The sequence below is a fragment of the Uloborus diversus genome, chromosome 3 (genome assembly GCF_026930045.1).
Source record: "Uloborus diversus isolate 005 chromosome 3, Udiv.v.3.1, whole genome shotgun sequence".
In the NCBI taxonomy this organism is placed as follows: Eukaryota; Metazoa; Arthropoda; class Arachnida; order Araneae; family Uloboridae; genus Uloborus; species Uloborus diversus.
Window position 1 is genome coordinate 188,495,297 of NC_072733.1, and position 144,179 is coordinate 188,639,475.

A 144,179-nucleotide genomic window follows, 5' to 3' on the forward strand; every position below is an offset into this window, starting at 1 on the left:
AATGCCAAAAGGCTAGAACATTAGAAATGACAATAGTTTATTGTGCTCTGAAATCCAGAAGGCGTAGAAAAGTGTTCAAAGTACAAAACGGTCATTTTTGCTGAATACGTAAAAGTGAAAAAATGTAACTACCGTCCCTATGCGTTCCGGCGTAAGATGTCAATATGGATTATGGTCATCATGGAGAGCAATGCAAACTTTCACATGTCGTTTGCTGCTTTGCACAACAATATGCGGCGGATGTTGGGGTACTTTATCCCATTTTTCTGTCGGTCACGGATCAGGGTGTCCTTGTTTATTGGAGGGTGCTGTTAACCAGCAAGACAGTTCCCAGAGCATTCTAAACATTTTCAATGGAAAACAGATCAAGGAATGTGCTGGCCTTCCGATGGGTTGAATATTCTCGCTCTCCAGTCACTTCTAGACAGCGACTGCTCGATGACATGTTGCGTTGTCATCCACGAAAACAAATTTTATCGTCCACAGCACAACAGAGCATGTAAACATGAGGTAGCAGAACACCCTCAATGTATCGCTGGCCAATTATAGTCTTTTTGGCAGCACATGAGCAACGCACGGCCATTGATCATGATCCCAGTCCATGCCACTTGTAGGATATTTCATCATTTTTTGTGTTTTCTGATCTGTATTTTGTACCACTCTCACACCAGATCAGTTGTCGTCAACAATCAGAAGACAGACTGAACCTGCTGTCATCTGAGAATAGTACACAAGCTCAGTCGACTTCTCTCCAATTGTGATGCTGACGACCTCATTACAAACGGGCAAAACGCTGACTTGTAGACAATGGGGTGCACAAAACAAGCTTTCATACGTGTAGTCCTACTGCTTGCAAACGTTTGGGTACAGTTTTTCGGGTTATTTTCTTGCTAGTAGCAGCAGGAAACTGCTTTGCTACGTCAGTAGCTGTGTTGCGCAGGTTAATTTTTGCTTCTAGCGCTATGTACCGATCTTCTGCTGAAGTCGTACTGAGTACACGACCTCCCCCATGACATTTGCTACACATTTCATTTGTTCGAAATAAATTCCAAACCCTGGAAACAACCCTGCGTCAAACGTCGAACTCTCCAGTAACAACTGACAATTTTTACCCTTTTAAATCTTGCCAATCACACGGTCATTAGCAAAATCTTCTAAGGGATGTCGGGAAGACAAACCGAAAAATTCAAGTTCGTCTACTGATTCTTTCCCATCGGAACTCTGCTTTTGAACAACAATAGTCGTCACGCGCCAAATAATTGATTTCGCTTATCACCGCTATCACGTGACGAGCAACGTCGTGAATCTAAAATTTGCAAACGTACAACACGTCTTACCGTATCCCACACTTATACTAATTTCCATATTTCCATTTTGTGGTTGCTAACGCCGATATTGCTATTCGTTCTTAGCAATTGTCCCCCAGTGTACTTAAATTTTATTTTGAAAAAATTAGTTTCACAAATCATGTTTTTATAACTAAGCACATGCATTTCTAAGCAATTTACACACATACATATTACAGATGTAGCAAATTAGTTTATTCCTAATTAAAGAATAGAGTTATAATTGAAAAATGCTGTTAAATCATCGGACTTGAAAGCAATTTTACAGATGTATCATTTATTACTTCCTTTTACAAAAAAGGAATGTATTCGCAAAAAAAATTTCACTCAAAAATCGGCCTTAATTTCCATTTTTCTCACCCCCGAATGAATGTTGAGATTTTTTTTTGACCTGAATACACATTGATACCTACATACACCTGAAATATCCATTTTGACGACCCCCGAGTTAATTACAACGAATTTTCTCGTGACGTCCGTATGTACGTATGTATGTGCGTATGTATCTCGCATAACTCACACAAAAACGGTATGTCCTAGAAAGTTGAAATTTGGTACGTCGACTCCTAGCGGGACCTAGTTGCGCACCTTCCCTTTTGGTTGCATTCGGATGTTCCTAAGGGGGTCCTTTGCCTCTTTTTGGGGGAAATCATTGTTAATTTCCATGTAAAAACTTGGCGACAAATTTGACGATTTTTTTTTAAATTTTAAATTTGGTTTTTATTTGGCCACTGTTGGTGATATTTAGAGAGTAAACAATTGAATCACATTAAAATTGCCAATCATGAGGAAATGACATTAAATTAAAGTAAAAGGAAGTCATGTGATGCGCACATCAGCTCGTTTTTCTATTTAACAAACATTACATTCATAATATAGAATATTTACTTCGATATTGGCGCAATTATCGTGAGCTTAACTTTTACAATTCCTACACTGAATCCGATCTTTCTCAACGGTTTTATAACAAATGATGCAATGATGCTTTTGGCTCCTACCTTCAATACAACTAATTTGCACAAATTTGGTTTAACTTATACACATTTGCCTTCCCACGAAACATTTTCCTTCATCTCCTAACTTACTTTTCAGGATAAGATTTTCATTATCTTCTTTAATTAGATTTTTTTTTTCATAAATGAAAAATTTTAGTTCCTTCATATTATTTTCGTCTTACCTTAGACATATTTTACAGTTATCACCCTCGGAAAAGAAAGAAAAAAATATTTTTACCGATTTTGTAAACTGTGTACGAAAAATTTCCAGCAATAGCATATTACAAAGGTTCCCAAACTTCAGACCTCCGCGGACCTCCTCCAGAAAAAAAACGAACTTCGCGGACTCCCCCCCCCCCCCCCCCCCCCCCCACCCCCCCCGGCGTACTGGAAAAAAAATATTTGACCAGTTAAGTCTATTTTTTTCTAATATATTTTTACGCTTTTTATCATTTAAATTTATTTATTCATTGTTCTGTATATTTGTCAGAGTTCTTGTCTGGTTTTCTTTTCTTACATTATTATTTTGAGTTATGGAAGTAAAATTCTATTTGAAATTCAATTAGGAATAAAAATGGTATGACCAAATTTCTACAACAAGTTTACTAATAAAAAGGAACTTTTGAAGTTAATGAACAGAACATTGTTAGCTTGGTTTAAGTGTGTTAAGTCGTGCACAAAAAACTAATTAATGTGTAGTAGTAGTAGTGTGTTTACTTTCGAGATTTCCGAAGGGGGGGGGGCTGCTTTGTCTTGCGTGTACTTAAGCAAGAACTTTTTTATTCCTCATAAATGTGCTTTCTTTTTAAATTAAAATATCGTTACTCACCTTCAATCTCAATTATATTTAAAGTTTTAGCTGGATCGCACCGCGGACCCCCTGGTATAGGCTTTGCGGACCCCCGTGGGTCCACGGACCACAGTTTGGGAAACTCTGGCATATTAATTACTTCACTCCTAGTAAATAGAGGGTGTCCTGAAAAAGACTGACTGTTTTCAAAAATGTATTACAGAAAAACGATTAATAATAAAAATATAATTCTCGCGGAAAATTCACGTGACAGGACGTAATTTTTTTCCCATTCAAAGTGGTAAAATTTAGTTCAAAAGTTTTCCAATAGATGGCGCTGCAGGTAGTAAGCTCGTGAATCAAAGAAAGATTGAACATTGCATCATAATTTTTTCAAAAGTGTTTTTAATGATCAAAGTTACATAACAACTTTTTTAAAAGATCGACCGTCGACTACAATCACATGTCACAATCGAAGGAAAAATCGGTGAATTTTAATTCCTTGTTTTTGACTTACAGGCTTACTATCTGCAGTGCCATCCATTGAAAAAATTTGGAACTAAAATTCATAACTCTGTGGGAAACATTTACGGCCCAGCACATGAACTTTCTGCAAGAACTTATTTTTTATCATTAACCGTTTTCCTGTTATAATTTTTAGAAAGCAGTCAGTCTGTTTCAGGACACCCTGTAGCTTAGCAGTTTGACGCAACATTTCCATTTGGCAACATATACCCCATTTTGTCAAAATTTTGTGTAATAGCATCCTAAATATGGGGAAAATGATTCTACCAGAAGGCAGGGGACAAAGTTTGAGGGGGACACAGAGGGAAAAACCACCCACAATAGAGCGCCAGCACAAGAACGAAAAAACAATACGGAAAACACCTAAAAGTATCCACCAGTGCAAATACAGTCCCCGATAGACGGCATCCGAATGGGAGGGCCCGTTCACATATCGGCAGTCCGTTCCGTCCATCACGTTTCTTTCCTCCCGAAACAGGTTTTCTTTGCTGGTTGCCATGACAGCAAGCCATCTTGGACGGGACCGGTTTCGATCAGAAGAACCTTGATATCTGACGGCCGTCAAAAGTAGAACGGCATTTCATTGGTTTCCACCAAGCAGAGCGCTTCTCTCTGGCGGGGGAATTCAGTCACGTGATTGATGTGCGGCGACCGTATGTGAACGCTGCTCTGCTTTCGTCGGCAGTCCGTCACGTCAAAAAACGGGATGGTCGGGACGGACTGCCGATAAGTGAACTGCTCGGCGGATTAATTCTATTGAGACGCGACGGGAAGAACCGCATGAAAAAAAAACTGTTAGATAGGAAACGTCTTTGAATATCATTTAGGAGCGTTAAGATTCTGTAATATAATTTGCCTAACTGAGAGTCGCCAAAATATACGTTTCAAAACTTTTATTAACGAAATTTAATCATTCAGTGGATAACGCAAATCTATGGCAAACTTCAGTGCAATAATAAATAAATAAAAATGATAGCTTCATGGAAGGAATCGCCGACTCACTTAAACTTCCTTCTTTCTTTTTGTTCAAAAATATCATTTTTTTTTCTTTCTCGAAATTGTCTGCATACTACAGAGCTAACAAACTGAAAATATCCTCTAAATATAGATTCGTAGCAAATTAATATGCGCTTATACATAAGGATAGTTACGAACCAGTGCTCACTGCCCCAAGAAAAAAAATCTGAACCTGATTTTGTATACTCAATCCGGATCTTTTTTAAAAAATCACCAGTACGGCAACTCTACGCGTTACAGGAGTCGGCTTTTTTAAAAACCTCTATTTGGAACAAGGTATATAGAAAGAGAAGTAGGTCAGAATTAGTGAACAAACATCGGGCGGTGGAAGCTGTGACGTAATCTGATTCCTTTTCGACTGGAATCGGCGCATTGCGTAGCATGAAAATTTTTCTCTTGGGTAGTTATTTCGAAGCTTTTTGAACAAAAGGTGTAATTTCGGAGGGTGCAGGAGTTGCTTATCGTCATAAAGTACAAATATCACATTAGAATTAAGATGAAAATCTAAACCATTAATGTTTTCAAAAAAAAGTAACAACTTGATATTTAAGATTTAATCTGATATTTATTAACTTTTTCCACCTTTTTTTATCCTTAGTTTTAGATTAATAGAGGCGTTCATTTCTGTAATTTCAGATATCTTCAGCTTGGTTTCGTTCCTAAAAGCCTGGATTTTAGTTTCTTAATACGACTTGCATAATCTTTGAAATATATTTTAGCATTTTAAAATTTAAGTGTATCTTGACTGCTGCAAATAATTTTCCCGATGCGTTTGAATATCGGAAAACAATGGAACATAATCACCTTTGCTTTTATCTCCATTTTTGTAGTCACCTATAGCCCAAAATACAGTATTTTTCAGTGAATCGTAAATTTTAAACGTATGAAATAACTAACTGAGCAATGGCAAAACAATTAACATTGAAATGCATGAGGTTTTAGCTTTGCGCAACGAAAAAAAAGGATGTAATTTCATTAAAAACAATCATATGGGAACCAAGAAAAGGGGACCGAACTACATCAGAGTTCCAAAAACTCGTTAAGGGACTGGGTTGCCGAGAATCTACGACCTATATCTCCCTCTCCTTCTATATACCTTCTATTTGGGTGTACACTCACCCTCAGGCGAGAGTGGGTGTTTACGTGAATACATGAGTTTGCTGTCTGTGCACCGGTCGATGAACAATCTTTGTATATACCAGGGAATGTAGAATAAAAACTGGTAGAGTGGGAAAACACATTCTAACAGGTCGTTGGCTTTCCAGTTTTAAGCAAGTATGATTTATTGAGTCAAAGATAATCGGAACCATTACTTTACTATGAAAATCAAAAACATATTGCTAACGAGAATAGGAACATTAGTTAGACGAAGTATCAGATTTTTTCCCCTTAGAGTAAACAAAAAACGTGCCTCTAACCTTACCCTTACTAAAATGTTTTATAGAGTTCTGTATAAATTTAAAGAATTTCCATAAGAAATATTCTTCAGACAAGTGTTCAACAAAATCTGAGGGGAACGTGGTGGAAAAAAATTTTTTACAAATGTTTTCTATATAAATTCATGGAACATTTCATAGAAACATTTCTTTATAAGTGTTCTATAGAAATTAATCAAAAGTGGCAAAAAAACAAAATATTTTTATAAAAATATAAAATAAATTTTTATGTAAAAAATCTCGTCTGCTATAGAGAAACACTTTGTATGCTGAATATGAGCATAATATGGATAATAATTTAAATAATTTTTGAGGTAAAAAAATAGTATTTTGTATCATACAAAGATTGTTTATGTTTAGCGTTTTTATTTAGTGCATATTTAATTTTAAAATATTGCTTGGTTAAAAAAAATGAGGAGAAAATTCGAAAAACGTTTCTATATCTTTTTCTTTTGCATTCATAATTAAATATAAATTTAAAATTTTTCCTTTTCTTGTCAACCCTTTTTCTTTTCAAAAAGTAATCGATCAGCATTTTTTTTTTTTTTTTTACCTTTGTCATACGCGGCAGAACGTTAATACGAGCAGTTCGCGAAAATTAATGCCACGCGAAGATAATTGCGTTACAGTAAAAAAAAAAAAACACTCGTTGTCACCACCCTATGGAGTTGTCAAAAAGCAATAAGAAGCACACTGGAGCTCATGAGATGCTATTAAATCAATTTTTCACTTGCAAATAATAGCACTAGTGTCAATGGAAGGAAAATAGATTTATTTTTTCAGAACTTGCTGCACGTATATTTTGTTTAGCTGTCATGCGAATGGTTACTTCTTATTATCTTATGACGAACACCATTTTACTACTTGAAGAGTTTAAGTCCAATATTACCAAATGGTATTATATAAACAGGTTGCCAAACAATTTGAGGAGCGTCTGTTGTGATTTTGAGGAACGTTTTGAAATTTTGCGGAGCAGCTTGGTATTTTTTATAAAAATCAATTTAAAAACTAAAACCAATTATCTAAAACTGTTTTTTGAGCTTTGATAATCATTTTAAACACTAGAAATAGCAGTAATTATTTTTCTCGACTAATAATAAAGCTGAAAATCTGGATCTCTGTCTGGATGTCTAGATATATGGATGTCTGTGACGCGCATAACGCCTACACTGCTCAACCGATTTTTATGAAATTTGGCACAAAATTAATTTGTAGAATAGGGGTGTGCACCTCGAAGAGATTTTTCGAAAATTCGATTTTGTTCTTTCTCTATTCCAATTTTAAGAACATTTTATCGAGGAAATTATCATAACATGGACGTGTAAATTGCCGTAATATGGACGAGCAAATTACCATAACGTGGCCGAGCAAATTATCATAGCATATTGGTGAGAAATTCATCATCCATTATTTGTAAACATACAGGCGAACCAAATGACCTTTTAATTTCCTATTACGGGCAAAGCTGCGCGGGTACCGCTAGTAAATTAATATAACAGCTTTAAACACTATGTAGGGCTTTGAGTATAAGCATCTTTAATTTCCCGTATTGGCAGAAGGTGAAGGGCATTTGCGCGGATCGCGATCGCTTGAAAACACTCAGTCGGGAAATGGGCGTGGCAATGATGAGAGAGTTCAAGGCTTCAACTAGAAATAAGGTATGAGAAGGGTTGAAAATAACAATCTACAAAGGGTTTTTAAGGTTTAAGTGGTATAATGGCATAGTAGACAAAAATGAGCGAGTGTTACGGAAGCGGATGCAATCGGATTTTCAAATGCATAAACGCTGACGCTTTCACCGTCACTCTTAAGCCTTTCCCATCTCCACCCACTGAACAAATCGCGTGTATCTGTGGTCGTTTGCGGTTGGGCACTGTCATGCAACTACAAAACTCCTCTTGTAAGCAGTCCTGGTCGTTGACGGCAAATTGCCTCTCGCAGTCGACCCAAGTGTGGCACATTAATGGGCAGCATTTACGGTTACCCATGTTTCCGCGAATATAGCCATTTTCTAACTGACTTCCGTCTTGTAAGTGGACATTCAGGACCATCTACCGACACCGTTTGTAAGCTCTAATCATCTTCGTTATCTTCAGGGTGATTTTTATTCGTACAGAGAAGCTGTACAGCCGTCAGAGTTCTTGTTATCTTACTTTTCTAAACACCTTCGTGAAATAAAGTAATCATAGAATTGAAGCTAAAGTCATGTGACCAACTGATTGAAGTAAATAATTGCTGTAAAAGAGAGCGAGTGTTTATGTTTGAGATGTCATCTTGAAAGACAACTTCTTTGATAAAGGGCACAAACTTGATGATAATGAGCACAACTTTGAACTTAGCGGAAGGTAACTTACCATTAAATTTTAGCCCTCAAACTTTTCTTCAGATTTTTTTTTTTATGTTTCTTGGTGAATTCCAGCGGTAACGGAAGGACAGTTTTAGAAAAAAATCGATGTATTTCTATCTGTGAGCCTATCAAAATACATATATTTTCAAAAATTGATGCATAGACTTTTATGCACATCATAGTAAGTTGCTAAAAAAGCCAAAACCAGGAATTTTTTAATTGTAACTTTTTTTTAAATCAAATGTAAAAAACGGTAACGGAAAGACATTCTTGGGACATGATATTCACGCTATCATGTTCTCCCCGAAAGTTCAGCCAAACTACAAAGGGAAAATTCTATAAAACTTAGGGCACATGCAGGAATGTTCAATCATTACAGTTTCAGCTGTATTTTTTAAAAATAATTATTTTCAGCATATAAATTATGTACTTGTTAAGGGTAATGGAAGGACACGAAGTCCAAAACAATTTAACTTGGTACATTTCAATACAATTATTTATTCAACTAATACACCAGTCTAAAACAATGATATCTACTGCCTGAGCCATCTATTACAATTCTGAATTCATAAAATACTCAATAATTTTATCAAAATCCATATAACTTTTTTTTTTCTCAGGGAACACAAAGATCATTCCAACATTATTACGTATTCTCAAATAGGATATTTCTATGCATTTATCTTCGATATGAAGTACCTGTCCGACATTGCTCTTTGTTAATTTCTTTCATTTCCATTCAACTAACAAAACCTGTCCAAACATTAATGAATCCTTTGGCATATTCTCATGATTTGGTGTTTTTGATTCAGCTGTATCTTCATTTTTAACGTTATTTATAACTGCCAGTCTGTTGACTTTGAAGTGAAATCTAATTCAATATGTTGAAGTACTCACTATATTCAATAACATAACTTGTTACAAGGTTAAAATAGTGCATATTTTGAGTGTCAGGATGAGAATGGATCCATCTTTTTGAAAGTTGATCTTTGAATTTACTGATCTCTTCGCAGTACGTCATTCACTCGAAATCTATTAGAGTCTGATCATGTCTGAATGAGGTGAGGATCATACTAGCTTTCGTTGAGAGAGGTCGTCCCTGAGACAGCTCCGCCATGAGCTATTCCAAATCTTGAGTACAGCGCGACACCTCGCCGTGTGCTGCTATTGAATCTGAAGAAGGGGGTCAGTAAGTCGTATGGTTAGGGCAAAACGAAAAGGAATGTCTTTTTGAATATTGATGATGAAAATTCTTCAAAGCCCCATACCAAATACGCAACCCCGACTTTCAATTCTTCTCTTCAACCTAACCGTGGCATACGAGAGGCCACGACCTAACCCGCCTGCTGACTCCGATGGAAGCGTGGTGAGTGCTAGTTCTTTTCTTGAACCTAGTCTCATGCAGAATTATCTATCTGAAATTAATTTACTTGAAACTAAACTAAATTCTGACTCTAAATTGATTGATCTTGAAGATTTATTATCTTTTGTTAATAATATACTTTTTGAGTATAAGTTCAATCTAAATCGATTTAACACTTTTATTCAGACCTTTTGATTTGAAATGCAACGCCCTTCACAACTCAGGTATTAATCTCCCTTTGTAACCAATTAGAAATTTTCGAATCACTCCAGGCTAAGCATGAAGATAATACTTCAAAAATTAATGAAGTTTTTGAATTAATTTCCAAACCTAAAACAGTGGACTCTGCTACGAATACTACAGAGGCTATTCCCAGTAAGGTAGAGAAACCTCCATTGGTCGAAAATGAAACTATTACTGATTTTTGTGATGTAAAATTTGACATTAAATTTTGCGAATCCGTCCCAAAAATTCAAAATGAAGTTCATTTTGCTAAAGTTACAACTACTAGCGAAGAACTCTCTTTATCTCCTAAGAAAGTTGTTAATAAACGCAAAAAAAAGAAGCAGAAGAAAGAAATTAATAATGTTTTTATTCACAAATCAAATTTTAAAATATTGTCAAACGTGAAAATGAGGAAAAAATTGATCCTGTTTCGGTTAAAGTTGATTGCCCATCGGTATCCTTAACTGACTCTGAAAGTGAAACATTTTCTTCTACGGAAGAAACTAATAATTTTGAAGTTAGAACTGAAAATGATTTCATAGTTTTTAAGAAATCCAGACCAAAGAAAAATAAAGTTTCCCAGATTTAGGCCGACGGAATAAACGACTCTAATAGTCGATTAAAATTGTTTTCTGAAGTGGCCGGTGTCACAATTTGCGGCAAAATTTAACATGATAAGATTATGTGCTCCATGCCTAGTTTATAAGCTCATAAAAAACTAAAAACGTACCTTGACGAAAATAACATACATAACAACACTCTTAGATTACCAGAAGAAAAACAACTTTAGATTGTTATCCATGGATTACCCATTCAAACTAATATGGATTGGATTTCTGATAATCTAACCATACTAGGATTTGTCCCCCAGCATGTTACGCAATTACGTAAAATTGGCCAGGAAAAAAACAAGCTGCCCTTGTTTCTCATTTATTTGAAAGGTCAAGACACTAATGACAAAATTTGATCACCTGAGAGATTAGGGAATTACAATATCACCCTTGAATCCCTTAGAAAAAAAGACATTATGCAGTGTTGGAACTGCCAAGGATTATTTCACTTCTCGTTTAGTTGTGCTCGACCTCCGGTTTGCCTTGTATGTGCAGGACAGCACAAAACTAAAGATTGCCGAAAACCCTCAAACGTACCATCCTCATGTTCTCACTGCAAGGGTGAACATCTAGTCAACTTTAGGAATTATCCAAAACGACAAAATCTTATTGATTCCATGAATCGAAAAAATAAAACTGAAACTTGCACTAATTCGAGTCCTTCTCCCAAAATTTCTAGCATTGTTAATGCTATTCAACAAGTCCCCCCTGTTTCAATTAAATCAAATAATAATGTTATTTATACGTTAACAATGCCCCTCCAGAAATTGCTGTTAGAACTGCGCAATTAGTTAACTCACTTTTGCGTTTTTTCTTACTACCAGTTTATTTTCATTCCTTCTCTGATACTACCAAATTAGGGCTTCCCGCCATTACTGTTTGTTGAGTAGGCGTGACTTACTGCGGCGGATTTACGGCCGTCCTTGAATGCGCTACTTCAAATCTCACAAATCTGACGGTGAATACTGCTTGCTTCGGCTGACGATCCATTTTAAATCATTAAGTTTTTTCGGAAGAATACTTATTGACACTGTTTCCTATTTTTGGTCTCTAGATAATTTTAATTATTTAATAACTTTTACTTTTCTTTAAAGACGTGGGCCTAACCTGCGATCTTCAAGTAAAATGCAGCTAGGCTTAAATCCTAATTTATTAGGCCTTGCCTACTATGTTATTTAACTTTTAAGTATAATATCCTAATTGAGACTGTGTTCAAAAGAGCTTAGCTGCTCTGGTAACATCGACGTCGGCCATCCGAATGAAGTCTTCGCAATATGTTTAACGGTTAAACCAATGTTCTCAGCAATCCTTTCCTGTGACTTGTGGCAACAAATCTGAAAGTAGTTTCAATATTGTATTGTTCCAATATAAATAACAAGTTTGTAAGCAACGGTTTCTGCTTTAATTGTCTTGTCATCTCACAAACATGTCGTATCAAAATGATTTTCATGTGCTTAGGAATTTTTAAGCGGAGTTTTCATGATTATTGGCGCATTTATTTTAAGTATTTATTGGCACATACATTAGAAGAAATAAAAACACGAAACATCTTTTTGAAAAAATAGATAAAAGTTTATTTTTTTAATGAAAGAACACATAGTTATTGTAGAAATATTACTTATATTTTTTAAATAGGACTACTAACCTTAAACAATAGTTCCTTTTCCACTAGCATTCTAAAATTTTACCCTGCATCAGTTTATAGATAAATGCCCTTCCGTTACCATATATTTTTTTTGTCCTTCCGTTACCATTAAAAATCATTTAAATTAAATGTCTATTCAAATTATAGCTATGCCTCATTGACAAGAGACATAATTCTGATTTGCATAAAAAACATTTGTTTTTATACCCAATAGATTTGTGGTGAACTAACTGAGATGTAGTATTTTGGTAACGGAACGACATCAAATTGTGACCTTAGAAATGGGCCTATTTCATGGTTGAAAAAAAAAGAAATTTTAAATTACTTAGCAAAAAGTTCAACTAGACATTCAAAAGATAAAAGTTAACATAACTATTATATTCTGATAATAAGTTGATTGAAATTACACTATGTAACAAAGAAAAGATTTTTCGCTCTGTACACACACAAAGAGAAAACTTGATTTTGCCCTTGATTTTCTGAAACTCATCAAACTACATGGAAAAAACAGGTTAGGATTCAAGAAATTCATTTATTTCTGAAAAGAATGGTATATGGTATGGCAAGTGACAGAATATTAATTTTTAAAATTCAAGTGTTATGTCTTCTTTTTAATGGAATTCACCTCTTGTAAGTTCACCCAAATATCATTTTCTGATATTTTTCCACAATCTTTTTGAAATAATTTTTATTTATTCCATTTATTATTTTTTAATGCATGTGTTTAGCAAACAGTTTACAATAGAATTAAAGCACAAAAGAAGCAGAAAAACTAATAGACCATTAGCAAAGCACTTCAATAAATGTTACTAAATTGATGCGTTTGAGCCAAAAATTAAAAATAAGAAAAGTGCTTGCAAGATATTTTATCATTCATTTGCAAATGTTTTTTTTGGTTGCAGTTTCATACGTATATAACACATTTATTTCTATTATGTTATAAGGCTATTCCGTAACAACAGGCAAGTTTTATGAAGGAAATGACTTCTATGTTGCGGCTGGCTCACCTAGAGAGGCTTGGTGCCACGGTAGGGTAAGTACATGTAAGAAAGTTATCTTATACCATGTAAAAAAGTCTGGTCTTTTTTTTTAACACTCGAACTCACAAAATAGTTGAGAATAAGTAAGTTGTGTAAAAAAATGGAGTTTTTTGTAATTAGACTGAAAAACTTAACCCCTTAAAAAATAACAACAAAATGAAATTTAAAAAAAAAAAAAAAAAAAACCTTCCAGTTGCGATACAGTACGTATGCAAAGAAACATTTTCGTATTTCTTGATTGCCGGTGAAACATTTTCTTAAATCTAATATGCTTTTATTGACGTCAAACTCAGGATTATTACCCATCAAGGAACACTTTCAGTCTCACCTTTATCTATCATTTTTCTCTTTAAATGTGTGAACAGCACCGATAACAAAATACAAACAAAAAACAAATAGCTTATTCACTTTCCTCAAAACATGTTTCCCACTACAAATGATAAACAGCAGAGTTGTGCAAATTCGACGTACGATAACCCGGAAGATTCTAGGAAACTCAACCACACCTTGGAAAGACGAAAATATTTCGCGCGAAAAACCTATTAAGCGCATTTACAATTAAAGAAAAAAAAAGCGAAATTTTCAAACTCGTCTACACTTTCGGACCACATTAGGTCTGGTTTTTGAAACTTTACTGCAAAAAAAAAAGAAGGTTTGTATGTATAAAAAACTATATGCAACAGCGGTTCTCAACCTTTTAGTATCCTTGCCTAGTTTTCAATCACAATTAGCATCAACACACCATCACCCTCCTCCGATTCCCTCCTCAAAAAATAAAATTAATAATAACCTATTGTGAGTACTTCGCTGTTAAAGCTCTGCAACCTAGAATAAAAATTCTCGCAAAAGCTATGAAAATGTGTTTGTATTTTTTTTTTTCTAACAATATTCCAGCTGTTCTCATTAAATGATATTTTAGTTCAATACTTTTTTTAGTCAATTCTTGAGTGAAATAACTGAACGAACATCAACTTATAAAAACCTTGATTATTAAGAGGCTTTTCATAAAATTATTATAGTGTTGTGCTTTATGATATACTTTTACGTTACATAAAACTGGGTGTTGATTTTTTTGCTCAACTTCACTGCTTTCATGTAAATAACTTTAATTCCGTTAATGAAGCATAGAAATTTTACTAATAGAACTAATAATGCTAGTTTATAAGATAACGGATCAATAACGGTAAGAAAAAGTGTAACAACGAATGTGGTATTCATAAGGTAATAACTAAAACAAAAAATACACTGATACATTAATACGACCTTTTCATGAAAATGTTATATTAGCATTAACATACATGTGTTACCATTTATTATCTCAAAATGCTTTTTGTTTTTCCTTCCTTTTAGAAAATGATTTAATTTTTCAGCATCCTTTTTACCCGACTGCGCGTGCGCGACGCAAAGGAGGGTAATGTGTTTATCAGTCTATGAATGTATGTCTGTTCCTATGTAGCGTTCTACAGGCTAAACGCCTTGGCCAATTTTGGTAATTCTTACGTCAATCGATTTGTCTTAACCTTGGGAGTGTCACTAAACACATGACAGTAATCAAAAGTACCATTTGAAAAACCAGTTGCCATTTTGTCAGTTTGGAATCGACGCACGCTGGGTGTCGCACACTGTTTCGCACGCTACCTGCGTGCGACAAATGCAGGTAGTTTTCACTGCCTGAATTTTTTGTTTACTAAGTCTACTAATTGGGGTCTCAGTGGCCGAGTGGTCTAAGCGATTGCTTCTCCCACTTGAAGCGGTGGGTCAAGACACCTTTGCTACGGATGTACTTTCCCCTCTTTCTGATGTAAATTCTTCCATGTGTTCTTTATATGTATTCTGTACTGTAATAAAAAATATATTTTGCATAACGAAGGCAAGACTTTCAGATTGTAGTCCTCATCAAAATAAGCACCAAAAGAGAGTCTACTAATTCGATTTTCATCTCTCACATGTTGCATTTGTTTTTCCCTTGATTCAAGGGACTGAGTTTCGCGACGTGTACTTTCTTGAGAGACTTTTTTAGTTTTGCGAGAAAGATTTGACTGACGACGTTTCCGATTTTGCGTCATCATGAGTTATACAGGCTGTTTATATAGCTGTGCTGTGGTTGACTTAAGTTCGCGCATTTTTGCCGAAGGTCAAGCACATGTAGCTTTAAGCCGAGTTAGGTCCCTAGAGGGACTAATTATCAGTAGTTTAGATCACCGCAAGAGTTACTTAATAAACCTCACGATACAAACAAACTCTCCCAATGAAATGACAAGTTTGCGAAATGTACCGTCTTATAATCGTAATAACTAAGTCAATGAAAATTAACTAAAAAGTGTAAAATAAAAAATTATTAAATAAAAACAAAAAACCCGACTGCGTAAAAACCAAAAAAACTAAAAAGAAAAATGTATAAGCCTAGTAGTTTAGAATGTTATTAAGTACTATTGAATAACTGCACCATTGAAATAGTTTTATATTCGTACACAGATAAGACATATCATAAATTCAAAAACAGAATAGAAGAATCAACAGTCGGGGCCCATTCAAATTTTACGGGGTTTCTTCATTCAGAAAGGAATGGGCCTCGACTGTTGATCCTTCTATTCTGTTTTTGAATTTATGATATGTCTTATCTGTGTACGAATATAAAACTATTTCAATGGTGCAGTTATTCAGTAGTACTTAATAGCATTCTAAACTACTGGGCTGATACATTTTTCTTTTTTTTTTTTTTTTTGTTTTTACGCAGTCGGGTTTTTTTTTCATTTAACAATTTTTTATTTTCGTTATTCTCGTGCTCCACCTCTATAGACATCGCTCCCTTCTTGTGGTCCCGGCACCTCTGCCCAACAGGAACGCTTATAGAAGCCCACAAGTGTCTGTAGAAAGTTATAATTTCAAGAATTATTATTCCTTATTTCGCAATTATAATGTTCGTATGCAAGGTCGTATCACGAGGCCAATTGCCCTCCCCCTCCACATTTTGGAAACACTAATTGTGCATTTGTATATGTATTTTGTATTAGTATGCACCCTTGCCACCCCCCCCTCCCCTTCTTTCAAAAAAATGACGGGCCTGAGATCTCTTTGAAATTTTAACTTTTTCACAAAACGCTAGCTTTCTTTTTTCAATGAACTCTCAAAGAAGAAATATACACTTTCATAATCAGTCACAAAGTTACTAGATAAGTTTAGGAACTCATCTTGTCCTCACAGATAAGTTTGAAACTGAAGTTACCATCTACTAACCAGTTGTGTATATTTTTGTTTTTTCTTACAATTAAAACGTTTTAAGCTTTTTAAGGTGGGGGTAGCTGCCCTGCCTTGCTCCCCTCTGCATACGCACATGTTCATATGTATTCAGTTAGTGAAAAAAATCTTTTTGTAACTAGGGCTGCGGAATCGTGGAGTTGCTGTGGGACTGATTTGGGGGTAAAGGAGTTGAAAGTTTAAAATTTCGATAGTCGGAGTCAATCATTTACCCTCAAAGTTCGCAACTCTACCAGTGCTTGCAAAGTTGGAGTAGGAATCGGAGTTGAACTGATTTTGGGGGTAGGAGTAGGAGTCGAAGATTCGAAAATTCTCGGAGTTGGAGTCGGATCCGGGTTCATTCATTTTCCCTCCGACTCCGCAACCCTGATTGTAACTAATACACACAAAATTAATAAAGGAATTACTTAAAAGGCTACACTGTAAAAAAAATCGGAAACGTTACTGAGTATTTCCGTGTAACGTTTCGGGATTTCAATGGTTTTTATCCACTTCCTGGAAACATTAAGTATCATTGTCAAAAAGTTTTCTGAATTGCTACAAGTTGCGCGAATGGAGACTGTTGTGAAAAATGTTTTTAGCTTCTCCAGTTAAAAAATTAACTGCAATAAGCAACTATCGATAAGCAATGAGGGATTTATAAAGTGTATTAGCTTTCAATTCTATAATGGCCAGTCCAGACTGATTAAGCTCTTAAAGGGAGGGAATAAGTACATGGACTGCGTAGCTTTGCAAGAATTGCAGGAGAGTAAAATTCTGTCTTAGCTTTGACCATGTTTCCAATACTGGTATTGGAACTTTCTTGATAAATCAGGGAGACGCCAAAAGCTATTATATTGACCCTACATAAGATTATTCTGAAGTTCCAGAGACACGACTGGCTTTAAACGGAAATATTTCTGAATTTTTCGGGATAATTTCAGGAAGGTTTCTGAATTTCAGCGGAAAACGTTCCTGGTTTTTGCGTGATATGTTACTGACAGAAATTGGGACCATCAGCAGCCTATATTTTAGAGGAACATTTCTGAATTCTTTTTACAGTGTAATAATCAAAATATGTAGAATAGTTAAATCAAGTGATGGTAATCGTTAATGATTCAATGATTTAAAAACTTGTTTCATTCATTGAGAAATTTACATGATGAAAAATCATAGTATTTCAGTTTATTGCTATTAAATCCTGTACTCCACGAAGTCCGGATTACTAACTTCGCACGAAACCTCTTTCTAATGATATCACTGGGGGAAAAGAGGATTAACTCTCTCTTTCTCCTCCATTGTAACATTTATGCCAAGTTTGTGGTATACATTTCTAAAAGCTCACTGCGGCATCCATGGCAACGAGCAAGCTGACTTGTTGGCTAAAGAGATTTCAACATTAAATCCACCTTGCCTCCCGATCCCTCTTCGAAACGCCAAGCGACATCTTGGGAACAATATCAGACTCAAAAGAATTTCATCTCTCCATGGCATTGCCAGCAAAAAATCTTGGGCATGTCTTCTTGAAGACCAAACAAGACTGCAACTTTCCCTTCTCTCTAGAGTTGAAGGGGTTACATCTTTTCGTCTCATTACTGGTCACGACTACTTACAAGCCCATCTTTTTAAAATCGGACTGGCCAGTTCCCCGCTGTGCCCACTATGTGAAGGGACTAAGCAAATGACAGGGGAGCATCTTTTTGATTGCCCCGTTCTTCTCGACGTGCTGAAGGATGTCGTCTTCAGGGAGCTTCCCCGCTCTGCTACTGCATCTTTGTTGTATTGAACTGCAAGGCGCCTTATGTCCGAGAGGACGTTGGTGGACTTAGTTTAAAAAAAAAAAATTCTAAAAGCTATAGTTTAGTACTAAGAGTTTTTTTGTTTAAAGCAGCATATTTTTACGTAATCAGAAAAAAAACCACTGTCATGTCCGACGACGGTGCATTTTTGGAGAATCAACATATTTTAGACCAGCAGGGAGAAAGGATGTCCTTAGTTCTCTTGATTTGATAATTTAAAAATTTGGGAATTGTTTTGTTCCCATATTATTTCTAAAAGAAAAATAAGACTGGAACAAAAATCAGTAGTTTACGTGTAAGAGATATTTAAAGTACACAATTACAAGAAAATGACTCGCAGAAAATGTAGCCTATTGTTGGTCTTCAAAGTAATCTCTAACGCCATCTAGGGTCTTCTTCTCTCTTGTCTCCAATATGTTAAAACTTGGGGGGGGGGGGGGCAGTATTGAACGCAAAGAAGTCTGAGAGTTTGACACAGTTATGCTTCATTAATGAAGGATTCTTCATGCAGCTGATTGTCCAATCAGTGAAAGAGCTGGTCATTTGTTGTCGCAGGTCAGGTTTTGTAAGGTGGGTAGCACAAAATCTCCCAAACGAGTCGCCGTATGATATCCAAGAAAAAAAAATCAACTTAACACACGCCACCACTTGCTGGATCTTGTGCATAATTGCTCAATCTCTACGGCTTGCTTACCTAATAAGAGGTGCAGATGAAGACTAGCCGCTTCATTGGAAACGTGAAACTGTCTTTCAAGTTCACCGTTTATATATTATCCTCCCTTAGCCTTCAGGGACTCGTCAACTAAGGCCTATGGACATACATTGTGAGTTTCATTACAAAGGGACAGGTTTCCAGCCCTGAAAATTTTGGAACCAATGACATAGAGTACGTTCACTCGCAGAACTATCCTCAAACGCTTGACAAATACAACGAGCTGATGCAGTTGCTAATAAGCCAACATTGAAATTGTAAAACAAACAAGACTGTATGAGTTCCTTTAGCCCTTCTATTTTTCCGTTTTCTACGAGTCTCGCCTAAAAGGTATTTAAAACATGCGGTACATTAATTGGCATCACTATTATAATTTCGTTGAAAAACAAAGCAAAAACGGCCAAAACTTTGTTGGTTATTTTGTTTTAAAACGTGATTTGACTCGTAAAACAGTAGGTTACATCCCAACAATCCATGGTAGCACTCGTTTTGTCTAAAAACTGGTTATTTCTCTTTTCGCCTAGTCGGTGGTAGAACACTAACATAACATAATTATTTATATTAATTTATTTTTAGGTATACATATTCAAAAACCCCGAGTCATCCAGTCAGAAGTTACAAGTTCATCAACTAGAGGAAGGATCGCAGGTTTATTCCAGTTTCTTGCATATTTTATAAGAACAATTGAATTTTTAGATCTTATATGTTTAACTATTTTGAATGAGTAAGGTATTGCATATTCTTAAGGAGTTACAATTACGTGAGAAGCTTCGCATATCTCTGAAAGCATATCTATTTATGGCTCTCTTGACTTGAAAAGTTTACAAAAATTCTGAAACACATGATTCTTCCGCGTTCGTTGTTTCTGCCGTTCTCATTTGTTTGTAGTTGTGATTGCGCTAAAAATGTACTTTCAATAAATGGTTTATTTACACAATTTCAAAAGAATACTGCTGTTTTCCATTCAATACTCTTTATTTATTTTCTCATTTTAGAAAAAAAAATTCTTTTTTTGCGAAGTACCCTACGTGTCTTGACATATTTTGAAAACGTGTTGCATCAAAATATGCTCCCTTTAGGCTCAGTTAGACTTTAAAATCTCTTTATTCTTAAATTGCTCATATACGGATTGTACGATATACTGCAGAGAGTGCTTAGCTCGAATCACAGTATTTCTAAATGTATCCAACCAAGGAAAAAATCTCGTTGCTTTCTTTTGCAGCAGAGACTATCTATCTACTTGAAAAATTGGGAAAACACAGAGCTTACCAATTACGGTATCTCCCTAGTCAAGAACTATACGATTTTTAAACCTATCCCTTTCTTTATTTTTATCGAGTAGATAGCTTGCTCATCACTTTCTTCGGATGTATCCAAAATCGTAGGTCAGACTTGCTCGGTGATCATCCGTGCACTCGAACCAAATTCTCTTCAGTCCAGCTCTTCTATTCATTGAAGACGACAGAAAAGGCAGTCTCCTTTAAGTAGGCGTTAACCCATGTAGCATAACCCGCTTGGTAAACGTTTTAAAATGGTTGTCAGCGTTAGAACAGCCATATAAAAACATTTACGAAATGCAAAGTGCTACTTGGGAATGCATCGCTCTGCGCAAGGGTCACGTGCAAATGCAAGGGTTGTTCTAAACACATCTGACCTTCTTTTTCTTGTCTGAAAACCTGACGGATATGAAACGAGCGGACATGCATGCGCCAATTTTAAACTTTTGTGCGCATGCGTGATTTTTTCTCCCCGTCTCTCAATGATGTCAATCACAGGCAATCAGAGTTTGACTGATCCTATTAAACAGCAGGACTCAATATTTTGCAAAAAATATCAGAGTGAAGTGCGCTAAATGTGTTGAGAAATCGTTACCGAAAGCCGTCTATAACTTTTGAATGTTTTACCCAGTGGTTGGAAGTAGCGCGCTACAAGTAGCGACGCTACTGTAGTAGCTACATTTTTTAGTAGTTTGTAGTGTAGCGCACTACTTTTTAAAAAAAGTAGAGTAGCGAGTAGTTCGCTACAAAAAAAAAGTAGTTTGTAGCGATTTCTGGAAACTACTTTTGAATCAAGTTTTAAAAAAAACGCATTTTCAAACGAATCTGACTGGTGCAAGTCTTACGCGAGTAAAAGTTGCACCAATCAGATTCGTAAGACTGAAAAATTCGAGCTGATCTCTAACATATAATTTTGACGTCATGTGTTGTATCTGTTTGACGCCATTACTTTGTTTGGCATAGAAACTTTCACATTTTCCCAATATTCGCCTTGAATAGAGCATGGCTTAAAAAGAAAGAAACGATTTTTTTTCCCGTTTCCTGCAAACTTTGCCCGTTAAGCAAAAAGCTTTCGGTATTAATGCCATTTGCACATGCAATCAAACTAATATTTAGTACCCAAGAAAGAAGGTGATATAAGCCCTGCGCTTCCGTTAAGAAAATTTTCGTGTAGCGGGTGAGGAATTCGTGTCAGCTGCAAAATTCGTTCCTCGAGTAAAACTCGCTCTATATAGACATTTCGCGTTAGTCGAATTGCGTTGTAGCCCTAGTCCACTGTTGTTAAAAATTGCACATTGAAGTAAAGTAATCATTTTTAGTTATGTTTCATGTTTCGGATAATTAGTAGTACCGATTGGGATATTTTTCATTTTTCTTTATTTTGTCTTTTTTACTGATTGAGTGTTGATATATTAACATATTAAAAGTCAATTATTAAATGTGTGAGTTTTTGAGGTTATTGGCAAAATAGAAAAATGCTGTTATTTCATTTTATCAGGGGCGTAAGAAAAGAGATGGTGTCCAGGTCTGGAACATTAGCTTGAAGCTCAAAAGCAATCAATTCCTATGAAATAACTAATGTTATCCTATGAATCCCTAACTATGAAATATAAGTTCCTTTAAAATTAACTCATATAATGAAAATTTAAGTTTTTCTCTTTTGTTGATGCACTTCATCATCTAAATCAATTTTATGTATATGTATGTCTAGTCTATGTAAAATTTAAATTAAATTACGATTGGATTTATCTCAATTTCAAGTAGCCGAGTTGCTCTTCTTGAATGAAATACTATTTACTGTCAGGAAAGGATTAAAAATTTGAAGGTTGAACTCCTTCCACTTTTAAATCCTTTCTTGCAGGGAATATTCGTGCAATTGGTAAAAAATGTTTCGATTGACGAATCGTTTCAGTAAAGGAAGAAAGAATAAATAATTTTTAGCAATATTCCATGTTCAAATGAGCCAATATATCAATCTGAAAATTTTGTTAATTTTTTCATTCAATCTCAAACGGTGTGTATGTGTATGTTATTTATTTATTTAATTTTTAAAAAGTAGCGAAGTAGCGACTACATTTCAAAAGTAGTTTGTAGTTGCTACATTTTGAAAAAAGTAGTTGTAGTTGTAGTTAACTACATTTGCGTTAAAGTAGTTGTAGTTGTAGTTCGCTACAAAAAAAATGTAGTTTTTCCAACCACTGGTTTTACCCTTTACTGTCGCTTAGTTTCTGGAAAAATTTGATGCCGTACAGTTGCTCCTATCGCTCTATTAGTTCTCTTGAAATTAAAATACCCAACGAGGGACCTACGCGCTAACTCAGTTAAACTCTGTTTGCCAGCGACTAACGCTATTGGCAGACGGGAAAAGTTTCACGTTCCCTCACAAAGTTCAAAGTCATCTCATGCAAGCAAGCTTGATTCATAACCAACAATAGTTTTCATTCAAAAAAATAAGGTCGGATACTTTTCTGACTTACCTTCTAGAACTTTGACGTGAATCCTCCTTGCCTCAATTTCGTACAACTACGAGATATGATGTTCATGAGTGATATGCGGATGAGACATTGCAGATACAAAGTGGACATTACGGGATATCCTTTGAATGCAAGGCAAAATTCATTGATATTTATTTCATGCACTGAAATGCAAAGTAATTCTGATATTTTCTTTGCAGTTTTAAAAGTGTGGGAAAGTGATTTAAAAAATGGAGTTTCTAGCATAATGTAATCTCATACAGCCCAACATATCTTTTCAAATCCTCGCAGTTAATCTGATTCAAGTGATATTAATTTCAATATTACATCGATCGACATCGTGTACAGAATTTCTTCACAATATTTTGTGAATATGAAGCTTCTAAAAGTAAAGAGATGTAAGTGCCAAAATTAGAAATCTGTTTTGGGACAAAAAAAGTAATACTAGGTGTTGCTACTCAGTATGATTTTCAAACTTTTCAATGAAAACCTTTTTGTGGTTTGAACTTCACACATGCGTTATACTCAAAACTTCGGGAGTTCAACCTATATCTATAATTTTCTCACTGACTCATTTGATCACAATTGCAAATATTTCAAGTTTAACTTGTTTTTGGCAAGGGATTTTGTCTAAGTGTACGTTTTTAATATACTGATTTTTTTTTTTTTAATTAATGTTTGTCCCTTCTGCTGTTTGATCTTTGGCTTTTTGAGAATTGTAGGATTTGCTGCAAACAAAGAGTATAGCTCCATTTTCAAAAGGTTGCATCAAAGCTGGAAACATCAATACACTTTTTTCTTTATTATATTTCAATAGCTCCTCGTGCGTTCTCCTGAATACTGTTATGCAAGTCATGAAAAATTGAAAAGGAATTAGAATGCGATTTAGTGTTAAAAGCTTCAATGCACGGATCCTCTGACAATGAAAATTCTGAACTACCCCTTTTTTGCAGCAAACCCTTCAATTCTGATTCACCCGAGTAAATCTTTCCTTTTTGGCTGTCTGAGAAACCTGATTCACCTAAGTTAATCTTACAGCTTGGTGAGTATTTTGGTGCAGCCCTTCTTGGAGTAGATTTAAATGATGATCGCCTTACTGATTTACTTGTGGCGCCCCTTTTGCATCATCTGTTACTGGGGGTGATGAAGGAAAAGTTTTTGTTTATCTTAGTAATGGAAAAGTAAGTAGTCAAAGTGTGTTTAACTTATGCAAGCATTGTATTTTTTTTTATTCGGCAATTCTTTTAAAAATGATAAAACTAAACAATAATAATGCAAGATTTACTGCAACTCTTCAAAAAATGACTAAAAATATAAACTTATAGCAATTAATTTTCCAAAATCATATATTTTCCACAGATTATTCAAATTGTTTTCCTTGTTTTATGAATAAGTTTTACTAAAGAAGACAAGTAACACATTAGCTTATGGAACAACTTTAAAGCTGCACAGAAGTAAAAAACTTAAAATTTAAGTGTCAATATTTTTTTTTTTTTTTTTTGCGAATGTAAAGGACGTTTTACTTTGTTTAATTTTACCTTTTCGTATGTGTAAGATGAATCATTGCTAGAACAAAAAGAAACCACCCACACATACACACTGCCAAACTCACACTCACTGCCAAAAATGAAGCACGGAAGCAAAAAATTCTAAGGATCGGATTTCAATCTACAGGTCCGTTATTCCAAACTTTTCCTTGGGGGCTCAAAGGGAAAAACCACAAAATCCACTCTCACATATATTCAAATAATACATTAATTTATCAAGACCATGGAGAGCAATGGTCCCCCCCCCCCCCCTCATCGAATAACAGTCCAGCCAATCAGAGTTGGAGAAGCTGTAATTTGCTGCAGAGGTAGAATTAGTAACTAAATTTAGCCAGAAACTGGACGAGAGTAAAATGGTTCATTCGGAAAATGCAGATGGCATTCCCCCCCCCCCCAGTGACGAGTTTCAAACAGAATTCTCACTTTCTGTAGACTCTTTTGGTAAAAAACCACTTTTATGCTTCAACAGGCACTTTTCTGATGATACACCCCCCCCCCCCCCCTGCGATTTATGGTTGTTCGCTAAATTCTAGAGACAAATGGAAAGAAGAAAGATTTCAGACATGAGTTGACATTCTGGCTGCAATGACAGCCGAGATAAACACCATTCCAAAATCATAAATACCGCTATAAATGAATTTCTGCGAAGTAGCATTCCGAATATATTTATCGAATATTACCGAGCTAGAGCGTAGAAAACTTATGTACGACCTTTTTTAATGAATTGTTTTTAAATTATTAGAGCCCAGTAGACCTGCAACAACATCCTTTTTTTCCTATTACACTCGTATAGGGAAAAATATATATATATATATTATATTATATAAAATATGAGAAAATCCGACGTTAACAGGTAATTGTTTCTTTGTGCATTAAACTAAACACACACAGATCTTACACACTACCACTAACCAATGAAAATCGTGCAACTTGTTCGATGCTAAAATAAGTGAAAATAAGTGATAGTATTTCCCTCCACCCCTCTCACCACCTCCGGATTCTTTCTATTGAAAGTAACGCTAACAGTTCGAAAAGCAAGTCGTTGAACACCATTTATAAATGTATTTATTCCCTTGAAATTATACAATGATATATACTCTCCAATTAATGTTTAACTGATGAAAGCAGCAACAATTTTTAACACTTCAGCAGTTTGCCCCCCCCCCCTTTACAACTGACTTTTCTAGCCCCTCAAAGGAACTTGTCTTATTGAAAAGCAATATTCTGTTACTCTTTTGAAGGAATGAGTAATCAAGAGCCTATTTAAAAAAGATTACTGAATAAATTTGACAAACCGAGATAGAGCATAGCCGTAAAAACGAAGCGCGAAGTTGCGAAGAACGACTATACACACACACACACACACACACACACACACACACATATATATATATATATATATATATATATATATATATATATATATATATATATATATATATATATATATATATATATATATATATATATTAAGGAATTTCGAATAATTTATTGGTACTTATCCAGGAAGGGGTGCTATAAACCTAGGTCTCGGAAATTCTTTAACAATGGAGATACAGGTGTTGCGAATTCCTTTGCTTTTTCCTGCTGCAAGTTTAGACTAGTTAGGAGGCTTCCATACACATAGTCTTCGACATATACCTAGAATGATGAATAACTCCTGAGGCACGAAAAGCGTACGCAATGAAAAATAGCTCCATTCAGAAAAATTAAAACAAGCTACTAAGTTCCCCCTGTAATCTTCTTTTGCGTGGAGAATCATAAGTTGGCTAACGCAAATTCCTTTATTGATTTAATATCGCTCTAAATGACCGCCTACTCCTCATCATTTCTCATTCCAGCTTCAAAATTAAAAGTCGTGTATCGACCATGATTTCTGAAACCGTTCAAAAAACAGTAACAGTAGTTATGCTAGATGTTGATGGTCTCGTACATTGCATAAATACGAAAGAAAGCACAATATCTAGACTGTAGTTCTGGCAAACAAAATACGATAATTGTTTTCCTAGATTTTGTTTCAAATGTCAAATATATTCCAATTTTAGTAACAATAGCAATATTACTATTTTTGTTGTATCCAAGCAAATACCCCTACCAGCTCATCAAGTGCCCATTTATCTAACAGTTCTGCAAAGATGTTTTCCATAGCAATTCTTCTTACTTGAATAATTTAAAAGCACTCAACAGTTGTTCATCAATGTGCAATCCTGATACTAATACATAATACTAATACTTCGTTTTTCCAGATGTACTATGTTTGCATTAGTGTTCCATCCTAGTGCACTATCAATGGGGCTAGAACCAGGAATAAAAAGTTTTATAAACGTTAATGACCGGTTCGGTTAGGATAGTTTGCTTTCGCCGTATGATAGACGAGTGACTAAGTGTAAAATCCTCTACTTTTCTACTATAGCAGCTACTATCAACGTGGATTTTTTGTCACTCATATTGATCCTGTGGCAGGCGGGAAAAATCTTATTTTTTTAACTGATCAGACTTCGTTAACCTTTTAGAGTCGTTACATATGTTTCAAATTACACCCTTCTGAATGTAGCATTATTTTGAGCAACGGAATTAGAAACTATTCTTCACCTTTCCAAAGTGCCATAATTTTCAACTAAATTCAATCGCTTTGCGCCACCTCTAAATATTATTTGATTGAAATGAAACTTTGAACACATCATATTTATGAACAGTGTAAAAAAAGTTTCGGGGTAAGAGCAAAATAATTCGGAAAAAAAATTTTTTTGAAGCACCCTACGCTGCATGTATTTTAAAAGGTATAAAAGAAAACGCAGTCTGACTGATCACCAAAAAGACCGGCATATTTGAAAAATCAATAAAAACTAAACGGGCAGCGAAGCGATAGAAATACTGTTTATTTGCAGTATGCTTGGAAAAACAGTAAATTTTCTGACAGATACAGCTGCAAGCCACCTCTAAAACACTTGCAGTGTTATCTGTTGAAGAACATTGTAACTAATTTTGAAAGCTTGCACTCTCAGAAATGGACTTTCAAATTTGACGAAATTTTCTTCGTTTTTGACGAAACCACTTCCAGGGATATGCTCCGAGCGAACATTTCGTCAAATTGAAGAAACTGCTTTTGTTAGTGGTTTGAGGATGCGAATTTCGTCAAATGTAACGAAATATTTCTTCATTCTAGTTTTGTCAAATTAACAATCATTTTCGTAGTTTTGAGAGCATTAGTTTCGTCAAATTAATTTCGTCATATATGAGGACGTTAATTTCGTAAATTTTTAAGAAAATTTATTTCTTTTTTTTTTTTTCTTTGAGCACATTATTATTATTATTTTTTTTTTTTTTTTTTGAGAATACAGTCGAACCTCGTTAATTCGAACACGCTTAAAACAAATAACTGCTGAAATGAACTTTTTTGCAATCTTTGTCTTACTGTTTATTGTTTTTTGGATAAAGCGAACCAACTTTTTATAATAATCGATTTTAATGGTCCCTTTAAGTTCGTTTATAACGAGGTTCGACTGTATTTTATAAGATTCGTGTGCGTGTGATCAAATCCTAACTTCAGAATCTTACCACCGTAGTTTCCTACTTTATTACGTATAGTCACTTTCACAGGCCCGTCATTTACGAGGTCAGGGGGTCAATTGACCCCCCCTCCCGTCTTGATTTTTGAACATTCATGTTTTTATACATGACTGGCCGTTGTTTAAGTTCGTTTTCTGAAAAATTTTTATTGAGTACAGACTCTTTGTCATATTTGGGAAAAAGTTGAAACAACGGGCCTGCAGCCCCCTCCCCCCCCCCCCATCAAAAAAAAGACAAGTAATTGTTAAAAAAAAGAGACACATAAAATATGTCAAGTGAATTTTTATTTATGTAAAAATGCAAACAAACAACTTCATAAAAAGCTAAAACAAATCATTGCAGATTAAACTCCCCATGATATCTAATCAACCCCCCCCCCCATAATGGGGGTTTTCCTTCAAAAAATCTAATTTTTGTCGGATATTTTCCAAATTTGGCACAGAGGTTCGTTATTGGAAGCTCGGGAATTCACACAAGGTCGTTTATGTCCCTCTATGTGGGGGGGTGGGGGGGACAGACAATCCCACATTGGGGGTTCTCCGTATTAAAAAAAAAAAGTTTTTGTCCGATCTTTTTTAAATTTGCCACAGAGGTTCTTAGATGCTCAAGAATCACGCAGGGTAGTTTTCATCACTTTATAAGGGGAGGGGGGGCGATGGGGGGGGGGGTTTGAAAAAATCCAATTTTTGTCGGATCTTTCCAAAATTTGACACATAGGCTCTTTGATGCACGCGGATTCAACGCAGAGTAGTTTTCGGTTCTTCTATGGGGGGGAGGGCAACCCCTATGGTAGTTTTCCTACAAAAAATCCAGTTTTTGTTGGATCTTTCCGAATTTGGCAGAGTTTCGTTATTTGATGCTCAGGAATTCTGATAGGGTGGTTTTCTTTCCGCTATGGGGGGCAACCCCCATACGGGAGGGGTTCTTATAGAAAAACAGTTTTTATCATATCTTTTCCAAATTTGGAACAGAGGTCCTCTGATGCTCGGGAATTCACACATGGTAGTTTTCACCCCTCCATGATGGGGGGGGGGGAGCAACACCGCATTGGGGGTTCTCCTTATATAAAAGAAAGTTTTTTTCCTATATTTTCTAAATTTGCCATAGAGGTTCTTTGATGCTCAGGAATTTACGGAGGTTAGCTTTCGTCAATGTATGGGGGGGGGGGCAACCCCGATGGGGTTTCCCTTGAAAAAAATTTATTTTTTGTCGGATCTTTCCAAAATTTGGCATAGAGGTTCGTTCATTGATGCTCAGGAATTCTCATAGGGTGGTTTTCCGCCCCCGCTATGGGGGGACAACCACCAAATGAGGGGTTTTCTTACAAAAAACCAGTTTTATCATGCCTTTTCCAAAATTGTCACAGATATCCTTTGACGCTCGGAAATTCCCGTCTTCGTCCCGCTATGGAGTGGGAAACCACGTGTGTGTGGGGGGGGGGGTCTTAAAAGAACCCAGTTTTTGTGTGATCTGTTATAAATTTGGTACATTTGTCTTTTGATGTTTCGGCATTCTCATAGTGTAGTTTTCGCCCCGCTATGTGTGGCAAACCCCATAGAAGTTTTCCTTATTAAAATCCAGTTTTCGCCGGATCTTTTCCAGATTCGGCCCAGATATCCTTTGATGCTGGAAATCCACATAGGATAGTTTCCCATGGGGTAGTATTCATATGGGGTACTACCCCATGTGATTAAGGAACCTATGTGCCAAATTAGAAAAAGATCTGACAAAAGCCTGGATTTTTGTAAGGAAAACTCCCCTAATTGGGGAGGGGGGGGTGCCTCTAAAGCGGAAAGAATATTTCAAACTGTTTGAACTACATCGCTACATCGCGATGTAAGGACGGCGATGCATCACGATGTTGAAATTCCTACATCGCCCTGCCCCTACTGGGAATATAAAAGTGCTACTTCCTCAGCAGACATTGGATTCTGGAAAAATAAATCATGTGCCACTTTTATGCACAGTTAGATCGATATATGCTCGGGAGAAAATTGCTGAGAAGTTTCTTCATTGCAACGCATGAAAAATTCCAGAAAAAAAAAAGATTTTTATCCAACTTACACCACAAATTTCAAAGAAAAAGTGCAATAAATTGGACAACTTTAAGTTAGTACATATTTGTTCTAAAATTAGATACAGAAAATAAAATTAGATAATCTTAAGAAAAAGCTTACCTTTTTCTTTTTCTAATTAATTATTTGTTTTATTAATTTTGCTTGTATGTAGAATGTTGATTTGGCCACATGAAATGCACGCAATAATAAAATTCCTGTTTTTTAATACAGGAATTTTATTATTGCATGCATTTCATACTTCATACTTTGAAAATAATTATCTGCCAAAATTGCAAAAGGTATTTGAAAATATAAATCTTAAAAAAATGCAGATGTGAAATAAATCTTTCGGTAAAATTAATTTAGTGTAATGTTTGTTAAATAATTATAAAAATATACCTTTGCTTTTCACCCCTAAGTTTTTATTTTTATTTCCAAACATGTGTAACATGAAATCAATGTATAATATACGAACATTTAGAATATTGTTATTATTATGAAAAAGTCTTCGTCTGTCCTTGTTCCAATTATCTCCGTGATGTTGGATCCATCCTAAAAAAAGTTTTAAAAAGAGAATATATAACATAATAAGTAAAGGTTTAAGTCCATGGGTGTATGCCCTCATGCACATGGAACTTTTTTCTATTTCGAGGAAAGTTTTACGATTAAATTCATCAGTTTATTTCTGAAATAAAACATGTTTTCACGATATCTTTCAAAATCTGAGTTTTTTTTTCCTTAAGTTAAAAAGCTACGATTCGCTTGTGACTTTGAAAAGCATCTGATTTAATTTTCATATTTTTCAAAATATATGATGATTTCAATGCTGACAGCTTTTTTTCAAGCAGATTGCAAGAATGAGTTATTTTTACAGCGGATGAACAAAATTTTTATTTAGGCAGATAGACTCTCAGTTAGTTTCTGAAATTAATTTCTGAATAATATTCTAGAATTAGAGTTTCTTCAATTTATCGAGAATCAGCATTATTTAGCCATTAAACGAGTTAATTCTTTTGCACATCAAGTCGTGAATTTTCATTTTTTTGAGCTATAAAAAAATCAAAAGTGCGAAAATTGTTGATCTGTGATTTTTTTTAAATTTATTTTTTATTTTAACCGATAGCCAAAATACACTGTTTTTCTTTTTTTTTCGATTTTCGTGTTCCGTTTTCTTCACGAATGTTTTCTGAAGTACTCTCTCCCCCTACTCAAATTAGTTCCAATAAAGTACTTATGAATTAAGTAGTACTGAAACTGGTGATTATGATTTTATTTGCACTTTTTTCATACATTTTATTGTGCTATGTTATCAATAAACAACATTTACTTACCGAGCTTTACCTCCTTAAACCATTATCAAATTCGAGTCAAAAACCCAGGGCTCCAACACTCGAAGCCAAACTCCATTTCATAAGCTAACTAATAATTACATAAAGCTACCTTCTAGCTGATGGATAGGGATTTAGTAGAAAAGAAAAACTGATTTTTCTGCTATACTGGGGGTAGAGTACTTACAAAATGGAGCGTAAAAAATATTCGAACAAAATCATAAAATCATCAGAATCAATCACTAGTACAAAAATATTCAAACGTAGCTCTACTTACTAGTTTGGGACGGAGACGAAGGGAGTATCACCTTTTAACTAAGCATATTTGATTTTTAAAATATGCAATTTTCACGCAGTAAACAAAAAAAAAAAAAAAACGCCAAGGGAGAAGAGCTGCCAAAGATAGGGGAAACCCAATAACAAAGTGCATTTCCTTGTTTGTTTGTGTCTTGAGAACTAATTGACTGATATCAATGGATTTTTTTTTCCAAAGATTTATAATGAAAATAGGGACCAGTGTGGTGCAAACAAGCAAAGCTTGTTACTTCTTATCATATATTTTCATTATCCTTTTAACTTTTCATATATTTTCATTATCCTTTTAATTTTTCATATATTTTCATTATCCTTTCCATTTTTCAATTGAAGTTCGGTTAAATTTTCAGACATTTTACTTTGTATCCAGCAAAATCACAGCACCAACAAAAAATTTGGATTTATTGGAAGTTCATCTATAAAATGCTTCTTAGTCTGATTTAATGTAGACCGGGATTTCTCACTTTTTGTTGACAATACCTTCAGGCGGCAAATATGGCAATAAAATTAATGCTGCATTTATTTTAGCTGTAGAAGCTATGTATAATGGAAAAATTCATAATTATGACAAATCATGTAACACAAATTGACATAGAAAAACCTATAAATTTAGTGTATGAAGTGGGAAAATAAACAAAAAATGCTTATTATTGTTATTACAATTTTCAAACATGCTGCTATACTATCTTTTCTTTTTAAATCGAGGTTAAACATTAAAACTCTACTTTCAATAATTTATTTTAATTTGCGGAAATTTTTTTGAAAATATTGAAAATATTCTGCTGAAATATCAAGCACAAAGATAGAGTTCTTTATGGAAATTAATATTTTCTTTATCTTAAAATGATTTGTATTAAATTGATATTTACTTTACTTCATGTTTTATGCAAGTAAAAAAAAAGGCTCCACAAATAATGAACATAAGCACTTATTGCTAGAAACATCTGCTGCAGGGAAAGAGATTATATAAACAACATGGGATAAGCATTTAAAAGTCTTGTCCACGAGCTTAACAAAATAAAAGACGGTATCATTTCGGATCCAAAAGATAAACGGTTTGCATTTATTTTTTATTGCATCAAGCGCTTTTTTTTCCCTCGAGTTTCATCGATTTTATTCAAAGATTGCTAACAATTATTTTAAAATATTTTCTACGAACACTTTTGTGTTATAAAGTTCTTGATACTTTTTGATTATTAATTTCTTCAAAATCAATTTTATTTTGCTACTTAAATATTTCATGAAGTTTTGTAATATTGTTTACCCATTCCAAAATATTAATTTTTAACTAATGGGTATAGCAATATTTCATTGAAAATGATAAGTTTGCTAACACTTTTGGGAACTACTGTATAAATTATTATATTGAAAAAAACATTAAATGTAGAGTGGAAGAAGAAAAAATATCAATACTTACTGGGGGATTGGTACATAGTATTTTTTTAAGAAAATAAAAATGCGGAATGAAACAAATTTGAACTATTAAACTAAAAAATACACTTCGTTTAACAGAATTATTTTTGTAAAATTCATGGAGAAGAATGAAAACACATAACCATGTAATATATTCCACGTTGAAATTAAAAGCTTCAAAGTTCTATGCCATTTATAAAAGCGCTGTATATCATCTGTGTTAGTTTAGCTACGGTGGAGTGTTTTTTTTTTTTTTGTAAGTTTAAATTCGTACAAATTCTTTAGTCATGTTTGTAATTTTTTTAACGAAATAAAGGAAGTACGTTTTTGGAAATAAATGTCAACAAACCAATATTCTCTTTTTCAAATAAAAAAAAATAACGCTAGCTAAGCCTAACGTGGAGGTGACTCAAAGTTAACAACACACAGAATTCTAAACCTAATCGAACCGTTCGTTTTCAATTTTAATGTGTTTTAAATACAACAATAAACACAACACTAAACAAAAATGTAACAGTACATAAAAGAAGGCACATTGCACATACAAATTTCAATAAATACTAACCTTTTTTATGAATCCTGTAGGATAATTTCCGTAAGATAATTTAACGAGCAAGTACAAGACTGAAACGAAAATTCCCAGAATGCACTGCAATATGACGAAATTGGGACGAAATAATTTCGTCAAAAATTTGAGATTTCTGGTTTCGTCAAATATCACGTGATTCGGTGACGAAAGGATCGTCGAAAATAACGAAATAGTGCTCGAGGATTGCCGAATCGTCAAAATTGAGCGTTTCATTTTTGACAGTGTGGTTCTGAAAATTTACTGTTGCCCCAAGCATAATGCAACAAACGGTATATTCCTATCGCTGCCCGTTTAGTTTTTATTGATTTTTCAAATGTATCAGTCATTTTTGGAACACCCTGTATATATATATATATATATGGTGTCTGAAAAGTCTTTAACCAGGATTGCCAACTATGGAGAAATTATTTGAGGAGCATTTTGAAATTTCGCGGAGCAGCTAGGTATTTTGTATAAAAATCAATGTAAAATAATTAAACCTCTATTCTAAAATTGTTTTTGAGCTTTGATAATCATTTCAAGCATTAGCAAAGAAATAATTAATAGAAATAATTAAGAAATAGTTACTTTTAAATTAATAAAACAGCTTTAAACACTGTCATGCTTTGAGTAAGCATCTTTAATAACTCCCATATTTACATGCCTGTTATAATAAACTAGCAAAATATAATTAAAATAAATCTAAGCCTGGTCAGAATCAAGACCAAACTGGAGATGCGTTGCAAAATAACTAGTTTGCGGAGCTACGGTGTTTCGCTATTTTTGCGGAGCAACTTCGAAAAATGCAGAGCAGTTGGCAACCCTGCTTTAACACATTTTAAAAATTCGTAGAATAGCAAAAAATTGTCGTATGAATATGAGGTTTTCGCTATAATACTCCTTCATAGGTTCAAGAAAATTTTTTGTAAAGGAAAAAAGAAGAAAAAAGTAATTGCACTCAAACCTGTTTTTGTGCTGTCTTTTTTTATGCTTTTTTTTTTTTTTTTTTTTTTTTTGCGATATATGCAAATTTCACACAAATTGGGACTCAATTGACTAACTAATCTTTAAAACTAGTGCTTAATAGTGTAATTTTGAGCGAAATTTTTTTATGCGATTTTTTTCAAGCAGTCCCTATCTAACGCATAAAAACAGGTTTTTGCTCAATGTGTGAACCGTATTTTGCTCGAACCACATCTAAACGTTCATTCCAGGTCCACAAACGGTATATATAGAAAGGTATTGCTTTCTGTTAAACAACATGATTGACCTCTCGTGACGTTTGTTTTTCTTACTGTGATGATTATGTATTATTACTTCCCCCCTCCCCCATTTTTTTACGATGTCATAAAAAAATCTTGAACTCTAGTGGTATGAACTTGAAGTATGTCTTGTATTATGGCTCACACCGCGTAGTCATACGACAATTTGCTGCTTTTCAATGAATTTTTAAAATGCGTCAAGGACTTTTCGGACACCAAATATATTATTCGGTGTTTTTTAATATATTATATTGTGTTTTCATCTCCGTGAAAATATCAATTTCTCCAAGATTTTGGTTTAATGTTAGTAATTAATTTTGAGTAATGTTTTTTAGGTTTTACGGGAGCATACACAAATCTTGGGAGGAAATGTTCCAAATTCACGCTTTGGCACAGCTATCGCAAACGCAGGAGATTTGAATCTAGATGGTTTCAATGGTATTTATGACTTTTACTGATGCATGAATAATAACAATTTTGTAATCATATTTAAATGCTTAAAAACATCTTAATGAAATGAGTTTGCGAAAGTGTGCAGAACAATTTGCCAAAACTACGCCAAAATTAAAGTATTTTGACCTTTATTTTAAACTTTTGCAAACGATTTTCCTAAAAAATACTATACATGGATAAACAAAAACGTTTAAACAAAACGTTATGCTTAAAATAACTAGCCGCCTGCGGCAGCTCGCCCAACCCGACTGCGGCGGTTTTGTGTGCCCTCCATTCCCCTGAAGTGATAGGGGAAATTGAAGCGAAACTTATGCGGTTATTATCAATCGGCTTCAAACAGAATCGGACCAATCAGTTCATTCAATGAAACGTTATGGCCGGGTAAGCAGAGGGTGAGTTATGAGTTGATAACCGCATATTTTTTAGACTTCAATTAAAATGTAAGAAATTATAACGAAAATTTACTTACTTTAATTTAGCCCTGCGAATTCAGGTATCATGAATTTTAAAGAGCAGTTTTCAGCAGTTTTGATACCTAAATTGTACAAGACTCAACTAACTGCACTGCAGGAGAAGTGTTCATACAAGCGCACATTTTTTGTCCCTTCAACCCCAACATCTTTCTTCTCCCATATAAAAACACATTTTGTGTGTGTGTGTCTTCAAGCATGAATAAATTTTTAGTCGTTTTGATGCTTAAAAAAGCAAAAACAATTATACGATTTTTTTTTTCGCGCGTACTGTAACAGTTTTTTACTATATACTGAACATGGTTATGGGGACATGTAGGTCCGTCGTTTAGGCGGTTTCGAGATCTACACCCTCCCCCCCCCCCCCTTGGCTTTGAAAAATACGTGCTTTTTCCAAATGAGTGGAGCAAAAGGTTTTTTTTTTTCGTTTTCCGACAAATTCCCCTCCCTGTCGGAGAAATTCAAAATGTCCGGCCTGGTAACATCGTTTACAATTACATTTCGTTATAACGTGAAACATTTAATTCTCTTCATTCTGGCATAAACAGTAATGATGATCATTGATCATCTGTAACGTTACTCAGTTATAGCGTTATAAACCTGTCATTTGGGGGAGTCAGGAGGGTGAATTGACATCTCTGGTTTTGAGAATTTAATGCGTTTATATGTAAGTGGGTGTGGTTTTTGCTGTTTTGCGGTATAATTTGCTTTCACTACATATTTTTGGACCCCCCCCCCCCCTCTCTCTGGAATAAATCAAAATGACGGGTCTGTGTGTGCGGAGGGGGAGTTGTGGCTATAATGCAAATAAACGAAGCTTTTAATTACTGCTTTCAAAAAAACTACATTTAAATTTCACGCTTTGTTTACATTTATTCGAATTAAATTCAATGCAAAATTGCTCTGGCGTAATATCGTACCACAGAGGTTCCCAAACTTTATAGCCCTCGGACCCATCCCCTTATGGACCAATGTTCAATGAGGGGAAGAACGGGCTTTGCTTTTTCCCCTCGTTGTTGTACCCTTGGAGAGCTTTATAATAGAGTTTCACTTACCAGGAAGGTTCATTCAAAAAAGAAAAGTACCTTAGCCATTCTTCCCTACGGACCTAAATTACGGGGGGAAATCCGAATACACCTGATTATAAGTATGCATGCACGTACAAACAGGAGTATTAGGAGCCCTCCCCCGGAAGTTTCTTGAAATTGAACTTTAAAAAGTGAGTTTTCGGCTACCTTTAAGAGGGGTTTTTATCTCCGTTGTCAGAATAAAAGTTTTTAGATTCTGGTCAGAAAATGAGGGAAGCTCTGTATTTCGCGCTGTATCCTCATCTTGGTACAAGTAAGATTAAAGATTATAATATTTGAAGTTGTAGCAGACTGAATCACTGAATCTAGTGTTAGCCATGACCGGCTTGACCCCTAAGCCCTTCTTGGATCCTCTCTTGTGAAAATTGCAAGCCTACTTAAAAGCGATATTAAAACTACCAGTAACGTATTTTATCTTGTCTCCTCAAATCTAGGCAGCATTGAGTTCGTTTGCTAATGATTTTCAATGTAAAGTGATTAAGAATACCCTGTGTATAGTACTGGATAGGATATAACACGTTTACACCTTTACAGCCATTGCTTTCGGAAAGCGTGGTAAAACGTATGATTTATTCTTTATTTATTATTTCACTTATTGTTTTACTCCCCGTATTTCAGACATTGCAATTGGAGCACCTTATGAGGGAGGAAATGGTGCTATTTACATATATCATGGTTCATATAAAGGAATAAAACAGAATTTTGTTCAGGTATTTAGTTTATTTTTAATTTAAGCATTTATTTATTATTTTCTGTTTATATTTTGTAACAATATGAAAAAAGTGACAATGGATGACATGGTTATAGAAACAGTCGAATGTTTTTTGCTTTTTTAAATTTTCTATTGATCCAAGGAAACTGATTTAGAAAAACCTAATTTATGTAGTTACGAAATTTTTGCTCAATCTTAAATGATCTTCCTTTTCTATTGCTGAAATCAAATTGAAGCGTTAATTGTTAGCATGAAGTTATTCGGCTTGCCCACTTTCATCACATTTGCTTTGAATTTCTCAGTATTGTTCAGCAGGGAACCAATTGTGGAAATTGTAGATCATTCAGTCGACAAAATGTTTCCCGGAGTGTCCACATGGAGATAGATCTACTTTGCATCCTCCCAACTCCCCGCAGTCCTTTATACTGTCAGATGTTTAGTGTGGCCACAGATCTTGTTCCAAAAATCAGATAGTAGTTGTGATGGTTTTAGAAGTACTTCCAATTCAATTATCAACGAGCTTTACCCAGAACCGGTGTGATTTAGAATCTATATGGATAGCTTCAGTGTGGATTACCGAATAAATGTCAGGGTTTTTTGCGATCTGTTTTCTGTTATGTCCTAGTCGGACGTTTTGTCTGTGCTTACGACGGAGAAGTCGAAGTTTATTTATTGCCCTAATTCAACTGCAATGCCGATGAGAATAAGTTTCTTTAGCAATCATCTTATCAGAGTTTACGACAACATTTTTGGCAAACAATTTCCTATCCCACTTCAGTCGACTGCCATCGAAAAATGTATCACAGACTTTGCTTCAAATGGCAAGGACATTGCCCTACCGTGGATAGGGTCTGATGGTGTAAAGTTGTCATAAAATCGAGGGTTTTCAACTTTTGTAGAAAATAAATAAATTCTTTTAAAACTTCTACTTTTTTGTTGTTATTTTACCATCATTAAAGAATACGGTACAATGAATTTTAGAAAGAAAACTATTGATTTAAGTATTTTCATAACTCTTTCTTTTTCCTATGTATTTATGACCACTTTACCACATGAGGTGGAGGAAAGTTGTCATAGCATAGGGTAAAGTGGTCATAGTTAAAAATAGATGCAAAACCATTATAAATAACCCTAATATTCGCATTTTTCGGTTTTTATTGTTACAAGCATATACACTAGTATATGCGTGTATAAACGAGTATACAACCGTGTATACCTGTCTACAAAACCTACAAAAATGTATACGTGTCTACACGAGTATATACGTGTCAGGTATATGTATGTTTTTCTTTCGAGTATGAACAAATATTGAAGTGTGAAGACGTATATATGCCTGTACATACGAACATCATATGCATGTATGGGACAGTCCACTCAAGTATATACGAGTACACAAGTGTACACATGAGTATAGTATACTAAGTGTCAAGTGTATATACGAGTATATACAAGTGCAGACGAACACCATATGGGTGCATGCTCTTTTATCTCGAGTAGTAATTGCAATACCAGTATACCGAATACCGGTATTGTGAGCTGTTTTGCAATTTCGTAATACCGGTTTTTTTTCGATGTAAAATACCGGTATTTTTGGTATTAGCTGAAAATAAAAAAATTAAATAATAATTAAATAATTAAAAAGTTTGCAATTTAACTTATTAGATATCTACTTTCATTTTAATTGTACATTTCTTTTTCCATGATACAGTACCAAAATAAGTAGCGGAAAGATTGAAAAATGATAGTTTCATTACTAGATGGTGAGATGAATCGCATTTTCTTGCGCTCAAGTTTACCATGTTTGCATTTTTTATATTTTAATTTCACTGATCACTCATTTTGCCTTTAGTGAAAGTTTAGTCAAGTCTAATTTAGAAGGTATTTGTCCTATGAATAATTTATTTCAACCGTAAATCGCAGTTGCTTTATGCTTTTTTAAAAAATATATGTCTCAACTACTGAATTTTGGCCAAAATGTTTTCTTGTTAGTATAACAATTGGTAATTTGTTGTCACCGGTATTGGTTTGTTGTCTTGTCTAGCAATTTAGCTTTATGCTTGGTAAGATAATATTTAAAATTTATATAGTGCCTTAAAAATTAACATAGAGGTAAAGAATAATCCCTGGAACCTATTTTCAGATATTTACATAATTATAGTTGTAAAGAATTTTGAAAAGAAAACGGAAATGAATAAAAGAAACTAACGAGATCACAATTTTAGTTAAGTTCATAATAAATTTCTAACCAAGGGGCTAAGAAACAGCAAACTATGACCTAGCCTGATCAAAAGGAAATCGTTGTAGATGATATTCATATTAGAAAATTGTCTCTCGAAAAGAAATTACTAATAGCTATAAATTCAAAGAACAAAAAATAATAACATTGCTACACATGATACAAAAGAAACACACATACACAAGGATCTGTCCAAAAATTGCACGCATAGAGATGGAATTATTTGAAAATAAAGGACTTATACACAACTAGAGCAAGTTGTTAGTAGTACTACCGACCCGCGTGAATTAAGAAGGAATATTTTCAACTGCAGGGTATTTGCACTAAAATGAGTTCCAGTTTTAGAGACAATTCAATAGATGCATTATGTTTCTTAGTGTTATTGATTTTTCGTTGTGATATTTGTTCTTCATTTTATATTTGTTCACAATGCGTTTTCATGAAAAAAAAAAATTACACAAAATTATGAAATATGACAACGAAACAATATGTTTTCGATAATTGTTTGAGAAATTTCAAACACTGGTATTAATACCGGTATTCTGGTATCACGTTTTAAAAATACCGAATACCGGTATTGCATTTTTGGTCGGGTATTGCAATCCCTAATCTCGAGTATATACGTTCATACATGAGTATATACGTGTATAGCCGAAAATATAAGCATACACACGTACATATACGGGTATACACGAGTATATTCGTGTATACATCCTATGCATCTATGTAAGTCGTAAATTTATTTCACAATGGAATGGATGCATAAAGATAGCTGGTATACGATTGAAATATCACGTATAATAGTGGTGCCCAACCTGCGGCCTGTGGACCACATGCGGTGGAACTTCGTTGTGTTCTATGTTATGAAACACAATATATATTCTTAAACATTTCTAACCTACTGATCATCTTCATTCGGTTTTCAGAATGATAGTTGTAAAATTTGAAGTGAAGTAGTTACGTATTGGTTTCTAAAAAAAAGAATCCAAAGTTCGTATCAATAAAATAAGCATTCAGTAATAATGGAACCAAGTTTTAGTTTATAATTGTTTTTCATTTTCCATGTTTTCTAATTATATTTTGAAAAAGAATATATATATATATATATATATATATATATATATATATATATATATATATATATATATATATATATATATATATATATATATATATATATATATATATATATACTAGCTGACCCAGCCACGCGTTGCTGTGGCAAAGAAGTTGGATTAAAATAAACTTTTACTCATTATTTTGATAGAATCAAAGAAATTTTTAATAGAGCTTGAAATAGTATAGCCGATTTTAAAACATAAGAGATTGATAATGGGCGTGATTCAATGTAAAAACGATTAATAAATGATCCTGGAAAATTATGAGCAGCTGATGTAGCCAATTTCTGCCAGTAACATGTCATGCCAAAACCCGGAAAGTTTTCCGATAAAAGTTAATAAGCTTCCTGAAATTATCTCGGAAGCCTTTTGAAAAATTCGAAGATCTTCCTGTTCGAAGCTAGTCGTGTTTCTGGAACTTTAGTGTAAACTTAGGAAGGGATAAAAAAAAAAGCTTAGCACCTTTCTAATTTATTAAGGAACTTGTATAAGCAGTAATGCAAACATAGCCAAAGCTTAGCCAGAACTGCAAGCAAGTATCGAAATTTTTACTCAGTAATGTTTCGGATTTTTTTTTTTTTTTTTTACAATGCAGGCTGAAGAAAGTACTTATTGAATTCAGTAAGTACTAACTAAGTTTTCTATGGGAAAAGCACTATACTTACGCTTAGTAAATTTTGAAAGTATGACTTCGGCGAAAAAAAAGCAAAAATAACTTGAAAGTGATAGTAAATATCGAAACTGATTGTAAAATAACTGAATGTAGAAACTAAGAGTAAACCACCATACACTTTTAGATTCTACACTACATTTTATCACCTCAGCTTTCTCTATAGTTTGTAATCAATAACTTCTTTACAAAATACAATAACTAAATTAAAAACATATAAAAATAAAATTTTTTCAATGAAGTAGATAACATTGACTTCGAACTATTGTTTCTATTATTTGAAAACTGAAAACTGTCTAAGCACTAAGTTGTGCACAATGTTCTTGCTTAACCAGTCTTTTGATCATACGAAAAGTATGATAACTTTCCACTTGTGAGAAAGGCGATATATGGTTGCCCATGAGAGAAATATTTATGTTTCAAGTCCAAACAGAAAGAAGACATTGTTTGTTCTTGAGATCTATTTATGGTCTTTTCGAAAGCTAAACGAATCAAAAATTGAAGCCTTTCAAATGTGTTTGAAAATTATGACGCTATTAATGGATTACGTGGCAACACAAATATTTCTCCTTTAAACTTTCCCGTCAAAATTGTTGACTTTTGATGAAGAAACGTGTACCGTTGCGTAATTTAGGTGGGTTTAAATCGCGAAAAAGAATAAATTGTTGGGCCAATTTTCAACCGGAAATCGTGCAGTCACATTCCTGGTGTATCCAGGAAATTTAAAAATTCAGTTGGAATGTTTACTGCTTTGTTTTCATCGACAACTGTATAGGGTTGTTCAGCATCAATGGGGAGCTTTTTTTTCCAGCCGTCAGTAATGGATCATTATTCGCAATAATTGTAGCTAAGACAGCGTCATTGCTCAGTTGTTATACGTTACAAATCAGTCAGTTGTAAGTCGGTGGCCCAACTACCAAGTGACGGCATATCATAATAACTAAGTGGCAAATTTGAAATTGAAACGCAAAAACCTTCAGTTAAAACTAAAGCTTCATATTCATCTTTGGTGTAAAATCTGGATTTGGACATTTGTGTGTTTGTTAAACTTTATGAAATACGTCTTCAAACGTGAAAGTTATATAGTTTCTCCTTAAAAATAGTATGTCGTCAAAATTGTTTTAAACAGTTGACGAATAGTAATTCTCCTTATGTCAAACCTGCATTAGAAAATGTCAACTCCAATAACTTAGTACGACCAATAAATACAATTTGCGACATGCATCGGGATATGTATTTGACAGTCGACAATTGACGATCCACAAATATTTCTGTCTGTTCGGGAATGTTTACCGAAAACAAAACTGCTACAAAACCAGCGCGATTACAGAGGCAATTATGATTTTAAAAAAAATTAAATTTATCTGGGAATAGACTCTCAATTAGTTCACTTTTCGTCTCAACGGCAGTGTAGAAATTGTCTGGCTATTTGTTGTACTGTATATTTTGATACAGTTCAATTTCACCGTTTCCAATACCCAGCAATTGCTTAGAAAATACTTGTGCGATTAGATTATTTTGCTTTTATACTCGCATGTTCATGGCCAATCGCATTATCTCGACATTACGCTATAAAAACGATTGTTTAAAACATGCGTTGATTTCATCGGAATAACTGGTAATGTCTGCCGGAAGTCCTCAGACAGTATTCAGACAATTTCGCCTAAAAGTTTATCGTTGCCGTTTAAATCTTGCACAATCCTATGATGGGATTCGAATGAATGCTTTTACTCATGAGCCATAGTACACTTATCCCAAATTATAATTTCACTCTCTTGCAACACTACAGCCATTCTACGTTTTTTTCTTCTTTAATGTTACACATTGCGTTTTGTTTGTTATGAATATCTAATAGGCAACTTTAAAGCTGAATGTGTTGTTCGTCTACCATCTAAAAAAAGTAGCAGCAATGCCTGACGATGCAATTGTCACTACAATTTTCTGTTGCGAACGTATCTTTGCAAGAATCAATGATATTAAAAATTTGTTGGGGAAGAAAATAAAGAAAATAATTGTTTTCCGCTTAAATTCATTAACCTTCCTGAAATTAACCTGGAATATTTTTGAAGATTTCAATAGTCTTCTTGGTTAAAGGCAGAGAAACCTAACGCAGGTTTAATATAATAAAAGCCTGGAACCTTCCTGCTTTTCTAAGAAAGATCTCAAAGCATTAATGCACGCATTGCCAACGCAAAGGCAGACTCTCAACCAAGTAGCTCGAATGCAACTCCTCTGCAACTTTTGTAAAGCTTCGTTATCCAGATATCTTTTCGCACACATTTGGTGTTGAGTCAATCTGGACGAACCGTACTCGCTCCGAAACCGATACACGTATTAAATGCATTTAGTTAATCTTGATACTGGTGGAGAAAAATATTTTTCACAACGGTGGAAATCTGCAATTTGTAGCAATTCAAGGAAACGTTTTGAAAAATATAGTTGATTTTCTCAGGAAGTGAATAATAACCTGTAATATCCCGAAACGTTATATGGAAATTCTAAGCAACATTTCTGAGTTTTTTTATCATGGTGTTTTTAGTAGTAAGTCATACGATGTTAGAGTTATATCGATTAATTAACTTACACCGCCATCTATTAAGAATTTTTAGAACTAAACAATTAATTCACACTATTATTGCATAATTAATATGAAATTTGCAATAAAAAAATTATAAAAACTATCCTATCTTTTAAGTTGGACCAAATGACACATATATATGAAATTTGAGAAAAATCGGTTGAGTAGTTTCGGAGTTTACCCCGAACAAACATCGTGACACGAGATTTTTATATATATAGATATATATGTTAGAACCGCCGCTCGGTTCTTATTACGAATCTTGATTTTCGCAAGTTGCAGTGTTGTGCCGCGATAATCTACCGCGTGGGAAGAGGACAAAGCTACATTCACAACATCTTTATTTTTACATAGCATATACCAGCAGGAACTTCTCTTAACTAACCCCCTTGTTTAGTTGTGCTACGATTTTTATATAGGGAATATCATTAAAAGATTACAGATAATTATCCCTCGATCATGTGATCTCACGTGATCTATATAGGAGGAGCAGATTGCAATAACGAAATATTATTGGGCTTTGCACCGCAGACAGAGGCTGGCTTAAGTCTGGAGGTTAAAATAGTGTCTGGTAGGTACTTTAAGGGAAAACTTATCTGAGCCTAGAACATAACCATATATGGTATGAGAAGCATTTAAGTGTGTAATAAATAATGTCTGTGACTCATACGCGCTGACATATAAGTGAACAGAACTTAATATGGAAAAGACCTAGCAAAGGATTTTTCATATTACATCCCCCCTCCCCCAAAGAATACGACAGGATTGAAGAGGGAAAAAAAAATGAAGACGGGAAATTATCTGCAACCTCTTTCCTTTTTTTTTTTTTTTTTTGTTTCAATCTGAAATGCTAACATTATACACATTACATATACAATAACACTACAGTTACTAATAAAAACACAGTACAATTAAAATGACATTGTAGTTTGAGGTAAAATTATGTAATACTCAATACTTTTTGTACGTTCTCTACATAATTCAACATATGTACTCTACATTCTTTCTTCTTTAGCTCAAAGATGAACAATAATATTATTTCACTCGTGAGATAGCTTGAAGTTGCTCGGTACATTATATTTCCTCAGTTTAGATATATGAACTGTTTGTGATGGTTTTTTTTTTTTTTTTTGGTATGCGCATTCGGTTTGTTAATTTCATAATTAACATCTGAATTTTTTTGAAGAATTTTATATATGGTCCACTGAATGGTTGAGACAGTTTTCGAGAATTAGGGTATTTGAATTCTTCATATATGACAGTGTCATTTGTATTAAAAGTTTTATCCACAAATCTTGCATCGTAGTATATCTTATTTCTTTCGTGGTATTCTTTAGTTCTTTCAACTGCCAATTTCCTTGCTTGTTCGACCGGAGGATATATGTCTTCTTTTATTGGATTTTCAAAAGGTACAATACCATACATTAAATATGAAGGAGGAAATTTTGTTACTGAGTGTGGAGTCAAATTGTATTCTTGAGTCACCTGCTCCAGTAATTTAGGCCGAGGAACTTTTTTAGAAGTTTCATTCACTTTACACTTTAATCGAGTGACATTGGTTTAGTCTTTCCACTTTGCCATTACATTCTGGCCTGTGTGCTGTAGTTAACAATTGTTTAATTTTATTGTGCTTTAGAAACTTCTTAAAATGGGAAGACGTAAATGCCGGATTCTTATCACTCAAAATACTTTTAGGCACTTGTACGCTGAAGACTTGCTTAAGAAAGTTAATATATGTTTCAGAAGTAATTGACTTTGACGCAAAAGACCACATATATCTTGAATGAGGTCAATGATTAATGTCATATACTTTTTAGTGGAGTTGTAGTAATTGAAACCAGCCACACTATCTACTGCAACAAGATCAAAGGATTTTTCAACCGGAGGCATTGATTGTAGCAGGCCAAAACTTTTTTGCCGAGGTTTTTTATTTACCTGACACGTATGACAATGCTTGTTAAAATTAGTTATGTCTATTGTTATATTTTGCCAATAGTAAACAGGCGTAAGTAAATTAATTGTTTTTTGAATTCTAGGATGTCCAAATTTTTCACGGACAGTTTTGAGTAGTTTATATCTTAAGGAGAATGGAACAACGATTCTCGTAAAACCCTTTCTACATAAAATATTATTAATTTCAATGAAATTACTCGTTAAATTGTCATTTTTTTGAGCCTCTTTAATTTCCTCCAATTGTAGTAGATGTGAAGCTTTAGGTTCCAGTAACTGTTACTGCATCTTCCTCTTTTAGATTACTTTTTGGTATGTCTCTTGAGAGCATATTAGCCTCAAAATTCATGGTACATTTCGTGTACCTAATATCATAGTCATACATGCTTAATAACAAGGACCATCGGAACAAACGTCCTTTTAAATTTTTTACATTTTTGAGCCAAACTAACGAGGCGTGATCAGTATGTATGGTAATTTTTCGACCAAAAAGATAGTGATGAAATTTGTTTAAAGAATCGACTTCAACCAGACATTCCAGCTCCGTAATTCCATAATTTTTTTCATAATCCTTTAAAGAGCGGGAATGGAAAGCTATAGGATGTAAGGTACCAGAATCATCAGGCTGTTTCAGTACTGCTCCTACACCAGTTTGACTCGCGTCAACACAAATATGACATTCTTTGCTAGGATCAAATATTTTTAAAATAGGTTTATAAATTAATGAATTTTTCAAAACTTCAAACGCTTCCTGGCATTCATCTGTACATTGCCAAGTTGTGTCTTTTTTCAGCAAACGATTTAATGGATTTCTAATAGTCGCATACTTGTTTATAAATTTGTGATACACATTTATTGACCCCAAAAATCTTTGAAGAGATTTGACATTGGTTGGTGGTTGCAATTTTTTAATAGCTTCAATATTACTATTATCTGGAGTAACAATTCCATTACAAATTTCATAACCTAAAAATTCGATTTTTGTCTGTAAAAAAGAGCATTTAGAAGCTTTTAGCTTAATGTTTTCTGTCCTGCACATTTCAAAGATTTGTTTAAGGTGATTTAAATGTTCTGTAAGAGTCTCAGAAAAAATAATTATATCATCAGAATAGTTAGTTGCAAATTTAATTTTTTGTTTTGTCAGAATTCGGCGCAGAGTTCTCTGGAAAATACTTCCGGAATTTTTCCAACCAAACGGTAATTTATTCTACTCATATAGGCCACTGTTAGTGACAAATTCAAGTTTTTCTGTATCTTGGGGATGTATGGGTATACGCCAATATCTCGACGCCATGTCTAATTTTGAGAAATATCGGCTTTTTCCTAATTTATCTAATGAGTGTTTCTATTAAGGGCAATAGTTCTGCATCTGCTTTTGTAATTTGGTTCAACTTCCTGTAGTCTATGCATAATCGACTTTTTTTATTTTCGTCTTTTTTAAAAACTAGGGTAACGGGCGCACTATAAGGACTTGAGCTCTCTTTTATTATTTTTGCTTTTAGCAATTCTCGAATTTGATTGTCAATTTCTTCCTGTTGTTTAGGGGACGTTTTATATGCCCTTAATGTCACCGGTAAGTCTGATGTTAACCTTACCCGTTGTGGTTCAATTCTAATAGTTCCAATATCATACTTATTTATCGAAAATATATCGTCATAATTTTGGAGCATTTCCTTCAGATCCGCATTTTTTCCGTTTTCCGAATCCCGGTTGATTGACTGACGTGAGCGTAGGCCTCCACCCCCGCAATCCAACACGGAAACCTTAGAAAAATGAAGAGAATCATTTTTTTCTCTTCTCCAAATTTTCTTTTTTCCTCCTTGATTACCGGTGCTATTAATTGCCTTTTTTATGCTATTTTCAGTTCGATTTTCCTTAAAACATTTTTTCTTTTTAGTTTTGTTAACTTTTTTTTTTACGCTTACATTTCTTTAATTTAGTATTTTCATTTAAAGGATCATTATTTTCACCGTCCTTAACCTTGATTTCAGGCAAAATGTGCAAAGACAAATCATTTAGCGCGGACTGAGAAAAAGTGATCAGTTTTTTTTCCGATCCTGCATAACGACCCGTCTCATACAGTCAATGACTAAATGAAATCAAATGCTACTCTTTAAACCTAATGTGGCATATGGTAAATCGGTGTCTAGAATAAAAAATTCCACTGGTCAAACGATATTACCAACTTTAAGGTGGAGCGTACATGTTCGGTTAAGTGTCAGAATTCCCTGGGTTTGCTTAACATTCACGATTGTTTTTTCTTCAATCGAGACAGTTAATGTTTTTGCAATCAGAACGTTTAAGGTTGATCCTGTATCTAAATTTAAACAAATCTTTTGTAATAACCTCGAGTTTCTTTTATTTTTAGTGCACACTTCATTATATAATTTATTTTCATTATATAATTTCTTTTCACTTTTGTGGATTATTTCGCCTTCTATATACCCGGGCACTAGTAATTGTCATGCTTCATTTGAATTTTCCTCTCCTTCCCTAAATTGTTTATCCTTATTCGGGGACTCTAGTAATGGTTCAACCATCGAGGTATTTGGTTTATTTATGCAGGTTTGTGTCCAATGATATGCGTTAATAATTCCTTGTTGTGCGCAGAATTTACAAGGATTAGAAGGTAGCTCCAGTGTATAATGTGTTGTTTGTTTTTTACGGGCGTTCTTTTCCTCATTTTGGTTTAAAACACGACGTTTGTCCTGTGGTTGACTAAAATTATTTCATGGAAAATTATTTCTACTTTGGTGAGCGTAATTAGGGTTTTGCCGAAAATTGTTTTGCATTTGGTTTCGCGGTACCCAGTTTTGATAAAATTGGGTAGGTCCCCTATAAGCACTTGGTTGTTGTGTCTTGGTCTTAAATTCATTTTTTGACATTTCATGTTGTACCTCGTTAATTATCTTAGTGACCACTTGAAGCCATACTGTGGGAGTTTGTGGGTCTTTAATTAGCAGAAAAGATTTAATTTGTTGCGGCAACCCAACTGAGAGCCCTTCTAGAATATGTTTGTTACTGAGATTTATTTTACTCCCCAGTTCTACTTTTTCAGTGAAATAAGAGAATAATTCTTTGGCGTTTCCAGAGAATCTTAAGTTCTAGAAATCTGTGAAACTACTCATCGGGGTGAAATAATGTTCCTCAAAAATGTCTATTATCTCGCGAAAAGAAGTGCAACACAAACATTGATTAACATAGATTTTTAAGGCGGATCCGCAAATACATTTCTGAAAATTTTTTAACTTCCAGCTATCGTTTAATTTATTTAGGTTCGTTTGTTGGTTAAAATGAGCTAACCAAGCTGAAAAATTTATTCCCAACTCTTGCTCAAACAATAAGATTTCTGGATTGCTACCCGTATTTGTTTGTTTTGCTTCATTTTCAGAAGCAGAAAAATCCCGGCTAAATTTAGTTCTTGTATTCCCTCAGTAACAGTTTGGCATTCCTCATCTGTGTTACTTACGTTTAATTCAGGCGGTACCTCAGCTTGAGTTTCAGCATCTTTTCGGTTTGACTCTTCGTTTTCCATTTTTGAATTATTTTTTATTAGAAGGGACTATTTCTGGGTCATTTTCTATTTCAAGGTTTTGACTAGTTTTGCCACTACGCAATATCATTATCTCTAATTTCACCAAACTTTAAAGCATTTCTTCTACTTTCCACATTCATATTCAAATTATTTAGTAAAATTTTAACAAGTGCTACAAATTAAAGACGTATAAAAATAGTACCACAAAAGAGACTATCTTACTTTAAATCAGAACAGAAAACACATTTACATTACATGAAACATTTTTGGCAACCAATCAAAATACTACCATAATGGCATGAGCCTTTTAAAGAGTTTGGCCGATAAATATTATGCATATTAGCCATAATTAATGCAAAGAGATCATCAAAACCTTTCCCTAGAAATCACAATATAAACGAAAATACTTATTTCAAGAAAGTAAAAATATCATATTCCGAAATCTAAAAAAAATGTAACTCAATCAACAGCCTGATCTCAAGATTTTAGTTGAACGAAAGAAAAAAAAACACATAAGAGATCCTTGTAAATCGAACTTTCAACGAGCGAGGCCCCTTTCATCTGATCAGCACAGTAAACCATATGGTGGCACAATTTATCACCAGGCAAGTGGATCCTAATAATGCTTTCGCACACTGGATGGGTCACACACACACACTCAGCAGATGCAAATCACTAGCACTCGGAAAATTCTTTGCTGGAGTTCCAGTGAAATGGTCTCTGGTCTCCATCTTGCACTTAAAACTTTCTTTTTCTTTCTTCGGATATTCTGAAGTGGTTTCACTGTTGTTAGCGGTTAACTCCGAAAGACACTGTTTCGATGTCTTGAAGCAAAAAATCCTCTTGCGGATAAAGCATGGTATTATCTTACGCAAACCCCTCAATGCTGTAAAAATTTTAAAATGCTACAGCTCTGCCCTCATTTATCATCCTACCGGCTTGTAAGAACCGCCGCTCGGTTCTTATTACGAATCTTGATTTTCGCAAGTTGCAGTGTTGTGCCGTGATAATCTACCACGTAGGAAGAGGACAAAGCTACATTCACAACATCTTTATTTTTACATAGAATATACCAGCAGGAACTTCTCTTAACTAACCGCCTTGTTTAGTTGTGCTACGTTTTTTATGTAGGGAATATCATTAAAGGTTACAGATAATTATCCCTCGATCATGTGATCTCACGTGATCTATATAGGAGGAGCAGATTGCAATAACGAAATATTATTGGGCTTTGCACCGCAGATAGAGGCTGGCTTAAGTCTGGAGGGAAAAATAGTGTCTGGTAGGTACTTTAAGGGAAAACTTATCTGAGCCTAGAACATAACCATATATGGTATGAGAAGCATTTAAGTGTGTAATAAATAATGTCTGTGACTCATACGCGCTGACATATAAGTGAACAGAACTCAAAAAGGAAAAGGCCTAGCAAAGGATTTTTCACATTATATATATATATATATATATATATATATATATATATATATATATATATATATATATATATATATATATATAAATCTCGTGTCACGATGTTTGTTCGGGGTAAACTCCGAAACTACTCAACCGATTTTTCTCAAATTTCATATATATGTGTCATTTGGTCCAACTTAAAAGATAGGATAGTTTTTATATTTTTTTATTGCAAATTTCATATTAATTATGCAATAATAGTGTGAATTAATTGTTTAGTTCTAAAAATTCTTAATAGATGGCGGTGTAAGTTAATTAATCGATATAACTCTAACATCGTATGACTTACTACTAAAAACACCATGATAAAAAAACTCAGAAATGTTGCTTAGAATTTCCATATAACGTTTCGGGATATTACAGGTTATTATTCACTTCCTGAGAAAATCAACTATATTTTTCAAAACGTTTCCTTGAATTGCTACAAATTGCAGATTTCCACCGTTGTGAAAAATATTTTTCTCCACCAGTATCAAGATTAACTAAATGCATTTAATACGTGTATCGGTTTCGGAGCGAGTACGGTTCGTCCAGATTGACTCAACACCAAATGTGTGCGAAAAGATATCTGGATAACGAAGCTTTACAAAAGTTGCAGAGGAGTTGCATTCGAGCTACTTGCTTGAGAGTCTGCCTTTGCGTTGGCAATGCGTGCATTAATGCTTTGAGATCTTTCTTAGAAAAGCAGGAAGGTTCCAGGCTTTTATTATATTAAACCTGCGTTAGGTTTCTCTGCCTTTAACCAAGAAGACTACTGAAATCTTCAAAAATATTCCAGGTTAATTTCAGGAAGGTTAATGAATTTAAGCGGAAAACAATTATTTTCTTTATTTTCTTCCCCAACAAATTTTTAATATCATTGATTCTTGCAAAGATACGTTCGCAACAGAAAATTGTAGGGACAATTGCATCGTCAGGCATTGCTGCTACTTTTTTTAGATGGTAGACGAACAACACATTCAGCTTTAAAGTTGCCTATTAGATATTCATAACAAACAAAACGCAATGTGTAACATTAAAGAAAAAAAAAACGTAGAATGGCTGTAGTGTTGCAAGAGAGTGAAATTATAATTTGGGATAAGTGTACTATGGCTCATGAGTAAAAGCATTCATTCGAAGCCCATCATAGGATTGTGCAAGATTTAAACGGCAACGATAAACTTTTAGGCGAAATTGTCTGAATACTGTCTAGGGCTCGACCGATGGCATTTTTTGGCCGATGGGCCGATGCCGATTGTTGGCCGATTGTTCAAAGACAGACGATGGCCGATGGCCGATTGTTTTCCTCCAAATGGCCGATGGCCGATGGCCGATGCCGTCGGCCGATGGCAAAAAAAAAAAAATCAAACAAAAATAAATGGATAAGATTATCAGGGATTTAAAGGATCGCTGATTCATTTCATTTTACTTTCTTTCTACGAATAAGGAATCGTATAATCACAAAAAAAAAGAAAATCAGATTTCGACCTAAACTTCTATTTTACGATCACCCAGTTTAAAGTTCACAAGTTTTTCCGGCACATTTGTACATGCATATGTATTTAAGAACATATAGATATATCCATTTTGAACGCCTCCTCAGTTAATTATCACAAATTCTCTTGTGATGTCTTCATGCGCGTAAACTTGCGTCACTCAAAAAAGTTATGAAATAGTAAGTTGAAAACACATACTTACGTAGTATGATCTGAAAGTTCAGGACAAATTGTATACAACCTTACCCTGAGTAGTTCACATTACCGAAGCACATCTATCTACAAAATAGTCACCTTGGACGACTATGCACTTCTGCCAATGTTCGTATAGCTTTTCGAAGCACTCCTGGAAGACATTTTACGCAACCTCCTGTAAGGCCTCTTGCGTTGCTGCTTTTAACTTCATCGTGGGGAAGAAGGCGACTTTCATGTTGAGGATGCACGGTTCGATTGGTCAATACTCTGATATGACAAACAAATAACACAACGTTTCGTCCGACTTAGCTCCGTGTGACTTCTACCTGCTCAGAGCAAAAAAACATTTGCAAGGACGCCGTTTTCTTCCGTCAGGAGAAGATAAAGCTGCATCACAGAAGGTAGCAAAAAATGGCTTCCAGGAGTGTTTCCAAAAGTTATATGAACACTGGACGAAGTACATAGTCCCTCAAGGTGATCTTTTGAAGTTGGAGGTGCTTCGGTAATGTGAACTATTCTGGGTAAGGTTCTATACAGCTTGTCCCCGAACTTTTGGATCGTACTACGTACAATATGTATAGGGTGTAGTTATGCTTCTCCTTTTTTGACTGCTGTATGATGAAAGAGCAAGTACAACAGCTAAAAAAAAGAAAGAAAAAAAAGGAAGAAAAACAAAAAGACTGTTTAATAACCAATTGATTTGTTTTTTTTTTTTTTCTTTTTTCTTTTCTTTTAATTGAACATATAACTAAGATTTCAGTAATATTGTAGTAATGTATGGATTTAGGTACACTAAAATTAGTTTAAAAACATTAAATTATGTTGTTTAATCATTAAAAAAAAAGAATAAAACTATGAAACCGTCAACAAATTACGCAATTAAAGTGAAAAGATTGCACGTAGACATTTTTTAGTCATCAAATTAACCAAAAAAGGTAACAGGTAAATTACATTACTAAATCATAATAGGAATATTTTTGTACCTATTTAAAATTTATGAAAAGAAAAGTTTGCATTTTTCATAAAAGCTATTACAGTGACATACATTTTGCTGAAAAAAGAAATAGTCATAAAAAGAGCGAGGTTCTTAAAACGCAGCTATAATAAACAAACTCAATATTTACACCAAGTTAATAACTGAATAAATATACTACTTGATCTGATGTTTGCACACATAATATTGAACAATTTGATTGCTTAATCTTTTATGAAGCTTTACAAACAAGTTCAAATTAAATTTTTAAATTTAAGAATAACTTTCTGAAATTTAAAAAATTCCATAATAGAAAATCCCTGAAATGTTTCTATAAAAACGAAAATAACTTATTCATTGATTTTATATAAATACAAAAAAATATTTACTTACAACAGAAAAAACATCGATCACTATTAATGATGCAAAAAAGATGGCGCATTACGAAATATAGGTGAAACGAGTATGACAAATACGCAAAATGACATTTCTTGACCAAAATAAATAATCGCTATAAATATTTAAGAAATGCTTGAAACGACGAGGGAGGGTTAAGGGGGGAGGAGTCACCCACTGATTTTGGAGTAACTCACACTTCGGCCCCAACTTCGGCCTCATTTTTTTAGTACAGAACCGCTACCACCAACGCCTCGGAAGAGTTTCTGAATCTACTTCAGCACTTCTGAAGAAAAAATTCAAAAGACCCTTTGATTTTCGAATTATGTCACCATTCAAAACGTCTTTAATCAATTTCTTACATTAATGCTCTAGATTATTTCTAAACAATAAATTAAGTTTGAAAAAAAATCTCTAATTTTTTGAATGGTGTTACTTTAAACAGCTCAGAAGTATTAGTTAGTACTAGAGTTTAATTTCAGAAATTGAGGGAGTGGGAGGAGGGGCACGCAAGTGTTCTCGGAAATTCAAAAAATAGTCGTGAAAAATAGAGTTTAAAATAATCATAAACATGGAGCAGAACAAAACTTTTAAAACTTGCACCGGAGTTTGTTTTGACGTGCAGTGGCGGATTTAAAATATAGCAAATGTTGCAATTGCACGGGAGGCCCCATAATTATAGGGGCACCGTAAGAGTTACAAAAATGCTTATGATAAATGTTTTACAACTTCCGTGATAGAGAAATAGGGCCCCAAAACGTATTTCGACGGGCCCCAAACTTGTAACTTTGCTGAAGCGATACAGAAAAGACTGCATTACTGTGATTCATATTACAAGTATTGAAAAATTAAAAATTTACCGTCGGTTCAACAGGAATCTACCAAAATGACACAAAAACCGGTTTCACCATCTCATATTTGTTTCCATAATCTCCAATTCGGCAATATATCACCAAATGATTGTCAGTCTGAGAGGCTAGATTAGTTTTGCATTGAAATAAGTAATTAATAGCTATAAAAAGTAAGTAAACCGGCTTTGGAGAACACCCGATCGAAAACAAAAAAAGAAGTGCACAACTGGAACGTACGCACACCCCACATGCGAAAACTTTACCTTCTACAGCTTACCATCTTAGAGTTATGACTTATGAGAGATATATACGTACATCCAGCTGCAAGAAACAACGCAATAATTAACTTGTTTGGTAATCTGAATGCAGTATTAAAAACTCTTTCAGGGGTGACTAAAATAGAAATTCATACTGAAATTTAAGTAAACAATTTTATATGAAAACAATAACTCTCTTTACTTTGTATTAAAAAGTAAAACAGCAAAGGTCCTTTTTTTTTTTTCAAAAACATCGGCCAATTCCATCGGCTTTTCGATGTATTTTAAGGCCGATGGGCCGATGTTTCCCGCAAGTTAGCATCGGCCGCCGATGCCGATGCCGATGGCTAAATTGTTGAACCATCGGCGCCGATGCATCGGCCAGGCCGATGCATCGGTCGAGTCCTAATACTGTCTGGGGACTTCCGGCAGACATTACCAGTTATTCCGATGAAATCAACGCATGTTTAAAACAATCGTTTTTATAGCGTAATGTCGAGATAATGCGATTGGCCATGAACATGCGAGTATAAAAGCAAAATAATCTAATCGCACAAGTATTTTCTAAGCAATTGCTGGGTATTGGAAACGGTGAAATTGAACTGTATCAAAATATACAGTACAACAAATAGCCAGACAATTTCTACACTGCCGTTGAGACGAAAAGTGAACTAATTGAGAGTCTATTCCCAGATAAATTTAATTTTTTTTAAATTATAATTGCCTCTGTAATCGCGCTGGTTTTGTAGCAGTTTTGTTTTCGGTAAGCATTCCCGAACAGACAGAAATATTTGCGGATCGTCAATTGTCGACTGTCAAATACATATCCCGATGCATGTCACAAATTGTATTTATTGGTCGTACTAAGTTATTGGAGTTGACATTTTCTAATGCAGGTTTGATATAAGGAGAATTACTATTCGTCAACTGTTTAAAACAATTTTGACGACATACTATTTTTAAGGAGAAACTACATAACTTTCACGTTTGAAGACGTATTTCATAAAGTTTAACAAACACACAAATGTCCAAATCCAGATTTTACACCAAAGATGAATATGAAGCTTTAATTTTAACTGAAGGTTTTTGCGTTTCAATTTCAAATTTGCCACTTAGTTATTATGATATGCCGTCACTTGGTAGTTGGGCCACCGACTTACAACTGACTGATTTGTAACGTATAACAACTGAGCAATGACGCTGTCTTAGCTACAATTATTGCAAATAATGATCCATTACTGACGGCTGGAAAAAAAAAGCTCCCCATTGATGCTGAACAACCCTATACAGTTGTCGATGAAAACAAAGCAGTAAACATTCCAACTGAATTTTTAAATTTCCTGGATACACCAGGAATGTGACTGCACGATTTCCGGTTGAAAATTGGCCCAACAATTTATTCTTTTTCGCGATTTAAACCCACCTAAATTACGCAACGGTACACGTTTCTTCATCAAAAGTCAACAATTTTGACGGGAAAGTTTAAAGGAGAAATATTTGTGTTGCCACGTAATCCATTAATAGCGTCATAATTTTCAAACACATTTGAAAGGCTTCAATTTTTGATTCGTTGAGCTTTCGAAAAGACCATAAATAGATCTCAAGAACAAACAATGTCTTCTTTCTGTTTGGACTTGAAACATAAATATTTCTCTCATGGGCAACCATATATCGCCTTTCTCACAAGTGGAAAGTTATCATACTTTTCGTATGATCAAAAGACTGGTTAAGCAAGAACATTGTGCACAACTTAGTGCTTAGACAGTTTTCAGTTTTCAAATAATAGAAACAATAGTTCGAAGTCAATGTTATCTACTTCATTGAAAAAATTTAATTTTTATATGTTTTTAATTTAGTTATTGTATTTTGTAAAGAAGTTATTGATTACAAACTATAGAGAAAGCTGAGGTGATAAAATGTAGTGTAGAATCTAAAAGTGTATGGTGGTTTACTCTTAGTTTCTACATTCGGTTATTTTACAATCAGTTTCGATATTTACTCTCACTTTCAAGTTATTTTTGCTTTTTTTTCGCCGAAGTCATACTTTCAAAATTTACTAAGCGTAAGTATAGTGCTTTTCCCATAGAAAACTTAGTTAGTACTTACTGAATTCAATAAGTACTTTCTTCAGCCTGCATTGTAAAAAAAAAAAAAAAAAATCCGAAACACTGAGTAAAAATTTCGATACTTGCTTGCAGTTCTGGCTAAGCTTTGGCTATGTTTGCATTACTGCTTATACAAGTTCCTTAATAAATTAGAAAAGTGCTAAGCTTTTTTTTTTATCCCTTCCTAAGTTTACACTAAAGTTCCAGAAACACGACTAGCTTCGAACAGGAAGATCTTCGAATTTTTCAAAAGGCTTCCGAGATAATTTCAGGAAGCTTATTAACTTTTATCGGAAAACTTTCCGGGTTTTGGCATGACATGTTACTGGCAGAAATTGGCTACATCAGCTGCTCATAATTTTCCAGGAACATTTATTAATCGTTTTTACATTGAATCACGTCCATTATCAATCTCCTATGTTTTAAAATTGGCTATACTATTTTAAGCTCTATTAAAAATTTCTTTGATTCTATCAAAATAATGAGTAAAAGTTTATTTTAATCCAACTTCTTTGCCACAGCAACGCGTGGCTGGGTCAGCTAGTATATATATATATAGTGTGCGTGTCTTGGTACTTTGCCCTCGGTAAAATTAAAGAACTTAGTTTTTTTAAAGTTATTTTTTGAATAGAGCAAAAATGTGACTTGTTTGTTTATTTTTCACTGATAGCGGTGAAAAAGTCTTTAAAATGATATCTTACTTTGAAGTTTGAAGAAGTATTAAGGAAGTTATGACTTACCTACAAAAACACCCAACACCCTAGAGAATTAATATGTATCGTACTGCGATCTACCGGGAGAAAATAAACTCGTTTTTTTTTCCTGATTTCAGTGCAGCTACTTAACTGTGGTTCAGAACCCTTCCTCCATTTAATTAAGATTATATATTCATCGAAACTTGGATCAGAAATCAGCTGAGGACAAGTAACCATTGAACCTACATTTCTTGGCCGATGGGAGGACCGATCCAACGGCCTTTTTTATTAGCAGGACGTTCTCACTAGCTGAGCTAACTGACCTCCATCTCGGGATGCCATAAGGGTCCGATTAATTTCTGGAATGAGAGTTTCTCAGTCTCTTTTTTGGTCCATTTCCTGCTTTTTTTTTGAGGGGGGGGGGTTGGTAGGAGAGACAAGAAATACTTCCATACATATTTTACACTAATGTCACTCATGCTACAATTAATAATTCAAAAGTTGTCCAACAAAAGTGAGATAAAAATCTAACCCCCTCCCCTTTTCCGCAGACACACTAATATTTTGAATTTTTATATATTATACATGGTTGCACTGCAATTCTATGGTTAGTTTTTTAGTCAGACTTATTACTTCACAAAATTTATAAAATGTTAAAAAGTACATTGTAAAACAGGTAGAATAGTCTTAAGAAAATGTGGTATTTTCGTTTAAACAAACTAAAATTATAAAAAAGTACTACTAGCATTTTAAAAAAATTAGTAATTTCAAATTAAATAATAAATGACAAATTAAGGTAAAACACCAGTAGTGGCCTGTGCTTAAGTAGTGGCCACTTCAAGGTTTACGTTTCAAAAATTGTATTCCAGATCTCCCAATGGATTCAAAAGTGCATTCAACGTGCAGGAGGTGTTACCTCCTTCACTTTTGAATCCATTGGGAAACCTAGAATTCTATTTTTTCAAATTTAAACCTTGAAGTGGCCACTATTGGTGTGTTTACCTTACGTTCGTGCATAACAGCATTAGTTGTTTCCTTCATATGTCGCATTTAAAATGAAAGAACGGTGAAATATATTACGAGCTCGAAGGCACCTTACGAAAAGAACGCTCTTCCTTGATAATAGTTAGCAAATAATATTAGGAAATCAATATTCATCAAATAGAAACCAAGATCATATTTACTCGTAAAAATCCGACATAGCTTGAAAAAAAAAGAAAGAAAGAACGTTAACGAGGTCAATAGATATTAATGTTGTTTTTTAAACAGCCGTTGTCCAATAGACGCAGCCTTAACGTATATATGGTTTGAAAACATAAAAAAGGTTGCTGATTTATAATGTTTTCATAACATGAAAAAATAATTTAAAAGTTTAGTGTAGTATACCCGTGCTAGGTACGCCACTGATTACCCTACTTCAATCATGCCCAGATCTTTTTCACTTTTGTTATTCTTTCTAAGCGATAGAAACAGAGAACGAAATATTATAGTCCTTATGATATAACAGAAAAAGAGATCAGTATAGACACTATCACTCAAATTACTGCTAGACTGCTAACAAAATCGCTCCACATGTATCGACTCAAGTTATGAATAAAATCTTTCTATGCATCTATTTTTGATTTTTAAATCTGAATCTCATAAAAGAAAGTTTTCAAATTCATGGGTCATGGACTTCATGCATAATCTTGTTTTGATTTTCTTTTATACAGAAAATTTTTGCAACCCAGATAAGTCCCTCTCTGTCCGGGTTTGGTATTCAGATATCTCGCGGACTTGATATTGATGGTAACAATTATCCAGGTATGATGAACTTTGTTTCATTGTTTTTCGATTTATACACACACGCGCATATATACATACTTAAACACATGCACACGTACATACACTGAGGAGGAACGGAACTGTGGGGAAAAAAAACGGAAAACAATTTTTCCTTGACTAAAATGTAGGAAGTTAGTCAATGGAACCTTAGTTTTTTCAGTTTTTCAGAATTGTTTGCCGTCATTTTGCAAGGGATTAGTAAAAGTCTGTGTATAGTTTGAAGAGAGATCATGAACCATTTTCCTTGGAAAACATTGATAGCTGTAACTAATGATGGTGGATATGGTAGCCATGCTCGAAGCTTCGACAATTGGGGGAATAAATCTTGAACAGTGGGAAGAGTTAAATCTCACATAATGAGCTCGTAGTTGTGATGTAATCTTGAAGGGTAATAATGGTTTTCCAAAAAAAGAAAAACTAAAGGTTGTCTTTACTATAACCAAATCCCTTTTAGTGTTTACTTTGTTTGATTGCAAATCCAGATGCTGCTCTTACGATGGTGTTCTGCTTTCTACAGACATAAATTTAGCCAAAAGCTGGAAAATTGCTGATTCATCTGACAATTGCCTTCACTCTGTTAATCTACATCCCATGTTTCATGACTGAATCTATGGCACTCCTCTTTCCCACAGCAGTGGGGCACTACAACAACATAATTTAGGCTAATTTTGACCCGTTTTTCCTCTTTGTAGTAAGAATAGCATTGAGTAATGTATTTAAAATCTTTACTTTTAGAGCTCTCCACTTACTGTTTCTGGGCTGATACATCTTCAGATAATTGTACTGAGATTAGTCGTTTCTTTTATTGCTATAAGCGTTTTAATAAAATGAAAATATTTTATGCTTCATTGAAACGCTCCTCAATATTCTGATAGCTCTGGCACTCAACGCTAGGCTTGTCAGACGTCCCGGTTTTCAGACAAAATTCCGGTGTCCCGCCCGGTTTACTTCACGTCCCGAAAAATGATTTATTTGGCTATAGATGGCGAAAAAAGTTTTTAAATGAATTTTAGGGTAATTACTTTGTCCTTTGCAACACTAGCATGTAAAATTAGTATTAGGTTAGCTTCTGAAGATTTTTACAACAAAGTTAAAAGCAAAATAGTTCTAGCCAATGAAAAGTACATGTAAATAATATTCAAATTATTATTCCTCATTCAAAATGTTTCTTCTTATTTAAGTAACTCGTGAATATTATCATGTAGGAAATAAAATGTTTAAATTTATCTACGTGTGTCATGTAAATAACCTACCTCTGATTTTTTTCATAATTATCCATTCATTCATAGCATCGAGAAGGAAGACGTGCCCACTTAAGGCGCGCTGCACAAAAAACTAGCCAAGGGAGTGTACCCCAGATATCTTGCAAGCTTACTAAACACACATTTTATCGACGCCAGTTTTTTCTCTCCTCTTACCAGATGCAATTATACAGTGGTGGTCAGAATTATATGAACTCACAGAAAATTGCACGGTTAAAAAAAATATATATTTCTGAAATAATTCTGTGAAATTTATACAAAAAATGCTTTTTTATGCTAGAAATCATTGTAAAATGCAGAACATTTCAAAATACAAAATATAATTGTTTTACCGTGATTAATACAAAATGTCATTGATAAAACTGGACAAAATTATAAGGACAACTAGCATTTTGCCCTGAAAACCCCCTAGTAATCAAATATATCCCCCTTTTTTCAGTCACTTTCATCAGTCTTGATGTCATGAAAGTTGAAGAACATTCTTGGAATTTTTTTATCCTGGCTTTTTCTTTGAAGAAAACAAGTTCTTGCTTGTTTCGGTATTGAATACCATTTTTTTCATACTTCTGGTGCCAGAATGCCTAACAAAATTTCCATTAAACTTAGATCGAGCCTTTTGTCTGTGTCAGTGCAGTAATTTCACAAAATAAGCACAAAGAAATCATTTTGAGGTTTGAGAAACATGTAATTAGACATTTTCGTACTGGAACAAATTGCTTAAACTCTGTAATTAACGGTGTTTTTTGTTTGAAAAAATATTACTCAGTACATCAACATTTTTCTCAGAATTTATTCAGCCCTGTACAAAAAATATTGGAATAGTTTACGTCCGTTTCTAAACTTCTTTAGAGCATTACTGAGCCGCCTTCAAATGCACGCTTTGATGTTCGTTTTTTCCTTCACAGAGATCGTACCAAAAGTAACAAAACCATCTAGTCCATCGTAATTAAACTTTTTCTCATTAGAAAAGATTATTCTCCGTCTTTTTATCCATACCAGTGCATTTTTGGCAAGTTCAACCCTTGGTCTCTTATGAACTTTTTGAAGAGTCGGTTGAGACATCAGTTTCACATCATGAAACTTTTTCTCTTTTTGTAAAACATGTTGAACGGTTAGAGAACTGCATCGTGACGAGTTTCCATCTATATCTCATGACGTTTGATTTTTGGAGCAAGCTCGTCTCTCTCTCTCTCTCTCTTATTATCATGTGTTTCACACGTACAGAAACAGAGGATTTCCTACCTGTTCGTCTTTGAGGTCTTTATTTGCCGAGATTTTTGATAAACTCTAAGTGACCAATCTTTGTCTATCCAGATTTCTTGTTCTTTGACGTACAGTGAGTCGTGAAATTTTTCAATCAACCATTTTCTTTTTCTCAAATTCTTTAAGTTTAGTACCTAGCGGTATGACTGCAAAAATAGAATGTGACGCACCCAATCGTTTACAAAGCATTTATATCGTTATGTATTACAGTGTGCAGAACAAAAAACAAGACAATTTTGCTTTTTATAACACATAAATCTAATTGTTCTAATGATTTTGTCCATATTACAAGGATGTCTAAATTCAAACTTCATTCTATGAATGCGAAATTCCTATATATTTCCAATAAAAGTAACTAAAAATGTTTCTTTTACCATTAGTTTCCAGTCATAAAATTTGCATAACTTTTCGACTAAATACAGTAAAGATTTTGGGGATTTTTCTTTTGTCCTTATAATTTTGGTTACCTCTTTATGGTTCAATGCTATGCTATACATCAAATACTTCTACTATTTCAGTTGTAGAAACAGCAGCGGGGAAGGCTTCCAGCATTTATTGGCATTCAATCAATTCTGACACGATTTACTTGAAATTGTACATAATGCTTTCTTGACAAGAATTATATGCAAGTCATAGAAAAATTACGAAGCTGGTTTTAGAAAACGTATAAATCAAGAAAAGCTTTTTATTTATTTATTTATTTATTTTTATTTTTACTTTTTTTTTTTTTTTGCAAAATCAATCTATCCATCCCTTTGATTTACATACATTTCATACATATTTACATTTACAGAACCGGATTTGCGTTTTAATATTCAAATAAAATTAAATGTTTTTATGTTCAATTTAATTTGTAATTTACTTTTTCTAATCATAGATATACTGGTAGGAGCTTATACTTCATCAGAAGCTGTATTGTTCAGGTATTATAATTTCCATGCATTTGATATTCTTTACAGCTATAATTTAAGATTTTTTTTCTTTAAAACATTAAAGATATAAAACCAAAGGAATTTAGTTATTTTATGTATTTATTTTACTTCACAATCATTTTTGAATCCCAGCATTTAATAGATTCATATTTTTCATTTAAAGCTAAAGTCCTCTTCCAGGTATTATTACTTAAATACATAAATATTTAATGCAATAGCACCATACGTCCTTGCTCAAATGCAAGTGCAGAAGGGAGAATTTCTAAAGAATATTTTTAAAAATTCTTACTATAATTTTAGGGGCATATTCCTCATTCGGGATTTTGCAACTTTTTAAAAAATAATTTATTAAAAAGTTATTTTCATATTTATAGCAATTGAGTCTACATAAGATGGTTTTTCATAAAATTTTGCCAATGACTCTCCATTTTTATTTCTGTTTTGTTTCAAATAAAACAAAAAACAGCCTCTTGATCTTAGGGTTCATTATAGGCGACCTTCCCCTTTATACTGTAGGGGAATGTGTGGTAAAGAGAACTATCGGGGCAAAGTGAAATTGTGAAATATTTACTCTGTTTCTCGCATCACCTATCTAGTAAAATGTTTACTTTGTAGTAACACATGTAGTCTATTCCAGTCAAGAAAAAGATCCCTCTGAAAATCAAAAAATATGATAATACAAGCAATTTTCGAATATTGATTCGCATATTGTAATATTTTGTTGTAAGTCAAAAAATATTTTTGGTAATATTTAACAGGGCTGTGGAGTCGGAGTCGGAGTCGAAGAGTCGGAGTCGGACTAATTTTGGGGTAAAGGAGTCGGAGTCGGAGTCGTTAGAAAACATGTCGACTCCGACTCCGGGCTTCTTTTTGTCTTTCATTTTTATTGACTCTTATTGCATTTTTTAAAAACTGACTACTAGCAATTGGTTCGATTACATGTATAAAAAGTTACTAATTAAAAAAAATAACTGCTACAATGGCAATCAGCTAGCTTGAGTGCTTATCGAACTTTCTGTAGCCGTCCCCTAGTTTGCTTGCTTTTTAACTTAACTAATATATAGCAACTGTCAGCAAACAGTTTTATCGCCTAACATTTTCAAGTAATCAATTTCAAATAAAAATAAAAATATAGTGTTTTGTTCGATCTCAGTTATAAAATAGTAAAAGGGACGTAACAATTTAGTAAGTCGGGGCCCGTACCTCAGGTGGAAACTTTTGAGAGTGATCGACAAATTCAAATAAGTTCTTGCATGAAAACACGAATACAAAAGATCCGATGAAATAATCTAATGTTTTTTTTCTTTATTAAGACTATTTCTATAAGTTTGGTTCTCACTAAAAAATTTGGAGCAAAATAAGTATAAATGATTTCTTGATTACAATACTAAATAATTGCAGTTAATCTTAAAATCTTCACATTAAGGTTAATTCTAAAGCAGCCAATAAAATTGAAATTAAAAATTTAGCGAAGAAGAAATATAGGTATAGTAAAAACTATTCGTATAAATCTGTATACCGCCGCATTTTGTGTAAAATTTGCTCCTGACGTATATGTGCCCTATTTTCGTTGAAATTTTATTGATGAAATATAATTTAAAATATAATTGGGAGAATTTTCAGAATTAAAGTATTTATACCTTTTATAAACTCTGAAATTAACTTTAGGTGTCACCTACCACATGGGTGTCACCCGGGGCAAACCACACCCTCTCAAGAACTTGGACTTAGGAAAAAAAAAGCTTTTTTCCTCTCAAATTACAGCTTTCAAAAATTGAAAACACACGATTTGATCAATATCTATTTGTTAAATATTAAAGGGGGCAAGGTAATCCTTTTCAATTTTTTAAAAGGAATTTTTAAGTCATTTCATTTTTAAACTCGTAACTGTTGGAAAATTTGATTTTTAAATTGAATTTCTAACTTTGTATGCATCTTGGGTTTACAAAAAAAATGAGAAATTTTCATAAAAAGGAATTAATATTTTAATCTCTGTTTAAAGGTTTCCCCCCTTCTCCTGAAGGTAGAGAAGGAATTGAAAAATACAATTAAAAAAATCCGGAGTCGGAGTCGGAGTTGGAGTCGGAGTCGGGCGTTTCAAAATCCAGGAGTCGGGGTCGGAGTCGGCCATTTTCCTTCCGACTCCGCAGCCCTGATATTTAATGATAAAGTTCTTGTTATTAACATTTGAGATATTAATTCAGACATACTAATATTCAGTGCAGTATTTGTTTGATTAATATTAAGCTTATTTGTATTGTAAATGCTTTGTACAATTAGACATGTCCATGCGGGGCAAAGTGGATGGGGTAAACTGAAACAGTTCATATTTGCTTGTTCAGTCTTTTATCAAATCACTTACGTATTCATTTATCAATTATTTCATTTACAAAACTTCATCTAATAATTCCAGTATTACTCATTCATTCACTTAATCTTTTTATTAATTTGCTATTTTTTTCACTCATTATTCTTTCATTTTCTTTTTATTTATTCATTCATTCTTTTATTTATCCGTGTATTTGATCAAAAATTTGTTTAATGATCGAATAAAAAACATTTCATAAGGAAAAAAAATAATTTTTCACTTTGCCTCATGGAAAAAAATGCAACAACTTTTTTTTAATGCACAAACTTACTGCCAAAAAATAAAAGGTTATGTTTCAATGCAAGTTTTATTGTAAAATGTATTGTTCTTTCTTTATCTACTGTAATTTTCAGGACAAATTTCCAATTTGTTCATCTTGAAAAAAGTTATCTAAACTATTTCACACTTTCCCCACATTCCCCTATATGGGCTAAACAAATGTAAAAAAAAAATATTGTTGCAGAGGGGACATTTCAAACATTTTACTGTGATTTGGCCTTCTTCAGCTGTGTGGTATAATAGCATTTTTATGAATTCTTTTTGTTAGAGAATGTTTGTTAAAAAATTTGAAGAAATTTGAAGAAAAAAACAAGCATCTTGAAAAAACAATCATGAGTAATGATTTTAAAGTAAATGTATCCTTGTTTTCTTTGCATTCAACTATTTGTAATTTTAAGAAGCTCTGATAATGTAAAATAATACCATGCATAACCGATTAATATATGTAATCTTAAAACAACAACAGAAAACTTCAACAAAAAAGCTCATTTATGTCTTGTTCACATTCACAGTACTGATGTTTTATTTTCAGAGCTCAGCCTGTTATTAATATTTTTCCGAAAATTTCTTTTGATCCAAAACAAATAAATACTAACATCAACGCTTGCGAGTACAAAGGAGAAAGAGTTTCTTGTTTAAACGTCACAATCTGCCTGAAATACAGAGGAAAAGACGTTCCACAAACGTTAGGTATTTACTTTTGTAATGTGTCTGTCCTGATTTAGAATTAAATTACCACTTTATTATCTTAGTAGACTTGAATGCATAGCATTTAGCATTTATGTATCTATTTCAGTTCCTTAATTATTCTGTGCTTTACTTGTTTTTATATATATACACAGGCATGGACGTAGCCAGGATTTCCATCAGGGAGGTGCAAGCATAGGTGCAACAAGATAGTGGTTAACCCCCCCCCCCCCCACCCCACCCCCCCAGTGCTGACCTCGGAAATTGCTTGAAACAATAGTTCTCCTCTTCCCTTTAAAAATTTTTAAATGCTTTTTTTTGGTCAGATGACAGCAAAAAAGCGGTTACGTCGCTCTCCCTCGGAAATTTTTCGGAGTTGAAGTCCTAAAATTTCAATTTAAAATTTTCTTTGCAAACATTTAGAAAGAGCGTGGGAGTCAGAGGTTCTCTTCTAGAGAGGGATAGATTTCCCTCCTTCTCCCATCTGGCTACGCCCATGTATACAGGAATGTAAAATCACAGCATGCTACCATTTTTCGAAGGCGACGAGCTATAAATTATAAATAAAGCTTTCAGTGAAAAAAAAAATGGTTTTCTTTTCAGGCCTTAAAAGCAAGGAAGAAAGATAATGACTTTTTAGGGATTTTAATCACTATAAAAACCCTGAATTCGGCGTTTCCCACCCTTTTCTTATGATTGAGCTTTTACTGCTATTAAAAAGTCTTCAATTAAGGACAATATTATGAGTCAGAATATGCGAGTATCTATTTGTTTAGTGTTAAGTTAAAGTGAGTAAGCTAAAATCAGGATAATATCGAGGTTTTTGATTTCTGATCCGGCAAAAAACATTTCGGAAATTCCCCCCTCCCCCCCCTAAATTTGAGCCTTGATTTTTGTACTGAATTTCTCGACAAACATGCTAATACATATCGTGATTATTTCAATTTAAGAGCATAAAATTTTTAAATCTCTAATCAAAGTAAGTGTTTGATGTATGTCTGCCATGTCGTAAAAATTTTGGTGATCCGAAACTCGGCATATTTTTGATGCCCAAAACTGGTGTTGGTCCCATTGCTGCCCGATTTCGGGATCTATTCTGTACTTACTTTTAACTATACAGTAAAAAATCTATAAATAAAAGTTATATTTTATTTTTCCTTTTTTTCCGAAAAACATCGGCATTTAGATGTTTTTCAAGGCCGATGGGCCGATGTTTTTTCTAAGTTAGCATCGGCTGCCGATGCCGATGGCTTAATTTTTAAACCATCGGCCTGGCCGATGCATCGGTCGAGCCTTACTTGTTTGCACATCATTTATTGTCTCTCTTTTTATAGGTATTTCTCTTGAAATAAACAGCGCCTTCCATGGCTTAAAATACAGCACCGACAAAATTTTGATCTTCAAAAACAGCAACTGGAACTGTAGTTTAATTTTAAAAAAAGGCACTTTCCAAAAATAAATTAGTTATTCTCTGAATTCGTTATTGAAAGAATTCGTAGTCAAGAAAATTAATCTCTTGTTTCATTTCCAACAAATCCTCCCCCACCACCCTTAACTGCTGGTTTTTGCTCTCTCTCTCTCTCATTTCTATCCGTTTGACAAACACAGCATTAGCCATTATTAGTTTTAAATTAGATTGACGCTTCAGTTCAATAACCATCTTCTTCGATGACAAGTTTTAAAATAGAACTCATTTTGGAATGACTCATGTTTTGCAATACAAGAACTTGAGATTCAAATAGAAAATTTTTAGCTTGCTCACGAAAATAACTTTTTCCAATTCTTGGATATTCAAGAAGTTTTTTTTCTAAAAGGAAAAAAAAATGTTTGATCGGCTTTATATATATACAGGGTGTCTCAGTTTAATGTTTCAGAGCTCTTAAGAGGGGTAGGGTGCATTCTGACGACTTGAAATCATAGAACAGTGAGGGGTCAGAAATGCTTTCCTAAAGCGGTGATGTGCACAGAAGCGCCATAAAGAAAAGAGACCGTAAATGAAAAATCATTTTAATCATACATTTAAAAAAAAAAGCAAATGGTACATGGGTCTAAGTAAATGTTCGAAGTTTTTTCAATTGGTTACAATGCACACCTCACATCTTTGCGCATGGAACTCCAAACAGTCTGAGAGATATGGGTGAGTATACAGTAAGTGAATTTTTTGCGTTTCCAAAGCAAAAATTTCTGTTTAGTTTAAAATTCATTATTTCACTAGTTTTCGTTATTTTTGTACTTCCAAAGATGAAGGTCAGATGATGTTTGAACTTTTTTGAGTTATATTAGCACCAGGGGAAAATATGCTTTCAGGGGCAACAATATTCACCTTAAAACTGCCAGAGGAGTGACTTAAGAGAAAAGTGACAAATTCACATATAACCTATAAACAAAAACTCACACGTTCTTTTTGCCAGAACTTAAACGTAATCCGTGATGCATACACACAATAAATATTGCATTCTACAAACGTACAGTTAAGTAACGATAACATTTAAATATATACATTTACCAGAGGAAATACTGAAACGACGGCGCAAGCACCCATTGTAGCAGCGCAAAGAGAATTGATACAATATTATTTGAATTTTGCTCAACCCCATTAGCTTTCTTTTAACTTTAGTCTGTACTACGCTGGTTATTTGAAGGACATCTTTTAGCAATTTTATTGCTAAATTAGAATCTTTTAATTTCGCCAGATGAGGGTGACATAATTATTATGTCACGTGAAAATGAATAATTTTTTGTATGTTAATAAATATTTTTACAATGTTTTATGATAAAGTATTTATTGATATTTACTTAAGTGTATAATTATGATTAAAAAAAAGTGCCAGGTTATTTAAAGAAGAATGTTGAACGTGTTTAAATGAAAAGTATAAAAAAGACAAACCAAACCCAATTTCTAACAACATTTATAACTATTTTCCGCTATAAATGCTTAAATGAAACAGTTAGCAAGAATTGACTGTGTGGACCAAATGCAAGACAATATTGTTTATTAATTAAGCATACAATAACAATAATGCAATCAGTTTAACCTAAAAGTTTTCTATGCGCCATTGGAATTCAAATACAGTCGACTCCCGCTACAACGCGATCCGACTTACGCGAAATAGCTATAACACGATTTTTTCCCTTGTAAAGAATTTTAGATCTAACGTGAATTCCTCGCCCGCAACACGAAAATTTTCGGAAAGGAATTGCGGTGTGTAAGTATCGGTTTTGTTATTGGCTACTATATATATATATATATACATATATATATATATATTTTTTTTTTTTCGTGAATGCACCTTTATCCTTTTAGCATCACTGAGAGCGGAAGTTCCCTCATCGTACAAGTCTGAACATCGCTTATACAAATACTCCTCCTTTTCCATTATTTTTTTTCATTCTAAATGTGAATGTTGATGAAATATTGGTACCTAAGAGCGCTAGTTCATCTAAAGTTTGTGAAGATAAAAGAAAAAGAGAAGGTTTCTAACAATTAAAGAAAAGCTAAAGGTTACGCTAAAGGCATGAACAATTATAAAATGCGTTGAAGGTAGTACGACAATTAGGTATGAGTGAATCTTCCATATGTACAATTAAAAGTTAAGAAGGAGGAAATCCGTAAAAGTTCAATGAGTACTATCTAAGGAAAATGCAAAAATTATGAAAATGGAAGCTGCTCTTGTATTGTGAATTTAAAATCCAGGAAGAGGGTGTGTTATCATTTAAAAAAAAAACCTAGTGAAGCAACTGAATTGTTTATCTAAAAATATATAAGAATAACGGTTTGATCACGCAGCATAAATTATCATCATCTTCGCTCTTTTAAGTTACAAATATCATTACTGGATATACTATACATTACAACTACAGTGCATTTGTTTTGTTTTTTTACTACATACTATGCGTACCGTACTGGTTTACTTTATATCTTTCTTTCCCATTGATTATTGATTTTGTGCATCGTAGCCGTATTTTGGCTTGAATAAAACTTTTTGTTCTCTTTTTAATACAAATAAAAATTCAGTTTTAAGTAAGAAACAGCAATTTACAGTTGAGAAATGATTTTTAACAGTTTTAGGTGGTATTTGCAAGTGTTTAAAATAATTGGATATATTTAAAAAAGTTTTTACACTTACCCTTCAACCACAACGCGAAATTTCGACTTACGCGAGTGGTCTTGTAACGCATCCCTCGCGTAAGTTGGGATTCATGTTCGCGTAAGTTGGGTAAGCATATATTCACCCATACATCAAATTTCTTGGGTAGGGACAGCATTTCCGACCCCACATTGCTGTATAATTTTCAGTCATCACGGTGCACCCTTCCCCTCTTAGGAGTCCTGAAATAGTTAACTGAAACATCCCTCGTATAACACGGTTAATTTGAAAACTGAATTGGTTAGTTGATCTTTTCACAATCGGTATAGAAAACATTCCACCCATAATTGACTTTAAAACATTGATGAAAAGAGTTGCTTGACTCGTGGATGAAAAATTCGTAATTTATTCTAAAAAAATATAGTTTCATAAGTTTTTTCTTTGATGAATTGGCTGTATAGTCATATCTTTTAATACAATTCCAAACCGTAAACGATAATAAAATGTTGCGTTTGTACACTTATTAACCGTGCTTTACAGAGATACACTTTTTACTGTATACCTCCCAAGAGAGAAGAGCCTGAAATTGAAACATCAAAGTTCTTCCAGTTTTTTTTTTTTCTAATAATCAACGGTTTTATCATTTCCACTTAACGTATCAATAAAATAACTCATGATGCGTACCGGGTACTATAGTTTTTAAGATATTACGAATCAATAGAAGTCAATTGTGCTTAAGTGCCCATTTACTGGTCAAGACTATGTTATATGTTCTGACAGGCGCGGGTTTTGTTTCATTGCTCTTTCTTTGTTCTTTTCAGAGTTCGAAAATAGAATTTTTGTAGATCACACAAAACAGAATCTCATGTCTCATAGGGGTTTTTTTCTACAAGATGGCCAAAGGACATCAGCTTTCAGTCATCGACTTAAGTTAAAGTTCGATGAAAATGTGTGCATTACGGAAGAAATGTTCCTTGACGTAAGTAGGAATGGAAGTCTCTTTAGCTAACGAAAAATTGTATTCATATTTATTTCGAAGTTTGGTCGTAATACTTTCATTAGCATTAAAATTATGTTGTACGAGTATTATGTGTGTCCAAATCATTTCTCGTCACCCTGTATAGTTCCAGAGTATCCACTGCTGAAACATTGTTTCTTTTGAGGAGGTTATGGTGAAAGTGGCATTTGAACAAAAGAGGAAGAATGTTGCAGCAGCTTTAAAGATGCAATGCAAATATGATAGGGAAATGAAAAATTAAAATTTGCATCTTCATTAAAGTCCTTCCTGTTTAGTTCATTAGACATTATTTCCCATTGCAGCGTGAGTCGAAACTCTTGGGCAAAGCTTTAAGTTGTGTCAAAGGGGTGAATAAGAAGTAAGAATCACTGCAAACCTATGCATTATCCCATCTCCCTCTACAATAAACACCCTAATAATTTAACTAAACACTTTTGTTCGGTAACATGAGTGTTTAGTTGAAATTCCCAGTTGGTAATATTGCCGCCCGTCAACCCACGAAGAGGTGTTAGGCGTTCCTTTATTTACATAGAGAGTGTCAAAATGAAAGTCGAAGAAGGAATGAGTGAACCTGTAGTTATAAGCTTCAATTGTATTTGTTTTATGTGTGTCTAAGTTATTTCTTGTTATCCTGTATAGTTCCAAAGCATCCACTGCTGAAAAATTGCTTCTTTTAAGGAAGTTATGATGAATGTCGCATTTGAACAAAAGAAAAATGTTGCGGCAGTTTTAAAGTTGCATAGTAAATATGATTGGGAAATAAAAATTTAAAATTTTGCTTCTTTTGTGGAAAAGAAGTAAGAGTCAATAGGAACATATAGTCGCAAACATATGAAGGGTACAGGGTAAAAACCCCCTCAGTCAGCTTTCACAAAGAAACAAAATAATGATGCAGTGTAGTGGTAGCTGAAGTACACTTTTCAAATATTCTATCATCTTTTGACAAAATTTCATAAGTCAGCTGAAATATTTGTTCGAAAATAGATGGTACTGGGGGGGGGGGGAAGCCCATTAGTCGAGCATTTAAATGCTTTTTTCTCAAAATTGGCTTTTTTTGACTGACGGGGTTTTTCCCTTGTATCCTTCATATGCATTATCCTGTACCCCTCTACAATGAAAAAAAACATCAGTAATCTGACTGAACACCTTTCATCAGTACCATGAGTGTTCAGAATAGAGAGAGCCCACCGTACTTTTCATTCATCCTCGGTCAGCTGACATTTTCAGTTGGTAATATTGCCGCCTATCAACTCACGAAGAGAAATTGGCCATTGCTTTATTTAGTCTCCTGTGATGTGTTCAGAGTAAACAAGAAATAAATGAACTTATAGTTATACCTTTCGCGAAATTAAAAAAACTGATAGTCAACTAACTGCACTTAAAGATTTTTCTCGCCGTGCCCGGATTTTTACAATGCTTAGTTTATTTTGCTGTAGTGCGGGTTTCTCAATGCATCGCTCTATCACTTTTAACAACGGTTTACACAAAATAATGTCAACTAGATTTTGACCATTTTTCCATGAAAAATTAATCATAACATTTCTTTTGCAACTGGAAACACGATTTCAATTATTTTTCACAGCTTCCTTTTTGTTCAGCAAACTTAAAAGTGTACGGGCAAAAAAAAAAAAAAGATTAATATGTATTTGTATTTTTGTAATCTTTTCATCGTATTAAATTTTTAATCAGAATCGCCACCCAATGTGAATGAAATCACACATTTCATGAAACAATTAGCGATGCAGTTTTCTTATCAGAGAATATAAAATACATATTAATTTTTTTTTTTTTGCCCGTGCACTTTTTAGTTTGCTGAACGAAAAGGGAGCTGTGAAAAATAATTGAAATCGTACTTCCAGTTGCAAAAGAAATGTTATGATTAATTTTCCATGGAAAAATGGTCAAAATCTAGTTTACATTATTTTGTGTAAACCGTTGTTAAAGGTGATAGAGCGATGTATTGAGAAACCCAATACACGACAGCAAATAAACTAAGCACTGTAGAAATCTGAGCACGGCGAGAAAAATCTTTAAATGCAGTTAGTTGACTTCCATTTTTTTTTTTTTTTTAATTTAGCGAAACGTATAACTATAAGTTCACTCATTTCTTGTTTACTCTGAACACTTTTTCAGGACACTAAATGAAGTGACGCCCAATACCTCTTCGAGAGTTGATAAGCGGCAATATTACTCAACTGAAAACGTGCAATTGCATTGAAATGGGCTTTGCCCAAGAGTTTAGATTCACCCTGTGTAGGGAAATAATGTTTAGGATAATGCATAGGTTTGCAGTGATTCTTGCTTCTTATCCTCCCCTTTGACACAACTTAAAGCTTTACCCAAGAGTTTAGACTCAGGCTGCAATGAGAAATAATGCCTAGTGAACTAAACAAGAGGGACTTTAATGAAGATGCAAATTTTAATTATTCATTTCTCTATCATATTTGCAATTCATCTTCAAAGCTGCTGCAACATTCTTCCTCTTTTATTGAAATGCCACTTTCATCATAACTTCCTCAAAAGAAGCAATATTTAAGCAGTGAATACTTTAGAACTATATAGGGTGACAAGAAATGATTTGGTACTCGTACAACATAATTTTAATGTTAATGAAAATATTATGACCGAAATTCGAAATTAATATGAATACATTTTTTCGTCCAATTTACAGGGTGATTACAATTCAAGTTACCCTGTTCAGCCCCCTCTAGTGACCACTCTACGCATCGGATTTCAATGAAACTGGGACTATAGGGCATAGGAATTAGGATTATGCAGTAAAAAAATTATTTCCAAAAAATAATTATTAAATAAAAACAAAAAACCCAACTGCGTAAAAACCAAAAAAACTAAATAGAAGAAAATATAAGCCCAGTAGTTTAGAATGTTTTTAAGTACTACTGAATAACTACACCATTGAAATAGTTTTATAATCGATAGAGGGAAAAAAGTGTTGTACCTCGGGACACTTTTCATATTTTAATTTTTAACGTCAATTATTTGAATCAAATTTAAAATCTAAAAGTCAGACTGTTCGAATATTAAATATTGCCAGCCATTTAAAGTAAGAGTTCCAAGCTGTCCCAAGGTACACCATCCTATTTTACCTTGGGACATTTGTACTATGGGAAAGTCTTCATGATTCAGGAAACAGCCGTATACTTGAACCAATTTTACACCAAAAAACAAAAAAAAAAAATTTTTTTTCATGGTAATGAATTAAATCATCATTAATGAATAATAATTTATGAATGATGAATTATGAATTAACATTAAATGAATTTAAAAGGCTACATAAGATTAGAACATTGTTCCATGTTCCTAAACATATCTTAGTTATTAAGAATCGTGCATATGTTGTATCTTGGAACGTGTCCTAAGGAGTGGCGTAGCTAGGGTGGGGCGGAGGGAGCGGTCCGCCCTGGGTGGCACTTTTTGGGAGAACGGCAATTTGACACTTTTTCTGTGAAAAAAAAAAATAAAAAAAGGTATCATACTTTTAATCTGCTCCTGGAGGTTTAAAAAAATCATTTCTTTCCTTTTCCAAAAACAACAGATTAAGGGAGAGGCAGTGCACAGTGGAGAGACACTTTTTTTTTCTTCAGTAGAGGGATGAAATTTTGTAACTTTTCGTAATTAGATGAAGTTAATGCTTGATTTTAAAAAAGTTTTCTGATATTTCTCGATAAATCAAAATATACAGTTTTTTTAAGGAAAGTTACTTCGAGAGTAAGAAATGGAGCTGGAGAGCATTCAAGGGTGGTTTTGGGGGTGAAAACCCCCTCTGAAGGCCAGAAATTTTGAGAATCCTTCTCCAAAATATTTTCTCGATACGCCACTCGGGAGGGTGCTGTAATGGTTGACTTAACAGTGTAACAGTGACACAACTAAATAGGAAACAAATAATATCAAATTATTGTCTTCTAAACTGTTTTGAGGCACAAGTTTCTTATCTTGAAAACGTGGGAATGTTTACCCTTTTTTTTTTTTTTTTTTTTTTTTGAGTGTTCTTTCTGCTTGCAAATGAAAAATATACTTGAAAAAATCACTTTTTCACCTAGCGTTTCCAAATATTGCCTGTAACTGAATTTTTAGGTCTTCAATTTTGAAACATTTCCCAGGTATAGCACTCGAGAGCTTCGGTCCCCTCGTCCCAATTTCTAGTGTCCCAATATATAGCTTAAACTGCATTTTCAAGACTATAAATTAGAACATTTTCCGGAGGAGATCTGCCTATGATTCACCTTTAACTTCGCCAAATTTAGCCTAAAATGGCGTGCTTCACTAGTTCAATTTTCAAAAAAATCCCGGTAGAGAACCTCCTTTATCTAACGACACCAAAGATAACTTTAAAATTTCGTTTTTGTAACATCAATATCGAAAATTATTCTGTAACAGGCTTCACACATTTCCCTCCCCTAACGTTACCAAACATTGCCTATTTATGCATTTTAGGTCTTCTGTTCGTCTTATAATTTCTGAAGAAGAACACCCACCCTCTCTTCCAACGTCTTAGCATATAGACGAACTAAAATTAAGGTTTTAAAGCTTCAAACGTCAACAAATTTATAGAAACGCACTCAAAACGCCAATCCTTCTCATTACATGAACAAATAATATAAAATGCATTTTTAGGACTTCAATTTTTAAAAATTACCTCGCCATGCTGTTAAGAAAACTTTCTCTCTAACGTCACTTCCAAAGAAAAATTGCAATGGCGTTTTCAAAAGCTCAATTTCGAAAATTTCCAGGTGGAGATCCCTAAATCCTCCCAATCTTACCATTTCTAAAGATGACTTAATATTGCTTTTTAAAACTCAAATTCTGGAAATATTTCGGGTAGAGAGTACCCCCCCCCCCCCCCCAGAAACCCCTTTCCCTAGCGTCGTCACAGAGACAACTTATTACGTCTTTTTTAGAAATTTCGATGGAACAACCTCTTTTGTCACCCCCTAACGTCATCAAATAGATTTATGACTATTTCTTAAAGAAATGGTGGCAAACTGAGGAACCTTCCCGGGCGGCAGAAACTATAGCTACGCCACTGGTCCTAAGGTACAATATGTTTGGCTGTCCCAAGGTACAATCACCACGTGGTTTAAGAAAAACCGAAATGGTGGTCAATCTAGATGCACAATCATGATTTTCTCATAGCCAAAATATTTTAAAAACTTCTCTTTCAAAGCAAAATAAAATTCAGTTGATTATTTATACAAATACAGAAAATGAAATAAAAATAAAATTAGTATTTACATTGGAGTCATGAAATTTTCTTTCTTTCGCAAAATCGTCAATTTTACTCATTTGATGCTGATTATTACTATGGCACCATTTAGTGGTGAAGGTTAGTATTAGAGAATACAAAAAACATGGCTGCTACAAATAGATTCTTAGAAATTAGCAATGTTGTAAGGTTCAAACGTCCCGAGGTACAACACACTCCCATACACATAAGACAAATCATAAATTCAAAAGCAAAATAGAAGGATCAACAGTCGGGGCCGTTCCTTTTACACCAATAAAGGAACCCCGTAAAATTTGAATATGCCCCGACTGTTGATCCTTCTATTCTGCTTCTGAATTTATGATTTTTCTTATGGTGTGTGTGTCAAGAGTATAAAACTATTTTAATGGTGTAGTTATTCAGTAGTACTTAATAACATTCTAAACTACTCGGCTTACATTTTTTGAGCAATCACGATTGCTTATTGTTCTCATTTGACTGTCTTTGATGTTCCGTGCCTTTTTCAACCACCGCCACCTGCAGGCGCGGCTCCGTCCTCCGGTAGCCGCTCCTAGTCGGTGGCGTCCATGTCCTAGACACATGCACGCTCATACACATACGCACTCACACACATACACACACGCCAACGTGCATACACACAGGTCTACACACACACAAAAGCCTACACATACACAACTAATGCACACGTCTCCGTTCAACAGGAGGGTAGACTAGGAGGGACAAGAGCCGTGTCTAGAAACAAGTGAGTAGAGTAGTAACCAATGAGTAGGGTCCTGTCGCAACTCGTGATTGCGAAAAACATAATTTGAATTCAAAATTTAAGAATTCAAATTAATTTTTTTCGTCTTTTTTTTAGTTTTTACGCAGTCGGTTTTTTTTTTGTTTTTATTTAATATTTTTTTAGTGATTGAGTGTTGATAGATTAACATAATAAAAATAAATTATTAAATATTTGTAAGTGTTTGAGATTATTTGGTAGGATTGAAAAAAAAGACGTTATTATTTCACTTTATCAGTGGCGTAAGGAAGGGGATGGTGTTCAGGTCCAGATCCCTTGCTTGAAGCTCAAAATTAATTTATTCGTTCTATAATACCACTCCATAAAATTTACTATGCATGCTGTTTCCGCTGTTCACCATTTAGCGGACATACCTTAAAAAGATTTAAATTGCTCATCTCCAATTTTTCTGTTTTTCATATTGATTTTAGGAAGACAACCACTATAAATAGAATTGCTTGCAATCATTTTCAACTGACATTTGATTATGATCAATGAGCAGAAGAATTTAGATATTTAGGGAAAGAAACAGGAAGAGAGATTAAGAATTGATTTATTCTTTTGATTTACTAACCGCTCAAACACCTTTGAAACTTTGAGTTCATCTTCTGCTCCGAGTTGCTCCAAACCAAACTTATACATTTAAACTTATTTTACTCCGAAGCTGCATCGAAATTCTTTCGTAGCCAAGATTACGATTTCGTCTTTTTTTTTTTCTTTTTGATGCATCGATACATTTCCTTTTAGAGCAACTGAAGGTACTTCATCAGCGCCCCGTTTAGTAAATAATTGGTTTTAAAACAAGGAATCTATCCTGTGTAACAGACAATTGACAGGTTTGCAATAGGTTTTAATGTTGATTTTTCTTTTAAAAACATTAGTCCATATCGCTAAAATAATAAGATGCTAAGATGCACCTTTGTTGTACCAAATAAATGGAGTGGTTTGTTTCGATTTTATTAAATTAATTTTGAGCTGCACAACATGCTAATAGTTTGTTCTTATAAATATTTCTGTAAAATGTTCAAGCAATAAACTAAACTGCAAAGAAGAAAAAAAAAACTATTCCCTCTTCAGCTTTAAAAAATCACACCTGAAATTTTGGTCACGGTGGGAAATCCCACTGTTCTTTCTTTTCTAGTGTGAACCCTACTTAGTGTATACGTCAACGTACCGACAGCCCAGTTATTCCCTCTAGAGACTGCAGTTTCGTCCTTGTTTGGACTCATTGGTCTGGAACAGGGAATAACCGAGCTGGAGACTGGAGTTTTTACCATCAATTTACGAGTTGAACCGCACCATGTCTGCGGATTCATGGACGGATCCAGGGAGGGGGGCCATGGCCCCCTTCGAGAAAATTTCAAGAATAGTTAAAATCTCCCCCCTTTTTTTGAGCAAAACTGCAATAAATGTCTCTTATAATACATACAAAGTCTAACGATAAGAAAAACAATCAAAAGGGGGCAATGGCCACCCCGAAAAAGTTTCAAAAATAGTTAAAAACCTTTTTTAGAGCAAAATATGAAAAAAATCCTTATTATTCCTCGAAGTCTAACAAGAATATAAAAACAACACCGGGGAGCCTAAAACCATACTGAGGAAGTTTCAAGTATAGTTTTTTAAACCCTCTTTCCTAGCTTAAGGGGTCTAAGGACCCTTAACCTTCAAAATTTTCGACTTTCTGGAAAAAATATATGTTATGCATATTTTAATTCTGAACAATTTGAGACCTTATTTTTTACCATACGCCAAAACTTTTCAAGTTATTGTAAAAATGCGTAAACTTTCCCCTTAGAGATTTATGTTAACAGCAGCTGTTTAAGCCTCTTTTTCTCAGGTGCCGGTTTCTTCGGTTTTCTCGTTTTGCGCGCATGATATCTCAGAAAGTTTCTTATATATTTCCATAAAACTTTTCATACATGTTTGTCTGGTATATATTTATGATCTGAACCTAAATTTTAACCAAAAACGAAAGGTAATACTAAAATATATATATTTTTTTGCCCAAAATTTTGGAAATTTTTTATATGACTTGTAAAATTTCAAAAAATAAATAAATAATTTTAAAAAAATTAAGCAAATTTAGGTTCAGGTCATAAATATAAACCAGACAAACAAGTATGAAAAGTTTTATGGAAATATATAAGAAATTTTCAGAGATATCATGCGCGCAAAACGAGAAAACCGAAGAAACCGGCACCTGAGAAAAAGAGGCTTAAACAGCTGCTGTTAACATAAATCTCTAAGGGGAAAGTTTACACATTTTTACAATAACTTGAAAAGTTTTTGTCGTATAGTAATAAATAAGGTATCAAATTGTTCAGAATTAAAATATGCATAACATATATTTTTTCCAGAAAGTCGAAAATTTTGAAGGTTAAGGGTCCTTAGACCCCTTAAATTGGGGGGAAAAAACCGTTACTGTAGTTCATGTGAAGTCTAACAAAAATGGAAACAATGCCAGAGGGAGGGCATGGCCTGGCCACCCCACGAAAATTTCAAAAATATCAAATGTATACCAAATATTTGGGTTCATTTAGCATAATGGGCTCGTCTTGTTAGATGTGTTTACATTCCCCATGGGGGAAAGAAAAGGGATATGTGTTAGTCAATGTCCGATAAAAAGTTATACATTTAATTATTGCGCATTAAATTAAAGTTAGATTTAAGTTTTAACCTGGCATTATGCAGTGCTATGTAATTATTCTTCATTCCCTTTTTAATATGTGACGCTGCAAATCATTCCTCGTCCACTTGTTAATATTACCAAAGATCGTCTATAAACCACATTTTAAAAAAAACACTTGTAAAAGTTTCCAGGGGAGGATCCCCCAGATCTCATTTTCGACAACATCGTTCAAGATCGGCCTAAATTTTGTTTTAAGCACTTGAGTTACAAAATGTTTCTGGGGGAGAACTCCTCCCTCCCTAACATCATTGAAAGTCTTCACGAATTACGTTTCTGGAGCTTCAATTTCGAAAATTGTTGGTCCTATTAAAGTTACTCGTGAATCATGGATTGCCTACATTTGGAATTTAAAGAGTTCAATTTTGAATAAAATTTTATGAGTGGACCTCAGAATCTCTTCAACCCCTAACCTTACCACAGATAGTCTAGAATGCGTTTTTAAGTCTATAAATTGGTAAAATTTCCTAGGATGGGGGCCTTTTAATCTCTTCTCTCCTTAACATCACCAAAAATATTCTGGAACAGCCTTTTTGGTGCCACAATTTTGGAGGGAGTGCTCCAAACCTCTCCCCCTTACTATTACCAAAGATAATGAAAATGCATCTTTAAGCCTGAAAATTTGAAAAATTTTTTGGTGTGGGCCCTCGAATTTCTAATCCACGTATCATCACGAAAAGATAGTATTAAGCTGTTTTTGGCTCTACAATAGCAAAAAAATTCGCCGGAGAACCCCGAATCTCTTTCTTCTTAACATTATTGAAGGTAATGGTTGCGTTTTTAAGGTTTCAATTTCGAAAAATGGGCGGGGGGGGGGCGGGGAGGCACACTTAAGCCCTTAATATTACGAAAGACAGTTAAAATGCATTTCTAAGATTACAAATCAGAAAAATTTCCTTAGATGGGCCCTTAAATCTCTCCTCCCTCATACATCGTCAAAGATCGTTTAAAACTGCATTCTTACAGCTACTATTTCGAAAAATAGAGAGGGGAGGGCCACCGAACCTCTTCTCCCCTAACATTACCAAAGATCGACTAAAATGCGTTTTTAAGACTACAAATTCGAAAATTTTCCGGAGGAGAAAGACGCGGGCCCCATTTACTTCGTAGTTAATATTATATTTACGGTTGGTTCATATCGGCTTCCTTTTAAACCAGAAGTCCTATACAGTTGCCTCAGAACACAGTACTGATTACAGAATACCACTTTGAGGCGACGGCACTGCACACATTTGTTAAGAAAAGAGGAAATTCTTAGGAAGATTACAGCCTTTATGTTCAACTTGTGTCGCCTAGTGAAAATTCCTTAAAAAGTGCTCTAGTTAAGGTGGGCTATATTAATATTTGTAAAATTCGAAAATTTTCTAAAGCAACGTATCTTTCCAATTGGCCCCATCCGAGAATTCTGTCTGAATCCGCCCCTGTGCGGATTCGCTGGTAGGATAAATTTACTTTCTCTACCAATTTTTTGGCACTTTCAGCTTTAGTGAGTTGACTTTTGCCTCGAGCTCGGCTATTCCCTAATCCAGACTGATGAGTCCACACATGAACGAAACTGCAGTCTCTGGATGGGCTAACCGGGCTGTCGGTATGTTGCACGTAGTTCTGCCTTAGCCCTGCTAACTTACTGCTTAGTGTACATGTGTATTATTGTACAATATTCTGTATACTATATGCGGCCTTTATGTTTAAGTTGTTTTCATCTCCCCCCCCCCCTTTGGTATGAGTACAATAACTTTAATAGGAAATTTGAGCTATTTGACTTTCATATTTTGATGATTGCCTTTCTTTTACAGCCTGACACAAAAGACCTCATTTCGCCGATTCCGATTTTGTATGAATATGCTCTATCAGCTAGTGGGAACAGTTCGCGGATTTTCAACAAGCATTTTCCTGTTATAAATCCTTCTTCTCAGAGAAGTATCAAATCTTTTGTAAGTGAAACATATCTCATGATTACATATTTGAAAATACCAACAATAAATTAGTAGGACAGTTCTAATTATAGCCATCATTGTTATCATTGATATCATGGTAAGTGTTAAAAAGAGAAGTAAAGGAGAGAAGCTTCAAACGTTAGCTAGTGGGTGGGGGTAAAAGCTGGCATGGGCATTAAGTTTTTTATAAAATGAGAGTTTTTGTAGAAATTTAATAGGCATCTCACTTAAGGTAAAGTACACTAAAGTTGACAACTAATAAATAATTCCTGAAGAAAATGTCTTTAAATACATAAAACACATTTAAAGCATTAACAATTAACTAAAATAATTTAAAATGAGTTTTTCTTTCTTCAAAATAAATATTAAATTAAACATGCATTCTTTCAGTTCGCAAAGGCTTAAATAATTCTGTGGGTTAAAATAAGGGAGAAGAAAACAGGTTTGTGTACTGTGATAGTGATTAGTTACGTTTTAACCCACACATAAATGAGCTCGTCCAAGGTCAAGCATCAAGTTACCAGAACCACACCATACCCATACTAATTTTGCTCAGATTGTTACAGAAAAGTTTTCTACTTTAATTAAATCTACTAATGGGCGAAGGTGTTTGAGAACGAAATTATCTTTCATAATTAACAAGGATTGAAAAGCAGTGCAATGCTTTTTAACCCAGAAACCTCTTGTTACATCGTGCTTCGTTAAGTCACTCCTTCGGGTATATCGTGCTTTTAGTTGTCTAACGAAAAATTAGAAGTAAAAAAAAAAGTATGCATATATTACTTTAAATTGAAGACAATTAAAATAAAAATCTTGCATTTCCCAGTATCGAACAAAGCTGGGATCTTTTCCGTTGATCTAAAGTTGCTGAAAATAAACTTCTACATTGGATTCTTATATTTCACGATAACAGAAATATTTTATTCATTTATTTATTTTTAACTTAGAAAAACATTTCATGAGCCTTTATTTTTCTCTGTTTGTATTAACAAAGTTGTCTCATCATAAAAATTAGCGAAATTATGTCGAGGGAGACTTTTGCATGTACAATATTCTTACCTAAAATAATACTTGAAAAACAAAAGAGACTTCTAATTCAAACTTATTTGTTTTTTTTTTTTGAAACTTAAACTGTTAAATTAGGCACTAGGTTCACAATTTTTAATATTTTTAAAAGATTATTATTGCTCTGTTCCTAAAACAATAATCCAGTAATCTTACTTTACATTGAATGGTCTTGGTGTGGGCGTTTAACAACTTTTTAAATAAAACAATACACAGAGTGGTTATAAAATAACTTGAGGTGTTCAAAGACCTCTAGCAAGTGAAGAGACAAAACGTAGCCAAATTTCGTAAGCATAGATACACTATATGACTAAAAGTATTGGGACACTTTCAAAAATTCTCATTTTTAAGGATTTCTCGAGAAATAAAAGATCAATTGCTCTGTAATTTTTCTACATAGAAGTATACTCTAGATGTCATTTTCCAGTAACAGTTAAGTCTGCTATTCATTTGGGGGACCAGTATTAAATTGAGAAAACAAAAAAGGGTTTTTTGATCATTTTTCATTGTAAACAGCTGGGAATAAACTACAAATTTCAGAAATAAGTTAAAAATCTATCAAAAATTTATTTTAATATTTTCGTGAAAGTATCTCTTATACCCACGGAGATATAAGCATTTCTTTCAAAAGTGCTTTTTTTTTGAAGGTTTTTGGCTCATGTCACGCAGCGTTTTTCGCCAAACGTTACTAAACTTTTTGAATATTTGACAGCCTATTAGAGAAACATAATAATAAAATTTGAAGTTAAAATATCGAAAACATAATAAAATATGAACGTTTAAAGCAATTAATTTCTCACTGCGCATGCGCAAAAGATAGCAATTTATAACCTTCATAATCGGAAGCCCAGATATATTCTACAATACATTTCATTAAAAAAATTCCACCTTAATATCTTTAAAATCTAAAACGTTATCAGCGATTTAATGAGCAGAATTTCTATAATTCTTGGGTAGGCGTCGAATGGTAAGAGGTCGTTCGCAAACTGGCAACACTTTCCTGCTATCATTGCAGAGTGATTCATGATGTAAACAGATTATTTGCGAACGCTCCCTCACGATTCGTCGTCTAGCCAAGAATTATTAAATTTCGGCTCATTAGATCGCTGTTAACTTTTTAGATTTAACAGATATCAAGGTGGAATTTCTTTATGAGATGTAGGATATATCTGGGCTTCCGATTATGGAGGTTATAAATTGCTATCTTTTGCGCATGCACAGTGAAAAATCAATTGCCTTAAACGTTCATATTTCATTAAATTTTCAATATTTTAACTTCAAATTTTATTATTATGTTTTTCTAGTATACTGTCAAATATTCTGAAAGTTTGGTAACGTTTGACGGAAAACTCTGCGTGATATGAGCCGAAAACCTTCAAAAAAAATTTGCATTTGAAAGAAATGCTTATATCTCCGTGGGTGTAAGAGATACTTCCACGAAAATGTAAGAATAAGTTCTAGATAGGTTTTTAACTTATTTCTGAAATTTATAGCTCATTCCCAGCTATTTACAATGAAAAATGATCAAAAAGCTTTTTTTTTTGTTTCCTCAATTTGTTGTTAGTCCCCTAAATAAATAGCAGACTTTGCTGAGTTTTCAACTCAATTTTACTACTTTATTTGTAGTTTATACACGTTGTTGTCGTTTTACTCATTCATTAGTACAAAGTTTTCGACTGCTTTTTTACAATAGACTTAGTTTTTGTTGGAAGATGGTGACTGGACTATACCTTTCATGTGAAAAAATTACAGAGCAATTGGTCTTTTATTTCTCGAGAAATCCGTAAAAATTGGAATGTTTGAAAATGTCCCAATACTTTTGGTCATATAATGTATAGTTGGTCATGTTGTCATATATGTAGTGGTCATATGTTTGGTCATATATGTAGTAGAGTATGGGATTTTGATTTCTGAAATCAAAAAAAAAAAAAAAAAAATCCAAGGCTCGCCACCAGGGGAAATTTTGGCGTTGAAAGGGTGTATTACAATGCATATTGAAGGTATTAATGCCATTTGACATAATATGCATCAATTTTATTTAAAACAGAAGATTTTTATTTACAAATCAGATTCAATATGGTCCAACTGCATACGATACACATTTTCCTCGTATCCGAAATTATTTGTCCTTCCTGTAATGTTATTCGAGTTTTCAAAGTTGTAACATCGGAAGCATGTCTTTGATTCACAATTAGTTCAAGAAATCCCCATCGCCAAATGTCACAAGGAGCAAGATTGGGCGACCACGGTCAACGTCTATAGGCAGTGCAACGATAAATGACTGCTATTAAATAAATGTCGCCGCTACACACTCGGTACCTGAAGTTCCAATGTAGGGTGGTGCACCATTCTACATGAATATGGTAGAAGAAAGGTATCCTCGTTACCGTGCGATATTTCGTCGTGGCGATTTTTGGTATTCTTCTTCTTTTTTTTTTTTTTAAATTGAAATTCATAGTAGTTCTTTTGTAAGCAACAACCAATTTTAGTTAATAAGATTGATAGGTGCTTCACTATTTGCCATTTTATTCTTCAGTATTCATACACTGGTGGACAAAATTAAGAGATGGAAGGCATTTTTACGAATTTCTCGGAAAATATTACTACATAAAACCTGGATAGTTGGTTGTTATATAATAGCACTATGGCACTGGTGTCGCTGAGATTAATTTACGTATTCTTGTGGGCGTTGCTAAGGCAGCGTGAGGTATAAAAAGTCTGCATGCAGTCACTTCTCAGTTCATTCCACTCTACGACACAGTAACGATTTGTATGGTGTTTCTTGAAAAATCTTGTTGTTTTTATTGATTTTTGGGTGAAATGAGTGATTATCGTTAAGGCGAAGGTATGAAGTGGAAAATTGTGAGTAGACTTGAAGCAGGACAGTCCCAAGCTCAGGTTGCTAGGGAATTGGGTGAAAGTCCAAGCGTTGTTTCAATTTGTAGAGTCAGTTTAAAAACAGTGAGACAGTGTCCAGAAGACCAGGACAAGGTTGTCTGAGAACAACAACGCCCAATAAAGACCAGTATTTGTTACTTATAGCCAAGCATCAGAGGACGTCTACAGCAACACAACTGTCTAGGGACCATGCTGCTGCCACAGGAACATTAGTTTCAAGCAAGACAGTTGCCAGGAGGCTCGGTGAAAGAGGGTTGTATGCCAGGAAGCCCGCCATTTGCATCCTACTCACTCCCTTCCAGAAAAGAGAGCGTGTACAATGGTGCAGACAGCACCAACACTGGACACAGCTCCAATGGGCTAATGTTCTTTTCACAGATGAGTCCAGATTCTGATTACAAGCTGATTCTAGGCGAATATTTATATGGAGGGAACCTGGGATTCGATACCATCCCAGTAACATCATGGAAAGGGACCATTATGCTGTTGGATGATTGTTGCTTTGGGCAAGGATCAGGCAAGATGCCCGCACACCACTCCATGTGTTTAACACAGGTTCCGTGAATGCCCAGAGGTACAGGCAGGAGATCCTACAACCCTATGTGTGTCTTTTTAGGGGTGCTGTTGGCCCTGAATTCGTTTTTATGGATGACAATGCCGACCACGTAGGGCTGTCCTGTTGAGGAGTATCTCGAAAACGAAGATATTCGTCAAATGGATTGGACAGCCAAATCTCCTGACTTTAACCCCAATGAACATGCTTGGGATGCTCTTGGAAGGGCTATTGCGATACGCCAACCCTCACCCAGAAACATTTCGGAGTTAAAAACCGCTCTGGTGGATGAGTGGGGGGGGGGGATCTTCCACAAGGCACTCCTTAACTCTCTCATTAACAGCATGTATACTCGTTGTGCATGCTGCCTATCTATCAGAGGTGACCACACACCAAACTAGAGGCGGCCACTCTCCATACAAGACTCACTTTCATTGCTATCTTTCATCCTGAAGTTCAGTCCACATTTGACATTTGGCAATAACTCTTGCCAATGAATGGCACTTTAATTTTTGCTTTGCACACACTATTGTCTTATCATAAGTTATATCCATACCGAATTTCATTTATTTTTATCCAGTATTTCTCGAGATATTTGAGAAAATGCTTTCCATGTCTTAATTTTGTCCACCAGTGTAGATTACACTATTGCAGCGCCAAATTTCCACCTGGTGAGCACTTTTAGTACTATGCTTTTTAATTGCAGAAATCAAAATTTCATGGTCTGCTATGTACGTCTGTGAAATATGGCAATGGGTCCAATACTTCACTCGTTAGAAGGCTCTGACCACCTCAAGTTATTTATAGCCACCCTGTATTTCAAAGTCCTTGTTAAAACATGTTTTCTCAAAAGAATGTGTAAAACATTCGTATCACTGCCATGCTAAACGCAAAACTCTTATCTGCAGCTGAGTTCAAAATGAGAAATTGCCGTTTAAAGATGTGCGGCTCCATGTATTTGATTCAAATGGATTTTTTTTTTTTTTTTGAATTTTTTTTTAAATATTTCCCTTTGGCATATGACCATAAAACATTGTATTTAGGTGAAATGTGTGACAAAGAATCACCTGGTGACATTAACTCAATTTTGATAAAAAGTGCAGATACGACTTTTGTGCTTAGCATGGCAGATCAAAGTTTATCTGTAAATTTATAATAACTTTTGGGAACTATTTTTCCAAGACCAAAAGACGAAACAGATATTTTGATTATTATTATATAAATTGTGTGGCACTTCCAGCGTGTTGAAATATTTTCAAAAATTAATGTGTTGAAATATTTTCAAATAACTTTTGATTCAGCATATGAGTCTTTTATTCTTTCCCCCAGAAAATATTGTTTCACTGTTTGTGACAAAAACAAAGGTTCTGAATGTTGCCGCGATTGAGTAAAAATGGGATCGAGATCGCTCTTTGTGAAGTTTTGCCTTTTTCATGATTTTTATGCCGTATGAAATATGTTAACTGATTGTTATTCTCTTATTTATACGAAAGATAACTTTCCAAACTGGTTGCGGAAGTGATGAAACATGCCATACTGATTTAGTGGTGACTGCAGAGGTGGCTGAACGATTTAAGTGAGTGATTGTAAAATAATATACGTAAGATTTTTTTTTTTCAACCCTCATTCAATCCATTGAATAGTAATCATAATCCGCAAGCCGTTAAGCAACAAAAACCATAATCGATCAACTAGCAACGGTAATCGAAAAAAAGCACCAATTGGCTTTAACTTTCGGTTTTTGTTATTTGACGGTCCCAAAAAGTGATTATTACTATTGTTTGCTGGATGAGTCAAAATTAAGCTTGAATTATATTTTTTCTTTTCTTTTAAAATTGCTGAATTGGAAGATTTGTACTCTAATTTCAGAAATGATCCCTTAATAATTGGAAAAGACAACAAGCTTGAAGTGTCCATAAAAGTAATCAACAAAAAAGAGCCAGCATATTTATCTGAACTGTTCATATACTTCCCATCCGAGATGAATATAATTAATCAAGATTTCTGCTCTATTACTTCTGATCAACAGAAGCAGACAAATAACACTTGCTTGATTTGTGAGTTGGGAAATCCTTTCAAAAAAGGCAAAGAGGTGAGATACAAATAAGTAAATAAAAATTTAAATTCAGGATACTGAATTATTGGAGTAAACATTCCATTCTTCACATGCCTCATATCTTTTCTGGAAAATGATATTTTTTTCGTTTAATCCATCCTTCACATTGTTCATTTGACTAAACTGATTAAAACTTAGAGCAAATGATGGTAAAATCAACCCCCATTAGAGCGATTGGTGCCAAAAGCGAATCAGTACGTGTTTTCATGTAGGTACACTCAGTGACGTAGCGAAAAAATTTCCTGGAGGAAGAGGGGGGGAGGGTCATTCGAAATTTTTCGAAATCATTGGCCAAAAAGCTCAATTTCAGACCGTTGCATGTGTGCTCAAACATATAATTTTGTTGCTTTATGGGGGTTATGATCCTCCTTGACGACGCCACTGGGTACACTTGTATATCAAATTTTGTCTGAATCCTTGCATTACTTCGTGAGATAAAGCAGTCACAATTAACGAGAAAGAACGCTTAATTGCGCCATTCTTTTTGAACAGATTAGTGTCTTAAATGAATCAGCACCTACTTTATGTCAGATGTAGGGATGTGTCGTTCATGAACGAACGGATCAAAAGGAACGGATCCGTTCGTTCACTTGAGAAATGAACGACCGTTCTTTTGAACGGTGAGCAGTTTGAAACATTGTATTGATGCGATTGTGATCAAATAGTTTTTTTTTAATTGCATTCATCTTCAAATTTTCAACTCTCAATCAATCTCTAATTTCATTAGTTTGCAGTACAATATAATATTCATTCGAGCTTTTTTTACTTTCTGCTTTATTTATCATTTTTCTTTAATCGTTGCAGTTCATTTGCAATTTTCCAATGCATCCATTAGTAATGTTTTTTATAACTTGTACGGTCTACTAACAAAATATGTGGACATTCCACTTCCTGTCCCATGCACCTGCTGAAATCCTTCTCACGCTTTCTGTCGCCAAAATTATTTCTAATCATACCTTTTATCACTTTTCTGGCAATTTTTGCGATTTTTTCGTCTTCTGTAACATTCCTATCAACTACCATCTATATTGATTTGTCTTTATTTTTAACTTGCTTGGCGACTCTCAAGTCTCTTATTTTACTTTCAATATCCAGCGATTTTCAATAAGGATTATCACTGTCTAATTTTTTTCCCCAGTTAAAAAAAGTGTTGCGGTTTTTTTTTTCTCATCGGTATTGTTTAATAATTTTGAAGCTTCGTAATATTTAAGGTGTCTTTTTTGTCTTTTTTTTTTAAATTAAGTTAATAGCTATCTATACATTAGTTGTTACTTTTTCCGTTATACATGGTCTATTGGTAGTACGATATGTATATATACAGTGCTGTAGCTGGAAAAATTTAATTACTTAATTTTTTGACATGCTGAAATGGAACCTGCGATATTTGGAATGGAAAACATATCTTACCATTCGGAAACTGAGAAATATTTTACAAAATGAACTATAATTGCTTTAAAGTCAGAACAAACAACGTAAGTAGAAGCACAAATTGACTTTACTATTCAGCACAAAGGTATTTATTTATCTTATAATTGCTTTATATATCTAAACCTGAATAAAGTTTTCTGATTCATTTTTCATAGGCAAATTTTCTTTTAGATCATTTTAGTTTTTTTTTTTTCTTCAAAGAATATCACTGATCGAATGAAACATTTCGAATGTACGTGAGTACGTCGTGCAGAGAGATTACCTGCAACATTTTTAAATGAACGAAGTCGTTCAAATGAACGAGTTGAATGAACAGATCAAAAGAATGAACGATCCTCTAATGAACACATCATTAAAAAAAACGACATTGCCCACCTCTATTCAGATGTACCTCCATACTGAATTTTGTCTGAATCTTTGCATTATTTCTAGATACATAGCAGCTAAGCATAGGTAAGGAAGCGTTAGATTGCTCTACCTCTTCGAGGAATTTGTGCCGAAAAATTAGCCCTGATTCGCATGATGGTACATATGTGTACCAAATTACGTTAGATTTCATGCAGTAGTTTATGAGCTAGAGTGGCCAAAAAAAGTGGTCACACATATATAGGCACAGAGACATTTTCTAAAACTCGTAAAAATAGAACGTGTAAATCTGTCAAAATTCCGAAAATTTCCCGAATTCAATTGTTCTTCTAAGTATTAGATATAGAAGATATACTAATACATATTTTAGAACTACAATCCTTATTTAAAACCATCTTGAACTATTCCTGTCTTTGAAACAGTGTGGTGAAAAGGGTCAATTTTCCAGATTTTAAAGCGAATGATTTAAAATATAGGTTAAACAGCTTATTCATTCACTGGGAACAACATTGTTCAAATAAACATGCGTGTTTAGTCACTGGTTAGAAGATTTTTTTTCACTCAGCTACTCAACTGTTAATGTACAACATAAATAAAGGAATTTAAAAGAAACAGCAATTTGCTTTGATTTCCAGCACAACATAAAAATCCTAGTAGATAACATGTGTTCTCTCACTGGCTTTTCACAATTTTTCTAACCACTGAATGAACACCCCCGTGCTTAAAAATCTACACATTCTGCATTAGTTGAAACAATTAAAATCATATCTATTACATGCATACTTAATTTACCTTTTGTAGAATTAAAAAATAAATTTATAACTACAATTAATATTTATCAAAGTAGCAGCATACACAAAACCAGCCTTATTATTTTAGAAAAGAAAAAAAAAGGATGCACAGTCATAAGCAGATTTTTTTTTCAGGAAAAAATACGTGATTAATGTAACCAATCAGGTATCAGATAGCTTAGAATTTCAATTCAGAAAGATATTGCAGCCAATATATCTAAAAAAAAAAAAAATCATCCGTAACCTAACTTAAAAAAAAAAACATTACGAATTGTTAATTCACTGATCTGTCCACCTTACATTATAAATTTCTTTCCAGTAATAGTCTGAGACCAAAAGAAATTAACACATTCATCGAAATGAAATTGAAAGAAATTTCTTCTATTTCATGATGCAAACTTTTTCCGAGGTTTTTTTTCCGCACTCTGTAAGTTTTAATTAGTACATCGCTTTATTTTATTCATTTGTGCATTTATTTATTGATGCATGCATTCTTATGTATATATAATAAGCTTTTTATTAGATAGATATTCAAATAAAACTTGATGTAAGTCAAATTCCAACTAAACAAGAAAAAGTGTACATATACTTTGAAACAAAAACTACCAGCATTGAAATGACTCCTGGTGATAATAGTTTGACCATTCCCATTCTTTTCAAAGCTGTTTCTGATGTTAGCATTGAAGGGTAAGTGCTTATGGTTGAAATACTTATTCCTCAATAAGTAATATTCTGATGTACGATGATTAATGAATGTTTCCATTTTAATGATCGTTTTTAATGAATATTTTAGCAATCCAAATCCAGAACAGGTCGCTTACGACGGGAAAAGAAAGGAAGAAAAATCAATTTCTTTAAGTCACACATATTACGTAAGTATATGAAAATAAAAGAGTATAATTTCTCGCAGAAACCATGATGATGATTTTTCTCAGTGATTATTTTCCTTCTCTACTTATATAAAAGTAATATTTGCATTTTTTCATATGATGTCAAAGCAAATCTACTGAATGTATAACTGTAAATTTCGTTCACAGATAGTTTGAAAGGCTGAACTTTCTATCTAGATGCTCAGTTTTTTTTTTTTTTTTTCTTTTTTTAATACTTAAAGTTTATTTATTTCTTTGTTTTGTTTTAACCGTGTTTTCATAATTATTACGCGTTTACGACCTTATTAACTATCTTAATAGCGTAATAATAATCTATCGGCGTTTGTCAATGGTCAGTTGACATTTCCTGTTAAGAATACAGCCGCCCATCAACGCACCAAGTGGTGTTGGGCGTTGTTTAAATTGTTTTGAGGTTGTGACCAAAGAGAATGAAAGGAAGGGATGAGTGAACCTTTATTTTTATAAGTTTTTGCTAAATTAAAAAACTGGTAGACAACTGCTCAGGGCGGCGCTTTTGCGATCTAAGTGGACAAAAGTCGTTCTTGACGGAGTTTGTAATTATACTGTTATAATGAGTTTCTTCTTTTTTTCTCCTAATAAGTTCGTAACAAAGAGTAAATATAATTTTTTTCAAATTTATTTTCATCATTTTTATTTAAAAAAAAAATGTGATTGGAAAATGTTAGGTTTTTGGAGAATTACCCAGAACTGTTCAAAACAATTTAAAGTAGGAACTATTTGTATATTTATGATGTATGATTGTTATTAAATCAAAATATTTCAGAAACTAAGAATGTTATGGATAAAAATTGAAAAACATTTATTTGAAGTTTTTTTTTTTTTTAAACGTTATTTAAAGTTATTAACGGAAAAGTTTCATTCAAAGATATTAACGAAAAAATGAATCTTACTCACCTTCTTTGATGCCTTTAATAAAAAATGTAATGTAAATATCATAAAATTAATTTAAAACAATGCCAATGTGCCCTTAACACGAAAGAAATAAGAACCTACTAAATTAAACTTGTTTCGCTCATAGAGAAATGCGATCTGCCACTTTTTCAAACATGATTTCAATCCTTTGTTTTTATGATATCGGATTAAAAGCTCAAATTCCATTTCACTAAGGTCACTATGAAAATAAAACAAGTTGGGAAAAAAAGTCGCATTTTCCACTTTTGTCCATAGGCTGCCACACTGTGAACTGGTCCGATGTCCTCATAAATTAATTACATAAAAGAGCCTGTATTGATATTTGGTTTTATTTCTACTTAAATTGCAAACAGCTTCATACCCTTAACACTAAAATAACACCGAAACACGAGTATGAAAGTTTCATTCTATGTTTGTGCCTTGCATCTTTGCATTAAAGCTCAGTTTTTAAGCAAACGCCTCCGTTCGATCTCATTGATATTGGGCATCCTGACGCTACAGGTTGCCTAATGCTCACTCACAATGTCTGGAGCATGCACATTTCAGAGCACATGACATCTGTGTGGCTGAGATCAACCGTGGTCTTTTCTCAAAATTTGACCTTTTTTTAATCTACTTTATTGTTCAAACGACTTTGTTCATGCAAGCAGTTTATTCGTGCTGTGTTAGGTGTGGAATCAAGGACCAAGCCCATTTAATGTTGCTGACATTAAGCTGTACGTGCCGTCGTCGTTTCGGGGAAAAGATGGCTTTGTGAATTTCCTTTCTGGCTTTAGTGTAAAGGTAACATATTATTTTATGTCTTGCTGCATTATGTATTTATTATTGTTCATTGTGCTTCATTAATGCATCGAAAATTGTTCAAGAAACGAAAAGAAAATAAGCATTCAATACTAAATTAAAATTTATTAAAGTTCTAATGCATAATTTCAGCGAGCAAACAATTAAAAGGTACTTGATTACATTAGTTACCCGTGTGATGACAAGTGACATCAAAGACTATCTCCGCTTAAATATTTTCATCTTCGTCAGTAGCTGGATGGCATGGACACTCCTCTCTTGAGCCATTTGAGAACGCTGTCAAATGTCTCTTTCTAAACATTAATTTTGTAACTAATCATAATAAAAGCACTATAATGCGTTTTTAACAAAAAATTGAATTTCACAAAATGATTTGCCCTCAGGGCTGCGCACGGGGGAGAGGTGTGTGAGAAGATACCCTTTGGGTTGGGTCACCGAGTATGAAGGGGGTCCCTGATTTGATAAGAAAAATCAGCATATCAACTTTTATTTTTTTAATTTTTACAGTTCAAATGTAAACTTAATCAAAGAGGTAAAGAAACTTCCATTTTCAAGTTGAAATATTAGTAAGTATAAGAAATGTATGTTCCAAATTAAAAATAGCTGACTGGAGCTAATTGGGGCCCAAAGAGAGTTACGCCAAAAAAGTGCGTCTTGTCAGCGTTTGAGGTCTTCTCATAACACAAGCAAATGCACGACTACGACCAATCGTGCTTTAAACAGAGGTTTTTCGTTTAAGCTTCAGCTTTAGCAGTAACACATTTCTACTAGGTTAAGTAAAGTTTTTGCGTATTTTCACCTACAAAAGAAACGCACAACAATCACACAATACTAAAGATTTATTCTTCGAAGTAAATTCCATTATGAAGTATGGTTTTGTGCCATCTGTCTGCCAAAAGTTCAATTCCATTCGGGCGACTTCGATGCAAAGAACACGCAACACCCCGTCTCGACATCATTCACATTAACGAACTGCCGTCCAGACAGAAAGAGAGCCAAGGACCGTAAAAGATGATAATCCGAGGGAGCAAGGTCTGGGCTGTATACTGGATGGGGCAGGACTTCGATACCTTGCAGGTTTTTAAGTTTTTTCTTGGTCATTATGGCTCTGTGTGCTGGAGCGTTGTCATGTTGCAGGAGTGCACGTTGTCTGCTGATTAGTGCTGGATATCGAGCCTTCTGAACGTCGTACACTCTTTGCGGTTGTTGACTATGGAGGTCAGCGTCCACAGCACAGTGCCATGTGGCACAAACTCGAACTTCCACCACACGCACAGCATGACCTTCTGCTCAAAGCAACCCCGTTTGACAACGGGTTTTGGGGACTGGCCGGGATGTTGCCACTGTTTTCCCATGTCTAGATTTCGGAAAAAGATCCATTTTTCATCTCCAGTAACGATTCTGGGCCAAAATTGAAGATCTTGGAGGTTGGAAAGCAGTTCTTTGCTGACGACCACTCACCGTTGCTGCTGGGAGAAAGTCAATTCATGAGGAACTTCTCGACAGCGCCTATTCACGAGCTCCAGTTGGTGGAGGAGTCCATTGATGGTACTTTGTGAAGGACCAAGTTCTGCCGATAATGCTCGGGTGCTAGAACTCGGCTGTTGTTGGATAGCTTCCAGCAAAACTTCGTTATCGACAACAGTTGGCCGTCCAGATCTTGGTTTCTCTTCAAAAGTCGTATCACCTTCCTTGAAACGCCTAAATCGATTTTGAGCAGTACGCTTATTCACAGAACCTAAACCCTTAATATCATTAATTTCTTTTGCCGCTGCCCTTGCTTACCTTTTTTCCAGAGGAAACGCAAAATAACACGAATTGCTAGCTTATCATCCGCCATTTTAAGAGACTGCAATGTCTACACAGGTAGGAGAAATCACAGCAACTGATAAGGATTATCAAGGTCAAACTCCGCTCTACCATTTTAGATCAGCTGTGCAAGAACTGTAATTTGCATATGTTAAATTCAGGCCTGCCAATCCAAAACAGGGAAAATACGAAAAAGCTTTTGACTCAACCTGGTGCGGTAGGGAAAAAAATTCAAGTTCAAGCTAATGCTTGGTTCAACAGTTGCGAGAGACTCGCGAGAGGATGAACGATACTTTCTCAAGATTTCATAATTTCATTATATGAGTCTCTTCATAACTTTAATATTGCATAGGCTAATTAAATTTTTGCCCAGGTGCCCCCAGGATGCTAAAAACTCTCTCTCTTTTGCAAAAATCTAGATTTGCAAAATTTTACGGTTGCCTATGGTCTCGCAAACACGCCTAACGATTTGTCTAACAAACTCCAGTCACCACTCCTTTGGTTCTGATATTTTTAAGTTTCTGTCAACATCGAAAATTCATAAACGCTAATTAGTTTTTGTGCTGTAATTTCCAATGTTTTTAAAATTATATTCTCAGTGTTACATATATTTACTTTCACTTCGATACTGTTGCTAAGTTACAGCAGATTGACAACCATTTTTTTTCTCAGGCGGACTTTGGAAGATCTGTAACAGTTCCAGCATATTGTAACATCACTTATCTCCAAAGCAAGCTTGCAAGCAGAAATACGTCTACAGCAAATGATGTACCAAAAAGTTACGACTCCAAGGAGAGTACTACTGAAACATATAACCCTGCTAAGTCAATGAATATGGGAGATGACACTGTATCGTCTCATTTAGACAAGAAAACAGCAGTCACTAAGAGAAAAGACATCGTTGTTGTAAGTTTTGCAAATTGTGATTTTTTTTAGTGAAATCCGACAAAAATATAAGACAAATTGCAGTAAATTCATATCGGACAATCGTTTCAAATATGCACTACAAGAAACTCCAATAACTAAACTCAAAATTCACTTTCAAATAAAATGTCAGGAAACTCCTCTGAAACTGAAAATGCACTCTTTCACAAAATCAAATAAGGTAACGGCACCAGTAACAGACACACTTAAGGACATCGCTCTCAGGTTAACTCAATTTTCTGAGCCTTTTAATGTATTTAGACTTTTAAAACTTTTTCTCATGTAACTACATCTCATCTAACGTTTGGCTGCTTCTGGATCCCCTGAATTAGTTATTTATATTTTCATTAGCTCAATTTCGTAAAAAGGTCCGAACCCCAGTAACAGACATCGACAATTTTGAACATCAAGCCAGTAACAGATTGGATGAGGAAATGATGAGTAATGGACATAATTCTTCTTTTCTCTTCAAAATGTGCAAAATTTCTTTATTTTTAGATCTAAAACTTTATTAAATTTAAATGAATATGAAACACCGGCAAACCTCGTGGTGGCTGTTCATAACCTTCCACCCCTGCCATGTAAATACCAACTGGCTTATAAAATTCACTTTGATAACACTAGATGGTTTCACACCGTAGTCATGGGTCGCAGCAACATCGGTTTTACCCGCCTAAAATTCTTACTGTTTACATCCCAACTTACGACTGTCTGTTAATGGACCATTGTCTGTTACTGGTGCCGTTACCCTATCTGTACTAAAAAGGAAATGAGCTTTTTTCAGGAAACTAAATCATTACTTATAAGGTATAAACACAATAGGTAAAGTTAACTTCTAACGAAACAAATAAATTAGTTTAGAAGAACATTTTACTCCTAAAATTGAGGAGATGGTGAATGTGTGCACTTGGTACTAATACTCTCGAGATTGCAGTTTGATGAATCAAATCAAAAGTAAACAAAATACCGGATTTTTTTTCCTTTCGCAAGAGAAAGAAATGAGAAGAATATTAGTGAGATTTCTAAGAACAGGTTTTATATGTTACTCGACAAGAAACGGTAGATTCTATGAAACAGGATTATACTTTACACATACCCTTCTCCCCCTCCCATTTTTTTCAATAAAAGTAATGTTTTCTACAAAGTTATGAATAAAAGCTGTTTAAAGAAAAAAGAAACAGAAATTAACTCTCAGTATGAGCACCAAACTGTTCGTTTGAAGCACTTGTAAGTATTTGAGGATTTTTTTCGGTTTTAAATAAAAATTAAAAATGCTCAGGGAAACAATTTTACGTGTATCGTCTTTCCTGCATAATTTGTTAAATGCAAAGTTAATACACTAGGGACGATAAAATATTAAGGCAACATATAAATTAGTTTATGAGTAAAGAGCACAATATATGTAAAATTCACTTTGCATTGTATTGATATCTGCATTGAACAGGGTACTGATCTTTTGAGAACTTGTTAATATATCTTTCGAATCACACACACACACACACACAAACGTAAAGTTAACTGAAACTATTTTTTTTTCTCTTTTTCTTTCGACGGAAAAAAGTAGAGAGGAATAATAAAGGTTTCAAACGCAACATATAAAATCTTTTATTTTACAGAAACAATATAGTATGCTAAAAATATATAAGATTTGGAGTTCAAAACTGCACTTTTTCAATGTAAGACCGTAGAACATAAATAATAATGCTTTATCGAAAAATGATCATTATTATTAATTGGTTTCCAGCTAGACGAGCACTTTCCTTTACAATTTTTTTTAAGCTCTCCATTATACTTCGGTCTTCAAAGCCCATGGTATTGGAATAGGTGATTCTTTTACATGCATTTTTAATCAATGCTGTCAGGAGAGTAAGTCAGAAACATATTTACTAAATTTTTCATGAAGCTCTAGAACTGAAACATTTATTATCTGAAGTTTTTAAAAATTCCTTCCTCATAATCCAGTTTGCCAGCTGTACAGCAGACGTCGGATTTTCATATATTCTTCTGTCGTCCTACACAAAATGCGAGAATATTGAAAAATTCTGAAAATTTCTCAGTTTCAAAAATTGTTCTCACACTGCTTTTTTAGCATTTTAACTGGCTTTTTTCCCCTTAAAGTGCCTGTTATATATAAATGTCTCTTTTTCATCATAAAATTCACTTTTTTACTTTCTTAATATCAGTGAAATAAGTTTCAAACAATAGTGCTGTTATCTCTGTTGAACTATATGAACTAAAGACAATCAAATCACTAATTTTACGCGTTTTTTATGAACGATTATGGCTAAAACATTTCCACTGGATTAGACTCATAATTTAAAACTTGATTGATTTCATTATGGACAAATGTGGTTTGAAGTTTTGTAGTATTCGTAATGATCCAACGATCTTCTGTTTTATATTAATTGTCAAGAAATTCACTTACACTCTATAACAAAAAAAATCGACGCACCAAGAAGCAATCATCCGATTGCTTTGAAATTTTGTATGCATGAGTGTTTTGACCAAATATGCAAATGATTAAAATTTGGCGTCCAATGAATGAATAGTTTGACCTCCAGCGCATCGAAACTGCGCATTCAGCAGATGTATCTAAAGAGCAGTTCTTCAACAGTTGTTAAAACTTTCGGTTTGATTGCGATTCAGATTACCTTTCAACAACTTAAAAATATCTTGTCGCATGGTTCGTGCTCATTACGAGCAACTGTCACAGTTTAAAAGAGGTCTTATCATTGGATTGAAAGAGGCCGATTGTTCTAATCGGAGAATCGTTTGTCATTTGAGTCGAAGCGATGCGGCGATTCGAAGATGCTGGCAAGAGTGGGTGGAAAATGGCTGAGTTCAGCGTCAGGATGGTGGCGGTTGACCTAGAGTCACAACAGATCGTGATGACAGAGTGATTGTCCGATCAGCTGTCACAGCGCTTTCTTTATCTCTATGAAGCATCACACATTCAACCCAAACCCCAGTGTCCATCATGACCATTTACAGACGGTTGGGACAGCGAAATCTACGCTCGCGCCGACCGTTACTCCACCTGCCACTGACGCCTACACACTGCCGAGCCATATTACAGTGGTGCATGGCTCGATCAGGTTGAAATAATGCCGACTGGGGATGTATAGTCTTTAGCAACAAATCCCGCTTCCAACTGTGTCCTGCGATCATCGAAGACGCGTTTGTTGACGCCCAGGGCAGAGAGGGATCCTGGTTTTAATTTTGCACGCCGCACTGGTCCTCAACAAGGCATTATGGTCTGGGGTGCCATTTCCTTTGATAGCTGGACCCCTTTGGTCGTAATTAGAGGTACACTTACTGCACAGCGGTACGTCGACGACATCTTTAAGACCTGTTTTGCTGCCGTTCCTTTTTGCAGTACCCTAGGTTGGTTTTCAGCGGGACAATGCCAGATAACATACGGCACGTGTTGCTATGATCTGTCTGCAAGCTTGTCAAACACTTCCGTGGCCTGCCAGATAGCCAGAACTCTCTCCGATCGAGCATGTTTGGGATATGATGCGATGGCGATTGCATCTGACAAGGAATGTTGATAACCTCGTTCGACAATTGAGCAAATTTGGCAGGAAATACCGCAGGACACCCTCCGGGAGCTTTATCGATCTTTGCCACGCCTTGATTCAGCTTGTATGCTGGCTAGAGGCAAGTCAACACCTTATTGAACTTGTTTGTGTAACTCCGACACAAAATATTCAATTGTTCTAAGAATTTAATCATTTACTATTCTGTGCATTGTCTTTCTATCCACCAATTTTCGTCTCAATCGGACCACTCCTTCTTGGTGCGTCGATTTTTTTGTTATAGAATGTATAACAGTTCTATTAATCATACAGATTTTGGTAATTCTTTTGGAGTTAGAAATTAAATCTTTTTTTTTTTTTTTTTCAGTTTTTAATCTGTTTACATTTATTACTTTTTCTGATACTATATATTTAGTTAAAGTACTTCTTGATTTAAGGCAAACTCTCCTCTTTTAGTAGGAATATAAATCAATCAACAAACATTATCATTACTTAAAATAATTTTAAATTCCCTTTGATTGCTTTTCAGTTATGCTCCATAATAAATGAAGGAAGCTTCCATGCTGCCAAATATCTCAGAGTAAACGTGTTAAACTTCAAGAAAAAAAAATTAATAGTTCAAGTCAAGATTTTTTTTTTTTTTTTTTAGAACGCCCTTATTAAAATGATAATCAAAAGTAATTTTTATTTTGGTTTAAATTTGCGTTTAGTTTCTAAATCCTTTTTGTCGTGGAAGTTTAAAAATGCGTTTCAATATGCAGATGATATAGGGGAAAAGGGGGCACATCTGACCATTGTATGTTTTACTAGGATAACGTCAAGCAAAAAACTCAAAAAATTCTCAATTAATAGCCCTACTATTTGATCAAACTTTCAGATGCTGTGGTGACAGCTCCTTTGTTTTAGCAGATGCTGATGTACTTTTATCCCTGTCTTCTTCGTGTAAAAACATATTTTAAACTAACTAATAAGCAAAATTTAATTATTGCAAACCATTATAAGAACATTCATGTAAATTTATGGCAATAAATAAATTTTGTAATTCAACTAAGAATTCCTTATTTTTGAAAAAATATTTCTAAGGTAGATTCCAGGGCACTTGTGAACGCAACATGTAGGGGCACATGTGAACAACTCCTATATCCTCTCCGAAAATATAAACATTAGTGTAGGCTTATTCTAAGTGTTAAAAGAGATGTAGAGATTTATAATTATTGTTTTGCTGCAATCAGTTTGTAAATTTATTGTTAATTATTGTTACATAATTAGTAATTATTTATTTTATTTTTCATTTTTTTAAATTCGTTAATTACTAAATAGTTGGTTAAAAATTTAGTGGTATACAATATTCCACGGAAAATAAAGAAATAATATTTTCCTTTAAATAAAAACCGAAGTTTATAAAAAAATTTAAATTCATCATCATATTCTGTATGAAGCTTAAACGTACTATATAACAAGAATATACTTTACATAATGAAATATTCTTTGTATTGTTTAGTAGTCTAATAAGAGTAGTCTTTTTTCTTGTCGATCTATTGATTAGAACATGCTATGAAACTTTAAAACTTGCAGTGATTTGTTCTGTAATTCAGAAGAAAATATTTTCTTAATAACAGCTATTGTGCAATTCAAACTGACAGTATAATTTACAAGCCCTAGACTGTAATTAGTATATACGTATATGCTTCATTATAACGAATTTTTTTGTTGAAATATGATGCTCGTCCTGCAGTTTTCAATCGTGTTCACATGTGTCCCAAGCTTGTTCACATCTGCCCCCCTATAGGGGCACATGTGAACAATTGAAGACCTTTTTCAAAAATTCCATAAAGTATACAAATATTATTTTTTAAAATCCTGAAAAAAATCCATGCTACAAAGAAAAGACTATTCAATCATGGGGACCCTTTTTCTGTGAGAAATTGAAAATATTTTCTAAGAAATTAAGAAATGAAAAAAAAAAAAAAATGCTCACGTGTGTCCCATTTTCCCCTATATACATTGATGTGTCACACCGCAGTTAATTTGTAGACATTAGTGCAATAAATTTAGATTGGAGTGACATAAATTACATTTCGCTTTTACAAAAATGAAAATAAATAAAATTCTTGAAATTCTGTGAAACCACTGCTTGTTTCTGCATGCGCTGATTTTGTTTTAAGCACTGATTGTTTCATTAGAATTGCAAAACTTCTGTTTGTGAAGAGATTCACTGCTATGCCTCTCCATTTTTGGACGCCAAAAAAGTTGCAAGAATCACCGCTTCTTTTGTAATTGACGGATCCATATTTGATAAATTTTTGGTAAGTATAAATTTTTCCCTACACGTAAAAAGTAATAAAACTTGTAAAGCAAATGCAATGGATTTTTACTCATACTCATACTTCATTTAGTGTTTATATTTCTGAAATCAATAATAAATTAGTTGGTCACTTACTTATCAATAAAGAAGCGATAATATACTCCTGTTTGTGAAAATTGCAACACCATGAAGGAAGCATCATAGTTGAATGAAATTTAATACACAGTTGAGTGGTAATGGTACAAATAAATGATTACATTTTCAAACCAAACAAACAATAAAAAGAGATAGAAATTAGTATTTTGTGCGGCCACCACGCGCCACAATAAGCTGCTACACGACTCGGCATGGAGTAAAACAAAGTTTGAATATCTGCATGAAGAAGAGTATTACATATTGTCTGTATGCGCTACCAAAGTTCGTCTGTCGAAGCAACAGGACGAAGATCACAAGCGAGACGCCGCCCAACGAAATCCCACACAGGTTCAATCGGTGACATATCCGGGAAATATGCTGGCCAAGGAAGAAGCTGTACCTACTGCGAATCAAAGTAGGATTTGACAGTCCTGGCGACATGTGGACGGGCATTATCCAGCTGGAATACAGCCCCTGGCAATCCTTGCAGGAAAGGAATAGCATAGGGCTGTAAAACTTCGTTTATGTATCGGGTACAGTTCAAATTGCCCACAATTCGTAGCAATTGTGATCGTCCATGATATGCTATGGCACCCCAGACCCCAACTCCAGATGTTCGTCTACTGTGGCGTTCGATAATGCACTCCGGAATGTGCTGTTCACCGGCATAGTGCCTGACACGAATTCGGCCATCATGGTGCCACAAATTGAAGCGGGATTCGTCAGAAAAGACGACCTGCTGCCAATCAACACGCCAGCTCCTATGCACATTGGCCTATTGTAGCCGCAGGTGGCGATGGTTTAGCGTGAGAGGAATCCTGTATAAAGGAATCCTTGCGCGCAGCCCACGCTGCAGCAGATGTCTCCGAATTGATGAAGCACACAATGAAACACCTGTAGATGTTGACCACTGTGCTGCCAATTGTCTAGAAGAAGCTGTGCGGTCCTTCAGCGCCATACGCATTAGGTGTCTGTCATCGCGAGCTGACGTCACATTTCGGGGTCCACTCCCGGATTTCCGAGCTATCCGACCCTCGTCCGTCCACTGCTTCCAAACACGCATGATTGTGCTGTTGTTACACTGCACACGAGCAGCTACTGCACGATAAGACAATCCATCTTTACGAAGGCCGACGATTCTGCCCCGCTCAAACTCCGAAATTTGCTCAAATTTCGCTTTCTTTCGTCGAAGAGGCATAGTAAAAATTCAGTTAACGTTTACTCTAGCATATAACCACCGATAATCATACACGCCTCGCTACAGCCGTTTATTTATATTCGGCTCGATCCGCCGTTCAGAGGACGCTGCTCAGCATACGCATGCGCTACCGGTCTGCAATTCCAATTATTTGCATATCATGCCCTGCTTTACATTTCCTGCAATTTTCAGCTCACTCGCGTAAGTCCTTCGTGGTGTTGCAATTTTCACAAACAGGAGTGTACTTTCTCATAAAAAAACTAGTAAAAGGAATTGGATTTAGTCCGGAATGTTGCATCTAATATACATTTTCGAGAAATATTGCAGTCGTATAAACCAGATAAATGATTGTTTATATGCCTTTGAAGCATGTGACTATTTTTATTGTAATTTTTTACTAGACATATATATTTCATCCAAAAATATTAATGTGACATGAAAACCATACTTTGGTCCAAAATGTAAGGAACGCTCCTTAATTTTCTGTCTCTCAAAGCTTTCAATTTGGCTCTCAACTTGTGCAAGTACTCTACACAAAAAAACAATTACAAAAGTTTCACAAAGTAGTATGAAAGCTCATAAAATAATTTAGTGCATATGTTCCAAAATACAGAAAGGGTCAACAATAACAATTTTCAAAAAGTGGTGTCTCGGTAATTCACTTACATTTTCAAAAATACAAAACAGCAGCTAATGTAGTCTCTGAAAAATAAGTGTATATAGTGACATGAAGAACTTTCGATAAGGCAAGAGGGTAAATCTTATAAAAAATATTCCAAAAATCATGCACGTTCTGATGTATTGATATATCACAGTGAAGTTACTTTTACGTTTTACTCGCTGTTAAAAATCATCTGCTTAGAAATGATAACATTTATCTCCTTATTTTTCCCAAGCAGTTTTGAATTAGAAATAAGTAAATGTCATATTTAAATTCAAGTAAGCAGACCATTTCAAAAATAACACATGCGCAGAAAGGATAGCGAGAGTTGAGTTTCTCCTTTCGGCAAACGAATACGCAAAAATATTAGCGGTTTGCACTTTGGAACGAACGTTACTGGTTATTTCCGTAGAACGTTGAGGGATTCTACAGGTTTTCACCTATTTTCCCGTAAAATCAAGTATCTTTGCAAAAAAGTTTTCTGAATTGCTTCACACCTCACTGATGAGAAAAAGATCTTTAGTTATCAGTTTAAAGATTAAATGAGTGTATTTATTAATTGTATCGCCTTCAGCTTGATTATGGCCCGTCCAGGCTGACAACGCTCTCAATAGGAGCTAATAAGTCTTTAGATAGCTGCAGCTTTGCAAGACAGGAACTGCAGGCCAGAGAGATGCTTGATTCTTACTTGCAATTCTGCCTCAGTGCTTTGGCCATGGTTGCATTAATGCTTCCGGAGTTTTCTTAGTAAGTCTGGAAGTAATTGTATTAAACCTACCGAATTCCTTTTAGAGGCTGTAGACTGGCTTTAAACCGGTGAGACCTCGTTATCTTTCAGAAAGATTCAAAAATAAGAACATGTCGAATTGGTTTGAGTATACGAATATCTCAAAAATAAGTACATGTTGTACCATTCGTGAGTAGAGCGGTATTTCAAAAATGAGAATATTGTGAATCGTTTTCGAGAAGAGAACGATTCACTTCTCGGGTATTTCAAAAGCAAGAAATCTTACTTTTCAATTCTAAGCCAAATTGTCTCGAAGTCATTTTGAGTAAGTGATGTTCTCAAAAATAAGTGATTTTATCTCAATTCTAAGAAAACTGTTTTAACCGTGCTCCGTTAGAATATTTCATATTATTCAATTTTCCGTTTTTTTTTTTAAGAAGTAATTGATGGGATTTTGAGATAAAAGTTTATAAACATTGTAAGAAATTAACTTTCAGACATTACGTTAAACTATCACTTGAGTTATGGCTTTGAATTCATATTTTGACATTCAACAGCACTATTGTAGCATTACTAAAGAAAGTTTAACTTTTTGTTTAATGTTAAAAAATTAAAAAAGGAAAAAAATAAGGTTATAGTTTAGCGCAAATAAAACTAAAATACACTCTAACAAGAAATTGACGCACCCAGAAGGAGTTGTCAGATTTAAACGAAATTTCGATACGTAAGGACAACATTGATACAAGAAAATTATTGCAAAATGAAAGCATTTTCTGCAAGATCATTTACTGCAGGAAAAATTCCCAAATGAATGGAGGCTTTAGTATCCTGTGACACCTCTAGCGTGAACGCACACAGTGAGATAGACGAGCATTGAGGTATAAGAGTCTCATACTGTGTCCTACGTCATCTCATACCACAGGTTGTGAAAAACGCACCACCAATTCAATCAAACTCGTAGGGTATCCAACTTACCGTTCCAAGAAATGTAGAAGAGGAAGTCATCAGACAACTTTGCAGTGTGCGACCGAGCATTGCCGGGTTAAAAATTGCTCCTGGGAGTCTTACCAAGAGAGTCAAACACATGTAAATGAATCATGACCCGAACGTGCCGTCAGGTTGTCATAATGTTCTGGATTAGTGTCAGGAGTTACGATGTATCACATGCCATGGCATGCGATAGTATCACCCCAGCTACAGGTGCGTGTACCATTGAAAACAAAGGCAGGATTAGGGCTTTCACTCTGCCGTCTCCATTTGGAGTAGTGTCGTGTTCGACAGGGCTGAACCGAATAGATTCAAATCATCTTCAACTCTCAAATCCAGGTTAAATTTGGGAAATTAGCGCCATTGTTTTTCAGATGAACTCAGCACCCACAGCTGGGGTAATGTAATGTGGTGCTATCGTACACGAAACATGATCATGATATTGATGGACAGCAGGACAGCATAAGCCTTAATTATACATTTGTGGAATGCTTCAGACACACGTGTTTGCATTCATGGCGAAATTCTCAAGAGCCATTTTTTAACTGTACATTGCTCGGTCGCAAGCAGCAAAGGTGTCAGGGGACTTCTTCTTTCAGATTCTCACCATCTCTGTCCAGCTCGAGCCCCTGATTTGTTACAGAAATCGAGCATGTCTAGGATCACCTTGGATGGTAAGTTAGAAGTCCTACGAGTTTGAACAAATTAGAGGCGCCATTACAGTAAAGGTGGAACGAGATGACAACGGACATTATGATACTTTTAAGTCTCCATTTCGCCAATATCGTCTCATGCATTCATGCTGGAGGTGATCCAATAGGTTACTAAAACCTTCATTCATTTGAGATTTTGCCTGTTACAAACTATAATTTTGCTTTTCTTTTGTAATCACTTTCTTATATCTTTATTCTGACTCCTTCTTTGTGATGTGTCGATTTTTTTGCTATGTGAACTAAGTCCAGAGAGTCAAGAAGTACTTTGCTTAACCAACCTGGATTAATTCAAGAAAATTTCAGAAAAATATCAAAAAAATATGGCATTCATGCAAACGCTATCCATTACTAATACTGAAAGTATTATTTCGATGCTATTTAAGTTTTTGGATGCAATATAATGCATACTATTTTGTGCATTTGTATTTCTCAATAATGTTTCTTTTAAAATTTAAGCATTACATTTCATGAACAGGATGAGTGGTCCCTAGTAAAATATGTAACAGAAGGACATGTATCTATTCGAGGAGAAAAAGATATTCAACCTATTCAAAACCATCCAGACAAAAAAGAGGTGCGTAGAAACATTATTCTTTTTAATTTTTCGTTTCATTTCACTTAAAAAATTGTATCTTGTTCTTTGTTTGCTTTTAACAAATGAAAAATTTATTTTAATCTTAATTTCCTTGCTTTCAATTTCATGTTATATTGATATACTCGATAATAATAGATTTTTTTTTTTAATCATTACAACCTTAAAATCTTCGAGTAGGAATTAGTAACTGGAGGGAGCAAGTCCAATCAATGTTTTAGCAAAAGCTGAGTCACAGGCCCCTAGTCACGTGATTCAACAACGACGAACGTTGACTCGTTTTGCGCGAAACTGGCGAAAGAAACCTGATTTCTAATGACGCTTTGCCTTCAAATATCACGTGACTTGGGTTTTTGCTTTACGAATGAAAGTCTTCCCTCCCTTCATTTTTATCTCTTCTCATTGCTTAAAATTATACCGTTCAGCAGCTGAATAGTTGAAATGTGTTCCATTTGCATGAGTATTCTGTATTTGGACTAACCGATTTTTAATACATTAATAAGTTGCATTAAATTTAAAATAACAAATGATTAAAAAGTTAATGAGCAATATTGAAAATACTTTACTTGCTTTAAATTCACAGATTAGTACTATTATTGTCCATTCCGGACCTCCACCTCCTGAAGAAATCGATCAATGGATCATATTTGTCAGCATAGGTGTTGGTGTACTTCTTCTGCTTCTGATTCTCGTCTTACTGATACGAGTAAGTTTAGAATGCTATGTTTTTATGTGCATTTGTTTACATGAAGTGAGTATACAAAGCTATGTCGCACAACTATTAGTTTTTAATGAATAAGTTCTGAAACTTAATTACTGTAAATTAGATAAAGTGCCGTTAGAGATTTTATCGTTTCTCGACCAGTACTCTTCAAAACTCTAGAGTTCTATGAATCATTGCTAGGAGTTTCTCAAGATTAGCATTAAGCAACTGAAATTAATACTTAAATATTTTCTGATATAAATTATTTCAATTGACGTGCTTCCTCTAGTATACGTACGTCACTGTGTCCTGTTTTTGCGGAACTCTGAACGACAGGTCCATCAAGCAGCGGCATTACCTCGATTACTCTTCCAAAATTTTCGTACGGAAACAAGCAGTATTTCCAAGGTCAGGTATTTGATATTTATTTCCGGTATTTCAGTATTCACTTGAAATGTCGATATGTGCGCTATTACGCTTCAGGAAAATTGTACTTATACGTATTAATAAATTTGAATTCAAGAGCTTAAAATACTTTCTTTCAACTTTTTTTGGACCACTCTGTAAATCTATAGACGCTTAGGAGTCCAAAGAAACCAAAAAAATGCCTTTTCCATAAAAATTATAAAATGGCTTTTCATTTTGTAATCGTCATCTTTCAGCTTGTTCTTAGCAAACTCCTCAAAGAAATTATATTAAACAATTGAGAAACATACGACAAGGCTACTTACGTACAATGTTGTCATCGGACTGGTGACCTTGGTCTTATACTTAATGGCACGAAAGTTTGCACTGCTCTCACTGGAGAACTATGCAACACATTTTGACAAGACCAATTTCGATTTTTTGACACCAATGTTTTCCTTATTAATTCGTGTTATTGTCATAAGTGTCAACAACTTGTGATTTTACCTTATTTATTTATTTATTTTTATTCTATTTGTGTGTGAATAACTTTTGTTTAGAAAAAGTATATTAATAATAAAACGCTCTGCTTTTTTCTTTCCGTTTCAGTTTGGATTTTTTAAACGAAAACAGAAAGAAAAGTTGAAGCTGATGGTAGCAGGAACTGAGGGAGAAGATAATGAATCATTTGGTGAAGCTGAAAGAAATGATGAAGCATTAGAATGAAGGAAAAAATAATAAAAAATTGAAAATGAAGTTATTATACTCTAAAATTTGTTTCTCATAAAATTAGCTCTTCATAAAAAAAAATAGTCTTAGAGAAGCCGGAATTGAAGCAACGAAATAACTTAGCTGCGTTATTGCATTACATTTCTCCTGCCTTCATATTTGACTCTACATAATACTTTATGTATCTTGTTTATAAAGCAGACCTGTTTCTATGTGTACTTATTACTTGATAAAGAAGTGATTAAAACTATAATTCTTAAAGGATTTTTTTTTTTTTTTTTTCATTTCTTCTTTTTCTACGATTAATTTTTAAATGTACAATTACTTTTTCTGCAATACTACCTAGTTAAACTGAGACACTTTCTAATTTTATGAAGCACTCAGTTTTGTTTTACATGCTTCCATTCACGTTTGATCTTTAATATAAAAAAAATATCTTATTAATTGAACATTATTCATCTCTGTATTATCACACATTGTGCGTGTGTTATCTGTCGGTCTAGATAATTCTGATTGCTTATATTTCTCCGAAATCGAGACAAGTACCACCGGATTTGATGCAGCTAAAGGACGTCATTCCATACAGTCTTATCTTTCTTTACTAAAGGGGGACTCTTATCCGGGATTCTTATGGGATGTTATCCGATTTGGCACCAAAATTGGCGAGACCACGTCCATCCCCAAATGCCAAGTAGTTGACTATTCCAGCTGCCAGCAAGTGCACCGAGCATTAAGGTTTCTCCCAGTCCGTAGCCAAATGCCAGGCAGTTGCCGAAAATGGCTACCCAGAGGGCATAGCTCGCTTGGTGAGCGTAGCTAGCAGAGGACTCCATGGTTATTGCTGACCAAAAACTAACACAAAAGGAAGAAAGAACGTCAAAGATGCTTCACCGGAGCACATTTTGGACTGCCTCCAATTCACCGATGATGACTTAAACAGAAATCCTCTTCTATTTCTGGATTTTTTGTGAATTTATAACCTCATGGAACTAGTCTAGCTGCCACTAGACATGGAGGAAACCAGGGAACTCACAAAGAAATGGATCGACAATTTGTCGCATCAATAACTTATGATTTAGTTTCAAGCAACCTAAGCAGTGATGATTTAAAAACAGTGACAATCCTTCTGTCATTGTTAAGCAAGTACTAGCAACTACATAACAGCGGTGACATATACGAGTATGATCATTACGACTCGTGCAGAAACACGAGGTCTTAGCTTGAAGTTTTTACTCCTCGTCTTTCTGGGAATTTTGATTTGGTAAAAATCACTGATAGAAGTGTAGTTAAATATTGGTAGCTTGCTGCAGCAGTGCTTGGGCGTAATTCTAAGGACCTAATCATTAATCGAATTTCTCTTCAACACCTTCGAAAAATAATAGAGAACAGACATGCAGAAATTCAACAAAAATTTAGCTTAAACGATTGCCTGTACTCACAGAAGTTGAGAAGATAGATTGGCAATTATAGTATCTTTCAAGGCATGGAGTAATTGATAGGAGTCCCTAAAATCGCAACATTATCAGGAAAAGAACAAGCCATGACTGTGTATTAAGCAGTTGAAACGTGGGGCCTAACCGACAAAATGTAAGCACTTGTCTACAACAACATTTTTTGTTGTTTTATTAGAGCACCTTGATCAACACCTTAAACAGCACAGCAATGATTACCGAGAAATGTTAGAATTAAGTATGATATTTCTTGGTGAGATTCCAAAGAATGGGGTATTTTGTAAGCCAGGAGTTGTACGTGATTCTAGGTGGATGTCATAAGCTGATTATGCACTCAAGATTTACCTACTTTAGAGTCTGTTTCATTTATCTAAAAGGGAAAAGAACTTTTTATGAAGATTATATATTTTTTTCTCTCATGCTCAAGTCTACTTCATGGTAAGTTTCTTCCTCCATAAGTAAAAGCTCCGTATTATGATTTTCTATTCATGCTTCAACTGATCGATCGTCAGGATATTGAGCGAAAAATAAGTGAGATTGCTCTCAAAAAATTTTCAAACCATCGTTTTTGTCCTTATCTCCCGAAATTATAGCTTGATCATTATTTTATGATAATGTTTCAACCACAGTAAGGGCGTATCCAGCCAGTGGCGTACCGAAGGGGGGGGCGGAGGGGGCGGTCCGCCCCAGGCCCCGCTTTGACATAGGCCCCTAAATTTCAATTTTTGGTTTTCACCAATATTGTCGCATATCTTGGTTTGAATGCTTAAACAAGTTGGCTTAATAAATCATAATTTTTTTTAAAGGACAAATATTTGTTCACAGTGACTCCTCTTCGGGATCAATGGAGGGTTTATGATATCCAGGCCCCGCTTTGACATAGGCCCCAAAATTTTAATTTGTTTTCTTTTTCGCCAGACCTGCCTTATGTCATGGTTTAGATAAATAAAAAGTTGTCTTTTTATGTAGATTGAATATTTTCTCAGTGCCTCTTGCCTAAACAAAGAGAGGGCAAATTATGTCCCACGGGCCCCGCTTTGACATAGGCCCCGAAATTGTATTTTATTTTTTTTTTCAATAGACCTGTCATATACATCATGATTAGAAATATTAATCAGTTACCTATATATGCGAGTATATATCATAAAGTTTGTTAAATATGACTTTTTTTTCACGGTGACCCGTCCTAGTGTACAAAGGCACATGAGCGCTTGGGCCACGAATTTAATGGGGGCCCCAAATTTTTAAATTAACCAAACCTATAAAAATCGTTTGCTTTTATTTCGTTAAGTGCTTTCAGCAAAGTTTTATGCATCTTTTTTCAAACAATTTATAAAAAAAAAAAAACGAATGCATAACAGATGCACGTTTATAATTTTTGATCATTACAGTATGCAGCTAAACTATCTGTTTTATGTTTTGTTTTGTGTATTAAGACTACGATGGTCTAGTCTTAATTCATGCACTATTTTTGAAACCAAATTCAAACATATAATCAAGAAAATCCATTCCTAAATGATCATTTGTCTATCCTTTGTGGCGTTGGAAGAATCAGCCAGATAAATTTTTCTTTTTACCAGCTGCACTTCTGTGGTTTTAAGTTTCGTCTTCTGCCCGAAGCTATAACTTCTAAGAGCAAATCGGACGGACCCCTTCTGTCCCAAGCAAAGGGGACTTCCTTTTTGCTATACCCCTTTCGACAGCATAAAACTATTTAATTGGTCAATCCTGCGGGACTTTTGACCTTGACTGCATTCTATACTCGATTGCAAGCTTACTTGACTATGGAGAAAAAGAAATGAGCTGCGGCCAAGTGAAAGAAATATAGTTCCTAGCGCTTTGTCCGATAATCGGGGGAAATTACGCTCTTCGCTTTAGAAATCGGTTCTATATTTTGAATGCCCTCATTTCTACACATGCATAAAAGGTCAGTAAAATGTAGTTACTAATATTTTTAAAAAATATTTCAATTCATGAGTACTAATTGAATTTTGTAATGAAGAATTGCAACTTCTATACAACTAGATTAGAATTAGGTGCTTTAATTTGTTTTACATGTTTTTAAATATATACTTTTGGATGTTCAGATGCAATAAATTTTTAAGATACAATATAATTTTAAGACTTTTTTCTGTTTTTGATATTTTCTGACAAAGCACAATTTTATTAAAAATATAGTATTTACTTAATTTCACTTAAAACCATGTGTTTTACTGTGGTATTTACAATTGTGTCCGAAATCAAAGCAACACTACCTGAAATATGTAAAAATGTACCATTTAAAGTAATTACTGTAATATATGGTATGTACACATAGTTTGAGAAACTTCAGTTTCAATACCAGATAGGCCCCCATTTCGAGTAGCGCCCCAGGCCCCCATCCGTCTTGGTACGCCACTGTATCCAGCTCAACACGGACGGGGGGACATGCCCAGCGGAGCCCTGGAGAGGTCACTGTGACCTCCAAAATTTTCCTTTTTTGGCACATTTTGTCGGCGAAAATATCATTGATTCGGCCAAATTATCCTCATTCGGCGATACTTTTGGAGTTCCATTTGGTAAAACTATCATCATTCGGCGTAAGTTTTTTTTGTTTTGTTTTTTTTTTAATATTTTTTATTTTGGAAGGAGGGGTAGTTGCCTGCCCTCCTTGCCCCCCTCTGGATAAGCTTATGGACCACGGTTAAGAGAAATAGGGTTTCAGTAATACTGGAAGCAGATAAAGATGAAGAACAGGAAGAAGAAGAAAACTCACAGAAGAGGAATATTCCACGCCAAAGTAATTTTTCTTTCCTTATAAACAACTAATTTTCTTCATCTTTCGTAACTCTTGTTGCAAAATATGGCTTTGCCCGATTTTCTGTCAGTTCCGGCTGCCACAACAAAGAGCAATGTAAAGTCCCTTAAGCTTTTGACCCTGGGGATTTATTTAGCCCCCGAAGTAAAAAAAAATGTCCATCAGTGGTTCGAAAACCATCGGTAGAGCCCACATTTGGCCCTTCTTAGAGCCCTCGCAGCTCAGAGAACAAAACCTACCAGTTTGGAATGTCTCGACTTTACTTGACCTCTGCTGAGTCATTTTGTAAAACCTATCTCCGCGGTCATCTACCAAGAACTTGGGGCATCGATGGTAAGGTGAGTTACAGCTACTTTGAAGGCCAAAGGTGGAGTAACACGTTATTGGGTAGGTGTTCATAACGTTTTGGCTCTTCGGTGCACATTGCTCTTTAACTTTCGGTGAATATTACTTTTTGAAGGAAATTAACAGCTTTAAATACTTTCTAAATTCCCCCCCCCCCAACTTATCTTTGGTTATTATATCTTCATGACGTGAAAGTGATAAGATTTCTTTTTTATTTATAATATTAAAAAAAAAATAGACGTATAAGAAACAATACTGCCGTGTGCAGGTAAACGGCAGTATCTGCAGAAATGAGTTTTCGAGATATTTGAAGAAATGTGTGGTGGATTTAATACTAACAATAGGAAAATGTTGGAATTAGACAATTTTTTTTCGCGCCTTTTTTTCAGCGGAAACCAAATAAGCGAGCTTGTACAATAAAAATAATGTACAATGGATGACAAAAATGTAAGAAAATGAAAGATGAAAAATTTGCAGTTACTGCACACGGCAGAATAATCATGTAAGCTAAGGTGAAGGGGGGGGGGGGGCATTTTTTGTAAATTACAATTGAGGCAATGAGAAGCAAAGGGATGCAAGTGGACTATTTTAAGTTTCGAGTAAAACGCATTTAAAGATCAGATCCTAGGTAAGCTTTCATTGACATTTTTTTCTAAATCATGCTATACAGCAGCACCTACCAGGGCTATTAGTACAATCTCTTGCCCCAAGACAGAGGAGAGGTTCACCTACCATGTGTACTGGTTATCTCCAAATTTTTAATTTTGCCACTTGTATCCCTTTGCTTCTCACTACCTCAACTGAATACATTCTTCGAAAGTGGCAGTATGCTGACTGTAGGAATACAAGTCCCTTTTAATTGTATATCATTAAATGAGAAAAAAAAAGATTTAATCAAAAATAAGATAAATATCTAGAATTTCCTTGCTTGTCATAAGTACTACATGTGTCAAGTACTAGTAATATGTTAGTCAAGTACTGGTTAAGTCAGTTAATAATTTAAAAATTTTAGTACTGTAATCACTGATGGGGCTCCATTGAATTGTACAATCAAAGAAAACGTGCTCAATCGCGTATCTTTTTGTCATTGCTGAGATTGCCATCTCCCAAGAGCAACGGCGTACTCTCTCTCCTAAAATAACTGATACCTCCTCCCCCCCCCACACACACACAAGAAAAATGGTAAAGTCTGCACCACTGATTTTTTTCGGGTTGACCCTATTGATAACCGTTTCACTGCATGGAGGAAGTTAGGTTTTCACTGAACTCATAAACCTTGTTGAAACCGAAATGGGAAGATTGGGCGCGGACTATTGGGCGCCGGGAACTTTGGGCGCCGAGCGTTTTGGGCGCCGGGAACTTTGGGCGGCGAGCATTTTGGGCGCCGGGAACTTTGGGCGCCGGCAAACGAATTTTGAAACCCTCTCAATTACAGTGCATTGGCGAAATTCGGAAGCTGCCAAAATGGTTGGCGAGAATTTCGCAGTGCTGCTCTTTGCGGAGCGCAATGCTGCTTATGCTCTGCTCAAGCGCCTCTGCTTGCAACCTGTGTTTGAAAACAAAGTTCATTGTAATAGTCGCGATTGTCATAAAGTTCTGTATTTTTAAAACTCTGAACGAAATTCTTGGTCTAATTAAACAATTATTTGAACACAATATGTATCAAGTTTTTAAATGTTGCAAGTCGTGTCTCGTGTATGGATATTACGCTAGTTAAATTTTGTATTGAGACTTATAAATTTTGTTTACAATGCTACTTGTGCAGTCGTGAAAGCTTGGCTTCATCTTCATACGTTATGGCTTTCATATTTTAACTCGTATTATATTTAAAATCCTTGAAACTTATGTTTTGTCACATACAATCTTATTTTGTGAAACAACCACGAATTTTGTTAGCGTTACTAAAAAGTTGTTATATTGTTGACTAATATAATGTAAAAAATATATGAATTTTTTAGGATATATTTGACATTTCTTTTAATTCAGTATTGATTCAATGTATTTTAATTCGTAAATATACTTCAGTTTGATTCTTCTGTGTGTTGAAGTTACGCATAATTCAAATTGCAGACGATATTCCTTTTATATTTTCCGAAAAATATTAAAATGCATTTTACTTATGAGTTCAAAACTAGTTGGGTTGTGGAACAGTCAAAAAATATTAAGAATTTTTCCTACCTTTCCTGCAATCCTACTGCTGATTAAAAAGTTAAAGTTGAAAATAAAGAATGATAACGGAATATCATATCAATTTATTTTAAATACCAATAAAATCTCGGTTGTGTTTCTTTAAAAAAAAAACCCTATATTGTCCCCTCAAAGCAACAGTAAGATATCTTAGTGTTATATCTGTGATTAGGTATGTTACTGTTGTTTTGAAGCTATGATGTATTTTGGTTTTGCATTAAAAAAATCCGAGTTTAGACCAAAATATCTAGGACAGCATCAAGACAAGTAAAAAAAAAAATCTAAAGATGGAATGGCAGATCTACCATGTTGCAATTGTAAGGGGCTCCCAGGACCATAAGGCTATAAAGATGATTCAAAATTGCAGCCTTTTTTATATTTTTTTTTACTTAGTTCTATGATAGACAAAGACTTAATAAACTTTTTAGAAATATCAATATTTTGAAATTTACCAAACTAAACAATGAGATGGGCTGGTCATTTCTCAAGAATGGAAAATGACAGAGCTGCGTTGATGGTCTTTAGTGCGGTCCCATTTGGACAGCGACCAATGGGTAGACCAAAAACAAGATAGGTCGACTGAGTGGACTCTGATTTTGATTTCATTAAAATCAAAAACTGGAGGTCAACGACAAAGAGGAGGACAGCCTGGCGGGATCTCCTGAGAAAGGCCAATGCTCGCAATGGGCTATCCAGCCAATTATGATGATAATTACAGACAAAGGGGTCCTCAAAAATATATTTCAATGGACCTCTTAAACCCATTTATCAGCCACTGAAAACTAATCTTCTGGTAACTCTGAAGTAATTTGAATATTTACCAAATACTTGAACTACCTATAATCTGAAAAGGTAATTGTTTCTTATTCACAGTAATTATTACAATTGGCTAAAATCACATTGGTTTGCTCAAGACATGAATTAGTACAGAAATTCTTAATTTCTTAGTATTCCTGAACTGCTGGTACTTCGTATAAGCAGGCTTGTCATTTTGAATTTTTCCAGGGTTTGAGGGGTGGGAGAGGGTGTTTACTCAATGCAAATTTTATTGCAGGAACTACAACCCCTTATATGTAACATTAATTTCTCAAAGCTAGGGGTGAGGCAATTGACCCTCCTAAATGACAGGCCTGCTTATAGGAAGTTTAAATTTCGACGGGGTCAACAAGAGGCCATGTCTGCCTGAGGTAAACCTAACCGGCAGCTCTGTAATGCTGTGATTAGGATTTGCGTAGCCTTCACAATATTCCCAGGTTAGGTTTGCCCCAACTATAGTGGGCCTAGCTTGGAATCTAAGTGATATATTTATGGAGGGCTGACAAGCCCTAGCTGACAAGGGGTCTACAGTGACTCCCAAAGGTCCCAGAATTTAAATAGTAAAAATTCATGCCATTTAAATTGAAATCTGTTTCTTATTTCAAAATTTTATATCATTGGCAGCCTAATTATAATTGAATCAAATTTATTAATTTTGAAAAAGGGCATAATGAATTGTCAAAATTTTCAACTTAAAATGTACACTTTTTGTATAAGACATAGAAAAATAAGAATATTTTTGTACAAAAAAGATTCTTGGGCTCACAAAGGCCTGTTGAGTCAATGAAGTTTCAATGCCATCAGAATATAAATATGCAAGACCTATATAAATTTAATAAATAAAATTGGATTGTCGTTTTCTACAAACTAAAGCTTTTGTAATCAATTGTAATCAAAGCTTATGTAATAATTTGGTAAATTGTATAACTAAAGCTTTTGTAATCAAGGATTGTAGTGAGGTGATAGTGTTTCTAATGTTATCCTTATGCATAAAATTTAGGCCTCTTTTCAGAATTTTGCTACATAATACTAAATATCGTGCATAAAGACTTGGACACATCCAAATGGTATCGAGAATATTAGATGTGTCCCCTTTCAAAAATAAACAAAAAAGAAACAAGGTATTTCTAAAAATTAATCGATTGATGGTTGTTTCAATTTCAAGTTTTTACTGATGAGTTTAGCACTAGTAAAATTCAGTGCACCTTCAAACATTTATACTGCAGTGGGCAGGTAATTAGCAGTATCTGCAGAAAGTAGTTTTCGAGATATTAGAAGCAACTTGTTTTGTATAACAAGTAGTACTAATTTGTACTAACAATAGGGAAATGCTGGAATAAGACGTTTTTTTTGCACTTTTTCTCAGCATGAAACAAATAAGCAAGCTTGTAAATTAAAGCTAACCTACAATAGGTGACAAAAATACAAAAACATTAAAAATCTTCAGATGCTACCCATAACTTGCCCATGGCAGTATACTTCTCCTTTGGGAGTTCATTGAAAAGGGAAAGTTAATGGTCTTTTGTTAAGTTGAAACTGCCATGGAAGTAACACAGGGTAATACAGCATCAAGAACATTTCCCTTTTGCAAACTCTCCATAAAAAAGTCATTTCTTTTGCAAAAGTGTGTTGTAACGAGACCGCAGCGTTCTATGATCAACCGGTAACCATTCTAAAAGCAGTTGATTGGAGCACGTGATCATTATCTGTCACGTGATTAACTAACCGGTAGCTACCATAACGTAAGCATTGAGAGCGTTTCAAAATTCGCCGCCGGGAACATTGGGCGCCGAGCATTTTGGACGCCGGAAACATTGGGCGCCGAGCATTTTAGGCCCCGGGAATACTGGGCACAATATGCTCGGCGCCTAAAGTTCTTGGCCCCCAAAATGCTCGGCGCCCAAAGTTCCCGTCGCCCAAAATGCTCGGCGCCCAAAGTTCCCGTGGCTCAAAGTGCTCGGCGCCCAAAGTTCCCGGCGCTCAAAGTGCTCGGCGCCCAAAGTTCCCGGCGCCCAAAATGCTCGGCGCCCAAAGTTCCCGGCGCCCAATCTGCGGCAAATCTCCTAGACCGGTTGAAACAGAGCGACAACAATAACAATTCTTTTTTTTTATTTACACTTCATAAAAAAAAAAATTGAAAAACTTCATGTGCAAAACAATTGAAAACAATGGCGCAATCTGCGCCATGACCCCCCCCCCCCGCCCTTCCCCAGGTGGGCACCCCTGATATACGGCAATTAACTAAAAATAATTCAATTTCCAATAAAAATTAAATCATGAGAGGAAACGAAGGTGAACAAACCTTATCGCTATCTAATGTACAATTTTGGGCCGAGGTAGCCCGATCGGTAGAGTGTCAAATTAGGGGCCGGAGGGTCCTGAGTTCGAACCTCGATGGTCGAAGACCCACCGTCGTCATTAAAGGGGACTGGGCGACGTTAAATATGCTCGTGGTCTCAATGTCCTCCAAGTGAAACGATACCTCTGGGGGTGCTAGCACCAGGTAGCTATTAGCTCCTGGACTAGTTCTAAATTCTCATAAACTGTTCAATCCGGTGATTGTGCTGCTATCTATCGGTAGATAAAATAATGGAGGCAAGGCACTTAGTATGCAGTCCTCGACATAAATACAGTTGTAGTCAGTTGTGACTCTGAATAGGAATAGGAATAATGTACAATTCATCATATTATTAAGGAGCGGTTATGGGAAACCAATGACAATGCTTCAGAGCTATCCGTCATCAGTGACCTCACTCATCCCCTCCACGCATTTGGGATTCGAATAAATGCCTCAGTTAGGTTTCATATCCGTAGTGACGTCATTTGAATGGAGACCAATGGTGTCTTAAAAAAAGAAATAAAATGCATAGATTTACTGTATCCTGTTCCTAAATTTAGTCACAAGGAAGACATGCTTTTGGAATGCAGTTAAAAAAATGTATTAAAAGCAATGTCAATCATAAAAATTTATTAAAATTATTCACTTCTTTGCTACTTTGGCAACCAGCACAAAACCGGTTCTGTTTGTTTACATCATGAACTGGATTTTACATTTCTTCTCTTTCTCGCGGCGTCATTTTCTCTAACGTGTTTCATTGTGCTGAAATCCTAAGGTGAGTGGTTTTCTTTTTAATTTCCTTGAGTATTCTCTTTCTCTCTTTTTTTGTATACATAAGTTTAATGTTGTTTGGTGGTGTAAGGTGTAAAAAGGACCTGCTTTGTAGTAGCAAGTAATGTTTGACCTAAGTTGAAGAGCACTTATCAGAAAATCTAAAATTCGTAAAAAAGCTTCAGCACAATGCTGAAATGTCAAAGGTAGTGAAAAAGTTCACATCTTGGTCATTTCGAGTTTACTTCCAGAATTCAAATATTTTGTATGTCAAAAATCTTTTTCGTATAATTGTCAAAAAAATTTTTCGCATACATATCAAAATTTTTACCTTTATATTAATTCATGATGTTTCAACTTTGAGAAATAAAGAGCAGCAGACCTTAGTGAGTAGTAGTTAAAGCCGGAAACATGTTTGAAAATGCATAGATGCAAAAATTTGTTGTAACCTCTGTTACGGGACAAAATGTTGAATTTTCTAATTTTAAAGGCATGTTACAATAGAAAACTCATAGTTTCTGAGTAAAAGTGATGCCCTTAATTGAGTTAAAACTGAAAACTCTTAAAGTATCTTAAAGGAGGAAGAAAAAACTAAAAACTGGTGCCACTGAAATTTTTAAGGAGGAATTTTTGGGGGATATTTTTCAGTTTTAGGGGGAGTCTTTGCGACAGGGTTGTATTTTTGGCCGGACAAAACCTATTTTGTCCATGCCACTGTCAAAAACTGGTTAAAACCATTGAGAAGGAATACTAATGGAGGGAGCGACAGCAAATGTCTCAATGAGATAAGCTTGACACCTGATGTTTCCCAGGTCAGGCGACTAGTTTGGCTGTTAAGTTGTCGCGTTTTGGCACGCAATCGCTCTTTTGGCTTTAAACATTTTTCATGCCACGGCGCTAATTATGATATCGGGGCTACAAATCAGAGCTGAGGAGTTGTAGAAAAAATAAGACTCTAGCTCAAACTCTTTGCATCAAAATCAGTCCGGCTCAGAGTCCGACTCCACAGCCCTGCTACATATTAGGGATGCGGAGTTAGAAGTAAAATGACCAACTCCGAGAATTTAGAGCGTTCGACTCCGACTATTTTACTTAAAAATCAGTTCGACTCCGCAGCCCTGCTACGAGTTAGGGTTGTGGGGTCGGAAGAAAATGACCGACTCCGACTCGGGGAACTTTAGAGTCTTCAACTCCGACTCCTTCATGCAAAAAGCAGTCCGACTCTGATTTTGATTTGGAGTTTCAAAACCTTTTATCTCCGATTCCGACTCTTAAACTCCAAAATCAGTCCGACTCTGCAGTCCTGCAGCAAACTAGGGTTGCGGAGTTGAAAGAAAAAGAACCGAATCCAACTCAGGAAATTTCAGAGCCTTTTTTGACTCCGACTCCAACTCGTTCATTCCAAAAGCAATCCGACTCCGAATTCAACTCGGGAGTTTCAAAACCTTCAAACTCTGGCTCCGACCATTTTACTTCAAACCCGACTCCAAATCCGGGAATTTTAGAGCCGACTCTAAATCCGAACACGCAAAACTAGCAATCAGGTAGTTGTATACCAAGCTTCCCAAAGTAGCAAATAATATGCAGTACAAATCTTTTAATAAGGACTGATTTCGGATGAATTGTATTTTGAATTGTGTTTCAGCACATAATGTAAAGGTTTGTTGATTTTATTATCTTGAATTTTGACTCTTAAACGTTGATTGTTTACCAGAAGGTTTTTAGAATGTGGTCTTTCTTCCTGTTTTATTTATGTACGTAAATAAATATGCAACAGTTACGTAACAGCAACGTAAATAAATATGCAGCATTACTAATTTATGTATAATTTTTACAAACATTTTCTGGTGGATCGAGACACTTTATGAAAATTAAAATTATCTCTTTATTTTGGTAAAATCTGCCCGTCTCTGTTCAGTTCAAATGAATATGAATTGTGAAAAAATATCGTCTGCTTCCAAGAAGCAATATTATTAAAAAAGATTAAAGCCAAGAAAGAAGAAAACAAAGAATTATTCAACTGCCCAATTTTTTAATTTATCGTCTGCGTAAATTTATTTTTATTATGTTTTGGAAATATGTTTTAACAAATAAGAGTATGTTATTTTTTCTGCGAACATTAGATCGACCATTTGTGTTGTGAGTAAGCGAAAGTTTTCAGCCCGAATTATTGTGATGAGTTTTTATGTTGTTCATCGTTATAGTTAAATTGAGCGTGTGTGTGTGTTTTTTTTTTAAATAGTACTGAAACTTTTCCTATAAGAATTATTAGAAGATTAACAGGGTTTTGAGCAATGCTGAAAGATAAGTTCTAAAAAGGCATCATTTCTGATTAGTTACTGGTATAGGCAACGCCACGAACATTTTTCCAGATTTAAATAATAACAAATACAACAACAGATACCTGTCATTTGGACTCCCCCTCTCCCCTTCTTCCCGGACTTTAAAATATAATGTAACTGCATTTTTCATGTGTTTTGATTTTTATTCCTTGTAATGACGGGTATATAGAAATATATGTTTAAAATGTTTGTTATTGACTGAAAATTTATGGATTCTTATGTCTTGTAATCAATATTTTGAAATTATTTCATACGCAGGCATACTAATATTTAAATTCAATCAAATCTAAAACTTGTTTTAAACGCATCAACTGTTCACAGGAATTTGGCGAGAAGCTACTCGCCAACAAAGCAAATGTATACACAATACTTGAGAGCCGTTATATTAATTAATAGTTAAGTAGAAAGTGTTTGTATGGAACTAAAATGTTATTTGCATTCATGATATACAATGTTTTATTACATTTATAGAAAAAATCAGTACAAAAACTTAAAAATTACAGACAACTGTGGGATATGTACTCGTTGAATGCATAGATAAGTTTTTTTTTTTTTAATATTTAGAAGTAAAAAAACATTCGTACATACCAGTGAAAAGTTACTGGATCTTCTGGTGTATCTTTTTTTTTTCAGTTTATAATACTACAATACTGCACTAATGCTTAATTTCTCCCTTCTACAGTTAAATGTTTTTATCATTCATGACTTTAGCTGATGAAAACTTCTCCAGCGGTTAGGGTCAACTCGAAATTGCTGCCCAAGTTACATGGTACTGTTGCCGTATCAGGATAGTAGGGTTGCACTCTCTCCATCTATTCCTTCTCAATGGTTAAAACCGGCAAAAACTGGATTTAACCACCATAGAGCTGGCCAAAACTATTGTATAATTACCAATTCATTGCAAGTTAAAGTGTCTCTGACATAAAATAAAACCCCACCACCTCTTTTACCTACTCTATCTTGTCTAAACAAATTATACCCAGCAATAGATAATAAATCATCATCATTTTCGGTAGCCCATGTCTCCAATAATATCCAACTTTTTGTCTATTATTATGCTTTTAAACTATTCCATTTTGCCTTACTGATCAGGCCACCACAACCTTATCTAATTAAGTATTAGAATTTCCAATAGACGGCAGTACTGGCAGCTCATTACAAAGGTTTAGAATCACAAGTAGCCCTTTTCAACTCTGGGTCTTCATAGTGAAGCTAAACAATTTAGTGTGAAAGAATTTCAGCACTATTCTCTTTGAAGTCAAACAGGTCCTTAACTTTGTGTATCCTCCGTTCTTGAGTTAAAAAGGAAAGAAATGATTGTGTACACTAATTTTTTTTAAATAGTTAATCCCTTTTTTTAGGACATTCTAAATAAGATGTTGCATTAACCGTAAATCAACACATTGTGCAAAACATAAGAATTTGTATTTTCCGTAAACGAATCCTCTGTTACAGTATAGATGTAATGGATGATATACAATGAGAAATGAAGCATACAACTTTTAAAAAAAATTAAGAAAGATGTGTAAATTTTAATCAGTTAAAATAGTGTTCCTCAAATAAGATGCAAGTGTATTTAAATGAAAAGTTAAAAAAAAATATTTAAAATATATATTATCTGGTACCCTCTGTTCCAGGTCCAAAATTTTAACTACAAGAAAAAGTTACAAAATAATCAATAAAGAATGTTACTAACTATGTGAGAGTAAAAAGGGGCCTAAATGGACCAATATAAATTAACTTTTAAAAAATTGAACATTATTTTTTTACATAACTTTCAACTTTAAAAACCTATGTTTTTTGTATAAAGACCCATACGTGTTATTTAAAAGCATAATTTAATAGTTCTGATGTGAAGATATGTCGCTGGTAAATCACCTATATACATCTAGTGAAATCTCCTGTTTTTTTTTCTTCGAAGGTTGGCAAGTATACTTTTTTGAGTATTTCTCCCGGTTTTACATTTAAGTATTGATTTTTCCCGTTCTTCATTAGATTTTTTTTTATTGCATTTGTTTCATGATTTATCGAGATTTTGCTTGTAAAAGGAAAATAGTTCTAAGCCTGAATAGATGACGCTTTCATTGCATGTCGACCCTTTCAAGACCCATCGGCACCACTGATCTATCGTATGCACATGGAAAATAGGCTTACGCAGTTTTAGCGCATTGCAGATAATTGGCCAACAATCTGTTAGCATCTACTTCCAACTTGTCCTTTTTCTGATAATTTCCTGAGTTGTGCGCTAAAAAGCCTACAGAACTAAAATACAACGGCATTTGTTGCATCCCTTGCTTTCGGAACCCCCCCCCCCCCTCCGGAAAAAAAATGTACGAAATAGAAGCTTATTGTTCTACTTGAAATTTTCTGCTGTAGAACAGGGCTAGAAAAATCTTTAAAATTTTACATGCCCTGTCGGGCATGTTAGTCTAAAAGAGAGAGTGCCCAGTTTTCCTTATTGTATATCAATAAAAACATTTCAACTTGTAGTACAGCATTAATCAGACGAATTTTTTTTATATAAATCATAAAAAACATAATTTGAATAAATTGTACATAATAAGCCATCGTTAAGTTTAACAAAATTTAAATTATAAAGGGTGTCCTAAAATTAACGCAAGATTTGAATTTGCCACAATTTTTGCTGTGAATTGTTGGCAGCAACGGAAAAAGAACAATTTGACAGCTGGGAGTTTAGGGTTAGTAAAAATGGAGTGTTATGCTATTATACAGTCAGCGAAACAATTCAATCATTGCATGAGGAATTTCCTATTCGTGTACTCTCTCGTTTCGGTGATATGAATTGTACCTTAGATCGTGTGATTTTACATCATTAGACTTCTCCCTGCGGGGTTATTTGAAGTCAAACGTCTATGTCAGCAATCCCACAACCACCTGTGCATTACCTAATTGTGATATCGAGCACCAATAAGAGTAAACTGCTTGACCCGTCCAAACTTTCATTATTTTTCAAATAATTGTTCGATAATGAAAACGCATTATAGAATCGAAAACGCTCCATTTGTAATAACCCTAGACCCTCAGCTGCCAAATTGTTCTTTTTTCAAGATTGCCCACTATTTATTGCAAAAATATCGGCAAATTCAAATCTTGCGTTAATTTTGGGACACCCTTTATTTAACGGGAAGGATTGCTTCCACGCAAACTGGAAACAGCAAACCATCTTAGCAGTATTCAGTAAATTACAGAAAGCAGTTACGAAACTGCAGTCCTCGGCTGGAAATGACTGAGCTGGCGGTGTATTTCACGTATTTCTGCTTTAGCCCTGGCTAATGGTTGTAATTTACTGAATATACCTTGCTTTGCGTTCAATCTTCGAGTTGAACCGAACCATTGCTTCGGTCACTCGTCTGGTCTGCTAATTCTATATTAGCTACCAGTTTGTTTCGCACTCTTGGCTTCCTTAAGAGGTTTTCCATCTCCAGCTCAGTCACTTTCCTATGCCGGGCTGACGAGTGCTAATAAGTACGAAACTGCAGTCCTCGGCTGGAAATGACTGAGCTGGCGGTGTATTTCACGCATCTTAGCAGTAGGGCTTGAAATAAATTTTGAGCTACAAGTAAGGATACAATAATTTTTCAATAAAATATGAAATAATAAATTTTAGAAAAAAATATTTGATCAAAAAATTACATGCCCGGCCGGGCATGTAAGGGTAAAGATTAATGCCCGATTGGAATTTTTACATGCCCCGGGCATGTCGGGCAGTATAATTTTCGAGCCTTGCTGTAGAAAATTTTTCTGAATGTAATTGGCCGTTATTTTTGCAATTCAAATTACTTAATTTTCAACTTTTTAACCTAATTAATACTATAGATAAGGTGACAATGTCTTTTTTAGAGCTAATGACACAAATTTTAATAGTATTTTATTTATTTTAAATTTATTAAATGAATGGTGAAGCGTATTATTATTATATAATGCTACTTGCATGCTTTTAAAAGAATTTTTAGAAATCTGAGAGGATATTAAATTAGACTATTTCAGATTTAAGTACTTGACAAAAACTTTTTTTCACAAATAAGGTCATTTAAAATCTCCCTTAAAAATTTGACCCAATCAAATCAAACTTCTATTTGAAACTTTGATATTGAAACTTCGGATAGCAGCAACCCTATGATTGCACCACTTTTGCTGGGTCCATTGGTTTTATAGTATTTTTAGCTACACTTAAATGTATAACATATTTGAAAGCTCGATAAGGGTAAATTACTCATTTTTGGGCACCTTTTATCCCGGCAACCCTGATTTGTTCACACGCAACAGGAAGGCAACTTTACTTAAGCGTTTTGTTTACAACTTTCTCTTCATTTATGATAACAATTTTTGGAAACTCAATGAGGGTAATACTCATTTTTGGGCACATTTTAGCCTCTAACAACCCTGCTTAGGGACCAGAAAAAGATAGGCAACTTTTCTTTAGCGATTTATTTACAGCTTTTACTCTTCATTTATGACAACAATTTCCGGAAACTCGGTGAGGGGTAAATTATATCCCTTTTACGGTACCTTTTAGCCCTTGACAACTCTGATTAAGGACCTGAAAAAAGGTAGACAACCTTACTTAAGCATTTAATTTCCATCTTTTACTCTTCATCTATGATAACAATTTTCGTAAACTCGATGAGACTAAATATATTAAGGACTTATTAAGGACCTTTCAACCCCTGGCAACTTACTTCTTACTTTCACGTGTTATTTACAACTTTTACTCTTCATCTATGGTAGCGATTTTTGGAAACTCAATGAGGGTAGGTCAAGCCTAGTGGGATCTTGGTCTACAAGGATCATAGCATTTTGCTGTAAAAGCAACAGTGACATAGAGGACGCTAATAATTTTTTGCACATTTAAATGTGTACCAAAGTTAAAGGAAGGTGTTCACTTTTCACCCCGCACTGAACTAAACTCTGCGTCCAAGAAGGCAGTGCAAAGTACCGTTTCGTTGTGAATGCTCAATAATAAATCTGTGGTATGGAGTTGAGTATTTTCCATAAAGCTAGAATTTTAATTTTGTAACTTTGTGAACTATTCATAAATTTTTAAATGTTATGACAAATAAGTAGAAAAATATATTCTGTTAATTTAGTTTTTCTTTTTTATTAGGGTGTTGTATTTAAAACTCTAACTGGGGTCGAAGAATTCCTGAAAATATCCGACTATGGCCAGTAACAGCTCTTCTCGATCCTGCATTAAAAGAAAAGTTTTGGATGAGAATACTAGGAAAAGAAGGATTCGGGAACAGTTATTACGCCTGGAAATGGATAATCACCATGAAAACAAAGACAGTATATCAGATGATGATATCACTGATCGATCTTTTGGAAAAGTTGAGAGAAAGAAGCAGAAAAGTAAAAAGCAATTAGGTGGTGGAAAGTACAGGAAAAACTTCACAGCATTATTGGAAGAGGAATTGGCAAATTGTCCTCCGGGAAAATTTAACTATATAAAAGCAGTCGTGCCTCCTTCAAAGTACCCACCAAGACATTTCTGTTCAGTTTGTGGTTTTTCTTCAAATTATACCTGTGTTCAGTGTGGTGCTCGGTTCTGTTCTATCAAATGCAATGGTACTCATAAAGACACTCGTTGTTTGAAATATTCTGTGTGATCTGTATGTACCTCATCCTTGTGCAGTTATTACTAGATTTTGTGTAGATTGGAACTCAAGATTTTATTGATTTTTAATGTTACAGCTAAGCCTTAAAATTTACCTCTTTGGGTAGATATCTATTTTTGGCAAGTTAATATAAACCATGTTTTCTATTTAAGAATGCAAAAGGTTTTTGAGATTGAAATTGCATATAAAGCTTTCTTAATGGTACAATATAAACATTTTTTTTAAATCCCCTTTTTTAAAGGATTAAATACTCTTTAACCTTTCTATAAGTATGTTACTGGCTATGGCCTGATTAACGACAAACCTGGAAGCAGGAATGACATGACTTCACGTTTTCTGACGAATGCCAGCTCAGGTTACAGCATCATGATAGTTGCTTCCATGTTTGGCCGCATCCCCAGCTGTCAAGCTAAAAAACCATGCTGCTGGAAATCCTGTATAAATGTTCTGCAGACTCTTGTTGTCTTGCAAATAACCCCATTTCTTAACTTGAAGCTTACAACATGGCTGTATGATCCATTAAGGTCCCATAGGCAATCATTTGCACATTACAACATCTGCTTGTCCTGTAAATTTCATGTGCATAGCTTGTCCCTTTGATGTAGCCACTTTTATGGCCAGTAGTGTATTAGTAGGTTGGCTTTGTACGGTTTTGATGCCAAATTTTTATCTTATGGGCTGTCCACAAATGATGTGAATTATTTTCAATCCTTTTGACCTCTTCCCCCCTTTGTGACAAAGTGTCACGTTTTACCTATCTCCCATGTTACGCTATATTTTTTATAAACATTCCTTGAAAAAATAGATTATATGGCACTTCTTATTACTTCCTCCCCTGTCAAAGTGTGACATCATTTGTGAACAGCCCCTATATGTGCCTTTTCACTAAATTCATTCATATGAGAAGTTGTTGTTTAAGATTACTATACAAATAAGCATTAGAGCTTTGAAACATTTTAGGGAACTTTTAAAAAAGCTGACTTGTAAGAATCTCTTGAACCTGAGTTACTCATTTTAAATGTGATATATATATTTTTTTGCTACTATTTACTATCTACTTTTGTATACAAGTAATAAAAACTTTTCTGTAACTATTTTACAATAAAATATTTTTTTATGTTGATGTATATTCCTCTGAATATTTAATAATTAGATTTTGTTGGCTCTTAGAAAATCCTGTTTTATTTTAGATTTTGAAAATTTCTAAATGTCTTTATATGGCGTTCTAAATCATTGATGTTTTATCTGCTAGTTGAAGACCATCACAAAATAAAACTAGAGACCAGTGCACATTTGCCATAATTCAAGCCAACGTTACAAAACTTTCATGATATAATTACTACTTTACATCTGCAGAAATATTGTGCATTTAGATTTTGGAAAACTTATCACACATATACAAATAGTTTAACACTTTAAATATGAAACTGAAGTTCCTCAAAATCAAAAACTTTTTTTGAAAAATATCATGCTAACAAAAATGTCTTCAAGTTTAGATAGAAACATACCTCCATGTTAATCATTACATAGACCAGTCACACTCTCTAAGGAGCCAGTATATATTCATGCTTTCTTGTTCACTAGACCATCAACTTTTTAAAAAGATTTCTAACGCTGCGTTTATCCTCAGTAACCTCTGTTAAAGCACAATGATGCATATAAATAATTCATTTTTTTCAAAATCTTGCCAAATTTCAGTGAAATTTCCCCATGCCTTGTTATGACACTTCTTTAAGCTTACCAAATCTGTCAGCAAGTGTGCAAACATTTGCACCCATTATTAAATGTGCAAGAGAAAAATGAATAAATGAACCTAAGGGGATATTTTAGGGGAGTCAACTTTATTTCTGAAGTTTTTTGATTTTAATGGATATTTTTGGGAGTGTTCCTTTTTTCCATGGGGATTTTTTAGGGACTGTTGTTATTATTCTGAAAGGCAATTTAACACTTTTCTTTTACTTAAGCTTGATTGCTGAACATGTGTCACTCCAGAAAACTTTTATTTTCGAAATATACCGCACAACGACTTGCAGTGCAATATTATACAGAAGAGAATAGAAAAAAAAAAACGTCATTGTACACTTTCAAACTGAAATATTTACACATGACACTGAGAAGCACAGGGATGTAAGCATGGACAGAGTTAGGGGGGGGGGGCTAAGCCCCTTTGACAATTTATTAGCCCCCTGAATGTAAAAATACAAACAAGGTTTAAAGGCTTCTTTCTACACATTTTTTTTCTTTCAAAAAGTTATCCTCTCCTAGCAATTCTAAGAAGAGTAAGATGACTAAAAATTAACTTTCTTAAAATTACCAAGGGTAACTTTAACATATGTTATCAGGATTAGAGCTTCAGAGAATCTACCACTCCTTTCCTTAGCATCCCCTAAGACAGCTTTAGAATTGCATTTTTTAGAGCCTCCAATTCCAAAATCTTTTGGGGAGAGCTCCTGAACTCTCCTATCTCTGACAATGTTCCATTCCTTATAAGTAAAGCTCTAGTCTAGGAATCCTGAATAGAAGCCAGTGGCTACTTGAGTTGCAAAAAATGGTAGCCACTTCTGACTTTTGACAGCATTTTTTTTTTTTTTTTTGTAAATATATTCCATGGCACAAAAAAATAAATAACCTTATGGGTGTTTGCTCCGAAATCAGTTGCCAAGGTCAGCCAATCAACCAACATGCTGAACGTTTCAGGAATGGAAGCGTGTTGTCCTAGCAGGATATGCAATATGATTTTTAACAAATAAAGAAACATATGTCTGCCACTTCTGGCGACTAAGACTTGAGTTTTTGGTAGCCACTTTCAATGAAATGGCCCATGTTGGCAACTGGAGACCACTAATCTGGAGCTTTACTTAAAAACACCCATTTGAAAATTTTCCAAAAGGCGAGTACTGCTGTAGGAAGGTAAAGTGCAGTTTATGCAGAAACGAGTTTTTGAGTTATTTGAAGAAACACGTTTTGGATTCCAACACTAACAACATTGAAATATTTGAATTTGACGCTTTTTTTTGTGCTGGATTTTCAAAGGAAACCAAACAAGCAAGTTTATACAGTAAAGCAAAAATTTAACAAATAACAAAAAATAAGTAAATAAAACAAAGCGGCGCCCATTTACTTCTCCAGCATCTCAACATATAGCCTAAAATTGTGTTTTAGAATTTTTAATGTCAAAAAAGAGAAATAAATACATAATAAAATAAAATCTGCTCCGGCCCTTATCCTAGTATTATGCAGAACAAAATGCTTTTTTAGGACTTCTGCTAAAAAAAAACTTCCAGAGAAAAGACCTTAGACCAGTCCTCTTACCTAATGTTAGTACTAAAGATTACCCCAGTCTTTAAGATTTCATTTTCGAACATTTTACGAAGCAGCTCTGTATGCCTTCCCCTAGTGACGAATATTCGACTTATGTTTAATGGGCAATTTAAATGAAATCTTGATATACTATTCTACATTGCCAGTATTCAGCCTAATAAATGACAGCTCTGTATGAGATATATATAAAATTTTTGGTTAAGTCGGATTTTTTTTCATTCTTTTTTTTTCTGTCACATTAAGAAGGATGATATTAATTTTTATCTTTTGAAAATAATTCAAATTTACAAAGAATTTCAGTGGATAAAATACAACCATAAATCCTACATGAAGCAAAGGCAAGTTTCTCTCACAGTAAAATATGTATACAAATTTAATAATGTTTTTTTATTCAATCTTTATTTTGTTTAAATTAAACATAACAATTTATAACACAAAAATTATCATTAAAATTATGGTTACATGGCAGTTTCAAAAATCTTCGTAATGTTAACAGTTACGTAGCTCATAGAGCAAAGTTTTTCTGTACAAACATAGTTTATGATAGAGGATAAAAAAAATGTCAAGCATTTTCAGTAGATAGGTATTTTTCTCTCCTTTCCTCATAAAAAAACAACAACCAGATTTTGAGAATAAGTGTTCACTACATTTGATAAATGCAGTGAACACCTGGTTCTAAAAGGTATTTTCTGGAATGGGTTAGGGAATTTATTCTCACCACTTCATTTATCATTTTTGTTAATATTTATTTAAAGACCATTTTTTTCTTTCTAATAACGATTCTAAGAAGGATAGTAGTCGATTATGGTCAAACACATTCAACATTCGACCAAATCACTGTTCGTTGCATCACTACCTCCCACTCCAACATAACTAGCATAACGTCTTTCCAATGATAGCCTACAGCCTAAAGTTAAGTTTTTTAGACCTATTCCAATAGCGGAAAATTTTCAGGAGAAGCCCCCAGCTCTTAAGTCACCAAAGATAGCTTAAAATTGACTTCAATTTTGAAAAAAATAATTTAAAAGGGAACCTGCCCTAATATTAACAAAAAGCACCTAAAATTGATTTCTACTGAAAATTTTGAAATTTTCCTGAATCCCCTCTCCCTACACACACTCACCCCTCTTCTCCTAGCACCACCAAAGATTGATTACTACGTTTCTAAGACTTCAATTTTGAAAAATTTCCAAGGAGTGTCAATGGATCTAACACACCCACCATCCTTCCTTTGACATCACTAAGGATATCCTTCTTTTAAAGCAATAAATTGCACATACAATTTTTGTATCGAAATTATTTTACTTTTAATAAGTTCACCCGATTTCTTTTTTTCCGTAAAAGACCTTGATATTAAACTTGAGGGAGGATGGGCGACGGCGGCAGTTTCAATTATTACAAGTTGTAATTATCCTACCAACTTGACACGAACACATTCATTTCACATTTTAATTTCAACATTATTTTTAGGCTTGGGGCTTAGCACGCATGTCACTTTGAAGGTTTCCATGAGGGGGTAGTGGTATATACTCAATACAAATCATAGGAAGAAAAAACAAAATACATAAACAAATTCATGTTCAATATGTTCATGAAATCTCGAGGGGGGGTTAACTTAGCTCCCCTGATTCCCAAAATGAGGACCCTGGGACTTAGCCACCCTAGACTAACACCGCCCATGGATGTAAGTGGACAATTTCAAGTTTTGAGTAAAACATGTTTAAAGATAACATCCTAGGTAGGCTTTCATTAAATTTATTTTTCTAGATCATAATGTATAGCAGCAACTACCAGGGCTACAAGTACCATCTCTTGCCCCAAGACAGAGAAGCTCTCCTACCATGTGTACTTGTTATCTCCAAATTTTTAATTTTGCCACTTACATCCCTTTGCTTCTCACTGCCTCATATGGTTTTTTTTTTTTTCTTCTGATACACAATAACTTAAGCCAGCGTTTCTTAATTTGTCTGATATGTGGAACTCTTTTAAATGTCCACTTTTTTCGTGGAACCCTTGTTATCATTAATATTATCGTTTGCATGCAACATTCTAGGAATGGTATATTTTTGATAACAGCAGTTTTTTTTAAATATTTTTCCACATAACACACTAATTTAGAAATTAACTTAAATTCTCATCTGAATACTATCTACAACTTGTTTCAGAGAAAATTTTAAAGTTTTTATTTGAAGGAAACAAGTTGCATTCTCAGATCAGGTTCAGCACTATGCCTGTGCTGATATTTAGTTTTTGTGGACAGAAAAGTTGAAAACGTAAATTTAGTTGCAAGTAGTAAAAATGCCAACAAGACATTTCATGACAATTGAGGACATTCATCTTTAAAATTGCTCTAGAATTTCACGATGGTATTATTTTATATTTCTGGTGCAAGGAAGGATAATTTGCCATTTCAATAAAAGTCATTTTATAGAGCTGACATAATTGAAGGTCATACATTGACAATGAAACGGCTTTTGGTTTTTTATTCCACAACTCATATTTTCTCAGCGGAAAAGACTCATTAGACACTTCGCTCAAACCTAATTTTAAAGCGACTGATTTGACTGTTTTGAAAAAAAAAATGCAAGTTTCGTGGAACCTTTGAATGATCTCCATGGAACCCTGGAGTTCCGCAGAACACAATTTAAGAAACACTGACTTAAGAGGTCACAGTACCTTTCAAGCAAATTATTTTAATTTATATAAATTTTATATTTCTTTCAAACCATAACGTGCATACTTATTTCGTAATCAATAATTTATTTTTAAAGGTTAAAAAATATTGCCTACTTTTTTTGAAAATTCAAAAAATTGAGGAAAATTTCAACTTTTAAAAATCCTTAAGGCTTTTTTATTTTTGCACTAATTTAAAAAACGTTTTTTGCAAAACGATCACTACAATCATCTCTAAAATCTGTGCATTCATTTGCTTATGAGTTCCTTCGAAAATTTTCTGTGTTTAATTATGTAAAAAATCAAAGTATTTTTTTAAAAAATTTGGTTTTTAAAGGTTTAACATGCTCTAAACACTAGAGTAATTTATAAAGTGCTTATCCAATGCACAGTTTTGTCAAATATGTTATCCCAATTGCAAAGAGTATTACTTTAAAGCTGTATCTTTAATAGAAAAAAATCCTTAGGGATTCTAATGACATGAAAACACAATAAAACCATCATCGAGAAAAAGCAATTTGAAGTTTTTCTTTTGCATAAGAACACATAGGGAACATGGCCTAAAACCACTCATAACTTTTTAAATATTTGAACTAAAGCATGGAAACTTTTCCCCTGTGTTCAGAATAGTTTTTTGTCTTGAAGTAAGCAATAAAAAATTGATCGTTTCATCATTTTTGAGGTACTGTAACCCCTTAAACAAATATATATGCAGCTATATATTTCCAAAAATCATTTTTTAAACGTAAATACTATAAACAAGAAAAACTTTAAGAAATACATTAAAAATTATAACTTTATTTCAAAAAGTTAAAGTTTACAGGTTCGGAATATGTTTTACACAAAAGAAAAAAAAAGTAAAGAACATCAGTTAGTTACACCAAATAAGTTAGTTGAAGTAAAAGCTAAGGAGTGAAGAAATGTTTTATAGTTAACACAAAAATGAAAGTAGTGTAGCAAAAACAGCAACAAATATCCTGTAGATGTTTTGAATGAGGCACTTAGTAGTGATATACTTTTATGGTACAAAATGATCCATCTTGTTACAGAAAGTCTTACATTATCTTTGAAAAGTCCTATTTTTGGCATTTACTTAACTCTCTTTCTACTACTATATCCCAAGTTTCGATGATTTTGAGAGTTCGGTAGATCCTCATAAGCATTTTCAGGACAAGCAACTGGTTATTCATACGCATCAACTCCAGCTGCTTTCTCATACGGCGCAGCTTTTCAGCATCATATGTTTTGCGCCTGCTCTTCAGAAAAGAATCCTTTTTTTCTGCCATTATAACCTCAAATTAAGTTCATACAAAATCTGAAATAGGAAGAATGTATGAAAACAAACTGAGCAAATTATTCTAAACAAAATAATAATTATAATCAAGTTACCTTAAATCAAGCATAAAGTTAATATTAAACAAGCTAAAATAAACCTAAAATTTTGTGTTTTTAGATTCAATTGCAAAATATTGCTGGGCTCTCAATTTTACCAAATATGGGTTATAATCTCATTCTTAAGACTTCAAAGGGGAAAATGTTTTGCGAAAGGGCCATTTAACCCTCATTTTAATGCATCAAATATCAGCAAAAATTGGATTTTTAAAACAGCAATTTCAAAAAATTTAAGTGCGAGAGAACCTGGAAATCCCTCTCCACCACATAATTGAATATCATCTAAAAACTTCATTATCAGAACTTTCAGGAGAGTCCTAGAACCCTCTTCCGGTAATATCGTCAAAGTTTTACTACAACTGCATCTTTGGAACTTCAATTAGAATATATGGGGGTGGAAAGGGACATCAATTTTAGTCTACTTTTCAAAATATCCATTGGGGACAGTCTCTGAGCCTCCATCCCTTACTCTAATGTTTGCACATATGGCCCATAATTGTGATTTTAAGCCTTCAAATTTCTATAAAATTCCACCAGGGGTTTGCGAACGTTTCTTCCCCTTACGACACAAAAAACTGTTAAAAACTGTCTTTTGAAACACACAATTTCAACAAAAAAACCAATGTGCTAATCCTTGAGCAACACGCATGTGCTTTTTGGACGTTTGCCTGTCGAAAAATTTGTCTTGGTTACCTATGGAACCGGTTTTTCATTGCATCCTACTACATCTATGGATTGACATGGTTTATATCTAGTATTAATAAAAGAAAAGGATTTTAATACCGCAAAAATATATTTCTCATCAACTTCATTTTTTAAGATCATTTTTTACAAACTGCACACATAACTGCTTGTTTCACATTCTAAATGGTAATAATTTACTAGCAATACCACACTACATGATTATCATTATATTAGACAGGCAATAACATTTCAGAAAAGCCAGTTGTTGTTAAACATAAAATATTGACATGAACAGTGCATTACTAAATAAAAGAAAAAAAGAACATTCATTAAAAATAAATTGAACTATAATTTTATTAATTTAAGATTTAATATAAGTGCACTTCTCAAATCTGTTTTCAAGTATATATATTTATTTTTAGAGATCCAATTTAAATTTAAAATATATATATATACAGTCAATTCGCGATAACTCGAATCTAAAGGGACCGACGAAAAACTTCGACTTATCAGAAGCTCGACTTAGCCCTAGTTTTGGTTTTTGACATTTTAATATTAAAAACCATCAAATATTTTAACTAACATTTACATATAACAGACAAAATTACAGAACTTAAAAGTTTTTAAGCACAATATGCACAGTTTAATCAAAAATATTGAGAGAAAAAAAAAATCAAAAGCATGATTTTGATACTGCTCGAACCACTTGAATTGAGCTGATTCTACTCCAGGAACGTATCTTAACTTAGGTTAGCCTTTGAATAAAGGTACAATGACTTGACAACTTGTTAGCTTAAAGGCAAATTCGTATTCCAGCAACATGTCAAAGTGTAAACAGTACAGTAAAAAAAAAAAAAACTAGCTAGGTCATTTCCGCACGCTTCTCAACTCAATTATTGCATACTGGCTCAACAGACGGTGCTCTTCTTTCTTTAAAGGTCTATTGTGCTGGAATTGCAAGTGAAGGTGAAAATTTTTCTCTCTCTTAGTCACTTGTTTCTTTCTTTTTATTCTTTCAAAATAAATTTCGAGTCATCTTGGAAAAACTTTGCATTAAAGGAAGTTACCTTTAAGATATTGAGAATAACTAGCATGGAATTAATGACAGAGGGGTCGGCACTTGATAAAAACTTCAATTTATAGCAATATTTGAGTTATCGGACTGAGTTATCGCGAAGTGACTCAATGTATATATTTTTTAATAAAAATTAGTTTTTTTTAACCTTGATGTAAAAATACATTTTGTTTTGTAAACTTGTTATATGGGGGGGGGGGGGGCAAGTATATTTAGACTATCAAATTTTAATTTCATTTTAAAAATAACTAAACAAGCTTCGTGAAAACATACATAAAACAAAATGCTTTGTCTTGGGTAAAATTTTTAATATTTTGAAATAAATTTATTTTTTACAAAATTGGTCTATATATGTAAGAAAGCTTATTTAAACACTATTTTTGCTTGCATCAAGTCTGGATGATCCCTGCTCTAAGACCCATGTTATGCCTACTGTAAATCTCAGGTAAAAACATCAAAGAAAAACATTTTAATGGAGCTACTAAGATGAGGTTACAAATATGGCAACCTTAATATTTTGCACATTTGTTTGTAAGAAACAAGTACACTTTGTTACGACTCCCATGATGAGACTTTTTATTAGTAGTAGTTAAGGTGAATGCCTTGCTTTATTTAATAGGCAAGGCCAAAGTTGAAACACTATTTCACATACTTTTAGTTAGTGAAACTATGTTTTAATTTTTAATTCCAATGTGCTATTTTCACATCAAGTAGGAAAAGCTGTTACTACAAGCTTCCATAAATGAAGAAACAAATATAAAAGATAAGTAAGAAAATCCAAAATGTGATAGAAATCCTGAATTTTATCCATTTTTTACTTGTCTATTGAGAAAACTGCAAAAGTTTTTTTTTATTTAACTAGTTTGGAATGCAAAAAAGATACAACTTGAGATTTCAGCCCTAAAAATCACAGCTTTTTTTTGGATGTGGGTACTCTTATTAATAGTATAGTCTAGTGATACAATGAATAGTGATATGGCTGAATACCAAATATTCAGCCACAATCAAGGCTGAATATTTGGCCGCCGAATAGTTCTCATTTTTGACTAAAAGCAAAACACAGGTTGCACTTAAAGCATAGTTTTGTATAGTAAATAGCTCAATATGCATTATAAAAGTTTTCAAAAAAATGATTTGGAGCATTATTTGTTAACATTAGTTTAAACTTTTAACATTAGTTTTTAGAGGTTCTATATTTAAACTTCAAATAGCAATCATTTTCAATAACGGGCATTATTTTATAAAGCTTTTAAAATAAATAAGGAAAAGAAAAATTTATATAAATTTAAAGGATTCAGCAAGGAATTGCATCTCATAAATTTCTATCCTTATACATTCGAACCCCGCTATAGCGCACCCAGGGTATAGAGAACCTTTTAATTGGTCTCAACTGAAGAACTATGCTCTCAATGTACTTTGAAGTGCTTATAATGACCTTAAATGCTCTAGAATTGGCTATAGCGATCCAAAAATTTCCGAAATTTTCAGCTTTTTATAGCATATGTCCCAGTAACATTTCTTACTGAATTTTCCATAGGCAAACAACATCTTCTGCATTAGTTACCCCCTTTTCACCAGAATATTCTGGTCCAAACCACTCTTCACCTATTGTTCTTCTGATAGTATTGTATTGTGAACTTTACACTGATCAGAGATAAATTAAGCAAACAAAAAGAAAATTCTGTAGGGGGATTAAGTTAAATTTATTCTAAAAATGGAAAAGCAGCGAAAGTTTATTCTCAATCGGCAACAAATTTTTTCTTCCTAAATTTACTGCAGTCACTATCTGGCAAAATTGCAATTCTAAGGCAGCTCTCAGTGTTTTGAGCAAACTTTTTACCACAGAAATTAAATAAGTTGTAGATTTGTTTACAATAGTAGACAGAAAAACCAAAAGCTTGCAGCCAAAAATAACCTTTTACTTCTCATATTATATATAGATAAAAGATACATTTCAATATTTTTTTAATTACTGAATACAATAGTTAATTACTAAAATTTTATTTGATGTTATCCTTTTCACTAACAGAAATATCGTGTGATAAAGACAATTCATTACAAAAGTTTCTTAGCAAGTGTGGCATATTTTCGAAAAATTGGATGTAGCCAACGCTCAATTATAGCAATCTCCCAACCCAGTCTACTAAGGGTTCGTTACAAATCAAACTTCGGTATGAAAAAATTTTATGTCCAAATTTATTCAAAAAATAATAATAATAATTAAATATAGATATATCTGCAGCCAATCTATATGTTGTACCAAAAAAGACCCTCTTAAACAAGATTTGGAGAAATAATTTTTAACAATTACAGACCATGACATTACAACTATTGTTGATACCAAATTAAAATTGTTCTTTAATAAAATAAAATTCATACAAAGCACACAACAATAAAGGAAAAAATAAACAGAAAATTCTTTGTTGAAATTTTTTAAAACAAAATTTCAACCCAACCACAAAAGCCAGTGCTTAAAGTGAAATTAGAGAAATTGATTGTTATATTTCCAAGAACAAAACAGTCTTAAAATAAATATAGTAAATACAAAAAATAAATAAAGTGGTGAGAACAAAGTTTCTTAACCTATAATATCAATTGGTCAGAAAGTAACTTTCAGAACCAGGCGTTCCCTACATGTACCAAATGTAGTAAACATTTACTTTCAAAATCTGGTAACTTTTTACAGAGGGGGAAAAAAAGAAAAAAAGACCTATTTACTAAAAATGCTCAACAGTATTTTTTACTGCATCAATAAATTGTTTGGTACAGAAAACACTTTGTTCTATGAGCTACAGAACTGGAAACATTAAAGAATGTTTTGAAAAAATGCCCTATGTAAGAAATCATAATATTAATTATAACTTTGTATTTTAACTTAATAAGAAAAACGTTAAAAGATTGGGGAAAAAAACATGTAGGGTTGACTGGGGTAATTGTGAAAGACATCTATAACTTTAATATTTGCAGTAATGAAAAAAAATATATAATTTTTAGTTCTTTTTCAATATGCTATTAAATCTTGGAAACAATCATCCAACTCCTTTATTGAAAAAAAAAATTTTTTTTCCTTGGTTTGACAATGCATTGGATAAATTTTTAAAATTATTTCTTGTAGTAATGAATGCATAAACTCACTTCTTTTAAAGCGGCAGATTTGCTTAGATATTTATTTCTCCTGTCATTTTTAATTGAAGCATTTTATTACAAATTCCCAATTACACCTTTATTTTGAAAATCTGGGGTGAATGTGAATTCAAAAAAAGTGCAAAAGACCCCTTTAGAAACACCCAAATGCAACCAAAAGGGGAGGTGCACAACTAGACCTCACTAGGAGTCTACATACCAAATTTCAATTTTATAGGACATACCATTTTTGAGTTATGCGACATACGTACCAACATACACACATACATATTTACGTACAGATGTCACGAGAAAACTCTTTGTAATTAACTCGGGAATCGTCAAAATGGATACTTCGGGTGCCTATATGTTCTTAGGTATACATGCATGTGTGGTTGGGTCGAAAAAAAACTCAACATTCATTTGGGGGTGAACAAAATGGAAATTAAAGTCTATTTTTGAGTGAAAATCATTTTGCGAATACTTCTTTTTTTGTAAAAGGAAGTAAAAAAAGGGTATTTGTGCACAGTTTACAATTACAACGCACTACAAGTGTGTCAGCAAAATAAATAATGTTGATGAAGAGGATGACGAAATCATCGACAGGGATTCCGTTGGACCAACAACACAAAACAGAATTAGTATGTAAAGAAAACAATACATATTCAGTCATTATTTTTGACAGCTGTTCTACCATTTCCTGTGGAAACGTACAAGAACCGAAGAATAACTTATATTTTCATGGGTTTGTGGATGTAAATGAACAATAGAACTACGTTTTAAGTCTCATTAACAAATGAAACATTTCATCTGAGTTATTAATAAACCTGGTAATTTTTCAGACTTTTACTTTTGATATATTTTTAAAAACTTCTTATTTTTATAGTTGTATAAAAAACCAAAGTCTCAGTTTTAAGACAATTTAAGTTTGCATTTTTTTTTTTTTTTTGAATCTATAAAATATGTCATTTTTAGTTTGTATTAAACATCTATTATAATTTTTTCCTATTATTTTACACTTGCTTTTCTTAATAAATTTGTGACTGGTGATATACAAGGGGGAGCTGTGAACACTAAAAATAAATGCATTTCCAAAGTAGGGTAAAAGTGATCTTGAATCGAGTTTTATTCACATGCCTCTTTTTTATCTTTAAACTAGAACTTAATGCACAAAGTGAAGGAAGTTTGATACGAACTTTACTTACTAGACAAAATATGCAAATTTTCAAGAGGGGCAGTAGAGATCTATATACTACAGTACAACCTCGATGTCTTAAATCTGTTGGGACGAGAAAAAAATTTGAGATCTCGAGTTATCAAGGTTTTAAAAAAATGACACTGGTAACTCTCACAATTACACACATGTACGCTATATGCATTTATATATGTACTATGGGACCACTTTGAATTACGATCAATTAAGTAGTCTGCACTATTTTACTAGATTTGAAATTTTACGATAGTCGAAAGTGCACAGGATGAGATTTTGAAATGAACAAAAATTTCACCTTGGTTTTTTCACCTAAAAATTTAAAAATTCCAATTTTATCTTCAACCAGTAACTCCACTTTCAATAAGTTCTCAGCAGCCATTTTGTAGGAGTTAAAAAGGCAGAATGATGAAAATGAGGAACGCATTTTCCTTTTCCGCTTGAAAACTGACGCACGAAAAATCAACCCCTTTCCTTAAAGCGGACAACTTGTTCAAGAGAAATGCATAAAGATTTTAAACTCTGGGGAAAACACAGCACACCCCTCATACCAACACTCCCCTATTATCTTGCCCCAATCCCCTATTCACAAAATTTCTAAGAAATGGGATGAAAAACAAACAATTGTCCCTGGAACTGGTTTTACTAGAAAAATTGCCAAAGAAAAACGGAATCTGCTTCTGAGCAAACTTTTGGCATATCAAGGATTTCGAAAAATAAATTTCGAGATAACTATGGAAAATACATAGGGATTTTTTTTTAGAAAATGCTGGGGAAATTTTTTTTGCGAGACATCAAGGGTTTCGATAAGGAGGTTTGAGATATGAAGGTTTGACTGTATATCTATATAAATTTATTATATGGGGGTTCTGGTAATGTGCAAAGCCACCCCCCCCCCCCTTGAATAAATTCCGGATACAACTTTGTCTTTAAATAATAACTTACTGTTTGACCCCAGTTCTAATTAATAATGAATTTAAGTATTGGCTCTATAAAATTACCAACTGTGCAATTCAAGAGTATTTTGCACCACTGACCAATTGTAGGTGCTAAAAATATTTATCATTCACACAATTTTACTTATGAAGCTAGCATGTTAGAACCCATAGACTTGCTTTAATTTTTTCTGGATGCATGTTACCTGCAATATTTTATATAATAATTTCATATTTCTAATGCTTCTCCAGGACCAACTAATAATACTCACTTCAGAACTTGATTATTCAATGAAATGAAATTTTAGAATCGAGAGTTCAGCACTTTTTCATAGGGTTAATTTCTTAAATAATGATTCTAATGCTAATGTCAGCAGAAACCTATAAGAAAAGAAAAATGCTTTGTGAGCAAGCTGTACAAAAATAAAATAAAATAAACACAGAAAATTGAAAAATGTAAAACATTTATATTTTTTTACACAAAATATTTTTTCATAAATACTTTTAAAAAGTCAATAAAGTGCTAAGCTTTTACATTCCAAAGTTTCATTATTATTAAATTCAGACATGTTTAATATAAAATAAGTAGCTGCACAGAAAGAGGCTCAAACAAGATTTGATAGCATATTATCAAGCACCAGGGTTGATACTAGAACGTTGGCCGCCAGCGTGCAAGACTTAAATGTGCTGCTGCTCTAGAGAATTTTCCATATTTTGACTAATACTAAACATCATTATCCAGGGGCAGACTGGCTGACTTTGGCCCGGTCGGCAAAAGAGTATTTTGGCTCACCTCAGTAAATTGAAAAAGTTAAATTAACTAGTACCGGATCTCGATTCTTCCGAGTCCAGCTAAGACATTAAAACCACTAGTTCCTATTTTCCTTTAAATTTCTAAATTAAGTTTTGAAGTTCTAAAAAACGAAAATTGTAAAATGTAAAATAAAGCTAACACTGATTATTTTTTATGTGCCTTGAAAGAAGAACACTACAGTCGACTCCCGCTACAATGCTATTTGACTTACACGAAATGGCTATAAGGCGAATTTTTCAGGAGTTACGAATTTTAGAACTAACGCGAATTTTTCATCCTTAACACGAATTTTTTAGAAGGAAGTATCGACTTTGTTATTGGCCACTAAATATTGATTTTGTGAATGTTATTACATAACTTTAAGCATCACTTATAGGATTGCGTTGTTAGTCACTCTCTCAGCATCCTTCATTTATTTTTTCATTCGAAACATTAGAGTTGATGAAATGTAATGGTAACTTAGTGGCACATACATCTAAACTTTGTGAAGATGGGAAGAAAAAGAAAG

At 34.1% G+C, this 144,179-nt stretch overlaps 2 protein-coding genes across 2 annotated transcripts; both read left to right on the top strand.

The window, feature by feature from the left end:
- Positions 1–23,926: 23,926 nt before the first annotated feature.
- Positions 23,927–109,758, top strand: LOC129219094 (integrin alpha-IIb-like). The gene is made up of 18 exons (XM_054853413.1): positions 23,927–24,020; positions 35,235–35,337; positions 37,529–37,620; positions 59,839–59,929; positions 63,353–63,398; positions 66,587–66,744; positions 71,651–71,808; positions 82,353–82,490; positions 88,503–88,585; positions 88,879–89,101; positions 92,234–92,397; positions 92,504–92,582; positions 94,203–94,316; positions 96,816–97,049; positions 102,790–102,912; positions 107,808–107,906; positions 108,508–108,630; positions 109,642–109,758. Exons 7-18 carry the CDS (start codon positions 71,695–71,697, stop codon positions 109,756–109,758), a joined length of 1,611 nt encoding a protein of 536 aa, XP_054709388.1. The 5' UTR covers positions 23,927–24,020; positions 35,235–35,337; positions 37,529–37,620; positions 59,839–59,929; positions 63,353–63,398; positions 66,587–66,744; positions 71,651–71,694.
- A 10,609-nt stretch (positions 109,759–120,367) lies between these two features.
- Positions 120,368–129,519, top strand: LOC129218674 (zinc finger HIT domain-containing protein 1-like). The gene is made up of 2 exons (XM_054852994.1): positions 120,368–120,470; positions 127,934–129,519. Exon 2 carries the CDS (start codon positions 127,989–127,991, stop codon positions 128,433–128,435), a length of 447 nt encoding a protein of 148 aa, XP_054708969.1. The 5' UTR covers positions 120,368–120,470; positions 127,934–127,988; the 3' UTR covers positions 128,436–129,519.
- The last annotated feature ends 14,660 nt before the right edge of the window (positions 129,520–144,179 follow it).

Excerpts from the sequence above, each read along its gene's own strand:
- LOC129219094 (XM_054853413.1), top strand. The coding sequence starts at position 71,695 with ATGTCTCATAGGGGTTTTTTTCTACAAGATGGCCAAAGGACATCAGCT. Across the intron at positions 92,398-92,503 it reads TCTGATGTTAGCATTGAAGG|CAATCCAAATCCAGAACAGG; the intron begins GTAAGTGCTTAT and ends TGAATATTTTAG. Across the intron at positions 92,583-94,202 it reads CTTTAAGTCACACATATTAC|GTGTGGAATCAAGGACCAAG; the intron begins GTAAGTATATGA and ends GTGCTGTGTTAG.
- LOC129218674 (XM_054852994.1), top strand. The coding sequence starts at position 127,989 with ATGGCCAGTAACAGCTCTTCTCGATCCTGCATTAAAAGAAAAGTTTTG.